This window comes from Culex quinquefasciatus, chromosome 1 (assembly GCF_015732765.1).
Source record: "Culex quinquefasciatus strain JHB chromosome 1, VPISU_Cqui_1.0_pri_paternal, whole genome shotgun sequence".
NCBI classification, from domain to species: Eukaryota; Metazoa; Arthropoda; class Insecta; order Diptera; family Culicidae; genus Culex; species Culex quinquefasciatus.
The window spans coordinates 132,535,390-132,679,568 of NC_051861.1; the positions used below are offsets into that span (position 1 = coordinate 132,535,390).

Sequence of the window (144,179 nt, forward strand, 5' to 3'; positions counted from 1 at the left end):
TCCACCTCGCTGCTTGCAAATTTGCCAAATTTCACCTGGCATTTCCACGTGACTCTTGTCGTCGTCGTCATCCGTCTCGTTCGCCCCCTCTCGCTCTCTCCCGTTGCGCGAAGTCCGCAACAAGTGTAGCACCGCTCTCGCTCACCCACTCAGCTGTGGCGGAATTTTTCAGTTTGAAAACAATCCCAGCAGCCCGTCCCTCTCGCTTACCTCGCTCTGGTGAGCGTGGAACAGCACGGCATGCTTCGATCGCGCTCACCCCAGTCTCAGTCCGTCAGTTGACCGGGACGTGTTCCCCTGCGAGGGGGTTCACGACGACGACGTTGCGAATATTTTTTTCCTCGCGGATTTTTTTCGGTTTGTGAAAATTTTGATGGAAAAGTGAGGAGAAACGAAGAAAAAAAGAGTGCGAACGCGCTGTCTGCTGAGGGTGTTTGTGCGTTAATCCAGGTGATGACAAGAAGGAAGCATGTGGGGTTTTGATTCATTAAGTATTAATTTGGCGCGAGTGGACGACGGACGCGCGATTTTGGGTGATGGACAGGGGATGAATTTTGTAAAAAATAGGGTTATGTAAATTTTCATTATTTTCAGAATTTTTGATCAATTTTTATTCTTATACAGATACATAGGTTGAGAATTCGAAATAAAGAATATTATTCAACATTTGTTAAATTAAAATTGCAAAACTATTCAAGCTCAAAAGCTCAAAATCAATAGTTTTGAAATTTCAGTAAATTAGAATCTATTCCCATTTAGCTCATTCATCCGTGCAAAAGGCACCTGCCTGCATTTCGCGAGGACACCCTCTGCAAACATGGCCAAACATGGCTTATCCTGCATCGTGACGACGACACTCACCGTCATGTATGTGTCCTATTCCGTGAGCTTCTCCTGAAAGCAATCTCCTGTTCTATGTGAGTTTGTTGTGTGTGGGTATGTTGTGTGCAAAGTCATGCCACTTTGGCCAACAGAAGTAGCTTTGTGTTGAAACAACAGCCAGCCAGCTATCAAATTTAATGATTTATCACAACATGTAACACGGTAGTGACGTCAGGCATATCGACCTGGATTTGGGAAGTCTTGAAAAAAAATAGATTTTTTTCAGCTGATAAAAGTTTACATTTTTCGCTTCTCTCAGTCTTCAATTTAAATTAAGACTCTCATTCAAAATTTTGTAATAAAAAATCCACTTCCCAAAACTACAAAATTGTCAAAATTGCTAAAATTGTCAAACAAAGTTGACAAAATTGTAAAAATTCTCAGAATTCTCAAAATTCAAAAAAAAATCGAAATTCCAAAAATACTCATAACTCTCAAATCTCTCAAGATTCTCAGAATGCTCAGAACTCACAAAATCTTCCCAATTTCCAAATTTTCAAAAATGGCAAAATGTCAAAATTTAAAAAAAAATGTAGAATTATTTAAATTAACCAAATTGTTAAATTTTCAAAATTGCCGGAATTGTCAAAATTTACAAAATTGTCTAAATTGACCAAGTTTCAAAATTTTAAAATATTTCGAAATTTTCATACTGACCATATTTTCAAAATTGTCAAAATTTAGAATTGTTGAAATTGACCAAATTGCAAAATTTATTTTTTTTGAAATTGTCATAATTGTCAAAATTGGCCACATTTTCCAAATTTCATAATATTTCAAAATTGATCAAGATGTGATAATTTAAAAATTATCAAAATTGTCACAATTTTAAAATAAATCTAAATTTTCAAAATTGTCATAACTGTCATAATTGTCAAAATTGACAACATTGACAAATTGCTAAATTTAAAAAAAAATCAAAATTGTCAAAATTGACAAAATTGTTCAAATTGTCAAATTGTCTGAATTGTCTAAATTGACAAAATTAGCAAAATTGACATAATTGACAAAATTGACAAAATTGGCAAAATTGACAAAAATTGACAAAATTGACTAAGTTGGCAAAATTGTCAAAATTATCAGACTTTTTAATATTTAAAAAAAATCGAAACTCCAAAAATACTCAGAACTCTCAAATTTCTCAAGATTATATGAATTGTCTAAAGTCAAAATTTTAAAAATTCGCTAAATTAACAGAATTCTCAAAATTCTCAAATTTGTCAAGATTCTCAGAATTCACCAAATTTCAAAATTTTAAAAATGGACAAAATTTTCAAAATTTTCAAAATTGAAAAATTGTTAAAATTGACCAAATTGAAAATTTTTAAAAATTGCCGGAATTGTCATAATTGTCAAACTGACAAAATTTAGACAATTGACCAAATTTTAAAATATTTCGTAATATATATGAAAAATATATATATAAATTGTTAAAATTAATCAAATTTCAAAATTTTATAAATTTTTGAAATTGTCATAATTGTCAAAACTGATCAAATTGACCAAATTTCAAAATATTTCGAAATTGTCAAAATTGACCAAGTTGCAACCATTTAAAAATTATCAAAATTTTCAAAAAAATCGAAATTTTCAAAATTGTCATAATTGTCAAAATTGACAACATTGTCAAAATTGACAAAATTGACGAACCGCAAAATTTTCAAAAAATTCGAAATTGTCAAAATTGAAAAAAATGACAAAATTGACAAAATTGACAAAATGACAAAATTGACTAAATTGACTAAATTGATAAAATCGATAAAATTGTTGAAATTGTCAAAATTGTCGAAATTCCCAAAATTGGTAAAATTTACAAAATTGACAAAATTGCCAAAAATAACAAAATTTACAAAATTGACAAACTTGACAAAATTGACAAAATTTTCAAAATTGTCAAAATTGTCACAATTGTCAAAATTGTCCAAATTGTCAAAATTGTCAAAATTGTCAGAATTGTCAAAATTGACAAAATTGACAAAATTTACAAAATTTGCAAAATTGACGAAATTGACAAAATCGACAAAATTGTAAAAATTTACAAAATTGAAAAAATGACAAAATTCACAAAAATATACAAATTTTACAAAACTTTTGCACAGAACTGCGCTAAACTGATGTTTGGACCTTCTCCGCGATGCAGATGCCATAAAATATGCAGAGAAAAGTTTGTATTCTCCCCCCGGGCCAAACCAAAGTGCAACTTGGATCCCGGAGGGGTGCTACTCAGCTCAAGAGTGGAAAGGTGACAGACTTTGCACCCCCTCGAAAATGTAAACTTCTAAAAGGGTAATCCGCCCTATTGTGGACTTTTGACCAGTTGACGGATCCAAGTAGGCCCCAGTATCGACCACGACCACTACTTTGAATAAAAAGAAGAGAGGGCGAGTGAGAGAGAGACGGTGAGTGCAAGTAGAAAGAGAAAGAGCTCCAGAACTGGGTCAAGGTAGCCAAGGTTAGACTTTTATCGATTCTGTGTGCAGCAGCAGATGCGGCGGAACGCGTCACGGTCTTCGTCGTAGTCGTCGGAACTAGAAAACACTTCCGCGAGTCGCGGCTCGCGCTGTCTCGTTCTAGCGCAAAGTAGAACGGCGCGGCGGCGGAATCGATACAGCGCAGTAACGGGGTTTTACGACGATGATGAGCACTTTTAGATGGGCACGTTTCCGTGACAACGTGGGGAAATTGTTTGGATCAACAATGTATCAAAATGGATTAATTTGTGGCAGTTTAGAGGACGATACTTTTACTTTTGTTGAAGTTTGTTGAACGTGTCGCCAAAGTGTCAAACCATCGAAGTTGAACTGTAGCATTATCAAAAACAAGTTCAAGTCTCGTCGTAATTATTTTTTCTGCGCGTGTCGCTTCGCACAAAGTGTCAATGAAAGGCGAAAACCTCTCTTTTGAGCGCGCGCACACTTTTACCAAAAAACTCGCCACACTTCGGATTTTCTTACCAACACCACTCTACTAACGCCGGCCAACCCGATTACTACCATCGCAGTAGCCTCAGCTGCTGCCGGTTCTGCTTCTGTTTTTTGCAATCCCAGCAGTCGGCTCGCCGCATTCAACCGGTAAGGATGGTTTGGCAGTGAATCGCAGTAGGCTGCTTGTGTGAGCACGTGTCGCGTGATCGTCGTTACATTTCCTCGGGTTGCTTCGATCGGCGGATCTTCTACGGGCGAAAATTGGTTTGGAGCGCCGGAACACTTGTGTTGATTCATCGTGATTCGCGAAAAAAAAACATGTGTCGAATTTGACGGCGTTTTATGGCACGACTGTTAAGTGAGTGTTTTGTTTTTGCTTTCACGCGGGAACGATGTTTACGCCTGGTGAATGATCGGTGAGGATCGCCAACGATCGAATGAAAAACTGCGAAGTAAGAATCGGTTGCTATGGGGATGGGACGGGGGGGTGATAAATTCCGCACACGCGTTTTGATGGAATGTCAAACTACTAATTGTTGTTTGTTTACTAAAGTCTTGTCAATCTTCGTTAGTTTCGGTTCAAGATAGTGGTTGTTATCATGTTTTGTCTCCCTCTCTCTTGCGGTTGATTGGGTGATGAAAGAATTTATTTTTATAGTTTCTAATCGCTTTGTTATGCAACGGAACAAATAACAATGAATCATGGGTGGCTTTGTTTGAACTTTCGTTATCAGCACATGGCGAGGATGGTCCAATTATGGACACTACAAAATAAGCAACTAACTAAAATGAACGTTTTGGTTTAAAAAAATTCAAATTTAATCAAGAAAATGTTACACAACAGTCATAAAAACAGCCACATGCCGCAAATTTCTAATCCAAAATTTAATTTTCGTTGCAGTCGTTTGTGCATAGTAAGCCGCTGACCATTATCAGCAAACGAAGGATGAGATAAGAATAAGCCTTCTCTAAATCGATTTATTGTGGCGACTTGGCGGTGCACGGCCACGAAATAACCCCCAATTCTAATCAGGATTTTAACCCCTCGTAAAAAAGAGGGAGCGGGTAAATTTTGGGAGCCACCTACTTTGAAAAATGTATTCGAATTTCAATCATTTTCTTGTTATGACCAATGTAAATTTTGAACTGCAACATCGTCAAAATGCAAAATAACACGGTCACCTCGTAATGGTCGTCGTGGTCGTGCCTTCGAACCTTGTTTACATTCTTTTTTTCACAGACAAAGAGACGTGAATCTTTGGACATTTTTTTAAATAAAAAATCGTTACCAATTTTCATACAGTTTTGGCAGCTGGCCATACAAAAAATATATCAAAATATTCTAGAATCGGTATCGTAAACTGGGGTGACTTTGATAGGTTTTGCCTTCCTCACCTCACTGAGGCAAGGCTATAAAATCACTCGAAAAATGAACTTCTTAAATACGACTCCTAGATATACCTTCACGTATACTATCGACTCAGAATCAAATTCTGAACAAATGTCTGTGGGGATGTGTGTAGACATGATTTTTTTTCCACACGATTATCTCAGAACTGGCTGAACCGATTTTGGCCGGATCCGCCTTATTCTGTTCGTTTTTGGGTCCCCTAAGACCCTATTAAATTTTATTCTGTTTAGTGAAGTACTTTTAAAGTTATGCCATGAAAAAGTTTTTTTGTAGCTACAAAAAAGGGTGATTTTTGCATAACCTCAAAGGCCGGGTCTTTTTGCTTACGCGCGAGAGTCGCAGCATGCGTAGGGATTTTGGTCTGAGCGGGGGATTGGCAGCCACACCCCCTTGCATGCATATCGCCCGGTTGCCACATTGCTTAAGCAGTGTCTGCGTCTCTTCTGGAAAAAATCTGTATAAATTATGTTGCTGAATACATCATTTTGTCTCGACAAAGATTTACACGAACTTTTTACTGAAATATATAACTCATGAGACTTTTCTCCTTTATTTTGGAGAGTTGGTAAAAAAAAGAATTGAAAATTGCTGTTCAAGTAAAATCAATAATTATTTAAAAAAATGAAAAAAATAAATAAAAAAAAATTCTTTAATTAATTTGTAAATACAACCTAAATACAACATGAATGCGAGGAAGGCACCAACCACCTTAAGGTGGATTAAGTAACGTTTTTCAAATGCCCGTCAAATTAATATCTAAACATTTTTGAGAATTTTGAGTATGTAAGCATTAAGGGATCGCTTATTATCAAACATATATGCAAAAATGTGACTGTTACATTGGATGTATCAAAATTAGATGCCAAATAAAATTTCTATCAATGTCACCCCCGGCTATCAAAGCCACCCCAGTTTACGGTATATTGAAAACGGTTATTCTTATCAATTATACTTTGTGTAAATTGATGAGCAAAATTAAGGGAAAACTAATTTATCAAAATATTGGCTATTTTTTCAAAATTATGTTTAAATTACAAAAAATGCTATGAATGAAAGCTTTGGTAAAATTTGACAGTGTTGCCAACTTCATATAAAAAAGTATTTTTTGAAAATGTCAAAAATTTAGAACATTTTCAAAAATGGAGAATGAGATTTTTTTTTTGTTTACAGTAGGAATGAGCAAGATTGACTCTTTGTTTATACTTCGACATTGGCCCAATTGTATTGTTTTGGTAGATTTTTTTGGTAAAGCGGTAAAGCCATATACAGAGTGGCCACTCAAATTAGAACTTTTTTTTAATGCAGTGAGCGATTGAAAATCGTCCAAAACTATTCTTTCATAATTAAGTCAGTATCCACTATGGAACAATGATTTCTGCAAACATTAAAAAAATATATCTTTTGACATTGTGGGCAAAAATAGAAGGTTAGAAAAAAGAAGTTATAAGGTAATTTTGAGTGAGAAAAATTAAAAAATCTACTCAAAATATATGAAGAAACATTTTAAAAGGGCGCAAAAACATTTTTACAGCTAGGACTATTTTGCCAAGTTTTTTTTCAGGCAAACCCCAGGAAAATCGAATTTACCTCCTTAACCTGATAAAAAGTTGTATACTAACAGGCTCTCGTCACAAATAAACAATCAATTACAATTAAAAGCATGGACATTTAAATGATAAGCGTTTTTTAAAGCTGAAATTAATTTGCAAATTCCGAGATAACCGGTTTCTATTTAGCAAAACCAACAGTGTTAAAAGGTAGCCATGAAGGCCAGCTATTGGTGTACCCGAGCAGATGGAAATAACTTGGGAATAACATTTTTTGATATTTGAAAATACTAGGCCAATAACATTTTTAGTTATTTATAACAAGATATGTTATTCGTCGTTATGATTTTTTTGTTATTGGATTGTTATGGTAATAACAGACTAATAACATTATCAGTTATTCTTCGAACAAATCATTGTTATTATTTTTTGTTATTTTAACAACTAATCCGATCACCTCAATAACAATTGGAGATATTGCTCCAAATGGTTTAAGCTTCCAACCAATATCAGACCAATAACAAATTTTATTATGATAACATAAAATGTTATTAAACTCTTATGCAAAAATGGATTTTGCAAGAATATTCCATAACAAAATTTGTTATTTTAACAGTATTTGTTATTGAAATGGCATGAATTTAGTTATTACCGCCTGTTCGGGTATATTTCGAGTTTTGTGACTGCTACCAAATAATTTCAGCTTTTAAAATTGCTTATCCGCCTTTTTCTCATGTTGCTTCAGATATGAAACTTAAAGGTTCATTTGAATTTCCAAGCTTTAAATTTTTTACCTCGGTTTTGCCTGATAAAATAACAAAGAAAAGCTGAAATAAACTCAATTTTGAATTTTAACCTTTTGTTTTTTTCATGCATTTTGATGATATTAAATAATGAACAATTTTTTATCTTTTTTTTTGCATCGGCAATTGTCTACGCGGAGAGGGGTGATTTGAGATTTCTAAAAAGTGTCAACGTGGTCTTTGCATGGTCCCTTTCCAATCTTTACAAAAAAATGTTGAATTCTTCAAAAACTATAAAATATTTTTTCAATAGTAGTAGGAATCCCGACTTTACCCGACTTTTTGACAAAAACCGCAAATTCCTGACTTTTCCGGTTTTTTACGGATTTTGTAAAAAAAAAAACTTTTGCTAAAGGCCATCCTCACATTGCATAAAAAGTATCGAACATTTCTGAATTACTCTACATTTTACATTTTTATTACTTCAAGATACTATCAAATTTGCTTTCAAAAAGTTGCAGGTCAACGGATTTTCTACTTTTTCCAATTTTTGACAAAAACCTCAAATTCCTGACTTTTTCCGATTTTTTTTTTTGTAGCGGATTTTGTAAATTTTATTCTTGATTTTGCTTAAGGCCATCCTGATATATTATGATTTTTACATTAAAAAATATTCTTTTACCCTAGAAGTCTTAATTTTTTCTGAATATATTTTTTTTATCAATACGAAAAACCGTTGTCCAGATACTTTTTTGTTTTCAGAAAAAGTAATCATAAAGTTTCTGCAAAAAAAAATGTCCCAAACATAAAAACCGCGAAAAATATAATTTCGAGAATTTATTACTCAAACTTGTGCTGTGATGAATTCAAATCGCAGTGGTGAATTTACTCAAATCGACCGTTAATTTGTTGATTGAAAGAATTTATAAAGCGGATTTCGTCTGTTTGTCTGTGCTATTTCGGTGCGGTGCCGCGCCGCCGGCTTGCAGACCGATCAAAGTAGGCGTCGTCGCCTACGTTGTCGAAGAACGTGGTACAAGCAAAGAGATAGAATGTTTAAAAATATATCGCTTGCTAGTGTATTTCGGGCGTTCTTGGTGTGGAGTTGATTGGTATTTGATGAACTGTTTAACTTGAGTTTTTTTTAACTAACTTGTTAAGAAGGTGTGTTTAGACCTTAGTTTCACTTTCGAAAACATTAACCACAAAAAATCGAAATGTCACTAAGTGAATGCACCGACTTTTCTTTGTACGGAAATAGAAAAGCGCACTAGCGACGCATTTCTCTGCCTGCTGCGACGAAATGTTCGCAGTTTCTTTTCGTTCTGTCTACCAGCACAGACAAACAGACAATTGTCAAACGCGTGCTAGTGAAATGTGGTGAGTTTCAAATTTGGTGTGGTGAGTTACTTTCGCTTGTCGATGCTCCGGCGAAGGATCGCCGGCTAGGAGGGGGTAGGACATCGAAGTAGGCCGTTAGCACACGCAACAAGCCCAGAGTGGTTTGGTCACTCGATTAATCGTGTGTGTGGTGCTGTATAGGATTCCACTTGAGGAAGAGACAATTAAACTGTTGTTACTACGAGTGTGTATTAATGACTCAGATATTATTCGTTAGAGTCCAGACAAGGTCTTTATTATGCAGCAGCTTTGTTGGCAGAAGGCGGGTTGTGCTATTATAGTTTCAGATGTCAACAAAGCAAGTTGATTGACTTGGTGGGATTTTGCTTTTACGATATCCGTTTGAAAAACTTTCCATAAGGTCAATAATTGGTTGTCACCTCCTTTGTTCACCGGTCAGTAATGCTGAATAAATTACCTGCCGCTGCAGCGTAGACATAGTAACAAACCAGGTGATAATGATAGCAGACACTTGAGTTCTGTCAGACTGGATTGCTAGGGTGCTAATTTATTGCACATTAGCACAACCTCAGAGCTATTAAAAGCCACCTGGCAAATACAGACAGCCAAGTGTTTGGCCGGAATTAGCTTAAATCGCGGAACTAAATAGCAACGAGGTGTGCAAAACTAATTAAAATCGAGGAGACACCGCGCTGCAATCCTTCAAAACGTGCCCTCTCAGATTCCTTGAACAAGTTGCTCAAGTACATGTTTTTCGTATACTGTTTTCACGTGCTCCACGAGGATCCATCACCACCCATCCCTCAGCTGATAAGGAAAAATGAACTATCGCGCGCTGTTCAGCTCTCATTCACTCTCGCCCAGAGAGAGAGTTCCGTCACAGCAGGCGGTGTCAAGCAGCCCTGATAAGAAGCTCTATCTCGCGCGCGCACTTTGCCTAGTCGTCATTCATCACCCAATCCAAGTGACCATTGACCATCTCAACGCCAGTACTGGCACGCCGCTTGGCTCGATCGGTCGGTCAGAGCCTACTGAGCTGTTGTTGTTGTTGTTCGATTGGCTTGCTTAAGGGGGAGGTGCGAAGAGTGCAATTTTAAAGTGTGGCGGTTTTTTATTTCTTCTTTTTTTTCTGTTTGCTTAATCGTGGGTCGTGAACTTTTTCGCACTTGGTGCGCGATTCTCGCGTGAAAGTGAATCGAACTCGCTGGGAGTCATGTTGATAGTGTGAACGAATGTGAGTTAAGATTAGAGAGGTCGGTGGTGGTGACGGACCTTTTATGGTAGTGGGTTGTTGAGGGGCTCAACTCAATTTTTTATTTAAAAAAAAATCTAATTAGTCATTTTTTCTTATCTTTTCAGTTCAATGGTTATCCGGTAGCTTCCAGTAGTTTTCGATAAACTACAAACCACCATTCAAAACAGAAGAAAAAGTTTTGCATAACCAAATTGCAAACCCCAGTTATAACAATGTGTACTTAGTGCAAGGAAAAAAAAGAAGTTAAAAGTTTTACATATCAAAGTGTTACAAATCTGTTTTAAGTTCAAAAGTGCTAATATAGAAGTTTAAAAAATAGGCGAGCCCTACCCAAGCAAAATGACCCACGGACCACCTGCCTCGCGGAAGCGTCCCCAAAACGGAACCACTCCGGCCACGGAGGAGCACGAGGGACCGCAGGACAGCGGTCTCCCGCCACCACCCGATGGCGGCTGGGGCTGGATGGTTGTGCTGGCCTCGTTCAGCATACACATTGTCAGTAAGTAGAGTGGCTTAAAAAAATGCAATTATTTTGAATTAACAGGGTGGCAACTAAGTCGAAAAAAAATTAAACTTGCAAAAAATCACGAAGAATTGCGGAATTGCGGAAATTTGTAACATTTTTTCAAATAATCAACAAAAAAAAAACGTCAGAATTCATTTTTTTACAGTTTGTTCTAGTTTTTGAACATATTTTTTCAAGACCTTAAAAAATTGCCAAATGCATTTTTTTGCAATTGCGTCGTGAAACTACTTACTTTTCCTGTCATTCTTGAACAACGAAATAGCCTACTTTTCTGTACCAAAAATAACAGAATCGAATAGTAACCCATTTCAAAACAAATGCTGAAAAGTTCTACTTTTCAGCACTGAAATGGATGCTGAAAAGTTGAACTTTTCAGCACATGTTAGGAAAAGTTATACTTTTCAACATTTTTTCGATTTGAACGATTCATTGACTCAATGCATGGACATTTGTCCTATAATTCTGTCCAAAGGGTGTTTTTCGGAATTGCAAAAAACGTTGTAAGGAACTCGTTGCAAAACTTGATTTTTCATCACTCGTCGTATTTATCTAACTCGGTAAACCTCGTTAGATAAATGTACGACTCGTGCTGAAAAAATCCTCTTTTTGCAACTTGTTGCATAAACTACTATTTAAATATTTCATCACCGTCATTTTGGACCTCATTTTTTTTAATCGTTTTAGAGTAGTTTTGATGTCAAACGTGAGCACGGCAATCAAAAATAAGACAACAACAAAAAAAAACGTTTTTCGATTATCCGATGTGATTTTTTTCCAATGCCTTCGTATAATCGAGCTTGGACTGAATTGCAAAATATTTTATTGAACAAATTTTATTGCTTAAAAAAATCAAAACGGTGAAAAAGCATACAAAATTTTGCTTCGTTTAATACCCATATTGCAAATTTGATTTTTTTAGTATTTTGGAAAATACGGTATTTTGTGAAAATTTATGTATTTCAAGATTAAATTTTCAAAAGGTCCTATTTGCATAGGAACCCCATGACAAAAAAAAACTCTAATAAAATTTAAAAAAAAAAAAACAAAATTTCGCTTTCTTCCATATTGCAAATTCTAAAAAAATTAGTAGCTTCAAAATGGTACGGTATTTTGTGAACAATTTTGATTATTTCTAGAGTTTTTTTTTGAAGAGGTAAAAATGCATACACAATTTCGCTTCGTTTGATATCCATATAGCAAATTTTGAAATTTGGGTATTTTCGAAAAAAAATTCTCTTTCGCCCGTATTGCAAATTTTGAAATTTGAGTATTTAGAAAAAACTAGGCATTTTGTGAAAAATTTAGTATTCAAAAAAACTCTAATAGAATGAAAAATCTTACCAAATTTTGCTTTCGCCCAAATTGCAAATTTTAAAATTTGGGTATTTTCGAAAAATGAGGTATTCTGTGAAAAATTTGGTATAAAAAAACTCTAATTAATTGACCAAGCTAACAAAATTGATACCCATGTTGCAAATTTTGAAATTTGAGTATTTTCGAAAAAAATGGTATTTTGTGAAAACGTTAGTATTTTTCAAAAAAAAACTCTAATAAAATGAAAAAGCTACAAAATTTCGCTTTCACCCATATTGCAAATATTGAAATTCGGGTATTTTCGAAAAATAAGGTATTTTGTGAAAAATTCAATATTTAAAAAACTAATACAATGAAAAATCTTATAAAATTTTGCTTTCGTCCATATTGCAAATTTTGAAATTTGGGTATTTTCATTTTTTTGCAGTTAGTTTTTGAACATATTTTTTCAAGACCTTAAAAAATTGCCAAATGCATTTTTTAAATATTTCATCATCGTCATTTTGGACCTCATTTTTTAATCACTTTAGAGTAGTTTTGGGGTCATACTTGATCACGGCAATCAAAAATAAGACAACAACAAAAAAATCGTTTTTCGATTATCCGATGTGATTTTTTTCCAATGCCTTCGGGTAATCGAGCTTGGACTGTATTGCAAAATATTAAAATTTTATTATTTTCGAAAAAACACGGTGTTAAGCAAAAATTTTATTGCTTCAAAAAAATCAAAACGGTGAAAAAGCATACAAAATTTTGCTTCGTTTGATACTCATATTGCAAATTTTATTTTTTTAAGTATTTTGTGAAAATTTTAGTAATTCTAGTTTAAATTTTCAAAAGTTCCTATTTGCATAGGAATCCCATGACTCAAAAAAATTCTAATAAAATGAAAATGCTAACAAAATTTCGCTTTCTTCCATATTGCAAATTCTAAAAATTTTAGTAGCCTAAAAATTGTACGGTATTTTGTGTACAATTTTCATTATTTCTAGAGTTTTTTTTTTTGAATAGGTAAAGATGCATACACAATTTCGCTTCTTTTGATACCCATATTGCAAGTTTTGAAATTTGGGTATTTTAGAAAAAATAAGGTATTTTGTGAAAAATTCAGTATTTAAAAAAACTCAAATAAAATGAAAAAGCTTACAAAATTTCGCTTTCGCCCGTATTGCAAATTTTGAAATTTGAGTATTTCGAAAAAACAAGGCATTTTGTGAAAAATTTAGTATTCAAAAAAACTCTAATAGAATGAAAAATCTTACCAAATTTTGCTTTCGCCCAAATTGCAAATTTTGAAATTTGGGTATTTTCGAAAAATAAGGTATTCTGTGAAAAATGAAGTATTAAAAAAACTCTAATTAATTAATTGAACAAGCTTACAAAATTGATACTCATGTTGCAAATTTTGAAATTTGAGTATTTTCGAAAAAAAAATTGTATTTTGTGAAAACGCTAGAATTTTTCAAAAAAAAACTAATAAAATGAAAAAGCTACAAAATTTCGCTTTCACCCATATTGCAAATATTGAAATTTGGGTATTTTAGAAAAATAAGGTATTTTGTGAAAAATTCAATATTTAAAAAACTAATACAATGAAAAATCTTACAAAATTTTCGCTTTCGCCCATATTGCAAATTTAGCAATTTGGGTATTTTCGAAAAAATAAGGTATTTTGTGAAAAATTTAGTATTTTTTCAGAAAACTCTAATAAAATGAACAAGTTTACAAAATTTCGCTTTCGTCCATATTGCAAATTATGAAATCTTTAGTAGTTCAAAAAATGTACGATATTTTGTGAACAATTTTGAGTATTTCTAGAGTTTTTATTAATAGGTCCTATAAGCTAGATTTATAATTTGAAACTATACTACATTTTCAAAAAATATATTCTTAGAAAATGCATTGAAAATTAACATGATATGGTTAAATCAAGTCGATATTAGAAATATTTAAAAAAATAATTCAAAATCGAATTAAATTGGCGATAGAATTATCAAAATAATGATAACGAACCGTCGTTATCGTTAGACGCTAATATTATCGACGATAATTTTATCGATTGACAACCTTGAAATTTCCATAAAATTTGAATCGCAATGTGGAAAGACGGGTAAATCCCTATTCTGAAAAATTGATCATGTTGAGCCACCCTAATAGCTTCTGCCCACTGAGAATTTTGGCTTGAGCCTCGACTCGATTCTGGCTCGATCTCGAGCCAGATCGACTCGAGGCTCGAGCCAAAATTCTTAGTGGGAGTTGATGTAAATAAGTTTGACAGTGTTGCCATTTTTTCTAATAATAATACTGTATAATGATTGCTTTAGAAAAAAGTAAAAAGCCCCTGAAAGAAAAACAAACAGGAAAACATATTTTTTTAAATCATCTAAATATTTGTATTCGAAAGATCAGGGAGTTTTACAATATTATGTATTTTACATTTTATATATATATATATATATATATATATATATATATATATGTATATATATATATACATATATATATATATATATATATATATATATATATATATATATATATATATGTATATATATATATATATATATATATATATATATATATATATATATATTTCAAAAGATTGAGAAGTATTACGATACGGTACGAAATGGTCAAGATTGATTTATAAAAAAAAGTTACGTTATTAAATTTTTTTGGTGCTTATAACTTGGAAATAGTGCATGATATCGAAATCTATTGCAAATTGGATTTTACATTCAATCATTATGAATTTAACTTTTTCCAACGTTTCTCAAAATCATTACTTTTCGAAAAATTGGGAACACTGTTAAATGCATTTTGACCAACCTGTGACCAACCTCGAAACATAGCTCTTAAGATTGTATATTTTGTCTTTGTAAATTTTGTTTGCTTGAAAACTTCAACCAAAAAAAAAATTTAAAGTGTAGCTATTGTTTCTCAAAAGTCCTAAACAATACCTACAACTTTGCCGAAGACATCAAATCGATCAGAAAATTCGTCCTCAAAATACAGATTTTAAAATATTTCAACAGCATTTTTGGCATTTACAAAAAACGGTAATTTGATTATCCGGAAATTTCGAGCATTTCGGAATCAATTCTAGACTGTACTTTATGCTTGGAAGTTTGAAAAATTAATCCGGATCCTAACCTTTTTCAGTATTTATCATTGATTGACTGCATTGTTTAATTTATCTCTTTAGTCGAAATTATTTGAGCTCTCATTAAGTATTTTGCGTAAGTAAGTTTAAAAATGTTGTTCGATAATTGTAATTTGTTTTTTTCAAAACATAGATTTTGACGATTTGCATTCGTCCTGTAGGTAAAATTATTTTATGAAAAAGTTGTCTTGTGGGTACTTTTTGAGAAATTATCGAAAAAGTCAGGAAAAAATAAAAAAATCAAGAATGGAATTTTTGTCGCCACCCTGTAACTTATTAACGCACACGTGGTAAATCGATTTTGACATTGCATTCCAATCCAATCGGCATTGTTCGACAATTTCGAGTCAATAACAAATCAATCATTCCGATCGTAGCAGGGCTTAGCCGCCGCAAGTCGTCGATCAGTCATTATGAGTCCGTTATCTTCTAAAAACCCTCTCCAAAATAATAACCTACTATTGCGTTGCTAGGGGGAAGAATGAGGTGAGGAGGGCTGGTAGTGAGCTCACTCATTCTTACGCGGCGCGATATCAGCTTGGAAACTGCACTCCAAGCAGGCCTTGGGTGCGATACAAAGTCCTATAAACCGCGTGCTATCTAAATCACCCGCTCTGTCGGAACACCCAAGAACAGTGCTCATGTTTCGATCAAAGCATGCTGGTGATTGTGACTGTTTTGTAGAAAAGAGGCGAGTCATCGTAATTGAATTTGTGTGGTTTGTCGTAAAAATAATTGCATCTTTTTTTTATAGGGCGTCAAATTTTCAAGCTCATTAGAGTGATTTTAAATCACTCGAAAATTTTGTTGCAAAATTGCGTTGATTTTGCCAAATTATCATCAACCCAAACCAAACAAAGCACACCATGATAAATTAAAAGCAAACTGTTTATTTGCAATTTTAATAATTCCGCCGATTTGCGCGCCAAGCAGCGCAGTTTGTTTACATTCGATTTCCGCGGCTTGCTTTGCTTTGCGCGCGCGAAAGAAAGAGGCTTGCGGAGGTCAACCGGCTGCCGGCTGGCTGATTTACTGACTTAATTAGAGGTCGCGCATAAAATTTACACTGATCCGCCCTGCTACGGCGATTGCAATGTGTAAACTATTTTTGCAATTATCACGCCTGATTATCGGATCGGATCCTCCCTCCGTTGAGCGGTTGTTTACAAATACATTTAGCAACAACCGTGTAACAGAGCAGATCATCCCGACCACCACCAGCAGATGTCATTGTCTGATAACGCCACAGCCAGTCAGTGGCTAGCAGTTATGACTTAAGTCAACAATACTGCATCAAGGGTGCATATTTACCGTTTCAATCACTCATCAAATATTGACAGTCGAAGGGAATGATGGCTACATCGCGCATTGTGTCCAGCCGTCAACATGTGGCGTGGCATGCTTGGATGGTGATAAACCTTCCCTCATAAATATAGATGGAACTGCAACGGCTTGTCAAAATTTACTAGCATGCTTCGATCCGGTTTCCGTGGCCGTGGCCCCCGACTGTCACTTTGGCACACGCCATCTCGCCATGCTCGTGCTTCCTCGTCGACACTTACTAGAAGTCTGAACAAAAAAAAAATCGCAGGTTTATTTTTAAAACCAGTCAAAATATGTATACAATGCTCGCTCATCCGACAATGTAAGAAACAAATCTTGCCAACAGGGTCGAAATTAGGAGGGTCGTGATTCGGGTACTAATGTGCTTAGTATCTTCTGAACGCGGTCGCCGCAATCACGCCAAGCGGTGATGATTGGTGAGATCAGTATTCAAGACACAGGATTCTTCTCCTATACACAATTTACATAATAATATCCACGTATTCTTAAATTAACTTTTTTTCCTGGATGTCCAACTTGATGAAAAAAGTGATCCCTCTTTATTATGATTAATTTTTAAAATGCCATATGCATCACCCCCACGCCAAGTCCCCATACCCAATTTTCTAATTTACACTTACACACCGCGTTTGGTACGGTATGTCCACGCATCCTTCCTCCCCTATTAATTCTGTCAAATATGATCCGTTGAAAATGCTTGAATAAATTTCAATCGAATCTAATCCAACACAGACGTAGCCAGTCCGATGAAATCCCATTTTTGTTTTCCTGAATTTTTCAGAACTTCAAAAAATAGTTCGTTGAAATCCCATTTTTGTATTCCCGAATTTTTCAGAACATCAAAAAATAGGAATTTCTCACCCAAAAAATGAAAGCGAAAACTGTTTATAACAAAATTAACCGAATATAATTTCTAAATAAATTTAAAATACATTAAAAACATTATTTAAAATAAAAACTTAACAACACATTTATTTTAGAAAAAAATCTTGCTATCATAATTTTGACTAAAGAAGAAAACTAAAACAATAACAAATAAAAATAATAATTCATAATTTTGACTTATAATAATACATAATTTTGACTAAAAAAGAAAACTGATACAATAACAAATAAAAATAATAATTGTTTCAACACTTTTCAAAATAAATGCTGAAAAGTTGAACTTTTCAGCACTTGTTTCGAAAAGTAACACTTTTCAACATTTTTTTTGATTTAAACGATTTTTTGACAAAATACATGAAAATTTGACATAAAATTTCACTCAGTGTGTGTTTTGTGGAATTGCAAAAAATGTTGTATGGAACTCGTTGCAAAACTTTATTTTTTCAGCACTCTTCGTATTTATCCAACTCGGTGAACCTCGTTGGATAAATGTACGACTCGTGCTGAAAAAATCCTCTTTTTGCAACTTGTTGCATAAACTACTATTTTCTTTAAAAACAATCAAAATATCGAAAAGTTCATGCAAAAACATATTTTTATTTGTTAATTTATCTTTTTTTTATGTTTTCATGCGAAATTTTGAAGCGAGTAATTTCAAAACGTCTTGAATCTATTTTAATTGAATTCAATTCGGCGTTATTTGTGAATAATCAAGTTACAACGAGTTCATTAAGGTACATAACATAGTTTTGGAGTTCCTTTCAGCTGTGTGTTACATCGTAATTCAATCGAAAGCATTTTGACTTATAAATATTAAACAGAAGACAAGGAATCTATTTTATAATTTATACAATATCGATATTTTGTTAATAGTTTCTAAAAAAATTTCATTTGTATGTCATTGAATACGAGAAACGTTTAGATTTAGTTTGCTAATCAGATTTTTCGTTTATTTGATAAAATTAAGTTACGTTATTTCAACCTAGGCCGTTGCAAATATTTTTCAAATTGTAAATTGGAAAGCAGCTGGGCGCATGTGAAATGCATTTAAAAACACTTTTGTCATCCAAATGTTGAAACTTAGGCTTGTCATTTCAATTTTTTTTATTTTTAATAAACATTAACTTCAAAAAATATTTGCAACGGTCTAACTGAAAAATACATCTATCAGTTGAATTTTCATAAACAACAGGTATTTTTAGGACATTTTCGTCATCAATATTCAATAGTAAAGATAAATAAATTTTCAACAGTTATGTTTACATAAGATTCTTATCAATGATTCAGAATTCAAATAACGAAACAAATTGAGTTTAAAAAAAATAGTAATTCAATAATAATATTGCTAAATTATTCAAATAATTGAAAATAATTGTCAAACGAGTATGCTTGGGGTTCCAGACTTTTCCCAACCTTTTGACAAAAAATCACAAATTTCCGACTTTTTCCTCATTTTCCCGATTTCCCGACTTGAGTGGTCACCTTGTTAGGGTTAGAAGTAAAGATAAATAAATAAGAACTGCCAAACATCAGAGAACACTCGAGAATGTATTTTAGCACAAGTGTAGGCGGCCAGCCCTACTGCGTGGCGTTTACCGCAGAGATGATTATGAGAACAGATCCCCCTCCAAGTTACCCCTTTAAGCAAAAAATCCATAAAATGATAATTGGGTCCTAAAATTAGGTTTAAATTATGTGATATTCACAACGATAAAGCTTATTTCTCTGAGTACAATAACCCTTTGTACGCCCGTAAAGGATTTAAAATTGATTTTAAAATCAATTTTCGAAAATTAACTTCGTGGCCCTTCTTGACAGAAAAGGTCCTACTTGACAGCTCTTTCCAAGGGGACCATAGTTGATCCATCGAAAAAATGTTGTCTTGTCAATTTATTTTTATGCATTAAAATGAAAAAAAGTGATCAGAAATGGTTTTCAATCGTTTTTTTTTTTACCGTTGTACATAAACATTTACAGAGAGCTTTAGGACTTTATTCTACGATAAAGTTTGAAAAATACAGGCAAAACAATTAGGAAAAACGAGTGAAAAATTGTAAGGGTGCTGTGATGGAAAAATCTTAAATAAATGTTAATGAAAAAATATTACTATTAAATTGAACAACCCACAAATTTTAGAGCAAAATTCAAAAAAAAATCGTATATTTAATCTACAAAAAAAAACATTTTCAAAAAAACTTTAAAAAGAAGCATGTTCAGTCTAGAACTCTATTCTATGACATTGCAATGTCTACTATGATGCTGGTAAACAAAACAAAACAGATATGAATAGTTTATTGCTCCCGGCGTCGTCGTTTGCGATTTGGCCACCATGTGATGACCACCCACCCCCCACAACATTATTGCAAAATGTTATTTTTGACATTGAACTCGGCATTTTGTGGTATTCTGTTTTAAATCGCAATTCTTGTTTTCAACCGGTTCGAGCAACTTTTTGATTTGTTGAAAATTTTGTTATTATTTTTAGAAATTTGCTGCGTCACCTGAATAAAAAATTTCATCTAATCTTTGAAATAATTTTGTGAGATAATTGCTCATTTCTAAATTAATTACGGTCACTGGGTAGCCCAATTCCACGAGGCTCGGCTACGAGACGTGAAGGCAGCATACTCATCACGGAAGGCTCTCAACCAGTAGACTTCGCTTGTAATTATGAACGCCGGTGTTCTCTCTAATTAATACCATTACGTTTTCTGAAATGAAATCCGAGACGGATAGAGTGAAGTGAGTGTAGGATTCCATTACAGTCATATCTGAGGAAGATTAATTCAGGGACTTTTATGATTTACTTGATGTCTGATATTTTTAAATTTCATCTTCTAATAAAAAAAATATCTTTCTAACCTTCCAGCTGACGGCATGACCTACTCGTTTGGAATTTTCTACGACGAGTTTCTGGACTACTTCAAAGAGGGCAAAGGCTACACGGCATGGATTGCTTCGATCCTGGTAGGCGTCACACTCTGCTCAGGTAAGTGCCCCCAAAACTAGCCACCCATTTCCCGACCTACGTCAAGGCACATTTTGTTGTTGTTGTTGGCGCAGCCAGCACTTTTCGGGAAAAGTCGGGAAAGCCCAACAAAACGGGGTGTCGTCACGGTCAAGGCCTACTGCTGCTTGTTTGCTCGACGAGCACGAGCTGTGTGACAAACACGTGTTAGCTCCTGCTCCCTCGCCTCCCCTTTTAGCAACAACGGCCTGCTTTGTTGTCTGATGGTGCCCCTCGTTCCGATGCTAAACAAATAACAGGGCCGCTGCTGGAGGATATCGATTTTCTCTTCTGTTTACTGGAGAGATTTTCCAATGATATGGCCTGCCCCTACCCCATTTCTTCCACCCTTCATCAGAGCAGATCTAAGATATCTGCTCGAAGACAAGCGATTGCCTTTCCTATTGTCTTTTGGCGAGTGGGGATGCTAGGTTGTTTTACTTGCTCTTTCACGTTTTTGCAATCACGTTTCAATATTGAAGCCCCCCCTTTCATCAACTTATTTTCCATCAGTGCTGAAGACTCCTGCGTCAAGAGGCACGTGTTTGCGAAGCAGTGAAAGGGCGAGCGACTTTTCTCGACAAGTGTTGCAACTTGCAAATAGGAGCACTTGAAGGAGGTTGACAGTTTGCATTAGTTTCGTAAGCTAGTAAATAAAGTTAAAAAATATATTTAAAAAAAACTCATATTACAATTGAATAAAGTCTAAAAAATACAAAAATAAAATAAAATACTAAAATACTAAAATACTAAAATACTAAAATACTAAAATACTAAAATACTAAAATACTAAAATACTAAAATACTAAAATACTAAAATACTAAAATACTAAAATACTAAAATACTAAAATACTAAAATACTAAAGAACTAAAGAACTAAAATACTAAAATATCAAATATCAAGACTAAAATAGTAGTTTTCTAAAATACTATAATTTCGATCGTTTGTGACTGGGTTTTGCCTTATTAAACTTCTATACATAAAACTCTAAGAGATCGTTCTTTTATATCGTAACTGTGACAAAATTGACAAAATTGACAAAATTGACAAAATTGACAAAATTGACAAAATTGACAAACTTGACAAAATTGACAAATTGACAAAATAAGCAAAATTTACTTAATTTACAAAATTGACAAAATTGACAAAATTGACGAAATTGACGAAATTGACAAAATTGACCAAATTGACCAAATTGACAAAATTGACCAAATTGACAAAATTGACAAAATTGACAAAATTGACAAAATTGACAAAATTGACAAAATTGACAAAATAGACAAAATTGTTGGTATTGATAAAATTTTTGAAATTGATAAAATTGGTAGAATTGGTAAAAATGGTAAAATTGACAAAATTGGCATAATTGACAAAATTGATAAAGTCGGTAAAATTGTTAAAATTTTTGGTATTGATAAAATTGGTATAATTGGTAAAATTGGTAAAATCGGTAAAATTGTTAAAATTGGTAAAATTGTTGATATTGGTAAAATTGGTATAATTGTTAAAATTGGTAAAATTTGTTAAATCAGAAAAGTAAAAAAAAAAATCCTTTGAATATAATTTCTTTTTCCAATTCACTTTAAAAATTGTTTTTTGTTATTAAAATTTTAAAATTTATAAAAAAAATAAATTTTATTTGATGAAATTCCATCAATGTTTAAACGAAAATCACATTTTTTTCAAACTTTGCCATTCAAAGGTCCCGTTTCGTCCTCGCTGGTCAACCGGTACGGCTGCAGGGCCGTCACGATCGCCGGCTCGATCCTGGCCTCGGCCTGCCTCGCGCTGAGCGTGTTTGCCAAGAGCGTCACGATGCTGTTCCTCACGATTGGCCTGGGCACGGGGCTTGGCCTGGGGCTGATCTACCTGCCGGCCATCGTCAGCGTGACGATGTACTTCGAAAGACTGAGATCCCTGGCCACGGGCATTGCCGTGTGCGGTTCCGGCCTGGGGACGTTCATATTTGCTCCGCTGACGGAGATTCTGATCAAGCGGTTCGGGTGGCAGGGGGCGCTGCTGGTGATTTCGGTGATCGTGCTGGGGTGTATCGTGTTTGGGGCGATGTTTAGGCCGTTGGTGGCGGAACCTGCGGTTCCGGAAGCGGTTCCGATGACGACGGTGGTGGCTCCGGGATCGAATGGAAAGTTGAATGGAAGCGTGAAGGACGCCGAGCAGGGCCTAGTGCGATCGCACAGTTTTGGAAATTCGCCGAAAATTGCGCTGAACTCGGTGAGTATTTTGGCTTGCTACGATCGGTCGGAAATAACCTCAAAATATTTGTTTTTTTTAGAATGGTCACTCTACGAGCAGTAACAGCATGAATCGCAAAACGAGCCAAGGAGATGACAGCATCCGGCTGGCCCTTAGTCAACCCTTGCTGCATCCGACGGGCGATCAACCGGCAATGAAGCGCGCTGAGAGTGGAACCATGTACCGGAAGGACGCTCTGTACACGGGATCCGTGCACAATATCAGCTCGCGCCATCCGTCCCACGGAAGTCTGGCGCTGCACGAGAAGGGACGCTACGGGTCGGTCCAAAGCAACGGTGGCAAGGGACTTCCAGTGGACGAGGAGGGGGCGGTTTGTTGTGGATGTATTCCGTGCTCGAAGGAAACTTCCGACACCTTCCAGGAGATGATGAACTTTTCGATTCTGAAAGATCCGATCTTTATCATCTTCACCGTGTCGAACTTTCTTACGAGCATAGGTTTCAACATCCCGTACGTGTATCTGGCCGCCCAGGCCAAGGTTCTGGACATTGATCGCGAACACGCCAGCTACCTGCTCGGAGTCATTGGGATCGCCAACACGATCGGACGAATCGTCCTCGGCTATCTGTCGGACAAACCGTGGGTAAATCGCCTTCTGGTGTACAATCTTTCGCTCACAATTTGTGGATTAGGTAAGATTCGAATCCGTTCCGGATGCTCTGAACCACCCTAACGATCGTAACATTTCAGCCACTGCCTTCTCCGTGCTGTGCCTCGACTTTTACAGTCTCGCCACGTACTCGGCGATCTTCGGTTTCACGATCGGGGCCTACGTCGGGCTGACCTCGGTCATCCTGGTCGACCTGCTGGGGCTGGAGAAGCTGACGAACGCGTTCGGACTGCTGCTGCTGTTTCAGGGCATCGCGTCCTTCCTGGGGCCGCCGCTGGCTGGTGAGTTTTATTTTTAATTGCTCAACATTTTTCAAGTCAATGTGAATAATTGCGTTTCGTCAGGTTCTGTTAGAGTTTGGCTCCCTGAAGCCGTTCTAATTGACAGAATTAAGTTTTATCAAATTTCCAGCTCAAAAATAATATTTTAATTCCTTAAAATTAATTCATGGAGACGCTCGGTTCCTCAGAATGATCCCATTGACGAAATTAAATCAATTCAAACATTCATTCACGAAATTCCCTCCTACAGGTTGGCTCTACGACATCACCTACTCGTACAATCCGGGATTTATCCTAGCCGGTTCCACGATCGCCATCAGTGGTGCCATGCTGTTTGCCATCCCGCCCCTGCAGCGATATTTGGCGCGAAAACATCAGCAGGCGACGACGACGTCGCAGCAACAGCAATCATCTTCCAGCTGAAAACACAAAACGCAATCTTCCAAAGAGAGACAAACAAAAACAAACAAAACTAAACCAAGTATGCTCAAATACTAATAAACAAACACACACACACTACTGTTACAGGAACTAACAATACCAATAGAGAGAGAGAGAGAGGTTAACAATTTGAAGTGCGCGCGCCGGCGATTAAAAGCTTCCTGTGATAGATTGATGCGTGCTCGGAGCTTAATTGTTATCATCCAAGTAGGCCCGTTTAAACTTTTTTTTTTTTTTCAAATAACCTAGCTTGTAAGTGAATGCCATCAAACTAAAACAAAAAACTAAGCCAGAAAGAATGGACGAACATATCGAGAAAACAAAAAAAAAATAATGGTGCAAAACGTATAGCGAAATTTAAGTGAGCGGGACCCAACTTTTTACGAGGGACCACACAGTAAGTAAGTAAACTAAAGTGCCGGAAAGCGCGGTGCTTTTGATTAGTGCTCGGTAGAATGACTGAAAAGAAAGAAAAAAAAAACGAGCCGAACGAAACGTGCGACAGAGATTGTGTTAACAGAGTTTTTCCTTTTTACATTTTTCCGCCAAGGGTTGCTGTCACTAACGATGCAAATTTCCATGTTGAGTTTCGTTTTTTCTTGAGATAATACAAATTATAACGATTAGTTTTTGCGGGGGGATTTTGTTTTTTGGTAGTGCCACTATCACAGCCCCAGTTTTTCCCACTCAAGTTTTCTACCAGGGCGCGAATGTACATTCTAGACGCAAACCTTTGATTCGAGCAGTCTTATTTTTCTTTGCGAGAGAGAGAGAGATTTTCTCGCAGGGATGCCATGTCTACGGATTTCGGCATTCACTTACAAATTACTTTTCCTTTCATTCTCGAATGGCGAAACGGCATACTTTTCTTCACAAAAAAATAAAAAAATAAATCGAAAAGAAACACTTTTCGTTACAAGGGCTGAAAATTTCTACTTTCCAGCTTTTAACCGTAGTAACATTTTTAAACTTACGGGGTTTATGATGGTTCTGAAAATCTCCATTCAATCTAAATACGCTTTTATGACCTACTTTAAACCTAAAATCTAGAGTTTTTTAAGGTCCTCTACGCAATTGTGTTTCATATGTTTAATGCTCGGGTGATTTTTCAAAAAGCCGTAAGAGCCATCGACCTCTGACACCTTTTTTTTTTGTTTTTCTCGAATATGAAACAAAATTTCATTTATTTTAAGTTTGGGGCACTTGAAGGACGTGTAGATGAACAATCTCGAGCATTTATGATATTAGTTTTTCGTAAGTAGGTCGAATACCGATGCAAAAAGGACTTTGTTTACCAATGGCTTTTACGGTTTTTTGAAAACTAATCCGAGAATGGAACTCTAAAGAAAACACCATAGAAATGTTCCTAGAGAAATTATGGCATAATGTTTGACTTTTCATTTTGATTGGAATGGTGAATTGACTAAACGCATTGACGTTTGTTTTTCGAAAATGCAAAAAAAAATAATTAGTTTTCAAAAAATCTAATTTTTAATAAAGATATTTTTTTAGGAAAATAAAAACTTTTTGCGGTACTGTCATCGAAAATTCTCAAAAAACCCAAAATATTTTTTAAATTAACTCAAACATGTTGAAAATCCTTATAAACGCCGGAGAATGGATTTTAAATTATTTTTAGCTGCTTGCACAAATAATTTTCGGGCCGCTTTGAAGGGGTGGAGACAAAAACTTTGAAAAATATTTGCAAAAGCCTCATGGACAAAATGTTACTTTATCCTCCGCTTGTTGGTTGGTGACTTCCTCATTAAAACTTTAATGTACTCCCATCGTGTTTCACGTTACTTGGCGAAATCTTGCAATAACGTACCAAAGATAATAATTTTCATTACGGACTTGTACGACCTCAAGACAGATCGAATGAAACCGTCAAAAAAATCTGGACAAAATCCATCAACGGACATTTCTAGAGTTTTTTGAAAAGGTCCTAAAAGCTATTGTCATTCATTTGTTTATGGGACCTATTAAAAAAACTCTAGATTTGCTCAAAATTTGATCCTGAGTCGGCAAGTATAAGCGAAGGTAAGTTTAGTAAGCGAGGTTCATTTTTCGAAAGATTGTATAGCTTTTCTCTAATGAGAAAGGCATTGTAAGAAACAAGAAAACCAAGTTAACAGATGACAGAAAATTGTGGAAAACTCCAAAAAGTTCAGGAGTGAAGGTTCTAGAACAGCTTTAATACTACCAATAAAAAATAATACAAGAGAAATAGAGTTAACCTAGAACAAATATTTTTAAAAAAGCACTAATAAACATGGGATGAATTTAAATCCTCGAAAGACATTTGTGCAAAATAGTTAAAAATAAGAGGATTAAATCTGACGTTTGAACATTCGTAAATTAAAAATTAAATATGATTGATTTTTTACAATTATTTCTAATTATGGTAAAAACCTTAAAACATATTTTTTTTTAGATTTAGTTTCAAAATAGATGCCAATTCCTTTTAATTACTTTTTACCTTTGTAATGATCTTCTCTATATTTGATAGGTTACCACTGATTTAACTCATTGAATTTTAGAACAGTGATTTTCAACCAAACTTACATGGCAGGCCTTATTTTATGTTGCATATCGGTTTTCCCAAAAGCCCTAAAATTTATCCTCCTAGGTTTATGTGTAACCATTAAAATAATAACCCTTAGTAATTTAATAACTAAAAGTTCGGATTCAATGTTCATTTGTGACTGATTTTTTCTTTATTATTAAAAAAAAGTTCAGGCTGATACATAATGAAACTAATCTTTTTGTCACTCCGCTCTGGTCGAGGTCGTGATGGGTGGAGTGGAATGGGAGTGTGTACCAAATTCCAATTCTTACATATCGACTCAGAATCACCAGCTTAGCAAATGTCTGTGTGTTTGGCTGTATGTAGACATGTGTACCAAATCAATGTCACTGGAATATCTCGTCACAGGCTCAACCGATTTTGGCCGGAATGGTTTTAATCAATCCGTCTTAACGTCCCCTAAGTTGCTATTTAAATTCATGCAGTTTTATCATGTATTTAAAAAGTTATGTTAAAAAAAGGTGGATTAAGTAACTTTTTTTTTTTTTTTTTTTGAAACAAGAAGTAGTACAGTATTTTTTTTCACTGAGATCTTTTCAAACACGCACGAAACAAAATGATCGTCGTTCGTTTAAAACGTTCATTGTTTGTGCAAAACCTGAGAGAATTGAGAGGAAAATGTCCATTTCCGGTTTCTTTTCGCTCAACTCTCTCCCGTTTATCGCCGATTTTTTCTTTACTTTCACGTCCTGGAAAGACTTAGAAAACATCAATTTTCCTGTTTTTTAACCTTTGCATGGCAATATCTCAGCAACTATGAGTCGTATCAACAAAGTCTGAAAAAGCAAAATATAGAGAATTTTCTCAGCTTTTTAAAAATATTTTTTTTAAAGGTGGGCAAACATGGGCACCAATTTTAAAAAATGAAAAACTGCGACTATTTTCAAAAAAGTTACCTAAAAATGGCTATAACTAGAAAACGGTGCACTTTATCAAAAATTCACTAAAGTACTTTTTGATTGCAAATTCCATTTTACATCGAAAAATGAAGTTGAAAAAATTTTGCGACTAATATTTCGATTTTTTGAAAAAATCTGTATTGATTAAAAAAATCATAACTCGGTCAAAGATTATTTGCCCATTCTGGAAATTTCTGAAAAGTTGGCATTTTATGTCCTCTAAAACATATCAAAAAATAAAAAAAAATTAAAAAAAATAAAAATAGTGTTTTTTTTGCAAATCAAGTTTTAGTGACAAAAAGTGAAATTAAAAATCACCAAAAATTTTTTTACCTTGTATCATTTTTTTTCAGTGTAGTCTATATCCATACCTACAACTTTGCGGAAGACACCAAATCGATCAGAAAATTCCATCAAAAGATACAGAATTTTGAATTTTCACATATAATTTTTGTATGGACTCTTTTGTATGGAAGGCACCAAAAAAGTTTTAGCCGGATTAAAAAATACAAAAAAAATCGAATGACCGAAATCTCAGAGAATTCCTCCTATTCGTTTTTTCAGCACAACATATTTTTGTATTTTCAAGACATCAAAATTCTGAAGGTAAAAAACTTAAATAAATTGCGGATTCGACTTCCACCAAACCTCCCTTGTCTGCTCGAATGTTCATCGAAGACGCAAACCAAGTAAGCTTTGAATCGAGCAGTCTCTCTTTTTTCCTCTCGAAGAGAGGGCAACATAAAAGCTCTGCTCAACACAACAGGCGTCCGAGCTTTTCTCTCCCACTCTGGTCAGACCTACCCCAACGGGGATATGCGCGCCAGTTTTTCACGCCACACAGCATGCTGCGATTTTCGATGCTGGGACGAGAGGTGTCAATGGCCCGTTGCGGTGATCGGCGCGCGCGCGTTTTTTCTGTCTTTTTTTGTCATCACGTGGATGAGTTTGACGAGAGTGAGAGAGAGAGAGTTACTCGCGAGAGAGGTGGGTTTATGTTTTAACGGCGAACAGGTGCGTGTTACTGAAATCGGTGTGTATTTTTGAAAGAAAACTCGGCAGTTTTTTGAATTGATTTTATTCAAGCATATTTAAATTTGTTTAGATTTAGCTAATTTATTTGTATACATTAGAATATTTTCTTTAGGAATACAATATCTATTTGACGATTTGATTTAAAGAGAAAATCTGATAAGTTGTCTTCTTCTATTTACTTTTTTTCACAATTTTTTTGGAACATTTGGACTAGACTAAAAGGCAGAGGAGAAATGAGATTTGGCTGTAAAAAGTGGGAGAGGGAGAAAAGTGTGTTTGATATTTTTGTCAGACGGCGCATATTTATGCATGTGTGAGGGCGCGATCGCGCCCGGCTGCCGTTGTCGCCTACTGCGATATATTTTCAAAATAGATTTTTCAGGAGAAACAAGATTGCTGAGAAATGGGCGAAAAGATGGCGCTTGCCAGCGTGTTTTCTTGCTTTTCTTTCCGTGCGCAAGGGGGGAAATTTCATAACAAACGACTTATTTCAGTTTTTACCTTCTGATTTTTTTTGCTTTCTTTTCTCGCGAGAAATGGGATTTTGGAGGTGGCCGGTTATGTATCATTTTCTCCGCGCGGCTTTTAGGTGTAATGGGTGGAAATAGATACTTGTTCCTTGGTGTCAAACGTTCACACATCAAGGAGAAAGGGGGGAAGAGGGACGAGGGAGATTTTAAAGGTGGAAAAACTAGATGTTACAGAAGAAGAAAAAAACGAGGTGCGCGAAAGGTGCCAGTCTTTGTGCGTCAATCCACATGTGTGTAGTGTGTACTTGTTTATCTTCATTTATACGCCACTGTCGCGGCTTTGGAGCGACGTATGTCTTCCCGAGATATAAAAATTTCCTTTTTTGAAAAAAAAGTCTCAAATTTAGACCCAGAAGATGCGAGCGAGTGTCAGTGTCAGTGTCATTTTCGCTTGTTGTCAGCCCCTCTCCTGTCACAGCAGCTGTCCCGTTCCGGTCGATGTGAGCAAATTTGTCCTAAATGCACAATTACATATCAATCAAATCCTACAAATCCTGCGGTGCTACGAGCAAGCAAAATCGGTGCGCGTGCCATCAAATCCACGTGCTCTCGCATGTATGCGTGTGTGCCGAATCTAAGCAACCCTTGAAGTAGTTCAATCTTGCTGCTGCTATTGGTCTGTTTCCACACCACGTCAAACGTTACAACCGTAGCATTGTGCGAGTTGGTCCAAATCACGTGGCCGGTTGCCACTGTGCTGCAGAATGGTCCAAGCCGTGCGCAGATTGTCCAGTGCAGGTTCATCCGGGAAGCACTGAAATAAACAATAGTTTTTAAATTGTTCCACTGAAGCTTACGATTCTCCAACTCACCCCCTGCTCATCCCGCCGCTGAGCGATTGTCATGCGAACCTTGAACAGTTCGTAGGCCAACACCCCTTTAACAAAGCACTCCCCGTACTTGAGCTGCTCCAAAATGGTCAAAATCTCCCGACAGAACCGCTCCTTCTCCACCAAATGCTCCAAGCAGGCCTCGCCCTGGATCTTCCGGATCGCCTGCAGCTTCAGCTCCACCGTAAACTGGTTGCACGGCAGCAGAAAGCGCGACACGTGGTCGTTCAGGTACTCCAGAATGCCGGCCTCGTCCCGCTTGATGGCGTTGTTCAGCACCATCCGGCCGGCAATCTCCTGGATCTTGGTCACTTTCAGGTTGCCCATCTGGAGGCCACACTTGTCGCACTGCCAGGCGGACGCAATCTTGAGCGGGTTCAGCGAGACCAGCCGGCCGTTCGGGCAGCGCTCGCGGACACACTTGAGCGCGCCGAGGTAGGTGCCCAGCTCCTGCAAAATAAACAATGAAAATCAGGGTTTTAAATTAATTTTCAAATCCGGAGTGACTTTCACTGCTTTAATGTTTTTTGAAAATGTTGCATTTGTGTGAAAATATCAAAATGATAATAGTCAAAAAGTTTAACAAATTCATAAAAAAAAATATTATTTTTGAATTTAAGACAGTTGGTTACAGTTCAAACTCGATTATCAGAATACCTTGGAAAAGTTTCACTTCGGATAATCGAATTACGATTTTATTTTCGTTTCCATATTTTTATTGGTGATCTTGAGTATGACCCGTATATTTCGAATATAAAATCCAAGATGGCGGTGATGAAATATTGAAAAAAGGCATTTGGTAATAGGAATTCAATTTACTTGAAATTGGACTAAAATGGGGTCGCAGAACTCGAATTTGATTTTAAAAGTAAGAAAATAAAAAAAACACGTAAATTTTATTTTGTTCATGATTCGTTTTTATCCGAAGTCCCGTAGAAACCTTCGGATAATCAAATTTCAGATAATTTACTTTTTTTTTGTTTTTTTTTTCAAGCTTTTAGTTTTAGTTCTTGAAATTTTTTAATGAACTGTTGAAAAAACTGCATGGAATCCATTCCTTCCAAAAGTTAACCATTTATTGTGGGTTTTTCGAAGGCTAAACATAGTTTCTATTTAGATTTATTTTATCAGTGAAAAATATCGGTTCGTAATTTTAGACATTATTAAATTATTCTGATAATTTTCCCTACTTCAAATGTGTAACCAAAAAAGGTGTGAATGCCAAAGCGTGTTCTAGCGTGTTGCTCGTACTGACTCAGAGCAATGGTGAGATGTAGGTGCAAAAGAAACACAATCAAGAAAAGTAGAGATTCTTGGGGGGGGGGGGATTTAAATAAACCCTTCCAGGGTGGCCACTCAAGTCAGGAAATCAGGAAACTCGAGAATTCGCCAAAATCCACAAAAAATCGGGAAACAGTCTGGAATTGGTGATTTTTTTGTCAAAAAGTTGGGAAAAGTCGGGAATTCCAGGCCTACTTGTATGAAAATTATTTTCTAACTCTCGAATAATTTTGTCATATTTTGTACAAATTTAAAATTAAACTCATTCAATTTTTCTTCAGTTACTTACTTAAAGTTACTTACTTAAATCTATTACAGAATGAAAAGGCTATTTAAATCATTGAAAATCCTGATAAATATTGAATGCATTTGTCACAGATTTTCATAATATTTTTTTTATGAATCAACAGATTTTTACTAATTTTTGTTTATCAAACAAAATCTATTTATAACAAAAAAAAAACAAATTTAACTAAAAACAGTAACAAAGTGAATAAAAAACTAATGGAAAAATAGAACCTAATTTTAAAGATTATGACCAGCGTAAAAGATTCCAACTAGATTTTGGCAATGGGAAAATTTTTATTCAGTCATTTCAAATATATTTTCCCAAATGCGTATCTTGAACTTTTTTGTGAGTATGGGTAAATTACTGATTAAGCTAGATCTTTAATTTTCGGAATCCTTAAATATCGTATAAAATCCAATCGTTGTGCGTTTTGAATTTAAAAAAAAAGATTTTTTTAAGGTTTATGAAAAATGAAAAAAAAATATTGAAAAAAAGTAAACAAAAGAAATTTTGAGTTAGGTTATTGCAAATATGTTTAAAGAGTTTGTATCTTCGAACATTTCGCATAAAGTAAGTTGTAAAACATAAAATCTTATCAAATTGAATTTTTCATTGAAAAAAAAAATATAAAACAGTTAAATACTGACAACTGGATACATGAGCATAAATTTAAAAAAAAACCTATATCAAAATCTACAAAATTTTAAACGGAACTATTTTTTTTAAAGCGATCCCAGATATTTTTTAAAATTCTTTGAAATCATTATGTTTGTTGTTGAGATTTTTTGTACGAAAATTGTAAATAGTTTGTTTTTTTTTCTAATTTGTTTGGATTGTTTTCGATGGTTGATATTAACTTTAAAAAAAAAAAGAGTTTTTGTTTAAAATCATTATTTATATAAGAAATGCCTATTTTTTGATTTTATGAAAAAGTCGGAAATTTGAAAATGGGATTTGAGTGGTAACCCTGCCCTTCCCACTCATTAAAATCGGCTAGAAATTCTTTCAATTTTTGTTTGACGAAAGTTCAAATGCAATCAGCTAAAACCAATTTAAAATGCAATCCCCTGCGCTTGAATAATTTGTGTATGTGAGGGTCAAAACCATAAAAATATTTACATCGATTTTAAGTTCCTAAAATCTAAAATTTTCAAATTATAAAATTCCTTCTGACTATAAAAAATTCTGATTTTTTAAAAGATTAGGAATTTAATTTTTTTTAGAATTTTTGAATTTTTTAGTTGTTAATTTATGGTTTGTTTTATTTAAAATTGTAAATTTCATTAATAATTTTTTTCACATCTGATTTTTTTTTGTTTTTGGAATTTCTAAATAAAATTTGTTTCAAATTCAAAGATTGTATCCTGCTCACTCCTAATGTAAACGTCCACTGACTCTTCGTTTACAAACTCACATTTGTCCAAAACATTGATTTGCTAGAATTTAGATTTTTTAAATTTTAAAATTTTAGAATTTATTTTTTTCATTTCTGAATTTTTAATTTTTGAATAATTGGATTATCAATATTTAACTCTTGTTATATGTTTATCTTTTTTTTCATTTTTGAATATTTTATTTTGCATTTATCTGGTTTAGTTCATTTTAGTTTTTGATATAATTTGGTTACCTCCTATCATTTGACTACGCGGAAGTATCTTGACGCGTCGTGCTAGTGGCCGAAGAATAAATCCGTTTTCAAGTGAAAAATAACTCGATTTTGCTTTAAAATTGCACGTATCGATTCGTTTTTGATTGTGCAATTCGAGGAACATGAAGTGTCGCGATTTATCAGTGACTTAATGTTGATTATTTGGTTTCAAAATCGATGACCTGTTTTTGCCGGAGGCCGGCCATATTGGACTTAAGCATTTTGATGCTGTGCGAAAAGAGAGTGAGAGAGAGTGAAAAGAATCGAGCCGATTACACCGCAGTTGCACCGTTTTTGTATGTTCATGGGACGAATTTATGTGTGTGTTTCCCGGTTTGCTTTGGCTAACACAGAGCAGTTCTGGTAAGAATTTGAAACATGCTAGTCGTGAAGAAAGCTGAGCAACATGCAGCATTGCCAAGCCTTTCGTCGTGGTCGTAGTAGTTGTGACGTAGATTGTAAGTGAGCTGCAGCAGGGCAGAGCGGCTTAGACGTCGCTGCCAGAGAAGAGCCACAACATAAATGAGCGTGAGAGAGAATTCACGTGCACGTGCTTGCTTCGATATCCTCGCCTCGCTAAGTGGGGAAGTTGACGAGCGGCGTAATGGTATTCGTGTGCGAATACTGACAGCAGCTCTCGCGGAGTTCACCAGCTTGACTTTGACAGTCGATCTTTGAAAGGAACCTTGCAAGATGCAGAGAGGGTCAAAGGGCATCACACTTGAGGTAAGCTCTTTCTGTTTTCAGGTAAGTGTGAGCGCACACTCAACTGTACATATTAAAAGGTATGTTGGCATTGTATTTATTTTATTTTTTAATCTGATTTGATCTGATTCTAAGCATTACTTTCTTGCTCTATACTGTCTAAGAAATTTTTCTAGAATGTTTGATTGTATTTATAATTTATACTCATCTATGTTTACCTACCCACAGTGAGCGAGTTGTGGCGCTATAACCACGGCAAAAAGGGCCAGGGCACCTGTGGAAATACAGTGTCCCATCCTCGAGGGTCCCGGGGCACCAAAACTTCTTAGCGTGGTGCTCCCAACGATTCATTGCTTTAATAACCAGGAACGTGAGCGGGGGATCCCCACGTTTCTTCCTCCCCTGTAGATTCATTAAATGTTTTGTTGTTTGAACATTCGTGCTCAAACGCAATACATTTTAGCGAATCATCTTTGCGGTTAACTTTACGCAGTTGGCCTGGCCGCTTCGACGTTTGTGATGTTTCAATGCATTCTAATGCAATGGCGCACTGCAAACGTTGATAATGACAAGAAGATGCTAGGCGTCAATCAACCTAAGGCATTCTCCAGGATGCCCTCGAAAGACTGGCTGCGATAGGGTTAGATTAGATTAGATTAGATTAGATTAGAATTTGGTTACCTCCTATCATTTATTTATTTATTTTTAGTGTTTCGATATTATACAGTTACTTTTTCAATTTTTTGCCTGTTTTCCTTGGCCAAAATAACAAGACACGTTGTTTGGCGATTAACGAAGACTTTCATCATTGTCATGATTTTTCCTTCAAAGATATAAATTTTGCGTCGCTTTCAATATTTTGACAAAATTCCTTCAACAAGTTGTTTAAAATAGTGCCATATACATGCTGATTCCTTTTGGTAACGATTATCCCATTCCTTGTAAAGTTATGGAAATCGTCATTAATCAATGATTGCCAACTAGGACGTCAATGGCTGTGCCACAAAATTATATAAATTTTGAAGCACAATTGATTCAGATCAAAAATTCCTTCAGTGGCTTCAAGAAGGCAACAACCTGCACATGCTGATTCCTTTTTGGTGCTGAAATTGGTTAAATTGAATTTAATACACAATTTTTTATAGTGATGATTAATTTTCTTCGAAAATGATCAACGGCTTCACCTTAAAGTGCTCCTATCTGAAAGAGGTTGGCTCTGGAATGGCTGAACTAATTTTAGAGCGCCACATTTCAAAACAAATGTTATTAGTTGGACTTTTAAGGAAAAATATGTTGTGGAAAAAAAACTGGCTGAATATTTGAAAAGATCCTATCAAATTTTAATTTGTTGATATGAAGGTCTCGGGGCCAAAGTGCTCATATCTGAAATATTTAAAAATTGCGCATATCCATAGGGGGATGGCGTCGCTATTTTTAGACCACATTTTCCACTTTTTCTCATCGAAACCAACTACTTTATCGACTTCATTTTGCTGGGCGAGATAGGACGCCGTCTATTTTTAGACGATGACTCAGCACTTTTACACTCTTGCACCTCAAAAAACCAGGTGGCAGCACGATGTAACGCCACGTCCCTATTAACAGGATTCGGAGAAATGATTTTTTGAACATGAAAAAACTGTGTTTTTCGACGCGCCGAGCGCAAAAACAGGAAAATGACGAAAGCGAGAAAAAACAACTTTGTTCACTAAAATTTATATAACTTATTACTAACAAGAAATTCTTGTGCAAAAATTTGAGCCAAATCAGAGCACTTTTTACTTGTAACCTTCATATTTGACGTAAAATCACTGCGAACATGGCCGCAAATGTCCGATACGCTAACGGAAATCGGAATCGCAGCAACCTGCGAAATTGAACCATTTCATCGGCGCTTGCTTCGATGCGTGGTGGGAAAAACTTAACCCCAAAAAAAGCAAACATGCAAAATGGCGCTCCAACAACAACTCCGTCATTAGCGAAACAACTTTTGCGTGACATTCTGTGCTTTTTTCCAAGACTTTAATGTTGGAATGTTTTTTTTTTTTGCGTGGAGACCGACCGAAGGTCGTCGGCTGCTAATTTGAATTAGAATATTGTACACTACCACACCGCTGCTTAATTATATACCTTTTCGTAGTGCCATGACTCTATCACGCGCGGACAGGTGGAGAGCGGTTTGATGTTTTTGCTGTTTTCAACTTAAAATATTTTAATGCGAAGTGCATGCAAATTTTATTGCGCTCCATCGACATTATTGGCTTGTTTATGTTTTAGAAGACTGTACTACTTGTGTTGTGCCCGCATAAATCATCCACCCAGAAGGTCCCTTGAGACGACACGGTCTCGACGAAGCTACAGTCTAATTTGCAGTTTTAAAACAAGCAACTCTGGGCCTGGCCTTATACGGAGAACCGGAACCGGCTTCAAACGCCACTATTATTAAGCAAATTACTCCGTAGGGAGCAGCGATCTGTGCTTAGATAGTTTGAACGTTTGTTTTCATTTTCAAACCTATTTTTTTTTCAGAAAAAAAATCAGAAAAAGTAACAATCCAAGTGACCACTGCTTCAAAGGACACACAATTTCCGCGCTAAAGCTCATGCAGAACATTTGCCCTGCGTGTTTTATGTCAGCGCCTGCTGTGACCGCGACGGACCCGAGTTGGCGTTGAGCAAGTTGGTGTGGTGCATTGCGGAAACGGAAGGCAGGCAGCCAAACGAAGGAAAGAACGAAAAAAAAAAGTTATGTTTGGACCAAAGTGGACAACCACCTCCTTTGTTTTCAGAATCCCTGCGGTGGGAGTTAAAATTTAAATATTATTACCGTTGCATGCTGGCGGTCTCTTTTCTAAAATCGGCAATTTATGTGTATTATTAATAGGGTTCGTGAGGAAAAAATTAAATGTTTAAATTCGAATTCTAAAACGAACCTTCACATTTCCCTACAACCATATCGATGAGACGAAAAAAAAAAAATGTCTTGAAAGCGATCCAATTGCATTTTGGCGCAAACGCAACTCTCAAGTTGGCGTGATACCGAATACGAGCGCGAATGTGTGATCTTTCGATGATGAACCAATTTTAAGCTAAAATTATGAGTGTGGTCTGACTGCCGTAGTAAAGAGCAGACGAGGCCTAATTATTTGCCACTTGTCACTGTCGGAGTCTCGCCGCGGAGTCCAACGACGATGATTCGATTTTTTTTTATTTGCTATATGTTGTCAATTAAGTATAGCTCGTGTGTGGTTGTGCGACAACTTTAAGTGACAAACGAGGACAACTGTTTTAATTTTGATGGTGGGATCGAGTGGTTTTCGATTGGGAAACGAACAAACTTTTTTTTTTGCTTTTTTGTAAATTTTTTAAACTCGTGAAAAGACACGCTATCAAAATTTTCGAATTTGCACTTTTTTACCATCCTTATTCTGCAATTTTTAATTCTATTTTTTTGTATTTTTAAAACTGGCTCAAACTTTTTGGTTTGCTTTCCGTTTGCCCAAATAAGCTAATTTGCATCAGCATCACCAGTTTGTCCATATCGCTTTTCATACAAATCGGACAGCTTTCCATACAAAAATACATTGTAAAAATTCTAAAATCTGTATTTGTTGAGAGAAATGTTTGATAGATTTGGTGTCTTCGGCAAAGTTTTTAAGATTGAGGTTAGGATTACATCGGAAAAAATGAATAGCTGATTTTTAAAATCATTTTTTGGCGCTAAATATTTATTTCCAAAAAAACTAATTTTATTTTTTATTTGTTTTGTCTTTTCCATCATTTAAGAAAATTCCAGAAAATGCTAAATTTTGCTTTGAAAATATAGTGAGGCCGTTGCAAATGTTTTTTGAAGTTTTGTCCTCGGCTCTGGCCAAAGTCGAGGGGGCTGGACATAAACTTATTATTTGCAATGGTCTGATTTTTCATTGAAAAAAAAATAAAAAGTCCAAACATTTTTAATTCCTTTTCATTGTAAAATCAAATTTCAGTCAAAAATAGGTAGTTTGATGAAATTTTTATTATTTTGGTAAGTTTGATCATTTTGGTCATTGGAAATTTTGGGGTATTAGGTCATTTTAGTTATTCTGTCATTTTAGCCTTTTGATCATTTTGGTCATTTTGTCATTTATGTTATTTTAGTATTTTTTGTCATTTAGATCATTTTCGTCATTTTGTCATTCAGGTCATTTTTGTCATTTTGGTAATTTTTGTTATTTTGGTCATTTTGATCATTAAAGTAATTTTTGTCATTTTGATCATTTTATCATATTGGACATATTTGTAATTTTTGGTCATTTGATCATTTTGGCCATTTGATCATTTTGGCCATTTTGGTATTTTTTGTTATTTTGGTAATTTAGGTCATTATAGTTATTTTGATAATTTTTGTCATTTTGGAATTTTTTGTCATTCAGGTCATTTGGGTCATTTTGTCATTTTAGGCATTTAGGTAATTTTGGATTTTTTTTTGTCATTTTGGTCATTTTGGTAATTTTGATCATTTTTGTCATTTTTGTTATTTTGGTCATTTAAGTCATTTTTGTCATATTGGTAATTTTGATCATTTTCGTTATTTTGGTCATTTTTGTCATTTTGGTAATTTTTGTTATTTTGATAATTTTGATCATTTTTATCGTTTAAGTCATTCTTGTCATTTGGGTCATTTTATCAGTTTGGCCATATTTTTAATTTTGGTCATTTGATCATTTTGCCATTTCAGTATTTTTTTGACATTTTTGTCATTCAGGTCATTTTGGTAATTTTGGAAATTTTTGTCATTTTGGTCATATAGGTAAATTTTTGTCATTCAGGTCATTTTGTCATTTTAGGCATTTACGTAATTTTGGAATTTTTTGTCATTTTGGTCATTTTGGTTATTTTGATCATTTTGACCATTTTGGTCATTTTTGTAATTTTTGTCATTGAGCTAATTTTGGTAATGTTTGTCATTTTGATCATTACAAAAAAAATCTTTTTTTTTTCTTACTTTTAATACAAAATTCGAGTTCTGCAACCCCATTTCAGTCAAATTTAAGTTATTAGCTCAATTAGCTCGACAATCAAAAATAAGACGACAATAAAATCAAAATTTCGTGATTCGTGAAGTGAAGTGATTTTTTTCCAAGGCCTCCGGAAAATTTAATCTGGACTGCACACAGTAATAAACTGTTTGAATTTTGAATGTGTATTTAAAATGTGAAGGTTTAATTTTTCGTCTTTTATGATCAAACCAAAATCAAATAAAACCATTCACTTGAACGACCTTTTGTGGCCTCGATTGCAAGTTTCTGCTGGAACCAACGAGTCCGAAGGCTTGAATGGGGAGTGCGCCCAGGGTTCAAACTGACAACCTTTGGATCTCTTTTATGATGTAATATTTTAATTGGAAATGTGGTAAATTTACACTTTTTTCAAAGAAAAATTACAACAAAAATCTGGGATAAATTACATCTCCAGATGTAACATTGCCCTGATTTTTGCTATAATACATTTTTGATTTTTTTTTTTTTTGTTAGAGGGACAAAAAAGTTATAATTTTATATTTTTTAAATAAATTGGCGTAAACATTGCAGATTTTCACATCAATTCTATAACGAAACACTTTTCTAAAAAAATCTACACAATTAAAAAATATTAAAAAAAATCTACACATTTCCCTCGAACACTTACCGTCACATCCCGGCACCGCTCGCACTCGCACAGAAAGTGCTTCGAGAACCACAGGTGAATGATCCTGTGCTGCGTTCCCCACAGCACCTTGGAGTAGTTGTTGAAGATCTGTTCGCCCTTCCGGATTGGGCGCGACGCGTGACACCACATGACCTGGTTCTCGTCAAACACGTACCGCACGTTCGCCAAGCAGTGATGGTTCATGAGCGCACCGAGGATGTACAGGCCCCGCAGGATGATCTCGTGATCGTTGTTTTCCTCGTCCTGCACGATCCGGAACGTTTCGAAGGCGTTCGTGTTGAGCACGTTGACGATGCGGCGCAGAAAGGTGAGGTTGGCGCTGCCCTCGGGGAGGTTGGCGAAGATTTGATCTTTGAGCAGACGATCGATCTCGGTGATCATGTCCTTGCGGGGTGCGTGACCTTCCATGTTGAACACGATGCGGGACTCGAGGTCGTTTAGGAGCATTGCGCGGATGGAGGTGAGGGCGTACAGGATGGTTTTGCAGTAGCGTTTTTGGTCTTTGGGTTGCCACGAAGTGATGACGGTGCATTCGGCCGTGTGGGGGGTTTCCGGGGCGGCACTCCGGTCACAGTCGGCACAGATTGGCAGCCGGCAGCCGCCGGAACAGAGCGTTAGGCGTTTCTGGATGCGACAACAGCTGGCGCAGAATATCACGTCGTAGTTGTTGACGCGAGGTCCCACGAGGATTGGGCGATCGAGGAAGATCAACTCGTTGACGGCAATGTCCCGCGTGGCGACCAGTCCCCGACCGTATCCCTCGAACACTGCAATGTCCCACGGTTGCTCGGGGGAGTAGAGTTTTTCGCCGAGAAACGCCACCAGGTCGGCTTTGAAGGCGGCAACCCGCTCCGGAGATGCTAGCGAGGCATCCGGCTGGACCGCTTCTTCCGTGACCGTGGCCATTGTTGCGCCTAACTGTTCCGGTTGAGCTCAGCTGGCAGACTGACGGTGGCCGCCACCGCTCATCGTCGTCGTCGTCGGCCGGGGCACTAAGCTAGTGTCGTCGTCACTTGTACGAGACGCAGTCGCAGGTCGTCCGTCCGTTTTCATGTCTGCCACCGTACTGTGAGACGAGAGGGTTTTGTCGCCGTTCCGGAACCTCGGAGTCTCGGAGATTTTTGCGAAACCCGTGAGCAAGAGAGCGAGGTTATGTTGTTGGCGCGCGTGTGTGTCGCAAATCCTTCACACACAGCAGGCGGTGGAGAGGAGAGAGTGTCGCGACGTTTCAACAACCAGAAACACCAGCTTCAACAGGCATCCCGACAGCATTTTTTCAGCTGGTAAACACAAATTGTGCGCACAAACACACACCCGTTTGCCACCACCGCCAACTTTGACTGCCCCGCAGGGGGAAGAAAATCTCTCACACACTGACAGCACGCGACGAGGAGGAAAAATTTTGGCCAACCTTTTTTTCTTTTTCTTCCTTGCTGCTGCCTACTACGATGGACGACGGTGGTGATGACTTTTCGTTGTTTTCACTCAAACTCACACGTGACGGAAACGTCAAAGGTTGATGCTGCACGATTTCAAGGAACAGAAATTTTCACCACACACGCACAGCGTCACGCACTTTCCTTTCCTTCTGTGTCACCTCGGCAGCAGCATCCAGCATCCAACGTCGTCGTCGTCACAAATGGCTCCGATAAGCACACACAGACACAGACGGTGTGCGTGCGACGTGGAGAGTGGCAAAAATCACAATGAGCGGCGGCTCTCTTCTATTGTCTCCCCCTTTCCTGTGTGCGGTGGTGATAAGACTGCACAAAGAGAGAAGAAGAACTGAGAGGGAGAGAGCGCGCAAAAAGTACCGTTACGGGAGGAGAAAATTATCAATGTGGTGCGAACCAACGATTTCTGTGAAAGCTAAAATTTTATTACGGCCACGAAAACTCAACTATCCTAGACGCTCACCCCCTTGGCAGAAAGCTTAGCCAGGACACTCACCACCGCAAGAGAGGGCTTTACCAAAGCTTGCCACTCGCAATGGAGCTCAGCTCAGTCGGGTTACTTTTCAAAATTGTCTCTTCTATTACGGACTTCACAATCCTAGTACCAACCCAGAGTCGGTCTGACTTTTGTGAAAGTTCAACGCATTTGCGTCTCTTGCGAAGAAAGAGAGATTCCCGTGCCCTGCGGGATCCTAATCAGGACGGGTCAGGGTCCAAGCCCCGTCTCCACTCGGGCCTGGTGGGCAAAAGGGACCGCCCACCGGTGGGAAGCGACCGGAACGACGTTATCGCACTCACCTGAACCTTCCGTCCTGGCTGGACCAAACTGGATACTGGTCAGCTGCTCGACCAAGGACGACGATGGCATACGTCTGCCCTTGGGAGCCCTCGCGCTCAACGTCGACCACCGCAACGCCAGTCCTCCGGATCGCCTCCCCAACCCGGAACAGGTCCGGCGGAAGCGCTTGGCCGGGGGGTTTCGCCCTCAGCTGCACCACCACCTGGTCATCATCTCCCCACTCCGGCGAGCCCAATGACGGCGGTCGTTCCGCCCGTCTCGCTTCCCCGTCCGTTGCGGACACGGCTCGCAGCAATGGCCGCCCCAACGGTCGGGAACAGCGGCGTCCAACGCTGGCGCTGGGCGCCCTTACCTCCTCTTCCTCTTCCTCCACGTTTTCGGCCTCCCATGGCCAGCAACTCGAAGCACGCCTTTTTCTGCACTTGCACTACCACTAACCACGCTTGCGCAACTCTGTCCACGCCGCTAGCTGGAACGGCTTTTTTTGCCGTTGCCGCTTGGCTCCACCAGGAGCGGCTTCTACTCCTCGGCCACGGTGGAGGTCGACACGGCCGCCGGGACAGACAGTCCCTCGACCAGCGTGCCAACCACACCGATCAGCCGATGCACGGCGCTCCATCATGCGGTTGGCCAGTCCGACGAGAGCGCCATCGCTGCCGGAGTCTAGGTAGGTAGACGGCTTGAAGAACAAATAATTTCTCGATCGCTCTAGGTGCTTGAAGTTTATCACGTCCGCAGTCGGGATGCCAATGCCAATGAAATTTTTTCTAATCGCAATCTTGGAACAATATCGCGGTGTCGGTTAATGTCGTAAAGAAAACATGCTTCTAAGCAGTTGACGTTTTGGATCAATGGTTGCTGAGATTCAGTTGAAAAAGTTTGGCATGACATAAAATCTGGAAGTCGCAACCTAAATGATGTCCCATTTTTGGGGGTTTCCTTGAGGGTTGTGCGTCATTCACGAATGCCGTAGCTTTTACGTGGAAGGAAGAGGAGGAGTAAAACTGCCACGCAATTTGTGAATGACCCCGCACGAGTTGCCAAAAGTAAGCAATACGGTTTTTTTTGCCGCAAAAGCTTGCGTGACGACGCACCTTTCAAGTCAAGTGGGTGGAAGTGGAGCAACAGCGAAGGAAGCCGAACGTGAAATGAAATCAGCGAAAATCGAATAAATTTTGGCGGGGGAAGGCTGGTATAAAGCCATATAAAAATTAGTTATGATGGGGAGGACTTAATTCGTGACACGCACAGTTTGTGATATTTGCTTTCAGTTGAAAAACACAGATCGATTTGTTTGGAAAAGATTTTTCATTGTTTTTTTTTTCTTTATTTTTTCTGCATTTGCATTTTCAATATATATACTTTTCAGTAATTTTTAGTACTAGTTTATTTATCCGCTTAATTTTTCTTCTTGCTCACCTCAGAATCATTTACTTTTTATGATTTTTTTTCTTCACTTTATATTCCAGCAGTATATTCCTCTATTGTGTGTTCATCTTTCAATCAATCTTTTTTTTTGTTTGTTTTTATCATTTTGTGTTTGGTTTTGCTATGTTACAGTCCTGCTTGCTTGTCTTGCTGAATGTGAGTTGTTACGATTAATTAATTGTATCATCATGTTTTGTTGTTGTTCACTTTACGCAGAGTTGCTTTCTTAGTTATTTTTTTCATTTTTCGTTTATCACAAAATTATTTTATCGCATATTTCTCTTTTTACATACGCTAGTTGTTTACTTCTTTACATTTTGCTGCTTGGTCACTTTTTCCTTTTGCTGGAAGCAACACGAGAAAGTGGGATAGAACAAGTCAGGGCTTACTTTGTTTTTTTTTTTACGTTTGAAGAGTGTGCCGAATGTGTTTTGTTAATTTTGTGGAATTTAGATTTACTTTGCTAAACATTCTATCTTGTTTTTTATTTACTTCAACTTTATCTACAGAAGCCGCGCGGCGCTCAATGTTTTCTCTCCATACAAAAAAGTACGTTTCTACGACGATTCTCATATTCTACTGTGTCCTAGCTAACTTTTTCTTATTTTTCAGGGTTAAATTTTGTTTTAGGGTTTCTCTTTCTACACATTTCTCTCTCTCTCTTTACACTCAAATACGAGACCTCTGGTCTATCTACAAAAGTGACACACCAGGTGCTGCTGCTTTGCATATTTATTTATTTTTCATATTTTTTTTTTTTTACTTTTTGTTCACTTAACAATTTGGTGGAAGGACGACAACCTGACCCTGAAGAAGGAATTTAGAGACGGTCCTCACTCCTAGATTTTTTAAAAAAGAAAAGAAAAATGCTTGACTTGTTGTTGCTCTGTTTTAGCTTCATTGTTCAGTTTGTTGTTGTTGCTTTAAAGTAGATCGTGTTAATGTTTTTTTTTCTCTCTTGTTTTATCTTCTGGCAGTACTAGGTTTTATTCTTCTTCTCCTTCTTCTTGTATTTCCGCTTAGTTAATGATGATATTAATGCCTTTACATATTTACGAATACATACGTGCGTTCAGAATTGTGGGAGGGGCTAAATGCACATTTTACTTTCAATCTGACAGCGGAGAGTAAACTTAACGAAAAGGGACAAAAAAAAGAGAAACAAAAGGGAAAAACTCAACAACAAATAGGGGGTGTCAAAACAAAAAATCAAGCGTGGCGTACCAAAATGTTTCGTGTTTTTTTTTTCAAAATTTAAACTCAAACCGATCCGATTTTGATTATTTTCCATTTTCTGTTTTTCCGTAGTTAGAAAAATTACAAAATTACGAGAAGAAAGTGGTTCCGACGATGAAACTAGGATAAAATGATGAATATATATTTACAAATGATTTTCGCAACCTTCTCTCTCTCTCACTCACTCACTTTTACAATGTGTGCCTGTTTTTTGAATGCAAATTTTTATTAGTTTTAGTTTTGCTACAATTTCACTTAAACTTAGATACAATTCTAAACTTTACCATTCTATGAACACGACGTACGACGACCAATTCGGCTGTGTTGTAAGGAAAATTAAAAGAACAACATTTATTCAAAATAAACTGCGTTCATCAAATGGAGAATGAAACTAAACTTTTACATATGAGTGTGTTTGTGTGTTGGGGGTGTGTGTCGTGAGTCATAAGAATTAAGCGCTTGGGTTCATCTTTATCTTTCTCTAAACTTGCCTAGTTTTCAGCAATCGAACAGAACAAAAAGAAAAAAAATCCTAAATGTTTTTTTGCATAAACTAAGCCAATCAGCACGGGTGGTGGGGGAACAAACATGCACTTTTTTTTCTTGTTTTCGAAAAAAAACCTCTCACAAATGCCGGCACGAGTCTTGTCGTTTGATGGACGCCGAGCGCGTTCGGCCAAACTTTTCCGGAACCGCAATCTGGAGGGGGGTTAGCAGAACGTGGACTGGGCGTGCCGCCACGCGAGGGTTTGGTTAGATTTTTGCGTTGGTTTGAGGAATTTTTTCAATATTTTGCTTAGTCAATATACCAATTCTGGGTAAAATGACGAATCTTATTCAATTTCAACAACCCCAGCTAATTCGAAATATATAAAAAAAATTATTGCAAGTTTATTTTCAGAAGCTCTAAGCAAATCATTTTCTAGAATTCACGTTTTGCATGCGTCTGAAATGTTCAAACGTTTAAAATTAGATTTATTTACAGAAATTTCCCAAGAATTCCCAAATTCAAAAATTTTTAACTTCAAAAAATTTAAGAAATATATTTATGAAATTAGAAGTTAATAATTCCAAAATTAATTTAAAAAAATCAAAAATTCTAAATTCAGATTTGAAGTTTTAAAAATCCTGCCAAAAAAATCATCCATGATTTCAAAATTAATTTTTAGATTCCTGAAGTTCTAAAATTCAACAATATGGAAGAGGATAAGTTTAAAGACCTTTGGCTTTGCTTTCAAATTCTCGAGTTGAAAAAATTCTCCAATTCTTTTTTTTAAACCAAAAAAAAACAAAAATTCTGAAATCCTTGAATTAAAACAAAAATATTCGGACATTTCCAAATTCTTAAATTAACACTTCATAATTAAGATTATAAAATTCTTCAATTTTGAATTCAAATAAATCTCATTTCAAAAATTACACTTTCAAAATAAAAAAAAAATGTTATGTTCCGCAATTTTAAAATTCCAAACTTTCGTTTTTTTAATTTAAAAAAAAAAATATCTTTTAAAATCTGTGAAATATGAAATACGTTAGTTATAAAATGCAATTTAAAATTCCAAAATGTTGATATCAATAAATTTGAATATTTTCAATTGACAAATTGGAAAAATATCTCAAGTTGTATAATTTTGAAATTTTATTATAATATTTATAAATCGATTAATTTGGAAATTCTATTTTTTCCTATGTACATAGGACCATTTGAAAAAATAAGCTAGATTTTAAAAAATCTTAAGTTTTCAAAACCAAACACCCAAAAAATTTAAAATACTTTGAAAAAATGATTTTCAGTCCAAAATCAGACAAATTTCTTCAATTTAGAAAGTCAAAAAATCTTGCCTCAAAAATGAAAAAAAAAGATTAAAAAATAATGTTTAAAAATTTTAAAATTGCTAAAATTTGATTTTTTAAATTTATGAATGTGAATGAATGTCTTGAATTTTAAAATCTGCGGTAATTTAAAAAAAATCAATTTATTTTTTTTAAATCAATAATTTATAAAATTTCAACAAAACTAAAATATCAAATTATTTAAAATAGAAAGAAATAAGACCTTTGTCAAAAATTAACAATTCTCAATATTAAAAAAAACCATAAAATTTTGTTATTTTAGAAATGTTTACCATATGATTCCAAAACTTTGAAAAAATGATTTTCAGTCCAAAATCAGACAAATTTCTTCAATTTAGAAAATCTTGCCTCAAAAAAAAAAAATGTTACAAATTTTACAATTACAAAATTTTGATTTTTTTAAATTTAAATGAATGTCTTGAATTTTAAAATCTTTTGAAATTCAGTAAATTCCTGAATTCTGTAATTTTAAAATGCGTTAATTTAAAAAATCTCAATTTAAAATTTTTTAAATCAATAATTTATAAAATTTCAACAAAACTAAAATATCAAATTATTTAAAGAAGAAAAAAAAATTCTTAAAATTGAAAAAAAAACTATAAAATTTAGTTATTTTACAAATTTTTACCATATAATTCCAAAACTATCTAGTTTCAAAATTTCAAAAATTCTTGCTTAAAAACCAAATTTGAAATCAAATAAATTACAAATTATAAAATTGCATTGTTCTGAAATTCAAAATTCCTAGATTTTTAGAAAACAAAACTAAAAATTTTTAATTTTTAAAATCCTTATTTTAAAAATACAAATATAAAAAAATATAGCTGACGTTCTCCAAATTTAGTTTTTCTTTAATTTTCAAAATCCAAGATTTTTGTAAATTTATATGTTTAGAATTTTATTTCCTAAAAATATCAAATTTCTAAATTATAGGATTCAAGAAAGAAAATCTAAATTTTAAAATTCATGAATAAAAAAATCCAAGATTTCTAAAATAATTAGTTGTTGAAATTTTCAAATCACAATTTAGAATTTTAAATGCTAAAACGTAACAATTTAAAAATTCAATATGTCTTATTTCGAAAAAAAATCTTATGTTTCACCTCAATAACAGATCTCCGAAATTAAAAAAAAAAAAACACTAAACTTTGTCTTGAAATTCAAAATCTTTTTAAATTCAGGGAATTTGATAATTCTGTAATTGTTAAAACTAGATTGAAAACAAAACTAAAATTATAATTTTCTAGAAAATGAGATTTTTCAAAATCTCAACATCAAGAATATAAATAAAAAAGCTCTTAAATTGTTGTTTTTTTCTTAATTTCAAAGTAATATACAAAAAAAATCATGAATTCCAGAATTTTAAAAATCATGGAAATATAAATGTATCATTTTTTAATTATAAGATCTAAGATTTTCGAAAAAAAAAACCTTCAAATAAAAATGGAGTTTTCCAATAGTTTTAACAATCCAGAATAATAAATTCTGTGAAATAAATTTAAAAAAAATTGAATTTATTTTTATAATGTTATCATTAATTTATTTTTTTAATAACCATTATTTATTAAGAATTTAAAATAAAAAGAAACAAAATTTTGAAACTAAAAAGTTTGAAGTTTGTTTTAACCCGTATGGTGTTCGTATGGTTTTAAAAACATTTTTCCATTATTACCAAAAAGCTCAGGTTTCAAAATTCCTTAATCTTGAAAAGGGCAGCTAATGACCAAGAAGGTTAAAGCTGCCATAAATAAATGAATTAACAATAACAACAATAATCTTGAAATTAAATGATTTTCTAATTATAAATTTATTAAGTTTCAAAATCCATAATTTGTAAAATTAAAATTCTTCGTTTGAAAATTCAATTTGACTTTTTGAAGTTAAGTTTAAATTTGTCTCATTTTTTAACTAGCTTCGTACTCTACTGCAAGATGCAAAACCTTGGTTTGCATCCTCGCTATTTAGCCCAGTGAAGATACAGTTAAAGGAACTCAAGGTTTGAGAAATATCATTCGTAAATTTGCATCAACTAGAAAAAAAACTAGTGGGTCTCGTGGCGCAGGGGTAGCGGCTTCGGCTGCCGATCCCGATGATGCTATGAGACGCGGGTTCGATTCCCGCCTTATCCACTGAGCTTCTATCGGATGGTGAAGTAAAACGTCGGTCCCGGTTTCTCCTGTCTCGTCAGAGGCGCTGGAGCAGAAATCCCACGTTAGAGGAAGGCCATGCCCCGGGGGGCGTAGTGCCAATAGTTTCGTTTTAGAAAAAAAACTGTAAAAAAATTTAGAATCGCAATCGAGATCAGTAAAATAAAAAATCTCTTCCTGGGTTTGCATCCTAACTTTTCAACCCAGCCAAGACACAACCCAACCAACGCAAAAATCTGACCAACCCGCGCTCCCCTCTCCCCCCCGCAAACAGAATCCCTTTCCCGCCCCAACCAAACGCTCCCTAGTCCTCCTCCTCCCCCCGTTCCACCATCATCCCCTCCGCCACCGTCCGTCAGTTGAACGACAACGTCCCACCAACGGGCGCCGTCGTCAGTACACTGCCACCTCCCCCTCCCCCCGCCCCGCCCCCAATCGCTTGCCCGTACGGACTGCACTTGGTCGGCGTCGTCACCGCCGTCAGATGATGATGGTGATACTGATGATGGTACGGATTCTGCAGTTGGGCCGTGTGCTGAATCACGGCGGCGGCTTGTGGAGGCGGATGTTGGGCGGCGGGTTGTTGGGATTCGACCGTCGCCGTCGGCTGCGTTTGAAATGCAAACAGATTGTGGTGATGGTGGTGGGGATGGGAGTGGTGGGAGAACTGCTGGAAGGTCGTCGACAGCGGGTTGTAGTACCCGTTGAACGCGGGGAATTGGGTTTGCGGGTGGTGGTGATGGACGACCCGCGTCGGACTCACGATGACCCCGGGCGTGTTGTTGATGCTGACGGCGACGACGGCGGCGGAACTGTTAGTTGGGTTATTTGGCGTTAAGCTGGTCACGGGGGAGAGTGGCAGCGAGGAGGGGGCGGAGGACGAGGTGGAGGTGGAGCCGGTCGTCGAGGGCGACGACGACGACGACGCGGCGGAGATCTTTGCGGTTGGTGGAATGTCGATTGTGCGGGTTTCGTTGCCGAAGATGAGCCGCAACCGTTTGGTTGGCGCGGGAAATGCCTGTGGCGAGTGTTTGGGGGGAGTTCGGGCGGCAGCGGCCATGGCCGCCGTGACCGGTCCCAGCGCGGAAGGTTGCAGTATAACTGAAGGTTGCTGGGGTGGCTGCCCAGCGCCGTCCAGCTCTTGATGGTGATGATGATGATGGTTGTGGCGGCGAAGTTCCCGTTTGACCCGTTTCCGGTGCCTTCGGGCTTCCTTCGATTTGTGGCGTTTCTTGCGCTTTTGCGACAGTCTACTGCTGCAGCTGCTGCTGTAGGTCAGCTCGTCGTCATCGTCTCCACCGCCGCCGCCATCATCATCACCATCGTCGTCTTCGTCCTTGTCGGACTCCTCGGCGATGCCCTCAACGCGCAGAATCTCGTACTCGGGCTTAAAGTTGCTGGTACTGCAAGTGTCCTCGCTGAGGCTCGTACCTGATTCGATGATTTCGTCAATGACCGGACTGCGCTTCATGCGCAGCGTCAGCTTGAGTCGTCGCTCGGGCGTTTTGAGAAGCGCTTCCGGGTTCGGAATGTTACCGGTGTTCCGCTGCGGGACCTTGTTCTCCCAACTGCTACTGCTCTCCGACTCGCTCACACTTTTGGACACTTTCCGCTTGCGCGAACCAATCACCAACTTCGAGGCAAGTTCCCCCTGCTCCTCCGGGACCTGCTCCAGCTGCTGCGACTGTTCCCCCTCACCCTTGCCAACACTGTTACATCTACTCTCACTACCACAACTACTGCTACCACTACTGCTGCTGACTCCACTGCTCAGCACAATTACGTCCGGCACTAACTTATCGCTACTCGCTACATCACAATTGGTTACACAGTTCGACAGGATCACATCGTCCTCGTCGTCTTCTTCCTCTTCCCCCTCACCACCCAGGACAAGCCGCCGCGGAACCAACCGCAGCAGATCCGGCTGCTCGCTGGCCGCCGCCTCCAGGACCTGCTTCTGCAGCGCCGCTTCCTCGTCCGCCTGCAGCGTTCGCGTTTGCAGCTTCTGCTTGCGGCGATTGCCCCGGTTCGAGCTGTCCCCACTGCCGGGCGTCGTAGACGCCGACGAGGCGAGATCCTTCGACGACGGAGTCGTCTGCGGCGGTTCCTCAACCTTCATCAGCAGCCGCTGCTTGCGCGTTCGCGTAACCCTTGGGCTGACCACTTCCGGAGCGCGCGCAGATCGTCGCTTCGTCGAAGCCGGAACCACCGCCGTCGGAACGTCCTTGCTGCACTGGTGATGGTTGCGGAGCGTGTAGCCGTTGAGGGGGGCGCCGTCGGCGCCTTCGCCCCCACCGTCCAGGAGATCGTTGAACACATACACGTTGCTTTTGCTGGTGCTGGTGCTGCTGCTGGCTTTGGACGCGTACGAGTGGCAGCTGTTGTGGTCGTCGTCGATGACGATGACCGCGGACGACTTGACTTCGGCGTCCTCGCGGGGCATCATTTTGCGTTCGGCGGCTGTCGGCACGGAGCAGGTCGATTTGGCCGTCACGAACGAGGACGTCGACGAGAGTACGCTGGAAATGTCCGTGTTAAGGCTGCTGTTGCTGCTGAAGCGGCGTGGACCGACGCCCTCCGACGTCGTCGGAGTCTGTTGAAATCGTCGCGATGAACGGGTGGCTCGTTTGTTGTTGTCTTCCTGGGTCGCCGTCGGAACGACGCTCGTCGTCGTCGTAGGTTCCTCACTCGCCTCCGGCACGTGATTCCCCTCGAAGGGGGACGACTTTTGCTGGGTCGACGCCAGCAGCATCTCGGCGTCGTACTTGGTCATGCCCTTTTCGCGCAACTCTTTCATGCTGAGTGCGGCCAGGGCCGAGGGCGGTTCGCTCTTGCCGATGCTGGTTTTGCCATTCTCCGCCACCGGACTATTTTTGCTCTTGAGCCGGTTCAGCCGGTTGTCCGTTTCCCGCAACCTGTACCGCACCCCGTTCGGGCTCTGCTGGTCCTCGCCGTTCTTGTCCTTGGCGAACGCCCCCGTCCCACGCCTCTCGCAAGTCTCACACTCGCAGTACCGATTATTATCCCCAAAGAAGTCCTCCCCATAAAAGCAGGTTATCTCCTCGCCAATCTCAATATCCCGCAGCACTTTGACGCAGGCCGTGTCCCGTCCGGTCGCCACAAACTTGCAGTTTGCCCGGCAGTCGTGGTTGATGTACGCCGCAGGTCCCAGCCACAGCTGGGCGCAGTTCTTCCTGCAGCTGTACATCACACTAAAGTCGTTCCGGCCGGGCTGCAGCAGCGCAGCCTCCTCCTTCTCCGTCAGCTCGGCGATGCACCCGACCAGGCACTCGATCTTTTCGTGCTTGAGCCACCGCTTGGTCGAGCAGATCTTGGCGCCCTTTTGACCTTCGAGCGAGTAGCGGTAGCAGGCCTCTATCACGAACCCGGCGTTCCGGTCAAACACGCGGAGGTAGCGGTAGATCTAAAAAGGAAAGAATTGATTGTTAAAACAAGTCTGTAATGATTCAGGGTGGCCACCCGAGACCAAAAAGAATTTTCCCGGAATTTTTTCGTCTTAAATATACTCAACCATTTTTTTTAAACTAAATTTTCAGATGAAGATTAATTAAAAAATGTGACTTTTTTTTCTATAAAATTATTTATCTATTTTTATAAACAGCAAAAAATATTTACAACGGTCCTATTGATAACACAAATCATGTTGTTGTGAAAATTTTCGAAATTTGTTTTTTAACTACAAAGCAAAGCAAAAAACGCAATCTCATCAGAAATTTATCCATTATAAAATTTTAAACAATTTAGGAAGAGCTATAGAGGAAAAAAAAGATTGCATTAAAAAGCGTAGTACGGAGATCGGATGAAACGCGCACAAGAAATGTTGCGCAATCCATAAATTCTTAAATTCGAAAAATCCTGAATTTTAAAACTTTAAAATTCCTAAATTCTAATATTCTATAAATTCTAAAATTCAAAAATGCTAAAGTTCTTTTTCAAGTTTTAGCATTTTAGAATTTTTAAATTCAGAAATTAAAAAAAAATGCTAAAATTCAAAATTCCTTTTATTTTTTTCCTTAAATTTGAAATTTTAAAAATTCTTAAATTTTCAAAATTCTAAAATTTCATATGAAAATCCTGAATCCAAAGATTCCAAAATACTCAAATACTAAACTCTACAATTCCAAAATTCTTAAGTTTAAATTTTAAAAATCCTGAAATTCTAAAACTTGAAATTCAAAAATTTTAACATTCTAAAATTCCAAAATTCTGAAACTGTTAAATTATAAAATTAAAATCAAGAAATGTTGCGCAATAAGGATTGCAATTTGTAAATGCAGATATTCCTGTATTCAAAAAATTCTAAATTCTTAAATTCTAAAATTTAAAAATTCCTAAAATTTAATATTAAAAAAAATCATTTTGAAATCCCATAATTATTAAATTTTAAAATTCTGAAATTTTCCTAAATTCTAAAATAAAATTCAGATATTCTAAAAATTTACAAATTCTAAAATTGACCGAGCCACGTTGCCCTAATCACGACACCTTAGGGAGGCGACCCCGATACTCTTCAAGGGTGTTCCCCTCAGGAACTAGGAAAGATTTACTTTTACTTTACTAAAATGCATTAATTCCCAAATTCCAAAATTCTAAAATTCAGAAATTCAAAAATTTAAAAATGCTGAAATTCTAAAATTCCTAAGTTTCATATTCCTAAAAGTCTTAAATTCAAAAAAAAATATTCCAAAATTTTAAAATTCTCAAATTCTGTTATTTTAAAATTCTATAGTCCTAAAATTCGAAAATTATAGAATAATTAAAAAATTCAGGAATTCTAATCATTCTTAAAAATTATTAAATGCTAAATTCTGAAATTTAAAATATTAATATTTTTTAATTTTAATTTCTGAAATTTTAAAAGACTTATATTGAAAAAATCTAAAACTAAAAAAAAAACAATAAAAAAAATTTAAAAATTCAAAAATAAAAAAAAATATAAATTCTAAAATTCAATTCAGAATTTAAAAACTCAAAAATTTTAAAATTCAAAAAAACAAAAAATGTCAAAATTCTAAAATATAAAAATTCAAAATTTCTAAAATTCAGGAATCGCAATTCGCAATTCGCAATTTTCAGTGTAAGAACGGGCCTTGACCGATCTTATGCACTAGGTTCCCGACGAACACGCACTGCCCTTACACCTACATCTCACCCTTGCTCTGAGTCAGTACGAGCAGCACGCTAGAACACGCTTTGAGTGTTCGTGCCAGGCATGCACACCTTCTTTTCCGGTTACGCATTTTAACTCGGCCGGGGGTGGTACATTACGTAGGGTTTGATGTAAGTATAAGCGCCTAAAATTCAGAAATCAAAAAAAAAAAAATAAAATCCTAAAATTCTCAAACTTAACAATTCCAAAGCTTTAAAATAAAAAAAAAATCAACATTCTAAAATTCCAAACTTTTATAATACTAAAGCTCAAATAGTTTTAAATTCTCAAATGCTTAAATTCTGATATTCTAAAATTCCGCATATTTAAAATTTTAAAAATCCTAGATTTTGAATTTCCAAAATATTAAATCTTTAAAATTCTGAAATTTTAAAATTCAAAAATCCAAAAAAAACTGGAATTTCACTTATACATTTTTGTTCTAGACAGTTTAATGAAAATTGTTAGGCTTTTCATACATATTAAGATTCTGCGTTTTGAGATTCGACATTACAAGGCAATAGTGAACTTTCAAAATTATAGATTCACTTGTCATTTTCAGTCGAATTAAAATGAGCTAATCTACGTCAAACGCCATTTTCCATTTCTATTCCTTTTCAACTTTCTTGAGCGTTTTTATAAATGGAATTTTGCATTCCTTTCGAGCTCCGTATCAGCCTTAAATAAGAAAAGATTTATTTTTAGAATTTTAACCAAACTTTAACATTTCCCGGTTTGTCCCGGTGGCCCACCCTGACTGTAACGAGAACCCAGAAGTCAAACTCACGTGCGCCTCCAGCCGCTTCTGGGCGAGCTTGCTCTTGTTGAGCGCCGACCGCGGGATCCAGCTGCCCTTCATCAGCTGCTGGTAGCATTTGGCGTAGTTCTGCGTGCGAATAAACTCCTCCAGCAGGTCCTTGACGGGCTCGGTGTTGACCCGGAGCGGCCGATACTTGAGGTTCATTTTGTGCGTCTGAAAGCCCAGGATCGTGTCCAGCACGACGCCCGTCGCCAGGTCATCGTTGTCGGACAGCTCCTTCGGCGTCATCCCGGTGCCACCGGACGTGACCTGCAGCGGCAGCTTGTTGTGGGACTGCGCCCCCGTACTTCCACCGTGACTTCCATTGCTGCCGTTGCTGTGACCTCCGGCAGACGCTACGACCATCTTCGTCGCGGCTGAGCTTGAGCCGTTGAGGCCGTTTTGACGCTGACGCTGCCGGCGACGACGACGCCGAAGCCGCTGCTGTCTGCCGAGGATTGCCGATCGCGTTTCAGGGCCAGTGCGCGGCGTCGAAACTCCACCACCTTTACTGCTGCGTAACAGAACACGTCGTCGTTGTCTGCTACTGGCGCCTCCACCTCCTCCTCCTCCACCACCCCCTCCCCCACCACCTCCGCCGCCGGCACTGACCCCTCTGGACGATGCTATCGCGAGGGCTGCCGAGACGACGGTCGTCCGGAATGTCGCCGCGGCCTCAGCAGGAACCACCGCTACTAATGGAGGCAGCTTGTGGCCGCTCTCTCGCAACTCAACTCGATGATTTCAATGCGCGTGCTGTCGGACTCGTCGTCGTTCTGAAATTGGAGAAGGAAAAAAAAAACAAAAATGCAACATTAGGAAATCAAGGTTCAGAAAATCCCGCCGACACTGTAGTAGGGGCTTTGTGTTGTCACAACTACAGCGAAACGAACGGACGCAAGCATAACATCCCCGCGCACAAATACAACCATCAAAGCATGCTGTGACGGTATTTGTGAACACAAAAAAAATCCCATTCAATTTAAATGGCTGCCTTTCCGACGTCGTCATCAGACTTTTCGCTCAGAATCTTTTCTTCTTTTTATCACTACCTTTTCATTTCTAACTCGTCGTCCATTGTTGAGACTAGCAAAAACTTCTAATTTGTTTTAACAATATCGTTCTCTCTACCAATCAATCTCTAAATAGAATGAAACTGCTTCTTGAACCAGACGACTCTCGCAAGCACTACTTCATTCAAGACTTCACGACCACTGCTTCACTGGGCTCTGGCTGGCTGGTTGGTACTGGCGCGCAAGTGTTGCCATTCCTTCTGGAACATTGGGGCAGGGTGGCCACTTGAATAGCATTTTTAAATTATTGACTTTTGGTCGGTATTTTGTGAACTTAGAATATCACAATTGGGTACTAAAGCCCTATGCCAATTTTTATGTACAACGGTAAAAAACACGATTAAAAACTATTTCTGATCACTTTTTTCATTTTAATGCAAAACAAATTTTTTGACAAGACAACATTTTTTGGTGGATCAACTATGGTCCCCTTGGAACGAGCTGTCAAGTAGGACCTTTTCTGTCAAGAAGGACCGCAAGGTTAATTTTTTAAAATTGATTTAAAAATCCATTTTAAACTCTTTGTGGTCTCGTACAGAAGGTTCTTTGTACTCAGAAAAATAAGCTTTATCGCTGTAAACAATAATATCAGCAAACTAAGCTTCATTTTAGGACCAAATCCTGTAGTTCTTTTTTTTTGAGGTCCAATAAACCAAAATTTAGTTTTTTTTGCTTTTAGTGTTTTTTTGAGACCGCCTTAAAATTAAAAAAACACTCAAAAAATTATCTAAACTTAAAAAAGCTGTTGTAATTTGTAATAAACTGTTACTAATTTAAAAAACTTTGTAATTCCAATAAATTCAGCTTTTAAATAATTTGGATTTGCTAAATTGAATGCGACTGACAACGTTAAATAATTTTGTGTTTGATACAATAATATTAAACATCCAGAGTTGCAAAAAGCTAAAACTTTTGCACCTAGCTAAAAAAAAGCGTTTTAGAAGCACAATCTTGAAAGGCAGAAAATTGAAATTCGAATTTTGTTTGCTTAAAATTAAGTAAACTAGAAGGAAAAGTCATAATTAAATCATTTATGTATTTTTTTTTTTTGCAGAAAAATTAAATCAATCAAAGGTTCAAAAATTCTAAATTCAAGCATTGAAAATTTAAAGATCGAAAAATTCAAAAAATCTGAGATTCTAAGATAAAAATTTTAAACGTAAAGATGTCTCGAATTCGAATTTAAGAATTTGACAATATAAAATTTATAGATTTGATTTTTTTAACGTTTTCAAAAAAAATATCTTTTAAGGTTTTTTTTTCGCTTTGCTAGGAGACGGTGACTTGAGAGGATGGCAGACTGGATTTCGCCATGTGTTGTGATGATTGTTTAAGCCCAACCGGCCTAGGAATTGATAATTGAGAATAGAATCAATTCCACCTGAATCAGATTCTCACCACCATAACAGCCGTTCATTGGAAGTTTTGATACTTCACTTTTTTTAAGGGGACAAGGGAAAATCACCACGGTGTCCCCAAGTTATTTTCGCTTGAGTTGGACTGTTTTTGGAATTAAATAATTTCTAGATTTTCACAGGTTTTGGTTTTTTCAACATAAGAATTTAATAAAATTAATATCATAATTTTATTGATTCAGAGAATTTTAAAAATTCAGAATCTTGAAAATTTACTAATTCAAAATTAAAGAGTTTTGACTTTTTGGATTTTCGGAGTCATAGAATTCAAAAGTATTTTTAAAAGGCCCTGTAAGCTATTGTGTTTAATATGTGTATAGAACTAATAAAAAAACTCTAGAATTCCTCTCATACTTCAAAATCAGAATTCTATTAAAAAAATAGTTTTTTTTCATTTGGAATTTTAAAATTGAAAAAAATGGAATTTAAGCATTTTAAATTAAAAATTTGAAGATTTACAACTTTTTTTTTTATTTAAATTAAAACCAAAAATTTAAAGAATTTCCAGATTGTAAAATTTAAAATTTTTGAAAAGTTTTTTTTTGTTAACTTAAGAATTTAATAAATTATATATCCTTATTTTTAAAGTGTAAGAATTCAAAAATTCTAAAATCTTGAAAGTGAAATTGAGGCTTTAAAACACTGAAAATAAACATTAAAATACATTTGCAGCGGTCTAAGGCCAATGCAAACTTAAATTCAAACCCGTCCCCATTCAAAAATGATGGGAACAAAGATTGGAGACTTCATTGAAATTTTGTATTTTTTTGTGGAAGGAAATATAAATTTAGTTTTTTTGGATTCAGATTTTTAACATAATTTACAACAAAAGTAAGTAGATGTTATTTATTCAAAAAAATATGTAAAGATGTAATTTATTCAAAAAATATATAAAATTCTTAAATAAATTTCAAAGCATTTTATTCCACATCAATATTTTTTTATAGAAAAGTATACAAAAATTTCCCAAATTTTCGAGATTTCCGAGGGTTTAAACATATTTTTGGCTTGAGTAACCACCCTGTAAAAAGCATGTTATTTCTGCAAAGTGTCAATGTCAGCCAAACTGACATTTATGTGGTATTTTGTGTATGATCATTAAAATGTAATAGCCTCGAGGAAGGTCTTTTGTTATCACAATCACACTTTGACAAAATCATACCCATTTCGAATCAAAACATTTTGTAAACTAAACAAAACAGCTTTTATCGCTCCCAACCAAACTGGCAACCCTGTTTGCCGTACGCTTTCGTGATGTGTGCAATTCCTTCACTCTTTCGATGTGTGGTCGTCGTTAGATTGAAAGCACCAAAAAAAAAAAATCAGCAAACAATTGGAAACCGTCGAGGAGCCAAGAAGACGGCATCAGCGCCCAGCATCAGGGAAGAGCTCGAAACGAAGAAAACTGAGTTTTTGCGCGAGCAGACTCTACTCTACCTCGATGTACATATATGCATAGAGAGAGGTAGAGAGAGACTGAAAGAAAATTATCATTCGCGATTACGCGAAAAAAAAAGCAAGCTGCTGCTGGTGAGGCGTAGAAACGTCCCGCGAGGAGACGGGGGTGGTGGGTGGGTGGGTGTTCGGTCCAACCAATACCAGAATTTTGCTGTTATTCACCTAACGGGGCAACACTTTTGTGCGATTTTCTTCTCGCCCCGAAAATCGAGCATCGCGCTTTGCACCTTTTCTTTTGTGTATCGTCGTCGTCGTCGGCGATATCCATGAACACGACCGACGTCATGAACTCCGCACAGCTCTTCGGAAAATTCCACTGCTTTTTCGTCCAGTAGGTACCTTCTTCACCGTTTTCTCCGTCGTCGCGCAATCCTGGGCGAAATCGAAACTCCTACTCGACCGTGTTCATGGCTCTGCTTTCTGCTCGCGTTCGTGTTCTTCGCCGCGGCGCCGTTTCACCTTCGTCGTCCCCGACCAAAGTTTCGATTTTTCGCGTTCACCCCTCTGGGTTCTTCTGTCGCCGTAGCACACACGCGCGCGCCTCACCGTTTTCGATTTTGCCAATTTGCACAAATTAAGAACACGACCGCAGCCCGTCGGAATCGTCCATATTTCCAACGCCACACTCTGCTGTCCCGAGACGTCGTCAAAGTTCCCTTCTAGAAGTGACGCGCTTTACACTTTTTTTTCCTTTCCACTTCTTGTGCTTTGCTTCTTTTTTTTCCCTCCTCATCATTTCATTTCGCTCGACGACGATGTCTGCTGCTCTTTCTCTGTCGAAAGTCCGCCGCGGCCGCACACACGGTTCTTCCCACAAACACACCGTTACGGACGTAAACAGACAGCTTTTCTTGCTGCTGCTCTCTTCATTCTGGACTCTCCTCTATGGTATGGTTGTGTGTGAATTACACCATTAGATCAGACTGGCGAATGAACGGCGCTCTCCGCTGCGTGCTGCGTTGGCCAGACGGAAGAGTACTGACCGCCAGGCGGCGGCCACGGAACGACTTGGCTGCTCTCCCAGACTGTGTACATTCAAAACATTCTCACAGCACAGGGGCTGGCAGTTTTGGAAATCTTCTGGAAACTCCCACGATGGCATTTTAGCTTGTCCTTTGTTGTTTGCTTATCGTCAGCAACTCTTGATTCTTCAAAGTTGATTGAAATTTGATCCATTTTCTTCAATCTAGGAAAATAAATCGTTATTAAAATTCTAGCGAGCCAACCCTATTGTCAAGGAGCGCTACAAAGTTTACTCCCGAAACGTCAAACAACGAAACGTAATCCTCGAATGGTCCCCAACGCACACACCACCACACCTTTCTCTCTCTCCCTCTCCTGCACTGCCTCTCTTTCTCTAACGTGAGAAAGAAAAAACATGGCGGCCACGACGAAGCTGACCAAGCCATCATCGCGACCGAGCAGGAAAAACCGTCCCAGAATCCCTGACAATCCCCGGCCGTAATGATTACCTACCGCGGTGCGTCACGTCCACCTTCGTCCTTTCGGAATCGATTCCGAGCAGCTCTAGCGTCCGCCCGTAACCTGGTCCATTTCTTTTCCTGCGTCTGCTGCGACGACGTCGAAAATCGGAAACTTTCTTTCTTGCGCCGACGACGAAGCTGCTGGTTGTTGTTCCTCCGGGAGGACAAGCTGGCTCATTTCGGCACGACGCGGCCAGCAGATCCGAATTTGATCTGTATTCCCCTGGATTTTCTTTTTGTCTACGCGAGGAACCGTGATTTTCCAACCCTTTTGCGTTCCGAAGACTTCACTTTTCACTTATCTTCTTTCGTGCTGAGTAGAGAGACGAACACTACACTGCTGAGCTGAACAAAAAATCGTAGCAGGCGAGTGAGTTGAGTGTACAAAAGCCGATTTCTTTTGCGCTCGCTCGCGCGCTCTCTCTGTCTGTCTCGAAAGTGATGGCTGTCAAAGTAAGGGGGTCGATCATGCATTACGAGCCTTTCGGGACAGTCAAATAGACTAGGGTATAGGGTCCTGAACTAGTCCAATAAACCAAATTTCCAGTTTTTGCTTTTTGGGTGTTTTTAGAACCGCCTTGAGTCAGGGGCATTCAAAAACACCCAAAAAGCAAAAACTGAAAATTTGGTTTATTGGTCCTTTAAAAAAAAACTCCAGATATGTAAAGGTGTATTCACATTATACCCTTGATTATACCGCAGCCGCATCCGCACAAAATTTAACAGTACGGACGCACAGTGCGGACGCGATTTCTCCAATGCATTTCATATGCAGTCATTCACACTGTTCCGCATCCGTATACGGATCCGTACTGCGGATACGGATGCGGAACAGTGTGAATGGCTGCATATGAAATGCAATGGAAAAATTTTAGAAATTTATAAATACAAACAAATAAGATAAAGAAGCCTTTTCTGGTAAAACAAGTAGAAAAATTAAACAATTCTGAAATACAAATATTCCAAAATTTCAATTCAAATATTTAGTACCGTCATCTGGGGCGAATCGGGACTACAGTCTGAATAGGGACAGCAGTGTTTAGAGCACTTAAAGGTTTTAAATTTGGAAATGGATGTACACATTTTGTTGGTCTGAGTTTGTTCCAGCTGAAACCTACCAGAAAAATCAAAATATTGTGCTCTAACATGGTTAAAACTGCTGTCCCAATTCGCCCCATGTGTCCATATTCGCCCCAGTTGACGGTATTTGAATATTCCACATTTAGAAACTCAAAAACCCAAACACCGAAAAACAAATCTTATTTAAAAGTTTTAAAATTTAATGATGAAAATTCAAAATTCTGAAATTTTCAAGAATTAAAAAAATATTGAGAGATTTTAAATTCCAAAATGTACAAATTCCATATATTGAAAATTCAATAACTAGAAAATTTTCAAAAATTACAAATTTAGAAAATGTTGTAACTGTTGCTAAGCTACAGTGAAAGACAGTTTGTTGCTGATGAACTATTTATTGCGTCCGACGTTATGGAAAGCCGGGAACGAACTGTGCTGGGAGTGCTGGTAGTTAGCATGGCCTACTACAGAATATAATAATTATGAATTTCTAGATTTCTGAATTTTCAGTATTCCAAACATCTTTTCAGATTTTTCGAATTTTTAAATTGAAAATTGGAATTTTGAATTGAAATTGATTTTAATTTATATAAATTATTTTTATAAGTTTTTAAATGTTTCTGTTTTCAAGTTTCTGAATTTCAAATATTTAAATATTTTTATTATTTTTGTATTCAAAATTGTTTAATTTTTTATTTAATTTTTTTACGGAAAATATCTGGTTTTGCCATCTTTAATCTAATGGCGGCAAAAATGTCGACATGGACAAATTTATTTTTTTAGGATTTTAATTTTTTGTGAATGTAAAAATTTGATATTTAAGAATTTTACAAATTTAAGCATCCTTGAATTTTAGAATTTAGATTTTTTTTTGAAGTATTACGATTCTGTTTTTCTAATTAGTAAATTTCTGAAGATTTTAAAATTCTGCGCAAGCTCAACTCGAGGGGAAGCATGAAGAGTCCCAGAAATAGGTGCATTTTGAATAATTCCAAAACATTTAGACAGAGCCGAATGGTTTTTCTCCAAAGTTTGTATGGAGAATTAGGGCGGTTCACTCCTTGTACATGCAATTCTGGGATTGTATGCAACAGAGACGTAATAAAAAGATTATTTTTTCTTGTTTTCACTACGCAGATTTTGTTTGTTTTTATTCTGACGCGTTGTTTCACGTTTTCTTAAACAATGTGTGTGTCACAAAACAATCATCGCCACGCCAACCACTATTTTTTAAGATTAGAACAAGCAGCATTTTTGAGTGTTTGAATGCAAATTTTTAACGGGCTTTTTAACTATACAAACGGGCGCAGCAGCACTCGAATGACCGATTCACACCGCACTGGGTGAAATTACGTTCTTCGGTTGTCGCACCACCACCTTGTCATCGTCGGGCATAATCTGTGGAGTTGAATTTGTTTTTTTAGGGAAAAATAAAAAAATAAATAAATGTTGAACCTACTTTATCGGCTACGTGTTTGTAAACGAGCCCGTCCGGTCCGATGTGAAACACGGAGAAGCCGTCGTACCACCTGAAAATATTTAAAATGAAACTGAGTAAATCAATCTTAAAAAAGGACACAATCTTACGCCTCGGTATCTTCGAAAATCTCCTTCAGCTTCCAGAGCTTGTACTTCCAGAACTGGAACATGACCCGCATCGCGCTGATGCCCTTCACCCGCCACCGCACCTTTACGGTGTTCTCCTCCGGGTGTTTCGTGATCTTGAGCACCTCCATCGTGACGTAAGCGTACTTTAAATGCCCCACGGTCCGCAGCAGTGCGACCTGCTTCACGTAATGGTACAGACCCTCGGTCCGGATGCCCCGGATGTTGTTTTCGAAGATCAGGTTCGGGTTGTAGATCGAGTAATCCAGCGGCTGGATAAACAGCTTGGGCAGCGTGTTGGCCAGCGTGTCGTACACCTTTTGCAGCTGTTCCTCCGAGGGACCACCGCCACCGCTGGCCGGCGTCGCGCCGGATTCTTGCCGGTCTCCGCCCTGGTTCGTCGTCTGGAATCGATCCGCTAGCGAGGACGAGGCTTGTTGTGAATCGACGCTGGAATACTGCCGCAGGATGGTTTCGCTCGACCCCGCTCGGTTCACATCCGTCACGGGTAATCTCCGGAATCGAAGCTAGGCAAAATAAGAAAAAAATGAGGTTAGCCAGCTCGAATCAGCTGTTGGTCAACAACACAATGTTATGCAACGAGGGCAAGGCACCGTCCAACCTCCGTCGGGGTCGAAACTCCCGCTTTCACTTGACTTACGTGACTTTGCTCGGGCTCGTGGATCGCCTTGGCCAGTGGGTCGGCTGACGCAAGTGGCCGTCCGGTGGCGAAAACCCGCGGCGCAAGCCGGGACACACTTCGGAGACAATTTGCCATTGTTTTGACCTGAAAATCAATAATGCGGCGCGTCACTTTAATTTCTATAAACATAATCAAAAATTAATCACTAACCGTTGCGTAAAAGTGGTCCAAAGAAGGCGTTTTTCCTCAAAAAATCATTTTTTCCTTCTCGACTTGCAAATTTTTTCCACACGCCGGGGTCGCGACAAACGAAAACATTGCACGAACTGTCAAACGCGAGAACTTTACAAAGGGCGCATGTTCGATCGAAAGCACACCACCGCGGAGTCTGTATCGAAAAGTTTGGTTTGTCTGTAAACCACGGAATCTCGAAGCTTGAGCTTTAGGAGCAACTTTGACGCGCAAGCAAGCCAACACAAAGCTTGTGGGAAAGAGAAAAGAGAAAATTTTCCAAGCCGCGGCTGACGTTTCGGAACTCGCGTGAGTGTTTTGTTTTTGTTTACACATTAATTTGGCGTGGGTTCCGCGAATTTCGGAGCATTCGGGTTGGTTTTTGTCATGAATTACCCAGAATGAAGAAATGAGTGATAATTTTGCGAGTGGTGAAGGTTGGAATGAGGAAGAATTTGAGGTGAGGAACTAGAAAGTTATTTTGAAAAGTGAATTGTGTTGTTTTTGTTTGTTTTTTTTTGCATTTTTTGAGTGGCTAAAGGAAAAGATTGAGATTCATCAATGTTCAACAGAAGCAGCGACCAACCTATCAAGTGGTAAGTTTGCTTTGACTTTTTTTGAGGCTTTTCTTTACCCTCTCTGGCTTGATTTCGCAGCTGCTGTAGCCCATTTGAAATTTACCATTTCATTGTTTTTTGCAAGCATAACCAGTTTTTGGCACCCACCGCAAACGTCAATCCAGTACAAAGCTGCTGCCGGATCTCTTCCGGAAAAAAAATCCGGCAACAAATTCGTATGGTTTGACGTTTGCGGAGGGTGCCGAAAAACGTCAACAGTTCACAATAGAAATCTTCTTTCTCTTTCTTGCAAAAGTTTTTTTTATTGTGCGACTTTTAGCTGGCTTTGTTTGACTGACCGCCCGACATACCAGCCAACATATTTCGCAGGGACTGTGACAGCTCGAGCACGATCTTTGTTTGCATCAGGACACTGTCACGAGTTCGTCTTTCCTCGTTTTGAGAATTTTTAAATTTTTAGAATTTTTAAATTTTTTATAATTTTTAGGATTTTTAAAAATTTTAAAATTTTTAAGAGTTTTTTTTGATTTTTTTAGAATTTTTATAATTTTTAGAACAGTTGACACCCTGGCTTGGTAGTGTAAACAAACCAACGTTTTCGTGGTGCATATTTTTTCGATTTTTTCGCTGTTTTACGGTTCGGTTACCTGCGAATCGGCATCCTGTCGGACCAGGTGAACTCCGCGGACACGGGAGTGCAAAATGCGGCCGAAGAAACGGCGCAAACGGTACAAGTGAACAGTGCACAAAAACGCAAGCTTGACGACGACCCTAACCTCGAAGAGGAAACACCGACGAAGAACCCGTACAACCTGAGGTCGACGACGGCGGCAGCGGCAGCAGCAGCAGCGGTGGCAGCAGCAGCGGCACTTGCGATGGACACCGAAGACAGCACCAGCGAGGGTGGTGCCGGTTCAACGAAGGTAATTGAAGTCAACATACCGACTAGCAACCAGTTCGACGGGCTGGAGGATGAGCAGGGTGACGACCCAATTTCGTTGCCGCCAAATCCAACACCCCCGGTTTTGCGAATCGGGGAACCTGCAAAAGGAAAGAAGGTACGTGTACCTCCTATCTCGGTGGTCGGAAAATCGACCCGGCAGCTTCGCGAATTTCTGGGGCAAAGCCGAATCCAGCAAACAGCGTTCAACATGAAGGCGACGAAGACTGGCGTACAGCTGATCTGCTCTGGTGAAGACACCTTCCGCAGTGCACTCGCGGCCCTTCGGGGTGCCAACATCCAGTACCATACGTACACCCCTGCTGCTGAACAGCCGATGAAAGTAGTCCTTTCGGGACTGCCAGTGTACGACGAAGCTGAACTGGAAACTGAGCTGGCTGTTTTCGGTGTCCACGTCCAGGAGCTTAAACTGTTCTCGCGGAAAGTGGTCGGGCTGGAGGAGAGTGCGCTGTACCTTCTCCACTTTGCCAAAGGGACAGTGAAGTTGTCCGATCTGCAAAAGGTGAAGGCGGTGTTCAACATCGTCGTTCGTTGGCGTTACTACGAGCGGAAACCGACAGATGCGGTTCAATGTCACCGTTGCCAACGCTTCGGGCATGGAATGCGCAACTGCAATCTTGCGGCGCTGTGTGTGAAATGTGGCGAGAAGCACCTCTCGGCAGAGTGCAGGCTGCCGAACAAAGCGGACCTGGCGAGGGTGGACAAGAACGTGACGCGAGAAGCGATAAAGTGTGCGAACTGCAGCGGCCAGCACACCGCGAACTACCGTGGCTGTCCAACTCGGAAAAACTACTTGGCCAAACTGGCCGAGAAGAAAGCACAACTCAGGAACGCCAAACCCCCAATCCTGACCCCTCCCCGCAACACCGTGCCGCAGAACGGTAGCACCGGCAACGACTCACCGGACGGAAATGTACACATCATCGCTGCCTACTTCCCCGGGGCAAGACGGCGCTCAGCATGGACACAGTTCCGCCGCGACATTTCCACCATCACGCGAGGGACCGAGCCTTTCTTCGTGGTCGGTGATTTCAATGCTCGACATCGTTCCTGGAACTGCGCACGAGCAAACACAGCGGGAACAGTCATGTTCCAGGAGGCAGCCAGCCGCAACTTTTTCGTCCACTTCCCTGACGCCTTCACGTTTCACCCGGCGGGGCGTGGTCGACCCTCGACGTTGGACTTGGCGCTCTCCAACAACTTGCTGGACATGACAAAACCGATCGCTTTGAACGAGCTCTCGTCAGACCACCAGCCTGTGCTGTTCGACGTCAGCTTGTCAGCTCCGATTGAGCAGTCATCCCCCAAGTTTCGCTGCTACGCTCGTGCTGACTGGTCGCGCTTCCAAAGGGAGATAAACGCGAAGCTGGACTTGCTGAACCCCGAAGTCACCGACCTCAACACGGAAGCCGATGTTGACGCAGCGGTAGAGTTCTTCACCAAGATCCTGCTGGACGCCGAAGCTGTTTCAGTTCCAGAAGTTCAACAGCGTAGCTACCAAACAGCTGCAATCCCAGAGGACACTCGCAGGCTGATCGCGCTCCGCAACACGCGAAGGCGTCAATGGTACAGGAGACGGGACCCGATCTACCAGGACATCGTGTCGTCGCTAAACCGGCGAATTCGAGAGGAGTGCAACCAGGCAAACTTCAACAAGTTCAAGGACACGCTACGGACGCTGCACGACGATCGGGATACGCTTTGGCGAATCACCAAGGCACTGAGGAAGACGACCAAGTACAGCCCTCCCTTGCGCAAGGGAACAAAAATAATCGCATCCTCATCCGAGAAGGCTAAACTACTGGCGGCCAGTTTCGCTAGCGCTCACACCAACCAGATGCCTGATGATCCAGTGACTGTCGCAGAGGTGAACAACTCCATCGATGCCATCGATCGGACCCCGCTGGCGGACAACCATTCGTGGTTGGTTCGTCCCAAAGAGGTGGCGCAGCTCATCCGAAGACTGAAGGCGAAGAAAACACCGGGCCAGGATCAACTGAGAAACATCGTGCTGAAGCGGCTTCCCCGGAAGGCGCACATCTTCATCGCCAAGATCTTCTCCACCTGTGTCCGACTCGGATACTTCCCAGCCGCGTCGAAGCATGCGGTGGTGATAGGCATTCCGAAGCCAAACAAGGACGCCACTAACCCCTCGAACTATCGGCCAATCAGCCTGCTGCCAACCCTCAGCAAACTCCTGGAGCGGGTAATTCTGGTGCGCATCGACCAACACTTGGAGAACACGCGGGTTATTCCGGACACCCAGTTCGGATTCAAGCGAGGGCACTCCACCAATCATCAGCTCGTTCGGCTCGTGAAGGAGGTGCGCGCGAACTTCGCGCGGCGCAAGTCAGCCGGCATGGTGCTCTTGGACGTCGAGAAAGCGTACGACTCAGTGTGGCAAGAAGCAATCCTGCACAAAATGTATCTCGCCAACTTTTCGCTGTACATCCTGAAGATCGTCCGCTCGTTCCTGCAAAACCGATCGTACCACGTTGTGGTAAACGGACATGTGTCGGACCGGCACGAAGTTCTCTTCGGCGTCCCGCAAGGTGCCGTCCTTAGTCCCACGCTCTACAACATATTCACGGCGGACTTGGCAATGATCAATGGCGTCAGCTACTTCCTTTGCCGACGACACGGGATTCCTCGCGTCAGACTCCGACCCAACCATCGTCGTGACCAAGCTGCAAGCCGCCCAAAACGCCATCGAACGCTACCAGAAGAAGTGGAAGATAACGACAAATGCCGAGAAGTCGCAAGCGATCTTCTTCACACGCAAGCGAAGCCCACGCTACCTTCCTCGCAGGAGGTTTCAGTGTGGGGTAGCCATGTGCCATGGTCGGAGGACGTCAATTACCTGGGGCCGCCCTGGACAAGAAACTGACGTTCGCGAAGCACATCAAGAACGCCACGACCAAGTGCGACAAGATCACCAGGATGCTCTACCCGCTTGTGAAACGACGTTCCTACTTGGACCGCAACTCGAAACTGCTGCTCTACAAGACGGTGCTCAAACCGGCGATGACGTATGCATACCCGGCGTGGCACGATTGCGCTGCTTCACATCGGAAGAAACTGCAAGTGAAGCAGAACCGGCTGCTGAAGATGGTGTTAAACCTGGATCCCTTCCACCCGACTGACGACGTCCACAGGATGGCGAAGATGGAGCTGATTGACGATTGGCTTCTACGAGTGCTTCCAAAGTTTTGGATGGGGTGTGCCACATCAGCTAACCCTCTGCTGCAGCGGATGTCCCCTTGATGTGATATTAGAATAAGAAATACCTCCTTTCCTCTAACTATCCCCTATCTATTAGAAATTTCGAAGGTTATTTTGTAATTTTTTTCCTTCCCCTGCTCAATTTTTCTCCCGTGTACCAGTAAACTCTAAACACTGTTTGAATTAGTCAGCTGTTGAAAGGTACCCCATATCTCAGCTTAGGATAATTACTGCACTGATGTTTTTGCCAAAACAATCCAATAAATGAAATGAAATGAAATGAAAATAATTTTTAGAATTTTTAGAATTTTTAAAATTTTTAGAATTTATAGAATTTTTAGAATTTTTAGAATTTTTAGAATTTTTAGAATTTTTAGAATTTTTAGAATTTTTAGAATTTTTAAAATTTTTAGAATTTTTAGATTTTTTAGAACTTTTAAAATTTTTAGAATTTTTATAATTTTTAGAATTTTGGAAATTTTTAGAATTTTTAGAATTTTTAGAATTTTTAGAATTTTTAGAATTTTTAGAATTTTTATAATTTTTATAATTTTTAGAATTTTTAAAATTTTTAGAATTTTTAGAATTTTTAGAATTTTTAGAATTTTTAGAATTTTTAGAATTTTTAGAATTTTTAGAATTTTTAGAATTTTTAGAATTTTTAGAATTTTTAGAATTTTTAGAATTTTTAGAATTTTTAGAATTTTTAGAATTTTTAGAATTTTTATAATTTTTATAATTTTTATAATTTTTAAAATTTTTAAAAATTTTAGAATTTTTAGAATTTTTAGAATTTTTAGAATTTTTAGAATTTTTAGAATTTTTAGAATTTTTAGAATTTTTAGAATTTTTATAATTTTGAGAATTTTTAAAAATTTTAGAATTTTTAGAATTTTTAGAATTTTTAGAATTTTTAAAAAAAATTGAGAATTTTTAGAATTTTTAGAATTTTTAGAATTTTTAGAATTTTTAGAATTTTGAGAATTTTGAGAATTTTTAGAATATTTAGAATATTTAGAATATTTCGAATTTTTAGAATTTTTAGAATTTTAGAATTTTTAAATATTCGAATTTTGACACTGTGACGTTCGTCTTTCCTCGTTTCGAGAATTTAAATTTTTTTAGAATTTTCAGAATATTCTGAATTTTTTGAATTTTTTGAATTTTTAAATTTTTTTGAATTTTAGAATTTTTAAATATTCGAATTTGACACTGTGACGTTCGTCTTTCCTCGTTTCGAGAATTTTAAATTTTTTAGAATTTTCAGAATTTTTAGAATTTTTAGAATTTTTAGAATTTTTAGAATTTTTAGAACTTTTAGAAGTTTTAGAATTTTTATAATTTTTATAATTTTTAGAATTTTTAAAAATTTTAGAATTTTTAGAATTTTTAGAATTTTTATAATTTTGAGAATTTTTATAATTTTTAAAATTTTTAAAAATTTTAGAATTTTTAGAATTTTTAGAATTTTTAAAAAAATTGAGAATTCTTAGAATTTTTAGAATTTTTAGAATTTTTAGAATTTTGAGAATTTTTAGAATATTTAGAATATTTAGAATATTTAGAATTTTTAGAATTTTTAGAATTTTAGAATTTTTAAATATTCGAATTTTGACACTGTGACGTTCGTCTTTCCTCGTTTCGAGAATTTAAAATTTTTTAGAATTTTCAGAATATTCTGAATTTTTAGAATTTTTTGAATTTTTAAATTTTTTTGAATTTTAGAATTTTTAAATATTCGAATTTTGACACTGTGACGTTCGTCTTTCCTCGTTTCGAGAATTTTAAATTTTTTAGAATTTTCAGAATTTTTAGAATTTTTAGAATTTTTAGAATTTTTAGAATTTTTAGAATTTTTAGAATTTTTAGAATTTTTAGAATTTTTAGAATTTTTAGAATTTTTAGAATTTTTAGAATTTTCAGAATTTTTCGAATTTTTAGAATTTTTAGAATTTTTAGAATTTTTAGAATTTTTAAAATTTTTAGAATTTTTAGTATTTTTAGAATTTTTAGAATTTTTATAATTTTTATAATTTTTAGAATTTTTATAATTTTTATAATTTTTAGAATTTTTAGAATTTTTAGAATTTTTAGAATTTTTAGAATTTTTAGGATTTTTAGAATTTTTAGAATTTTTAGAATTTTAAAAAAAATTTAGAATTTTTAGATTTTTAGAACTTTTAGAATTTTTAGAATTTTTAGATTAATTTTATAAATTTAAGGAATTTTCAAATATATTAGAAACTTTACAAATTTTAGGAATTGTCCGAATTTATGAATAAATTTTTCCACAATTCTGGTACCTGGAAAAGACTTATTTTTTCCAACGACTTCAGCACAGGTAGCATTCAACAGTTTATTTTCTCACCTTCTTAACAGGCAAGTCGAGCAAACATTTTCACCACTTCCTCCATTATCGCCATAATTGATAACGACACTCTGTGCCACCACAAACGTGCGGGTTCGATATCGATGTTTCTTTCGCGTCGTTGAAAATATTTAAATGTGCCAAAGAGGAGAGAAGGGTGAGTTGGAGGGAATCCAAATTATTACTATCGAACAGTGTCGAGAGCAGCATGCTGAAACTGGGTGGGGTGGCGAACCTTTTTTTTTTTTTGCTGTACACAACTCTTTTGCAAACGGCTCATAACGAGACCATTATATTGTTGGTGCTGTGTTGGGGCTGCTGCTGCAAGTAGAACGATGATTATGATGCTGACGATGATGATGTTGTTGTCGATGGCTTTAGCAATAACAATAGCAATATTTTATAACCACTTGCAAATTGCTCTGTTGCATTCCATTCCCGCAGAGATACTTAGGGTCTTTACTTGGAAAAGCTATGGAATAATTTTCTCGAGAAATTTAGAAGAGAGAAACTATTTAACGCTCTGGAATTGGCCCGTCTACAAAAATGTACATACAAATCAATAAGGGAGGGAAAACATCCTCCAACTTCGATATCACGACTCATTGCACCTTCAAGCTTTCCACAACTCTCTGCATCCTGCTCAAGCGGAGAAAAACCAATATTAAGTGTAGGTGGCTGATTCGGAATGCTAAGGCAAGCAAAACAACAACTTAAACCTGAAAAGAGCAGAAATAACCCTCATCGAGTTTTGCAAAATATGGTTTACAAATTACCTAATTCACAATTATTAGCAAAATTGTCAAAATTGTCAAAATTGTCAAAATTGTCAAAATTGTCAAAATTGTCAAAATTGTCAAAATTGTAAAAATTGTCAAAATTGTCAAAATTGTCAAAATTGCCAAAATTGTCAAAATTGTCAAAATTGTCAAAATTGTCAAAATTGTCAAAATTGTCAATATTGTCAAAATTGTCAAAATTGTCAAAATTGTCAAAATTGTCAAACTTGTCAAAGTTGTCAAAATTGTCAAAATTGTCAAAATTGTCAAAATTGTCAAAATTGTCAAAATTGTCAAAATTGTCAAAATTGTCAAAAGTCAAAATTGTCAAAATTGTCAAAATTGTCAAAATTGTCAAAATTGTCAAAAGTCAAAATTGTCAAAATTGTCAAAATTGTCAAAATTGTCAAAATTGTCAAAATTGTCAAAATTGTAAAAATTGTAAAAATTGTAAAAATTGTAAAAATTGTAAAAATTGTAAAAATTGTAAAAATTGTAAAAATTGTCAAAATTGTCAAAATTGTCAAAATTGTCAAAATTGTCAAAATTGTCAAAATTGTCAAAATTGTCAAAATTGTCAAAATTGTCAAAATTGTCAAAATTATCAAAATTGTCAAAATTGTCCAAATTGGCAAAATTGTCAAAATTGTCAAAATTGTCAAAATTGTCAAAATTGTCAAAATTGTCAAAATTGTCAAAATTGTCAAAATTGTCAAAATTGTCAAAATTGACAAAATTGTCAAAATTGTCAAAATTGTCAAAATTGTCAAAATTGTCAAAATTGTCAAAATTGTCAAAATTGTCAAAATTGTCAAAATTGTCAAAATTGTCAAAATTGTCAAAATTGTCAAAATTGTCAAAATTGTCAAAATTGACAAAATTGTCAAAATTGTCAAAATTGTCAAAATTGTCAAAATTGTCAAAATTGTCAAAATTGTCAAAATTGTCAAAATTGTCAAAATTGTCAAAATTGTCAAAATTGTCAAAATTGTCAAAATTGTCAAAATTGTCAAAATTGTCAAAATTGTCAAAATTGTCAAAATTGTCAAAATTGTCAAAATTGTCAAAATTGTCAAAATTGTCAAAATTGTCAAAATTGTCAAAATTTTCAAAATTGTCAAAATTGTCAAAATTGTCAAAATTGTCAAAATTGTCAAAATTGTCAAAATTGTCAAAATTGTCAAAATTGTCAAAATTGTCAAAATTGTCAAAATTGTCAAAATTGTCAAAATTGTCAAAATTGTCCAAATTGTCAAAATTGTCAAAATTGTCAAAATTGTCCAAATTGTCAAAATTGTCAAAATTGTCAAAATTGTCAAAATTGTCAAAATTTACAAAATTGTCAAAATTTACAAAATTGTCAAAATTGTCAAAATTGTTAACAACAACAAGCTAAGGGTTAAGAGTGTTTCTCATTTCGACGGTGCAGCCCTTTTGCCTGGAGACGACGAGTTGCACAACTCAATTATTGATTAATTGAGTGTGTCGGAATTTGGTACGAAATAACTTTCGATTCTCGCACTTTCACTGCAGCTTGGAACAACATCGTCATTATGTGTGTGTTTCATCGATCGATTGATTGGTAAATAACTGCAAAAAGGTATTTCGAGCTCAATCGAGTGAATGAGTTTGTAAATTCGAAATTATTTGTTGTAGAGTCACGTGGCACCTTGAAGTACCATGCGTCTCCTCCACCGTGTTGGAAAATTTATTCGACACCAATTTGTGTGACACCTTAAAACTATCTTTTTTCCCACAAAAAAAAAAAAATAAAAAGAATGGTCTCCGGAAATTAATTACAAACGACACACCGAAGCCAACGAGCGTACAATTAGGCAGCTTGGTTCGCCGAGCTGGGGCCTGCAGTAGAAAGGTAATAATTTCAGGAATTAATTTCAACCGCTTGCCTCCCTGCCTAACTTGAAATGATACTCTCTCTTTGCTTGCTCCACATGGGCGGAAAAAGGAAGAGGTCTTAGTTTCGGACTGACTTACAAGGAGACCCAAACTGCTTTGGTTGACATTGGCTTGCCATTTTTGAATTTTTGGAAAAAATAAATAAATAAAAACAATTTACCCTTCCGAGTTGAAAAAGTACGACAAGTGCTGAAAAAATCGAATTTTGCAAGAACTTGAAAAAACATGAAATAACACATTAATCTTTCCAACGATGCTTTTCCGAGTTGAATACGTACGCAAAGTGCTGAAAAAATCAAATTTTGCAAAGAACATGAAAAAACACGAAACAAACAGGACAACCAGTGCCAAGGGACAGGAATAATTTGTGGTCGAAAAAAAGCGAAACGTAGCTTCTTGCAGAAGGGAGAAAATTGCGCCGAAATGAGCTTCCTCGGGCAGAAACAGCATATGTGGGATTGTGGCTTTTCGTACCCATTTAGTTTCAATTTATACCGATCTGGACGAAATAAATTACGGGCCTTAAACGAGCACTGTCTTCTTTTTTTTTTGGGTGTAAAATTCAATCTGGGTTAATTGGGTGAAAGATAATTGTTTAAAAATGGTAGTCGAGTTTTGTCGATTTGAGTGAATTCAATAACGTGGATGGATATTACTTTTATTCAATTGGCAAATCACAAAACTCAATTTTGAAAACTTTGCAAACAACAATGCGCGCTCCAAACTTTGAAATCTCTCCTCCTCCTGTGGAGGAGGAAGTGTGAATGCGAACGGAAATCATACAAAAATAACGACAGTGATAAAAGAAGTGAAACTTTTCCCACTTTTCCCTCCTCCTACCGGTTCCCAAATGGTCATCGTGCACGGCTCTCGGAATGAAATAACAAGTTTTGGATTACGATTGGGGCCTGGAAGTTGGAAGAGTTGGTGCTGTTCAAAAATTCATATCTCGCCCTTTTCACCATTGCATTATCGCCCCGATGAGGAAAAAAATAAATTGGGATGAGCGCGCAAACCTTCCGTTCCGGGAGGGGGAATTTGGCAATTGTTGCACGAAAATTTAAATTTCCCTATGATTCACACGAAGGAGCCTCTTTACCCCATTCTAGGCTAGGCAAAAAGCTAGAGAGAGAGTGTGTGAAAAGTGTAAGAACTCAAAGAGATAAACTTTTTCACAATAATATTATGAACCATATTTCTGACTCCGGATCCGGAAGCTGAAGCCGGCGCTGACCCTTTCCTACTTCTTTTCTGGCTTCCCGGAAAAAGTAAAAACTTTTCTGATTATAGCAATGGGCACTCCCTCTCTGTCTCTCGGAAAACTGCTCGGATTCAGTGAAATGGTGTCTATTTTTAATCACGTCGCTTCAGAAAATGTAAACTATAATTTGATATTTACTGCAAGGAAAAAAAATGTTTGTCGTTTGTACTTTCGAGCGTAATCGCTCACTTTCCACCAGCTTATCGATACGCCGGAAGCCACAAGAAGTCGATCAAGGAGCGAATAGAGTACTCCAAATTGACCCTCGATGTCATGGATCGATGGAGGTTGTGCTCTAGAAACTATCCGTGAAGGTTTTTTTTTGAGTTATGGAGAATCATATTCTTGTCTGTGCATCACGACTAAAATGTTCGTTTTTGCAATTCCGTCGTGAAACTACTTACTTTTCCTGTCATTCTGGAACGACGAAATAGCCTACTTTTCTGTACCAAAAATAACAGAATCGAATAGTAACACTTTTCAAAATAAATGCTGAAAAGTTCTACTTTTCAGCACTCAAATGGGTGCTGAAAAGTTGAACTTTTCAGCACTTGTTTCGAAAAGTAACACTTTTCAACATTTTTTTGATTCAAACGATTTATTGACAAAATACATGAAAATTTGACTCAATGAGTGTTTTTCGGAATTGCAAAAAATGTTGTATGGAACTCGTTGCAAAACTTGATTTTTTCAGCACTCTTCGTATTTATCCAACTCGGTGAACCTCGTTGGATAAATGTACGACTCGTGCTGAAAAAATCCTCTTTTTGCCACTTGTTGCATAAACTACTATTTTATAGGGATCTGTTAACAAGGAAACTATTTTTACTTATAAAAATACCAAAATCCATCACTTGTCCTTCCCAAAAACTGTCAAACTTCAAGCGAAACATATTTCCGGATACCGTGGAAAATTTCCCTTGTCCTCTTAAAATATTGAACAATCAAAACAATTCAAAAATAGCAAAAATGACAAAAATTATAAAGTTGACCAAATTAACAAGATTGTAAAAGAGACAAAATTGAACAAAGTTACCAAAATTTTCTTACTTACCAAAAATACCAAAATTACCCGAAATTTACAAAAATTACCAAAATTTACAAAATTACCAAAATTTACAAAATTACCAAAATTTACAAAATTAGCAAAATCCTCAAAATTATCAAAACTATCCAAACGACAAAATTTACCAAAATTACCAGAATGACCAAAATGGCCCAAATGACCCAAATGACCAAAATGGCAAAAATGACCAAACTGACCGAAATGACCAAAATTACCAAAATGGCCAAAAAACCAAAATGACCAAACTGACCGAAATGACCAAAATTACCAAAATGGCCAAAAAACCAAAATGACCAAAATGACCAAATTGACCGAAATGACCAAAATGACCAAAATGATCAAAATGGCCAAAATGATCAAAATGGCCAAAATGACCAAAATGGCCAAAATAACCAAAATGACCAAAAGACTAAATTGACCAAAATGGCCAAAATGACCAAAATGACCAAATTGACCGAAATGACCAAAATGATCAAAATGACCAAAATGATCAAAATGATCAAAATGACCAAACATACCAAAATTACCAAAATGACGAAAATGACGAAAATGACGAAAATGACCAAAATGACCGAAATTACCAAAATGACCAGAATGACCAAAATGACCAAAATGACCAAAATGACCAAAATGGCCAAAATAACCAAAATGACCAAAATGACCAAATTGACCGAAATGACCGAAATGACCAAAATGACCAGAATGACCAAAATGCCCTAAATGATCAAAATTACCAAAATTACCAAAATTACCAAATTTCCCAAAATTACCAATATTACCAAAATTACGAAAATGACGAAAATGACGAAAATGACCAAATTGACCGAAATGACCGAAATGACCAAAATGACCTGAATGACCAAAATGCCCTAAATGATCAAAATTACCAAAATTACCAAAATTACCAAATTTCCCAAAATTACCAATATTACCAAAATTACGAAAATGACGAAAATGACGAAAATGGCGAAAATGACGAAAATGACGAAAATGACGAAAATGACGAATATGACAAAATTGACAAAATTGACAAAATTGATAAAATTGATAAAATTTACAAAATTGTCAAAATTGTCAAAATTGTCAAAATTGTCAAAATTGTCAAAATTGTCAAAATTGTCAAAATTGTCAAAATTGTCAAAATTGTCAAAATTGTCAAAATTGTCAAAATTGTCAAAATTGTCAAAATTGACAAAATTGACAAAATTGACAAAATTGACAAAAGTGTCCAAATTGACAAAATTGACAAAATTGACAAAATTGTCAAAATTGTCAAAATTGACAAAATTGACAAAATTGACAAAATTGACAAAAGTGTCCAAATTGACAAAATTGACAAAATTGACAAAATTGACAAAATTGACAAAAGTGTCCAAATTGACAAAATTGACAAAATTGACAAAATTAACAAAATTGACAAAATTGTCAAAATTGAAAACATTAACAAAATTGACAAAATTGACAAAATTGACAAAATTGACAAAATTGACAAAATTGACAAAATTGACAAAATTGACAAAATTGACAAAATTGACAAAATTGACAAAATTGACAAAATTGACAAAATTGACAAAATTGACAAAATTGACAAAATTGACAAATTGACAAATTGACAAAATTGACAAAATTGACAAAATTGACAAAATTGACAAAATTGACAAAATTGACAAAATTGTCAAAATTGCCAAAAAAAAATACAAAAATTACAAATATTACAAAAAATACCGAAAAGACTAAAAATTTAAAATTAGCCCTTTCACATTTTTTTTTCCTTTCTTGCAGCTCCTTACATTTTCCACCGTGTTTGATGGGGTGTAAAATTTGAATTTCCCACTTTATAGACTGCACACATCATAGTAGCCATAGTACATGTCGGGGAAGCCAACCTTATACGTTGATGACGCTGGTTTGACGATGACGACGAGGATGAGGCCACTTGCCAGCTGATGATGTGTGTGGTAAAATGGCTAGAAATCGAAGCAAGTGGCAGAGATTGCACTTTTATAAGAACCCATTTTCACTCGCTCGCGGCGAGGCATCGTGTCAACTTGGGTGAATTTCCGGCTTCATCAGCAGCGCGTGAAAATGTGACATTTACGGGGGGGAGTGATAAAAGTGTTTGCTGGATTCTGATGGTAAAAAGGGGTTCTTGAGTAGGTTAGTTGATTGAACCCTGCCGGGGAAAATGTAGTTCAGTGGTGGAAAGGTTGAAAGTGATTTGAAATTTAATTTTCAAAACTTTTTCACAACTAAATTAACACAACATTTATCAATTCAATCGTTTCATCTCGTCATACAATTTGCAAGTCTTAATTACTTTACAGATTTTTCACGCTGAAAAGATTTTCCTTTCAAGATTGAGATCACCAATTATTGAGCTCGCGGTTTGGAACAACAAATTGGATTACCATCTCATTTCCAGAGACGTGACCAGTTCAGAAAAGTTTCCCAAGTCATTTCACGCTGCTTAGCTTGGACAGAGAGCAGAGTGATTGCTTGGTGATTGATGCGATATCAAAATCTTTTTGATCATTTCAAAATTCTCGATTTCTTACGCTAAATAAAAATGTTAAGCTAATTCCAGATTAAAACGTTCTCGTAAAGTGGATTGAAAGTCAAACTTTGCTAATCCCATAAATGTATTTTAAATGCAAAGTGCTTGTTTACACCAGATTTCGTACGATTAGTGCCCCACGTATAATACATACATGAGGGGAACGGTTGTAAAAACCATCCAAGCAACCCACCCCCCCTCGCACAAAAGCTTGTTTGCCCAAACAGTAAACTGCGAGCTTAACCTCAAAAGTGACGCTTCTGGCCGCCGCCGCGCTCTCCAGCAAAAGGGTATAAATTTTGCCAAGACTATCGACGTCGGACGAGAGGAGTGCTGACGGCGCCAAAACTCCATAACCAACTGCAAATACACACATACACACACTCACACATTCTGTAAACACACCCACACATGACTCTCCTCCTGGCGGTGCTTTTGTAAGGGGCGTGAGAAGATAGCAAAAATATTTTCCAATTTTATTCCATAAATTAATTCTAAACAAACAGCAAACTTTGCATCGCAGCAAGCTGCGCGGTGGTGGGTTGGCTTTCGAACGGAGGATTGCGGAAAAAACGGAGAAAAACTCAAGTATGCCATGGAGGGTTGTTGAGCGAGTGGAAGCTTTCGGGTGGAGCTTCGTAGTATTCGCCGAATTTAAAAATGTAAACAAGGTTTTAATGCAGACGCTTTGCACAACTAGATTTTTTTTTGTCAATTTTGTAAATATTGTAAGTATTGCAAATTTTAAAAATTTTGTAAATTTTGTAAATTTTGTAAATTTTGTAAATTTTGACAATTTTGACAATTTGGACAATTTGGACAATTTTGACAATTTTGTCAATTTTGACAATTTTGACAATTTTGACAATTTTGACAATTTTGGCAATTTTGACAATTTTGACAATTTTGGCAATTTTGACAATTTTGACAATTTTGACAATTTGACAATTTTGACAATTTTGACAATTTTGACAATTTTGACAATTTTGACAATTTTGACAATTTTGACAATTTTGACAATTTTGACAATCAAACGTTCATCGATTGTGCAAAACGAGAGAGAATTGAGAGAAAAATTTCATTTCCGGTCTCTTTTCGCTCAATTCTCTCTCAATTATCGTCGAATTCCTTCATTTTCTTGACATTCGCGTCCTACTTCCTACTCCTTGAAGCCTGTTTGTGACTTTTTACTTGCATTTGAGTTCATCGCTCATCAATTTGTGTTCATTGTTAGTGCTTGTTTGAAAACCTACCAATGAAATCGAGAATAAAATTTTTGTTACGGCCACGAACACTTAACTATCCTAGATGCGCACCCCCTTGGCAGAAAGCTTAGCCAGGACACTCACCACACCAAGAGAGGGCTTTACCAAAGCTTGCCACCCGCAATGGAGCTCAGCTCAGTCGGGTTACTTTTCAAAATTGTCTCTTCTATTACGGACTTCACAATCCTAGTACCAACCCAGAGTCGGTCTGACTTTTGTGAAAGTTAAACGCATTTGCGTCTCTTGCGAAGAAAGAGAGATTCCCGTGCCCTGTGGGATCCTCGTCGCCGTGTCGTTTGGGGGAGGGAGGGGGTGGGATGCTAGATGATTAAAGGTGGGGTGAGAGCACGGGCGACGTCAGCTGGTAGCTGGCTACAGCACTCCCATGCCCTTGGGGTTGATGTTTTAAATTTTTCAAGGGGGAAGTGGAATTCTGGATCGCCTCCCCCACCCGGAACAGATCCGGCGGGAGCGCTAGGCCAGGGGGTTTAGCCCTCAGTTGGACCACCACCTGGTCATCCTCTCCCCACTCCGGCGAGCCCGATGACGACGGTTGTTCCGCTCGTCTCGCCTCCACGTCCGTCGCAGATACGGCTCGCTGCTTGGCCGCAGCAATGGCCGCCCCAACGGACGGGAACAGCGGCGTCCAGCGCTGGCGCCGGGTGCCCTTACCTCCTCTTCCCCTTCCAGTTTCCGCTCCTCCTGCGTCTCCTGCGTTTCCTCCTCCTTCTCCTCTTCCGCCACGTTTCCGGCCTCCCATGGCCGGCAAATCGAAGCACGTTGTCGTTTTCTTTTTCCTCAGCACACTGGTGCACCTGCACTCCCGAACGAAAACGAGAAACCACTACTGTCCGCGCCGCTAGCTGGAACGGCTTTTTTTGGCCGTTGCCGCTTGGCTCCACCAGGAGCGGCTTCGGCTCCTCGGCCACGGTGGGGGTCGACACGGCCGCCAGGACAGACAGTCCCTCGACCAGCGTACCAACCACACCGATCAGCCGATTTACGGCTTGAAGAACAAACAATTTCTCGATCGCTCTAGGTGCTTGAAGTTCATCACGTCCGCAGTCGGGATGCCAATGCCAATGAAATTTTTCTAATCGCAATTTTGGAACAATATTGCGGTGTCGGTTAATATCGTAAAGAAAACATGCTTTTAAGCAGTTGACGTTTTTAATCAATGGTTGCTGAGATTTAGTTGAAAAAGTTTGGCATGACACAAATGATCAGTAGTGCGGTGCTTGTGGGGTCACGCAGTCCTGTTTTTTTTCGTGTTATTTTCCGTCTCTTTTGTGTCGCTATTTGTGTACATGGTGGGGTGATTGGATTTCTTCTTCTTCTTTTTTCATTTATTTTTTGTTCGCGCGTTCGTTGGCCGATGAATTTTATTTTTGTTCTCTTTATATAGTTTTCGATAGAAACGATCCGATTTTTGTTTTTTGAGACAAGCAAGTCGTATTGCTGGATTAAGTCCTTTCCATATCATCGAGGATCGGAAGGCACGTCGACGGATATGTTTTAAGGCTTATGAAATAAAATAATTTTAATGAATGATGCCCTTGGGTCCCGTGGCGCAGGGGTAGCGGCTTCGGCTGCCGATCCCGATGATGCTATGAGACGCGGGTTCGATTCCCGCCTTATCCACTGAGCTTCTATCGGATGGTGAAGTAAAACGTCGGTCCCGGTTTCTCCTGTCTCGTCAGAGGCGCTGGAGCAGAAATCCCACGTTAGAGGAAGGCCATGCCCCGGGGGGCGTAGTGCCAATAGTTTCGTTTCGTTTTGCCCTTCCTACATCACCGTTGATCGGAAGGCACGCTGACGGAGAATTTCTGGAGAATCGCGGTCGAATTAATACTATATTTAAATCCCTAGATAGCTATCTTTCCGCAGCCGGCTGCCTAAGATTTTTAAAATTTCAACCGATAAACAAATTGCTCATGGTCGCATCACCTACCACAGTGAATCCTGACCTCAAACCCATCTTACTAACCCCTCAAAACTCATGTGATACTTTGTCGGAGACGCAGCTGATTTAGCGGTCCCATCATTCAAGTATCGGCTAACATTCCCATCCACTTCCCCGTGTCTTACCACTGGTCGTGGCCGGCGTCGGTATTGATCAGCACGATAGGGACCTTTGAAAATTGCGAAGGGGGTATGATTGGTTCCTACTTTTCATCTGTGGTCCACGGAGCAATGTTTGGGGGTCCTGGTCAATAACGAAGTAGCAGCTACGGGTAGACACCAATGCTAATTTTGACAATGTTGACAATTTTGACAATTTTGACAATGTTGACAATTTTGACAATTTTGACAATTTTGGCAATTTTGACAATTTTGGCAATTTTGACAATTTTGGCAATTTTGACAATTTTGACAATTTTGACAATTTTGTCAATTTTGTCAATTTTGACAATTTTGACAATCGCTGCGTTACGCAATGAAAGAACGTTCCCCTAGAGTGTTCTGTATAGAATTTGTTATTTTAGTATTTTAATATTTTGGTATTTTAGTATTTTAGTATTTTAGTATTTTAGTATTTTAGTAGTTTAGTATTTTAGTATTTTAGTATTTTAGTATTTTTGTATTTTAGTATTTTAGTATTTTAGTATTTTAGTATTTTAGTATTTTAGTATTTTAGTATTTTAGTATTTTAGTATTTTAGTATTTTAGTATTTTAGTATTTTAGTATTTTAGTATTTTAGTATTTTAGTATTTTAGTATTTTAGTATTTTAGTATTTTAGTATTTTAGTATATTAGTATTTAAGTATTTTAGTATTTTAGTATTTCAGTATTTTAGTATTTTAGTATTTCAGTATTTTAGTATTTTAGTATTTTAGTATTTTAGTATTTTAGTATTTTAGTATTTTAGTATTCTAGTATTTTAGTATTTTAGTATTTTAGTATTTTAGTATTTTAGTATTTAAGTATTTTAGTATTTTAGTATTTTAGTATTTTTGTATTTTAGAATTTTAGTATTTTAGTATTTTAGTATTTTAGTAGTTTAGTATTTTAGTATTTTAGTATTTTAGTATTTTAGTATTTAGTATTTTAGTATTTTAGTATATTAGTATTCAAGTACTTTTGTTTTTTTTAATATTTAATTTTTTTACTTTTGTTTTTTTTAGTATTTTTATATTTTAGTACTTAGTATTTTTAAATATTTTTTGTGTGTTATGGTTACAGCGTATTTTAGTAGTTTAGTATTTTAGTATTTTAGTATGTTAGTATTCAACTGCCGTTTTACGGCGATATGATGTATACGCCATTTTGGACATTTTCAATTTTATTGTACAGTCTGATAAAGAATCTTAAAAGCTACCTCCTGACGAAAGAATTTTTCAAAAAACAGCTCTGGGGCCCATTTTATTAAGCAAACAAACAATGATGTATACGCCAATTTTACTCATCATGATGTATGTATACATTGAGAATTGCTAGAAGTCAAATTCAATTCTGTTTGAATGTTGATTTAAGGTTTTGGGACCAAATCAAGACTTGGCAATATTTTATTACATTATTTCGATTTAATTCTTAGGGGACGTCCAATAGGCGTCATCCATAAAGTACGTCACGTTCTGTGGGAAGAGGGGAAATTTTGTATGGAGCGTAACACGGCCTCCAACCCCCCCTCCCCCCAACTGCGTTACGTAATAAAAGAACGCTCCCTAATACCCTCCCCCCCTTAAAGTATCCACGTGGACAATGCATTAAGGGATCCGCTCAGCTGTAAAAATAGCTGGCACAAAAATATAGCCAGCCTAGTAGCCAGCTTTGATCAAGCAATGTATACATACATCATTGGGAAGTAAAAGTAGTGATTTTTTATTGCTATTTTTTCGGCCAAATGATGGAAAAAACAAGAAATTTTGTAGGGGTCATATTTTTATTGTACTTTTTAACAGTTTCTACAGAGCAGACCTTGAATTAGTCATTTTAAATTGAAAAAATGAACAAAAACAGAAAATCGTGTCTACAGCAAAATCACCTCGATGGCGTATACATCATATCGCCGTAAAACGGCAGTCAAGTACTTTTGTTTTTTTTTTAATTTTTAATTTTTTTACTTTTGTTTTTTTTTTAGTATTTTTATATTTTAGTACTTAGTATTTTTCAATATTTTTTGTGTGTTATGGTTACAGCTTGTAAAGTTTTACTTGAAAATTGCTCGTGTATTCAGAAGTTTAATGCTATTTTTTAAATCTCTGTGATAAATCACTTTTTTATATTATTATTTTTTAAAACGCCTTTCATCCTAATCGAAGTAACCTTGAAGGAACCGATTGAGCGTAAATGTCCGCGTTTAAAAATACTCGCACAAATCCTACTGCGATCGCGTTCAAATGAGCTTTTCTTCCGCGCAACGACGAGGAGGCAACTTGGCAAAGTGGAATTGTGGTTTAGAACGTTTGTGGGTGGCGGTGCGAGACGACATGGAAAATGCATTTGGAATGAATTTAATATCGTTTCACTCGTTTGCGCTCATTATACTAGGCAGAACGAGTGTGAGGGCGTTGAAAAGTTGAAAACTTTGCAGTGCAAGACTAAAGTTTCAAGCAAGCAGCATATTTGCGAACGGTGTGTAGACGTGCAAATTCCAATGCTGGAGAGTAGTAGTAGGCTGGGAGGAAAGTGAAAATGTCTGCAAGATAAATGTTGTGGCAGGTGCATTCCAAGGCCAGCTATGTTTTCAATATCCTTGAATTCTAACAAGTTGAAATGCTTGGATCGTTTTTTTGCAATAGAAGCAGAATGGAATTTTTGAATTTTTCAGTAAAATCAAATTTTCAAGCATCAATCATCTCTGTCCCGGAATACCTCCGTCACTTCTAATTAAGCCATCCCGAGGCTTCATGATGGGAGTTTAATTAGGCTCGTAATATCCAATGTTTACCAGCCAGAAGCTGACCAGTCCCTTGGGCAAAAAAATATGTTAAACAACGAGCAATATTATCATCTCATTAGCATCTTTTTTTTTCTACCCTCAGTCTAGTTGCCAAGCTTCCTGCAGATTTTTTCGGTTGCTTTTTCTGCCCTCAATCTGGGAGTAATCAACTGAAGATGGACTCTTATCTAGATTGACTGGTCCGAAATGAGCTGATACCACCACGGCGTGGTCTCTTTCTTTGAAGTCGTCCTTTTTTCAGGTCCCCATCGCGCGAAGGTCCTTTCGACGGAACATCAACTTATCTCAATTATTGACTTTCATTTCATTTATTTCTGTGAGTTGGCGCGCGCGATTTGCATCTGAAATGGAAATCAAAACAGACGACTTTTCTGGTTGGTTCCATTTTTACGAACTTGGAGAACGAGCCAAAAAAAAATGGGAACGAATCGAAATGCCAACAGACAATGGGGAAAAAACCGTTAATTTGCATATTTATGGCAGCGAGCCCCAAACTCTCCTATCAGCGAGCTGGATTTCCTTCTTTTTGTAACCTCAATTTTGCGACGACGAAACTGAACTGGACGGAGTTTTGTTTTTGTTTGGTCCCTCGCCGCCAAGAGAGTGATTACGTGAATATTCATTACACCCAGAATCCGATGGGCCATCGCGGAGATAAGCTACCGAAACCGAAACGGCAGCCACCGCCGCGGATTGTGTCTCGAGGGCAAATGCTGGCCTTCGCTGATTAGCGACATCTGACGGGTAAAAGTTTTTCCCGCGCGTGATTAAATTAGCAAAAAAGGGGGGAAATGACGAGGAGATTGATTTTCTGGTAATTTTTCATCTTTTTTTTGGGTAAATTATTGAATTATTGTTTAGTTTTTGAAACGTTCCCCTTACCAGAATGAAAGCAGACACTTTGCATAGACGCCCTTGTTTCAATCGCATTGCAAGGGTTTAGAGATTGAACATTTCTCAATGTTACCCCTACCTGCAAGTAGATACTTGTTATAGACGCCCTTGTTTTTTTTTTTTTTTTTTTTTTAGCAAAAAGAAATGATATGTCATAGAATCCTTGATTAGGAATAATATCACCTATCTATTTTCTGCCAAGTTTTAAAAAATTAAATCGTAATTCGAAACTTCAAACATTCAGAAAGCTTTTTTATAGCAAACAGCACGCTCAGTTTTATAGCACAAACTCTGCTCCACTTATATTCCCAGCGCCTCTCCAGAATTCAAACTCAGTTCAGTGCCGACCGTCGAGGAGAGAGGGCATGATGATGTTTTCCTCCGGTTTTTCACCCCTCGACGACCAGAACGAAAACGTAACAACGTTTCGGTCCTTTTGTCGTGGCTCGAGCCAACAACAAAAAAAAGGCGAAACAGCAACTTTTCAGCGGCAATAAAGAAATAAGTCAGTTCGTTGATTACATAATCGTTTTATTTGCCCCTCCACTCTCTGCCGAGGACGAGGGGTGACGACTTTTGTGTCTGTGTGAAACACAGAGGGGGAAACAATGCCGGGGGAATATTTTTCACGTTTGTCACTTGAGTTTTCCGTTTTTTGTTCGACCGTGGGGGAGGGTGACTCTTTGGTGATGCGATTGTTGGCTCTGATCTGATGGTGCCAAACGAGGCGTGATAAAGCTGGGGGATTTTTTTTTGCAAGAGATGAGGGGAAAACTTGAAATGTTGTTACTAAATATTTGAGAATTACGCAGATTTGCTCAAACATTCCAGGAAAATGACAACACAAGCAAATCATTATCATGCCACATGGAATTACAACTAATTCTGACAAACAGCAATAGTGCGACGATCCCAACACAGCCACTTAATCACACCAATTAATCTTCCAAAACCAGCCGCGCCAAAACACTTCATCAGAGCAGCGGTCTACACCCGGGGGAGAAAATCACTGAAATAGACAAGCGAGCAAAACCCATCACCCGAAAACCCCTTCATCAACCACAGTCCTAAGCACTTGAGCTCGCCACCACACCATACACAGTTCGTTCGGGATATGTTCTGACAGCCAAAGCAGACAAACTAACCCTCCCAAAAGCCACTTTATCAATCCCATTAGAGCCCCATTTTGGCACCCCCTGTGCATTCCAAAATTTAACCCCTCAAAATGGGCAGGTATCACTTTCATTGTTCCTCACTCAATTGGAGGGGAAAATTAAGCAACGTTTTCGTTGGTTTATTTAAATGAGGAACGCAACACCTAATTACTTAATTAACACATTTTTTTTATCTCGTTGCATATGGAATTTATACTAAACTAGGTTGCTTACTTCAAACATAACATTCTAAATAGAATTAAAATATATAATTAAAACAATTTTATAATTTGCGAAGCAAACCGCATAAATTCACGACTCTTACAACACCTACACACTCAAAAAAGACACACAATCAAAACTGTTCCAAAACGTTTGGTACGGTATGTCGACGTCTCCATCCTAGATTTTGTAAAATGTGAACAAAATCCTCTCTGCGTTTAATGCAACGCAGTAGGCCTGGCCGCTTCTTGAGGGTAATACAGCATTAAGTCTTAATTGAGGTCGTACATTATTAATCCTTCTTATTTGACCACCTTCCATCTTACACATTTTTTACTGTGTAGCTTAGTTTAATGAAATTCGATTTTTGTTTAAATTTTTTAAAAATTTCACAAAATAACGCGTTTGTTGAATTATAAAAAAACGCACTGTATGGTTGTCAAGCAGTGGCGACTTCAAAAGATGTTTTATTATTTATTTAAATTAGGTGATGCTTTTTCATAGGGAACCTAATGTTGACTAAACCATATTTCCATCTTAACCAAAAAAATACTAGCAAAAACCAGTTAAAAAGTAAACACGAGAGATGTACGGCGCGTTAAAGAGGTTTCATCGTAGGTATATTTTTAAACGTTTTTTTTTGTAAAAATAACGTCATTGCATTTTCTTGAAAATTTCAGTATTAATATTGTATCGTAATGTCGTTAAAATCCATGCTTTTTTGAAACTCGTTATTTGTGATTTACTTCTCTAATCTAATCTAATCTAATCAGACCCTAGCGCAGCCACTCTTTCGAAGGGATCCTGGAGAGTGCCTTAGGTTAGATGACGCCTAGTACTCTTCTTGTCATTTATTAACATTTGCAGTGCGCCATTGCATTAGAATGCATTGAAACATCACAAGCGTTAAAGCGGCCAGGCCTACTGCGTAAAGCCGTATCGCAGAGATGATTCGTAATAGGGGGATGGCGTCGCTATTTTTAGACCACGTTTTCCACTTTTTCTCATCGAAACCGACTACTTTATCGACTTTATTTTGCTGGGCGAGATAGGACGCCGTCTATTTTTAGACGATGACTCAGCACTTTTCCACTCTTGCGTTTAAAAAAACCAGGTGGCAGCACGATGTAACGCCACGTCCCTATTGGGTTGAGTTTGAGCACTAAGTGTTCGAACAACAACACAATTCTGAATCGACAGGGGAGGAAGAAGCGTGGGGACACACCACCCATACGCTCCGAGATTTGGTTGTATTCGTTGGGAGCACACCATAGGGGGATGGCGTCGCTATTTTTAGACCACGTTTTCCACTTTTTCTCATCGAAACCGACTACTTTATCGACTTCATTTTGCTGGGCGAGATAGGACGCCGTCTATTTTTAGACGATGACTCAGCACTTTTCCACTCTTGCGCTTAAAAAAACCAGGTGGCAGCACGATGTAACGCCACGTCCCTATGCTAAGAAGGTTTGGTACTCTGGGACCCTCTAGGATGGGACATTGTATTTCCACGAATGCCCTGGACACTATTTGCCGTGGTTATAGCGCCACAACTCGCTCTCTGTAACAGTATTCCTAATTCCAGTCCAAGCTTACCAAGTCGTCATGGCCTAGTGGTTAGCATTTTTGCTTACCGACCTAAAGGACGGGGATCGAACCCCGCCTCGAGTGACTTTGATTTTTCGTTCATATTCATCATTTCAAATTCTGTGTACTTAATTTTCTCGTTGGGAGCAGATGGGAATCGAATCCAGAACCATTCGCTTACAAAGCGAACACCGTAACCAGTCAGCCACGGCCGCTTCTTAAAAGTGTCGACAACGGGAATCGAACCAGAGACCTTTGACAAACAAATCCAATGACTTAGCTGCCTCGGCCACCAAAGCTTGGTTCGTTATTTGTGATTTACTTCTATTAGAAAATTGTTTACATTAAAAATCCGGGAAAAATGTAAATATCAAGCAAATCCATGCAAGATTAGGCCATTTTTGACACCCATATTTAAAATAAAGAAAAAATTGCAATTATTTTTTTTTGTGAAAAGTTGAGAGTTTATTTAAATAATTGGGGTCGTTTGTTTTTTTTGGGATAGGGGAAAATGGGGCAAGTGTAACAAGCTAAGGAAATGCTCGTTATAACCCATTAAAAACGTTAAAAAATCCGTCCGATTTTCTTTATAATCATCTTATTCCAGGTCTTGACTGTTTTTAAAAAATCCTGTTTTTTAATGTAAAAAATTGATTTTAAAATTTTTGATTTTCCGTACGTTCTACTCAACTAGTGGGGCAAGACGAACAACCTGTTGAGGCAAGAGGAACAATGCATGAAACAACATGTTTATTTGCTAACAATTGAATTGTTATCAATTAGATACATCAGATTAGAATGTATTTGAAACGTTTCTTGCATTTTAAGATTAAATAATAATATTTAGCTAAAAGTTTGATCGTTTTACTAAAAAAAATATCACTTAGATGATAAATAGTAAATTTTCATAATATCACTATATTATGTTTGGACAATTTTTTTAAACAATTGTTTATCAGTTTGTAAGTATTTTTATGTACCGTAAACTGGGGTGACTTTGATAGCCCGGGGTGACTTTGATAGGTTTTTCAAATGCCCGTCAAACTAATATCTATACATTTTGGAGAATTTTAAGTATGTAAGCATTAAGGGATAGCTTATTATCGAACATATATGCAAAAATAAGACTGTTACATTGGATGTATCAAAATTAGTGGCCAAATCAAATTTCTATCAATGTCACCCCGGGCTATCAAAGTCACCCCAGTTTACGGTATTTATTTTCCAATTAAATATGTTGATGCAGCAATTCGTATTTTTTCCATACTAAATATCCATATGGTACACTTGCCCCACCTGAACAAGATTTTTTTAAAGCTCTCAACAAAAATAACCAAAAGTTATATCATACTTTATAATACGTGCAAGTCATTGGTAGGGACACTGATCTAGGAAAAATATCATTTTGATAAATTGAGCCTTAAAAGTAACCCTAAGCCTTATTTTGTACTTTCCAAATATTATAAGATAACAAAGGTTTTGAAAAAAAAACATCATTGAATCTTATGCCCCGTGGCGTTTACGTCGTTTTGGCGGTTATGTGGTAGTAGAATCAGCTAACTGAATTGCTAGCAACAATTCCTCATACTGGAAATAATCAAAATTGTAAAAATTACGGACGTACGAGCGATTGTTCCTCTTGCCCCACCCTCCCCTAAGCGTTGCTGCTGCCTCTCCCCTCAGCTTGGCAACGATTTTTCATATCTCCTAGCAACAGAGAGCAGCCAAATAAACCACATACACATCAGGATAATCTTTTTGGCATGCCCGAGATTTTTGAATTTGTGATGAGAAAACTGAAGTATTGTGGTAAGTCCGCGATGGCACCGAGGCTCGAACCCAGACTGGGCTAGCAAAAAGCGAAAATGGATCATGCATTTACCCACTGCTCCACGCAGATGTTATTAGATTTTGAGTGAGAAAACTCGGTATGTTTGTGCTTTCCCCAAAATTCAGCTCGAATGTGTCTAGAAAAGTTTGTGGCTGGGAAGACAGGTTCGAGCCTCGGAAGAAAGCTTTTCGAGCAGTCGACTCGAAGAGAGCCCGTTCTTGGAGAGAGGAGAGAATGATAGAGAAGAGACTCGGATTACGGAACAAAACAAAACTCATAAATGTCAAACACACTGGTTGGGAAGAAGCTAAAAAGTTATAGTTTTTCGGAATTAAATAGTTTATTTTCCTGTTAGTGATTTTGGAACAAAATTGCGGTTATTTCGAAAAGACATCATAGGATTTTCTGTGGAAGGTGCAGTTCAACTAAAAAGTTTTGTTTTTATTGGGAAAAAGTCTATATATTTATTTATTTATCGCAGCTGTGAATGAAGGTAAGGCAATCACCCATTCAAATGATTTTACTGGTAAAGAAAAGTAACCCCAGGTCGACCAACATACAGGGTTCCATGGTCATGGATTCATGGTCAGTATACTGACTCGTTGTAATACGGAAAATCTTAAAATGGTCAAATCAATCCAAAACAGGTTTTTTTGTGTGCCATTTGTTGAAGCCCAATCCCCTTAAATTTGGAACCGATTAGTTGCGTCCACACTAGGGTGCCAAAATCGAAAAATACATCCAGCAAATATTCTCAAAAGTGAAATTCTCATTGTAAACCGTCGAACACTATATTATTTTTTGAATTTTTTTTCAATGTTTTTTTTATCTAAAACAATCCTTACCCGACAAACTTCGTTCTGCCTTTTTTTTTGTTTGTTGACGTTTTTTTTTGCTGTTTTGCTAATTCAGCCTCCTGTGATCAAAATTTGATTTTACGTAACTTTCTCCATACAATTTGCCGATGCTCTGGAATCGGTCCCAGATTGGCCAAAGTGGGAAATTTTTAGCATATAAACCTTCCATGAGCTAATACGAAACCAACGCAACAAAGACCACCTCGATCCGACGTTCCGTGTTGAATTGATTCGCGTTCGAACAAAACCGTCGAAATTTTTCATGTATATAGATAGATTTTCAATTTCATTTTTCGATAAAGTGCAAAGTGTTTTCAAGTTTTAGCCATTTTCAGCAAACTTTTTTTTAAATAGTTGCAGTTAATCATTTTTTAAAATTAGTTCCCATGTTTGCCTACCTTCGATAAACATATTTTTGAAAAGCTGTTAAAATTCTCTATATTTTGCTTTTTTGAACTTTGTTGATCCGACTTTTAGTTGCTGAGATATTGCCATGCAATGATTTTAAACTTCGGGAAAATGGATGTTTTTTAAGTCTCGTGAAATTTTCCGATCTTTTCGTCAACAATATTTTAATTTTTTTTAATCAAGACTAAAATTTCAAAAGGCCGTAATAAATAGTTTCAACAATGTGACTTACGTCCTTTTCAACATTCCCACAAGCATTGCGTTCCTTCTTCTTCTATTATGCTCGCTCACTTAAAGCTTCAAACGATATGGAAAGTGACACAAACCGGGAAACCGCTTAAAATGTGTCCAACTCCGGTGCGCCTTTGAAACGATTGTTACCCGGAAGCTACCGTCATCAGCGGCGCCAGCCGGCTAAACACTTCCGGAGAAGCTACCCACCGGCAAGAAAGGGAAACGGGGCGTGATTACCATCATTACAGGAGCTTTGGGCAGGAAAACGGGAACGCTTCAAAGTGGAGAAAAATAATAATATGTAAGCAGTCAGACACACAATTCTTTATTTTGCGTTAATACTTGATACCTTACTTATTGGGTTGTTTTGCCACATTCGACGTTACAAAAACTCATCAAGAAGCTTAATCCTACGAGCTGACTGAAATAACAAATTGAGATTCCCAGGTGAGGTCGTGTTGAGCAGTATTTTTAGGCACAGAGGAAAATTAGGAATTTGCTTCTTAAGATTTCTTTTATAATAAAACTAAGCAAAAAGCTCATCTTCATCATCATACGAAAACCCCATTTACGCGGTTCATCACGTTCTGCTGCTCTTCATTAGCCGTCGTCACGACATGGGGTGGCGAGGAGGAAAGTGCACGGAGAAAAATCAGTTTCCAAAATCGTGAACAATCGTTCATGACATTTTGAACCACGAAAAAATTGTTCGCGGTTCCGAATTTCACGATTTCGGTAAATATTTTTTCTCCGTGCGGAGTGTTTTGGGGAAGGGTGGGATTTATTACGATTTAAATCCTTCACGTGCACGTGCGGTGGCACTTAAGATTGTTCCCAAACTAGTTTTATGCATACCATTACCATCAGCTCTGGTGGTGGTGGGTTAGCAAAAATTAGCTCATTCTAGGAGGAGGAGGGGTTAAGAGTGGAGGGATGTTTGCGTTAAGACCACACGACTGAGGCGAAAAACTTTTCCAATCTTGAGTGAGCTGCACAAGCTTTCTCTCGTCGTCGTTGTACTCATGGTGATGATGATGATGAAGTCTGCTTGGAGAAGTCCTTCTGGAGGATAAACTGCGTACATTGATGGTGTTATGCTAGCGCCACTTTTATTGGTTTAAGGAGAAATATTCCACACGTGGTTTTGTGGGAAAATGCCTCAAGTTAACTATTTAATAGTTTCTCCGGGAAAAGTTTCAATTAGTTCATGGAGCGGATTTTTTACTTTGGGTGATCATTTTAAAAATGTTTTACGAAACGAGCTTAAGAGAGATAACTAAAGCTAGAAGACAACAAGAAAATCGATTTTCCCCCTTCAAGCAGCACGTGCAGCATCGTTTGTTACCAAATTAGCCATCATTAATCATAAATCAAATAAAAGTCAGCTGAAGACTGACGGAAAGCCAGTCTTCTTTTGTTTGTGTCTCCTTCAAAGTTTCCGAGAAAATAGATCATCTTGGGTCTTGCGCAATTCACCCAAAAAAAAAACAAAAAACAACGAAGAATTTCCTGACCAAAAGTCAACCAGCATAAACAAAAAGTTGAGCCAGATTTGTTGATATTTGTCTTACCAGGTACTTCTCGTCGACTGCTTTCCAAGGCTTGTCGTCACTAGCTGGACCGGAAAAATGAGCGATACTGATCATGATTAATTACACGGGTACGTTTGTGGGAGGCAATCAGTCTCGTATTTGTCAAAGTGATGTTGGGACAATTTGCTTCTTTATTTTTTGTGAAAGTGACATTTTTAGGTTTTGAATTTACAAAAAATGTAATGAGGGTTTTTATAACATCAATTTAACCTTTTTTTCGAACAAAATCCGTAACTTGGTAAAATTTCTCCAAAATTCATGGAAAATTCCGGCTCAATCCAAGTCAATAAACTGCACAACCCCGAATCCAAACTTTAACGGTAATCCGATAATACCAATATCAGTCCATGCACTTTTAACGACCATTATTATTCTCACCGTACAAGTTGTTTGTGAGTGCCAGCAGCAGCAGGGTCTCGAGTGTGCCGATAGTTTAATATCATCCATACCACGACCATAAAATGAAAACCACCCCGAAAAAAAAATCTCGTTTAAAGTTACTCCTGTTACACTCAAGCTAATAGCTAGGAGAGAAAGTGAGAGTTGTGGTGGTCGGGCACTGTGAGCTGAAAGGAGGTCAAAATTTAGAATAAAAAATGTTTATCGATTAACGTATTAAATCATAAAAAAAATTATGTTATGACATATTCGGTGTCCAATTTATGAGTTTAGCTAAAACTATAATAAATTTCGAGTGTTGAAAAATTTAATTTTATGCAACATGTTACAAAAAGAAGGTTTTTTCACCTCAAATCTGACATTTATCCACACAGAAAAAAAAGTTTAATTTTGGAATGTTGAAAATTTGGTAGGTTGAATATTACCTCTTTTTTGAGCAATATTACATAAAAAAAAATGTGTAAAAATGTAAACCTGATAAATATTCATCAAAAACTGATGAAAATTCATTATTTTCTGAGGTAAAATTCATCATTTTTTGACACAGAATCTGGCACAATTTCCTGATGAATATTACCAACATTTTTTTTTTCTGTGCAATGAAGTATACCGAGTTGAATAAATAAGACGAGTTCTGATAAAATAAAGTTTTACAACAAGTTGAAAACTAGGTTTTTTTTTAAAACGCTTTTTGAATTTAATTTTTTTTCGATGTATTGTCTGTTTCCACATTTGAATGGGGGTAATTCTCCGCCAACTCACATAGCAGTTTCCCCGACCCCTCTTCGATTTGCGTGAAACTTTGTCCCTGATCACGAATCCGAGGTCCGTTTTTTCATATCTCGTGACGGAGGGGTGGTACGACCCCTTTCATTTTTGAACATGCAAAAAAAAAAACGTGTTTTTCAATAGTTTGTAGCCTTAAACGGTGATGAGATAGGAATTTGGTGCCAAATGGACTTTTATGTAAAATTGTACGCCCGATTTGATGGCGTACTCATTGATTCCGAAAAAAAAGTTTTTATCATCGAAAAAACACTAAAAAAGTTAAAAAAAACTCTGGTATTTTCCGTTACTCAACTGTAAATTTTTTTGGAACATGTAATTTTAAGGGAAATTTAATGTACTTTTCGAATCTACATTGACCCAGAATGGTATTTTTTTTTTTTCATTTAGAGCAATTTTTTCCATTTTAAAATTTCGTGTTTTTCTAACTTTGCAGGGTTATTTTTTAGAGTGTAAAAATGTTCTACAAAGTTGTAGAGCAGACAACAACAAAACATTTGATTTATAAACATAAGGGGTTTGCTTATAAACATCACGAGTAATCACGATTTTACGAAAAAAAAGTAAAAGGACGACGAAACAAAGTGAACCGCATTAGGACAAAGTTTCACGCAAATCGAAGAGGGGTCGGGGCAACTTTTCCAGATTCCGTGTGAGTTGGTAGAGAATTACCCATGTGATTTGCCGTCAAAATAAGTGTCATACTCCAAAACAGCATCGAAAAGCATTATTTTTCGATACAAGTGCTGAAAAGTTATTTTTTTGATTTTTTGACGGAATAGCAAAAACAAGTTATTTGCAATTTTTTGGATTTTGATGTGTCTGGAAACCAAAAAATATTCTTTTTTGAGCCCTAATGAGCAAATTCTGGTCTCAGAAAAATTATTTAAAAAAAAATTGCAGCTATTGCGCGTTAAAACTGCATTGCTCCGATTTGGCTTGGCATGTTTCTTGGCCAAAATAATAAGACCTGTTTTTTTATGTTTGACGATTAGTGTGGTCCTATCCTAAACAGCGTGGTCCAAAAAAAAAGTTTTTTGCCGATTTTTGCAAAAAAAAACACATACAACCATTCATTATTCATTTCTGAAACAAAAATTCAAATAGCTCATTCTCTATAATATTTGTTTTTGGACTTTAGAATTCGGACAGTTGAGACAAGCTTTGCAAAGAATAAAAATTGAAATGTTAAACTAGGGTTTTCAAAGTGACCAGGAAATTAGCCTGGGGGGGGAATATTTAATTCTGGTCACAGAGAAATGATTTTTTGAAAATATTTCAACGGAGAAAAGAAAACGGACGAAAAAGAAAAAAAATTTTTTGCAAAGTGTCAATTAGACTTGATTTTTCCTAAAAAATAAATAAATTGGTCACAGAGAAATGATTTTTTGAAAATATTTCAACGGAGAAAAGAAAACGGACGAAAAAGAAATTTTTTTTTTTGCAAAGTGTCAATTAGACTTGATTTTTCCTAAAAAATAAATAAATTTTAAAATCTAGAAATACCTAGTTCCTAAATATGTATTTAATTTTTTTTCAAATACCAGCTGGACCTAATTAAATCAAAAATTAAATTGCACGAAATCGTCCGAATTTGTAGAGAATTGCTCACTTTACCTTAAAAATTGTTCGAAAAAAAACTGTAACTTTCCACTAAGAATTCTTCACTAATTTTGTACAAAATCGGTCCATAGTGCCCATAGTGTGTGGTATGTTTTGCATCAACATCATCATCAGCTTTAGGATGGGGATTTGGGATGCGATGCATTGCTTCACCAGAAAACATCAATTTCAACGTCCTTCGGTTCACCGCTCTGATTTGGTACCGGCATCATTTTAGAGTGGGACATTCAGTCATTTTCTGCGGTTCATGTCCTTGCTGTTTAAAACAATGTTAAAGTTAACGTCTCTAGTAAATTTTAAATATTTGTATTATAATTATTCTTAGATTGTTGAGTTGATTCAAAACATTATTTTCTTCTCTTTTTTTGAAATAAATAGTAAATAAAGTAATTATAAAGTCAAAATTATAATTACTTTGTCAACGGTAAACTAACTGCAAACACTTGCTACAAAGATTTTTTTTTCCCCAGCATCACCCTAACGTTCTGGCAAAGTGACCACCTACTACCTACTACACAGTTTGCCTCGACGATGGTGGTGGTGGCCACAAGGAAATTGATTCAACACCGCAAATCGCTCGCAATATTTGGCATGGGGGATGGGCAGGGCCCCAACACCGTATACTTTCTCAAAACTGCACCCGCACCCACCCACCAGCCAGAAGAGCATTTCATCATCATCCAAATGTGTTTATATTTTGTGACCGTGCCCGACGACGACCAGGGAGTTGGAGTTGGTTTCCGAGAGAGAGTGCATTGGCTTGGAAGTCACTTTCGAGCCGGAAATGAATATCGATGATGCCCCTGGGAATCGCTGGGTGTGGGTGTGAGTGCGAAGGGAAGGTTTAGAATGGGATTGAAATTTGGCTGCGAAGTGCATCATTTCCCTTTGTGCAGTCAATTTTAAACTTTTTTGGTAGTTGGGTTGTAAACAAGAATCTGGGTTGGGTTTGGGAATTTTGGAGAAGGATTGAAAAAAATCTAGTTCTAACATTGCAATCATGGCTCACCCCATCAATTCCGTTTTTTACGGTATGTCCACGCATCCTTCCTCCCCATGTAGATTTTTTTTTAAATGTGATCAATTTACAACATACTCTCTGCGGTTAATGTGACGAAGTAGGCCTGGCCGCTTCAATGAGTGCTATACATTTCGTGTGTGCTCGAATGTTTGGCAATCTTTAATAATGACTTCAATAAATAACTTTGCTGAGTTTGAACTAGCCCTTCTATACCAAAATCAAACATAGAGAAAAGAAGAAAGTTTCTCGGTTTCTAAAAAAGTAGCCTTGAAAATGAAGCCAAAGCAGCAGAAAGCCATGTGTGCGGGAAGAATTCAAAAAAATGATATTAATATTTTCATTTTCTCAAGTCACTTCACTGGGTGGAAATATATCTTTTTATTCTCGAACAGCTTCAGGCAAAGACTGCCATATTAAGTCTTGCTTTTTTGAAAAAAAGGGCACGTATTTTTGAATTTGGACAAATTTGAGATTAATTTTTAGCAAGGACAGCAATTTGGTGCTAAAATATGAAAAGTTCGACTCGTATGAGCACACTTTGCCAATTTTGGCAGCGCGATAGGGTAAAGGACATTCGCTGTATTTCCATGCGGATTTCAGTTGCAAATGAAAAAAAGAGAACCAAAAGCTGCCAACACATATCGGTCTTCAGAGCTAGGGCATTATTGTATATAGTAGCGCAAGGGAAGCCGGGCTCAAAATCGCAAAAAGGAGGAAATTTAATATTTTTCACTCTCTCGTGCAAAGAAGGACTCGGCAGATGAAGTGATATCTATCAGCTGCATGTGTGTGTAGAATCCTACAACTTTATCCGTCCGATTTGGCAACTTTTTATCGAACTGCTCCGACACGGCTTCGACAGCGGGGCAAGGATTGAAATTTCATTAGTTTTTCATTCCTTTGGCTGCGCCGTCTTTTCGGGGGTATCATTCTGAATCTCTCCCCTGGGGAATACGAAGGAATGAAAAAAAAAGACACGACACCACCCCCAAATGGATGTCAAACAATTTGCTCCAACGATTTAATTTAGTTTTCGATCTGATTTTGGGATAGTTCTGGTGGGGGTCGATTTTTAGGGACTGTTCGGAACTGTTCAGCCGGAACTTTCGATAAGCTTGCTTTTTTTTGCTGGAGGTTTCCATTGATTGAAATCAAAGGTTTTGGTTCTGTTCGGGAGATTTAAAATGTTTGTACAACTTTTCAAGTTTTTTTTTTTTACCAGATAGAATTTTTATATGAATTAAATATTATTTTTTAAAATATTTTTGTACTTATTAATTTTTGTAATAAGGTATTTTTGTACTTCTGTAAAACACAAGAGTAATGTATTTTTTTATTTTCAGGAGTTTTTTTTAAGGTATTGGCTGTACTATTCCCTGTGTTCATAGGACCTTTACGGATAAAATTCTAGTTTTGTATTTTTTTTTATTTTTTGAATTTGTGCCGGGACAGTGGTGTAGGGGTAAGCGTGATTGCCTCTCACCCAGTCGGCCTGGGTTCGATCCCGGTGGCATTTTTCGAGACGAGATTTGTCTGATCACGCCTTCCGTCTGACGGGAAGTAAAAGTTGGCCTCGGACTAACCTAGAAAGGTTAGGTCGTTAGCTCAGTCCAGGAGTAGGAGTCGTCTTCCTGGGTCCTGCCTCGGTGGAGTCGCTGGTAGACAGTTGGACTAATAATGTAAAGGTCGTCAGTTCGAATCCCGGGGAGGATGGAAGCTAAGGTGTAAAAAGAGGTTTGCAATTGCCTCAACAATCAAGCCTTCACACCAAGTTTCGAGCAGGAATCTCGTAATCGAGAACGCCAAGGCAATGCTGTAGAGCGAATAATTTGTTTTTTTTTTTGTATTTTTGTAGCCATCATTTTTTTTTTTTTTGTATTTTTGATTGAACCATACTTACCGATATTATTTTTGCAAGGTGCTTCGTAAGGAAATTGAAAAAAAAAACGAGAAAAAAACTTGTTGAAACTGCCGAAAAACTGGCTGATCTAACCAAAAATACTAGCAAGAATAGCGGAAAAAATATCTAAACCACAATAAAAGGCTGAGTGAAAATAACCAGCAATGAAATTTTACGAAAATACTAATTTTTAAATTAGTTGGAATAGTCGAAACAATTAATTTTCGCATTTTTTTTTTGTTTTTGTGTTTTTTTATTTGGATGAAATTTTGTCCATACCTATGCCAAAAGAAGCAATTTTTCAAAATAAGTTTGTCCATACAAGTCTACAATTTCGTGTGCCAGTCAAATAAAATGGGCAACAGCATATTCGAAAATCTGGAAAGGGTAATTCAGATCGTTTTGGTATCTTCGGCAAAGTTTTAGGTTATGATTATTTATGATTTTATTGTTTTCTTATCGGTAAAAGTTAAATTCCCAAAGTACATATTTTCTTATTTTTGAGTATTTTTAAGGGGAGTTAAAAAGACATCTTTTGCGGATGTGAATTAAGAAAAATAAATTTTTGAGACATCTTACCGGCTCAGATTGCAAAATTCAGTGAAAATAGTTATCCGAAAAATCAACATTTGGTGTCTTCAGAAAAGTTGTTGAAAATAGGAAGGGGCAACTTTTTGCTCTGTTGAGAATTAGGGTGTTTAAGAAAATCTAACTTTCCAGAAATATGTTTGGGATCTTTTTTCTTATAGAATTTTTGCTAGGCATGCATATCCAGGCAACTTTGTTGAAGCATTTAGGGGAAAAAATTTAAAAAAATGTTCCCGGATAGTTATATATTCCAAAACACTTTGATCGTGAACCACCCTGATTTTCAACTTAGTCAAAATTGTCTCCTTCCCATTTGCAACAACTTTTCTGAAGACACCAAATCTCCAAAATTTTACCATTTTTCACTCAATATTTCGATCTAGAATCCTAAAAATTATAAAAGCTGCTTTATTCTAAAATTTTCAAAAATTCTTAGAAAAAAAAACCTGAAAATTAATTATATTATAGGTGTTCTAAAAAAAGATAAAAAAAATGAAAATTCTCAAAACTGTGAAAAATATGGATTTTTCAAAATTCTGTTTTGATTTTTTTTAAATTATGTATATTCTTGAGCATGAGCATGAGCATGAGCATGAGAGACCACCCATGGTTGTCCTTCTCCGTTGCTGAACAGGACCGTAATATCCTATCAATACAACCGGTCATACGCTTCAACGATCTAATGGTGTTTCCCTTATCAACAGCATGTATGAATGCGCAGAAAAGATAAAACATCAAGATCATCAAAACTAGATCTGGAGCAAATAGGTAACAGTCGTTGGCCACCAACGGCGCCCGCCATGTCAGTTTGTAGATCTCGGGGGATTGGGACGGGAATGTTAGTTAGCACAGGTTGCTACCAAAGGTGGGTTCTATACGATATCCACACCCCCACGTGTGCCGGAAAAACTACTTCTACTTGGGATTTTGTTAGTGGGTAAAGGTAATGGCCAGGATTCATCGTAGAGGATGATGATGAGACCCAAAAATCAATAAATTTTGTTTAATAGTGTGATGGATTATGAATTATCAAGGCAAACAGTCGGATGATGCGGATGAGACTATTCCCGGTTATTTGGTGTTGATTTAGAATAAATGATTCAATCTTAAACAGCCGGCTGTGGAAAGATAAAACCAAATAATTTTCGAAAAAGCGAAAACGCGAAACCGCTCGGATAGAAAAACAAACGCAATCGGGGGGACAACAAAGACGGAAACGGCAACGAAAAACTTGCGTGATGACCGCGACGCACACCGTTCAACTTCACGAACGCAACTCTATTTAAAATTATGTATATTCTTAAAATAAAAAAACGTTAAAAAACTCAAAAATTCTGTTAAACAAAAAAATATTCTAAAATTTCCGACAAATCTGGATTTTTTTTATTCTGCACCTTTGAATTATTCTAAAATACTAAAATTTTCCAAATACTTACAACAAAAATTGTTAAAATTCCCAAGATTCTGAAAAATTAATAAAATTCTAAAATCCTTTACATTTAAATAAATCAAAACTTCCAAAAATCAGAAATTTCTGAAACTTCCTAAAATACCTATTTTTTTATTTCTGAATGTTATGGAAATTAAGAAACATTTTACATGTGTTGTTTTTTGAAAATTTTGCAGCTTCTAAAATTCTTCGATTTTTTTCAAGATCAAAAATGTATGAAATATTTTTAAAATTAAAAATTAAATACTTAATAATTCAAAAAAAAACTCTGAAAATTCTGAATTAAACATTCTAAAGAAAATCCAAAACTTGAAAAAATATCTGCACATTTTTAAAAATCTGAAAACTTTGAAATTTTTGAAATAGATTAAATTCCTGAATATTCTAAAAACTGATTTGGACTTTGGAATTGAACACACAATATGAACAAAAAAAAACTACTTGAACCAGGTGGGACTCGAACCTTCGCATTTTTGGATTGTTGGTCGGGGACGCTGACACTTTGGCCAATACTAGGTGCAATACAGTTCAGACTCGATTATTCGAAGGCCTCTGAAAATAATTACTTTGAATAATCGAAAAAGGAATAAAAATCGTTGGCTCCGTATGACCCCTAAACTATGCTAAAGTAATTTAAAAATAATAAATTCAAGATGGCTTCCGATATGGCGGTGACTAAATATTGAAAAATGCAATTTAATTTTTAATAGGCAATCAACTATTCAAATTTGAATAAAATGGGGTCGTAGAACTCGAATTGGATGTTTAAAACAAGAAAAAGAAAAATACTTAATGTATTTTTCTCTTTTTTTAAATGAACCAATCTGCTATGAGCGAGTTCAAGAGAGTGTGAATATTACCCTTAACGGATGGGAAGTGCAAACGACGGATTTACGGCTCAAGTTGGTGCCTTCTCATGTGGTCTGGAAGAGATAAGTACAAAAATGATAATTAGATTCGAGCCAGACATAATCTGAAAATCTTGTTTGTGCAAATTCTCGCGGTAAAGTACATACATTATGGGTTTATCTCCTACGTGTAGCTGGGCCACAATTTAAATATTATAATTCTGAGTGTGTGTTTTAGTGCTATTTCCAAATTGTCGAGCATTTTTTTAAACGCTTCATGCACAAGATTTGCTGAGTCAATAGAAAAAAAACCATAATCTAGATTTGCTCGTTGGTGAGTCAAACAAAAAATAGAGAGAAAAATAACATTTTTATACTCCACTTTGATTTTTCTCAAGTACCTCTCTGCGTTTGTCTTGAGCCATACTGGAATAGGGACGTGGCGTTACATCGTGCTGCCACCTGGTTTTTTTAAGCGCAAGAGTGGAAAAGTGCTGAGTCAGCGTCTAAAAATAGACGGCGTCCTATCTCGCCCAGCAAAATGAAGTCGATAAAGTAGTCGGTTTCGATGAGAAAAAGTGGAAAAGGTGGTCTAAAAACAGCGACGCCACGTCCCTATTGGAAGACGACGACGACGACCGGCAGAGTGGACGCCATAATAATAACGATATAATCGATGGATTGGAGTATGTGTGTGTCAAGAGCGGAAACCAATAAAGTCGCTTCCGACAGTTGATGGCTGAGACATTTATCTTGAACTTACCTTGAGCTAGGAATTCAATGTTGAATTTTACTGAATCTGATAAATTTAATTCTATTATTTTTATTTATTTTCTCTGAGAATGGTTTACCATTCATTTCCATAAAACCAACAGCTCCCCCCGTCCCTCAAACTTGGCACTAATTAAAATTAAATTTAATCCACCAGGCAAAAACAAATGCCGTTTCAATCTCGAGTTCCCCACCAGCCAGCTGGCGGAACTGTCTCTCAACGCCGCGCGAAGAATAAACGAAACCAGAGTGCGCGTTTCGCCACGTGATGGTCCGCCGGGTAATCCGAAATCTTTCAAAACTTGGCACCACCACGATATGGCACCACTCTTTGGGATTTTGAAGGAAGGGAGGGCGGTGTCTTTTGTTCCGCAGAAATCTTCCCAGTACTCGCACACTTCGCACAGTGCTGCTGCACTTTCCGTTCTGATTATTTGTTCGTTTATTATATATTAATTTGATGTTTTCATTAGCATCCTTTGAGCCTCGGCGCTTCAAGTCGGTCTTTGAGCAAGAAGAGAAGGAAAACTCCCTTGGTTGGCTGGCTGGCTCGGATACGGATGACTATAACACGGTTCTGTCTAGCATCCGAGACGAGAAACAATGAATGACACTGGTGGGGGACTTGTTGGGGGGTTGAAGTTGAAAATTTGAAGCGCTTTAAAAAAAAGTGTCGGTTGGTTTGTGTCTCAGCAACGTCAAAGAAACGCGATGGTTTGTGTCTTCGCTAAAATACTTTCGAAAATTGATTTTAAAAAATTGCAGCAATTTGAAAAATCTTGTTTGTGGGTTTGTGCCTTGACAATGTTCAATAAATGCAGGGTGGTCACTCAAGTCGGGAAATTGGCAAATTCTGGAAAAAGTCTGGAATTTGGCAAAATCCTAGAAAAAAAATGAGAAACGAAAGCCTAGAGAAATTAACATCAAATTTTGGGGCCTTCACCACTCAACCATGTAACAAGATTTTAGTTACTGAAGTTTCATAATCATAAATCAATACAATTTGTTCGGATTGGATTTTTCACAACAAAACGGAAAAAACTGCAAAATTGAACAAGAATACAACAAATTCGTTTGTTTATGTGTAAACGTTTGGGTATAAAGAAGGTTATTTCATAAAAAATCCCATAAAATTTTTAAATGTTTTTTTTTTTGCAAGAATCAAAATATTTTGATATTTTGCTTCCCTTCAAATCTGCCCAAAAAATCAGGGTGCAAACAAATATTTTTTTCAAAATTTCTGTGCAGGCTCAACTCAAGGGGAAGCATGAAGTTATGGTTTCCAAAAACCAAGCACTTTGAATTTTTCAAAAATATTTAGGCTTGGCCGAATGATTTTCCTTCAAAGTTTATGCTTCACGTTGAGTTGAGCCTGCGCAGTAATTTTTGTATTTTTTGTAGGTCAGTGTTATCATATTAGGCATGATCAAGCTTTAAAAAAATGAATTTCTGTAGAATTCCAATGAACATTACAGTACTTGTTCGGTATCCAGGTGGAGAATGAGCAACAATATTTTCAAAAAATATATAAATCAAGACTAACTTTTCAAAAGGGCATAATATTTAATGATTGGCCCTTTTGAAATGTTAGTCTTGACTAAACAATTTTTTCTTTTTTTTTAGGATCGGGAAATTTTACGTATGTTTCATTTTTAAACATTTTAAATCGGACGATTTGTTGCTGAGATATTGACATTACAATTTTAAGGGTTGTTTGGGTGAGACTAAAAAAGCTTAAAATTTGCTGTTTTTTTTTCTTTAAGCCTCAGCAAGTAGAGGTCCAATATTTAATATCTCTTAATGAATTTCATCGTAAATTTTCTGAACTTAAAAAAAACCGGAATGGACACTATTTTAAAAAATAGAAAAACGGAATTTTTAGGACAAAATATAACTTTGAATGGCTATAGTTTGCAAAAGGTGCACTTAATCAAAAAACTGTAGAGTACTTTTCGATTGCAAATTCGATTTAACATTAAAAAAATTCGGTCAACAAATTCTAAGAACAAGGTTTATAAAAATCACTATTTAAAAAAAATCAACTTTCCAAAAAAGTGTCAACGTGGTTTATGGATGGTCCTGAAAGATGCGAGGTTTTGTCCCCTAAAAAAAATCGAAAATTTTAATTTTTGACACCATTTTTTCAGTGTACCCTTGTTTCTGATTAGTCCTCATCAATACCTACAATTTTGCTGAAGACACCAAATCAATCAGAAAAAATACTTGAAAAATTTCTGGTTTTCGAATATTTACGTACTATTTTTGTAAAAACAGCTGCCAAAATTGCATGGAGGTTTGTATGGGTGAAACAATGACACAAAATGGCCCCAACAAAGTTTGAGCCAAATAAAAAAATACAAAAAATAAAATAAAATTGTCGACATCAGTCGATTTCGTAGAGAAAAAAATCAGTATTCACCCAAAATTTTCAAGGAATGTCCATAAATTCGGCACAACCATTATTAAAATATTTAGTTAAAACTATTTAATAACTAGGCCATTGCAAAATGTACTTTAAGTACCACGCCCTTTAATTTTTTTTTAAGTTTCAAGCAAAAAACTAGTTAAACCGATTGTAAACTGTTAAGAAAACATTGCATGAAATTATTTTTTGCATTGAAAATTAATTAGGGCAGATTACAGATAATCTGCAAAAATTTGATTTGAAAAAAAATGAAAAAAAACATGAAACTTTAAGAAGAAAAAAAATATACACGTGAAATCTTGATCTTTCATGAAGTCGTTTTTTACCCGAGAATAACACTTGAAAAGGGTGTAAGTAATTTAAATAGTGCTGTATCTCGTAATTTAGACATTGCTGTGTCTCGAAGTTGCATCGTTTCAAAACTGGTCAAAGTCAATCTTGTAGGGCCTTGTAAAAAAATACACTGATAGAAAAATACACGTCATTTCTATGAATTTGTTTTAATATTTTAGTTTCAAACTCAAATTGAAGGTTAAGGTTACTTACTTTTTTTATTATAATTTTGGTGTGGAAATATCCCAATTCCTAACATATTTGATAAAAAGCATTTTTAAAAACATTTTTCCAAGTGGTCTTAACATCAAAATTTTATAGCGTGAAAATTTTACTGATAATTTCCCATGTTGACTACAGTTCTAAATCTTATCCTTTTTTTTACAGCGGATTTAGAAAAAAAAAACTTGAAAATTTCAAAAATTAAAACAGTCTGATAAATATTTTTCGAAGTTTAAGAAACGGGATTTGAGTGACCACCCTGTGGATATGGTTGGTGTCTTTGCTAAATTCTTGAGTGCTGGTGGCGGGCTTTTTGGTGGAAGATTTTTTATAAGAAATTATTGCGGGTTTGGGCCTACATTTACATTTTTCTTTGAATGCAAATTTATCACTTTTCCCCCCTCTTGAAGGACGCCCATGTCGCTTTGTCCTACGAACAGCATGCCAGCATGAGCGGGAAGTGATTTGTTATTATAAGATGCCTCTGCCTGTGAGCAGAAAGCCATTCCAGAATGAGCCTCGCATGAGCTGCTATAATAATAAATACACAGCCAAGTGAGTGAGCGACTTGCTCAACGTTAGGAAGGGATAAAGTCACGAAAGCGTGAAATATCTTCCCGGTTTGGTGCGAGATCCCACCCCCGGTGAACAGGGAAATCCGGAAAATTGATTCACAACCTTTTTCCGTATCTCAGGGTGGTGTACACCTTGTGCTAATTGTCGTCACCCTCTCTCTCATTTTCGTTTCGTGAGACTTATTTAGGGAAAACGTGCAAGTCACACCGGGCTAACCCCACCCACAGCTCTCAGATAAGACAAATTAAAATAAATTTTATTACTTTATTAGACAGGCGACAATGTTGGGGACGTGAAAAACCATCGAGCACCGTCAGGGTCACATTAAAAAGTCATTCTTTTGCGCTCAGGATTCTGGGAAGAGTGAGTTGAGTGAGGTTGAAAATATTTTCCAGTGAAAATATTTAAATCAATATTTTCACAGCGAGTTTGCGAGTCCTGGCTGGCTCTATCGACAGGGTGGAAAATTGTTGCCCTCGCGCGCAAATCGGGAACGAAATCGTGCCCAGAATGCCAATTGCATCCGATCGAAGGAAGAGCTGAACTCTGATTTGAATTTATGTAATTTGTCTGCGCAATTGCTCGACCATTTGAATTGCATGAGTTTTTGGAATTACTTCAATTTATTTTTTTCCCCTTTCTATAAAACAATCTTGTTGGACACCTTTTCGGACAGGATGGCTGCAATTTATCCCCAAATCGTCGAGTTGTTTATTCGTCCTGTAAAAATTCAATCACATATCGATATTTTCCCCATTTTTGTCCTTCTTTTTTATTTGATCAAACGACGAGTACGATTTTATTACATGTCTCTTCCTTTTTCCACCTTTCCCGATCCTAATGATCCTGATTATGTGTATTTTACTACTTTTTTCCCCTCCCCACTCTTTCTGCTGCAATAACTTTGTGTGCTGCTGTCTTTCAACGAGTCGAGTTTGGGTTGGAAAATCGCAAAGAAAAATGTTTGCGCGCCAAATATTTGCCTTCGAGACGAGACTTGTATTTCTCTCGGCATGATGAACAACGCTGTGGAGAGAAAAATCGAAGACGAAGACACGCGGATGCTGTGCGGCTCTGATGATGGGTCTTATCGGGTTTTGGGGGGATGAAGCCAAGCAGACGATGTGGGAAAATCGCTTTCTTGAGAAAATTCCGACGAAGATATTTGCCTAACTTTTCGGCGGCTTCAAGTTGGTCGTTCGAGTCAGGAGGTGAATTTCGAAACCCCATAAAAAACATTACACTTTTTAAAGTGGCCAGGCCTACTGCGTTGCATTAATCGCAGACATAATCTCCAAATGAGTCGCATTTCACAGAATCAACGGGGAGGGAGAATGCGTGGACATACCGTTCGAAACGTTCCGACTTAAATTCGAATCTCAATTCTTCTGCAAAGATTAACTTCATTTTAAAGAAATTCTAGTATAATCATCTCAACCTCATCATTTTAACTGGATTACCAGCATTCCGCAGTTACCACTTAAACAATAAAATGAACTCAATTGCACCGAACCGTAAGGAACCCACTTCTCGCCAGGCCCTGGATTAACTCTGCTCCGATTCAATAAAAAGCCAATAAGCTGGGGAGGGTGAAAAGCACACTGATTTTGGCCTTAACCTGCCAATCGGTGTCATCATCATTGGACGGTCCCCTTCCCCACTTCCTTCTTCGCCTCGCCGGAAAAAGGAAGCGAATTCCATTAAACAGATTAAAAATTTATCGATTCACTTTGGGACCGAGAAGGGGAGAAGCCGGTCAAGCCCACGTCACGTCGAGACAAACCCGATTTTTTTCGCCGAGTATCGATACACGGAACCGGATTCTTCCGTCAAACGTTTGTGCGAGTCATCATCGTTAACGAAAATGGAAAGGGTAGCAGGAGGGTTGGGTTCGATTTCCCCAAGTGGATGGCCATCAATCTGGATGACCACCACCGTTTGCTGTTTGGTGTTTTTGGGTAAATATTTTGACTGGATGGTGTCTGCTCGGCCAGGAATGACGTCCCAGCGGGAATGAGGGGTCGTCGGTTTGCCACCAATCGATGGCTTGTCGAATTTTGGACGCTGATTCAATTTATGCCTGTCTGCCCATTTTTCCCGGTGAAGAGGAGCAGGAAAGGGGGTTTTCCGGGGTTCCTTTTTGGTGGCGGACCACTTGTTCACGAGCGGAACAGGGTTGCCAGACTGACAAAATTGTCAAAATTGTCAAAATTTTCAAAATTGGGTACTAAAGCCCTATGTCAATATTTATGTACAACGGTAAAAAACACGATTAAAAACCATTTCTGATCACTTTTTTTCATTTTAATGCAAAAAAAAAAAAATATTGACAAGACAACATTTTTTCGATGGATCAACTATGGTCCCATTGGAACGAGCTGTCAAGTAGGAGCTTTTCTGTCAAGAAGGACCGCGAGGATAAATTTTCAAAATTGATTTAAAAATCCATTTTAAACTCTTTGTGGTCGTACAAAAGGTCATTGTACTCAGAAAAATAAGCTTTATCGCTGTAAACAATAATATCAGCAATCTAAGCTTCATTTTAGGACCCAATTGTCAAAATTGTCAAAATTTACAAAATTTACATAATTTACAAAATTGACAAAATTGACAAAAGTGACAGAATTGACAAAATTGACAAAATTGACAAAATTGACAAAATTGACAAAATTGATTAAATTGACAAAATTGACAAAATTGACAAAATTGACAAAATTGACAAAATTGACAAAATTGACAAAATTGACAAAATTGACAAAATTGACAAAATTGACAAAATTTACAAAATTTACAAAATTTACAAAATTTACAAAATTTACAAAATTTACAAAATTTACAAAATTTACAAAATTTACAAAATCTACAAAATATACAAAATTTAAAAAATTTAAAAAATTTACAAAATTTACAAAATTTACAAAATTTACAAAATTTACAAAATTTACAAAATTTACAAAATTTACAAAATTTACAAAATTTACAAAATTTACAAAATTTACAAAATTTACAAAATTTACAAAATTTACAAAATTTACAAAATTTACAAAATTTACAAAATTTACAAAATTTACAAAATTTACAAAATTTACAAAATTTACAAAATTTACAAAATTTACAAAATTTACAAAATTTACAAAATTTACAAAATTTACAAAATTTACAAAATTTACAAAATTTACAAAATTTACAAAATTTACAAAATTTACAAAATTAACAAAATTAACAAAATTTACAAAATTTACAAAATTTACAAAATTTACAAAATTTACAAAATTTACAAAATTTACAAAATTTACAAAATTTACAAAATTTACAAAATTTACAAAATTTACAAAATTTACAAAATTTACAAAATTTACAAAATTTACAAAATTTACAAAATTTACAAAATTTACAAAATTTACAAAATTTACAAAATTTACAAAATTTACAAAATTGACAAAATTTACAAAATGACCAAAATGACCGAATTGACCAAATGACCAAAATGACCAAAATGGCCAAAATGTCCAAAATGGCCAAATTGGCCAAATTGATCAAAAAGACCACATTGTTAAAAATGACAAAAATTGTTAAAATGACCAAAATAATCAAAATGACCAAATTGAACAAAATTATCAAATTAACCAAAATGATCAAATTGACCAAAATGATCAAATTGACCAAAATGACCAAAATGACCACATTGGTAAAAATGACAAAAATTGCCAAAATGACCAAAATGACCAAATTACCAAAATGACCAAAATGACCAAAATGACCAAAATGACCAAAATGACCGAAATGACAAATAAAACAAATATGACAAATAAAACAAAAATGACAAAAATGACCGAAATGACAAATAAAACAAATATGACAAATAAAACAAAAATGACAAAAATGATCAAAACGACCAAAATGACAAAAATGACAAAAATGACAAAAATGACCAAAATGACCAAAATGACCAAAATGACCAAAATGACCAAAACGACCAAAATGACAAAAATGACAAAAATGACAAAAATTACAAAAATTACAAAAATTACAAAAATGACAAAAATTACAAAAATTACAAAAATTACAAAAATTACAAAAATTACAAAAATTACAAAAATGACAAAAATGACAAAAATGACAAAAATGACAAAAATGACAAAAATGACAAAAATGACAAAAATGACAAAAATGACAAATATGACAAATATGACAAAAATGACTAAAATGACAAAAATGACAAAAATGACAAAAATGACAAAAATGACTAAAATGACTAAAATGACTAAAATTACTAAAATTACTAAAATTACTAAAATTACTAAAATTACTAAAATTACTAAAATTACTAAAATTACTAAAATTACTAAAATTACTAAAATGACAAAAATGACAAAAATGACAAAAATTACAAAATGACAAAATTGACAAAAATTCAAAAAAGAAAAAGATTTTCAAATGACATTTTTTGACAAATGACAGAAAAATACAGAAATGATAAAAATGACAAAAATGAAAAAGATTTTCAAATGACAAATTCTAACAAAATCAAGAAACTGGCAACCCTGTCAACAGTCCAATTTGCCAGACTCGACAAAAAGTTGACAATGCCTTTTTTTTGCTGCTCGATACCCAATTTTAGCATAAAAAAACGTGAAAATATACTCTGCCTCCACTATGTTTTTTTTTCGGGCCTCACACTTTTTCCAAACTATACGGAAAAGCTCAAACTGAAAATCACGTCGATTCAATCACCCTGCTTCTACTTCTTTTGGGGTTGGGCGGTAGTTGGGGTATTGTTGAACCGTTCGTCGTTCCCGCTCGAGATATATACTAAACGGTGACAAATTAACAAGCGAAACAAGCCACGTGGACTGGATGGAAAGCCAGAAGAGGGTGATACAGGGGTACAGGGGAGAAAAAAAGCTGTTTAATTATGCAAGTAAATCGGTGGCGGGAAAGCGATTGAAGTGGACTTGCGATGTTGTTTGGAAAGGAGAGAGAGGGTGAGCGAGGAGGATAAACGAGAGTGGAACGAGCCCGATACAGCTCTTCAATTAGTGGCTCAGCTGTAAATTGGCTCGATAATGTTCAATTAATTAGTCGGATCATGATTACTTGGGGGGGCTGGGGGTGGCAAGAGCATGATTCAATGATTTTTGGTTAATTTGAGTAGGGTTTTAATCGATTGGAATAGTGCTATGATTGGATAATTTGAAATGAATCTAATTTAATTTGTTTTTTTTTTTCTTATTTTTTTCAGATTAACTGCTTGATGACATCATATGGTAAGTTGAACAAAATTATTGATGAACCCCCTAGAACTCAACCTTTCTGCTAGACGGAATTAGATTACAAAATTGCCATAATTCAATACTGGCTCGTGCTGCTTTAAAAAATGTAAAAGTCGGATATACCAAGAATCTTCACCATTTTTCCAAAAATCTTCGAACTTTCGAGCTTGTGATCAATCTGTTCTTGTCATTCGTTTTCACTGCTGACTTTGATATCCTGCTCTCGCTCACACAGATCCGAACGAACAAACGGCGCAACGCAAAGTCACTCACACAGTCATTTGACTCTCACTGCCTCTCTCATTCGCGCAGAGCGATCACCTACTGCTTGACTGCATTCAATCGATTGCTGTCACCACACGCACAAACAAGAAACAAAGGGGAAGCAAAAGAGAGAAAGAAAAGGCACGGGCAGTCATGTCACCCGGACTGTTTGAGTGTTGAGTTTTTCGTGTCAACTTCGTGTGTGTCAACTGACAATCAACTGACCGGACTTTTTCAAGCCTTGCCTAAAATTGAAATTTTTCTGTTTTTTTTTTCAAGAATTCGTAGAACAAAAACTGAATAAAAATGGCAACTTCAGAGCCCTTAAATTTCTTTAAAGCCCTAAAGTCGCTGTCCCGTTTTCTCCAGACGACAACATCGATCAAACACAATGTCACCAAAAGTGTTAAATGACGCTCATTTCATCAGCAGGACCCCCCCCCCCCCCCCTCCTTCCAAAAAGGACCATGGCTGGAATCCAATGTAGTGCAATAGAGCCCGCGGGAGGGTCTCGTCGCCGTGTAATCATGATTGTGCGGAATTTATAGTCACTTAAAAAGCCATCAGCGGCCGGGGGTTGAAGAAAATGAGGGGTTCGGTGTGGGAATATTTGAAATCATTAAAACAACATAAAAAGTGTACGCGCGCGTAGCCAAACCACGACGACCTTCTCGGTTTAAACGGAAAAGGGAACCTCCAGGGAGCGATCGTTGGCAGGACATTAAACACCTCTTTCCAAGAGTCCCCCTCCCCGGAAGAAGGGGCGCGCACACAAAAGACGCCACTGGATTTAATTTCTTTTAATTAAGCCGCAATAAACGCCTCGCTACACGGTTGGTCGCGGACTCCGGTAGTTGGCCATGACTTTTCACGTGGCGGAAAATGTGTGTTGTGACCGTGGCGTGCCTTTCCGCAGTCATGGCTTGCTGTGTTCGGACAGGTGATTAATCTGGCTGTTTTTGGTATAGTTTTGAAACTTGATGAGAGCCAACAAAGTAGGCGCCACGTGATCAGAAATTGGCCGTTACGTGGCTACGGGGCCATTTTCGCTCAAATGAATTGGATTTCTCTGCTCAATGCTTTGGCGGAATCTCATAATCCAACTTCCATCAACTTCATGGCTTCGGTTCGGAATGACAGAAGCTCGAAGAGGAGTAGCAGTTCTTCCGTAAGTTTAATTAAGTTTTCCTTCTCGTTCCCGTTTTCCAAGCTTGCAAGCTTAAGTCGCATTTGCTAAGGAACAGAGAAAAGACGGATCTAGCCAAGCCCAGTGGCAGTATAGTTTACTACGGTCCGGTTTTTCCTTTTTTTCACTCACAGGTTAGACGGAATAAATAACGAGAAAGGTTCGCTGGAGCTCGGCGCGGCCACCAGGAAATTGTCCATCTATCATCAAAGGGAAAAGCAAAACTCGGAAGAATCCCAGGATTTCCGATAGGAGAATGAAAAAGTGTGCTTCCCCGCCCGAAGCCCGTGGGGAATCCAATAAAAAAATCATTTTCAATTTAAATTTCTAAAAGACAGGAGGAAAAGTTAATTACGTGGGATGAGTTTTTTTTCGTGATTGCGAGTCGTTTTTGTTTGTTAATTTTAAAAACAATCACAGACTCGGTTGGATTCATCAGCTAGTGAGATAATTTGCTTTTTGTGGTTTTTTTTTCAAATCTATTTATTCTCGTCTACATTTTTAAAGAATTTTCTCCACCTTATTTAGATCCAACACTCAGCCAAAACTATTTAAGAACCCGTCGCATTCCTCGCTTCGCGAGGGTTGGAAAATTGTATCGCGATAAAATTTTATATTCTTAGCCTCACTTCTTTTTTTTTTTTTTTTGCTGCTCCGCTCGATCCCGACTATTTCCCCCCACCTCTTGCCACGGCGGTGTAAATGCGAACGACGGCGGGGGCGTTATTTGGGGAATGTGAGACGTGTTATGGCTCACGTTATAGTGAGTTTGTGTGTGAGTGTGTGCTTTAGCTTTCTGCTGGTGGCAGAACATAACCCTAACTTGGGAAAAAATCAACCACTTTTGGAAAAAAAGCTACTGGCCCGGGGGTTTAAATTTGAGAAGTCTGTGTGGAAGTCAAATGCAAGTTTTGGGTTTTCTTTCATATGGGGGGAGAGAAAGTGTTTTTTTTATTTGCAAGGTTTAAAGTTGTTCTTGAAAGTGTTAGGCTGGAGAAAGTTACGGTGGGATAAAATCGATTTTCTTTGTTAGGAAATTTTGATAGATACAACATTTAAACAGTACCCTAAAAAGTATGCATTTTTTGTGTCCCCCTTCTACGCAATGTTATTACAATTTAAATGATTATGGTATCATTCTTCGCCAGAAAATTTGAAAAACAAGCAACAAATTGAAAAAGAGGGTATAGAAATTCTAAAAAAAAAAACTAGAAAGGCGAAAGGAAAGGATATGAGTTGGTAGAATAGGCTAAATACAATCAAATACAAATATAAACTAAACAAGAAAAATGCAAATTAAAATACTACAAATGAAACAAGAAAACATAAAACATGAGAAGTAAAGATTTTTGTGGATGCTCAAAATGACTTCCAGAATATGAAAAAAAAAACAAAATAATAAAAAAATCGGCAGTAGAAGGGAATTGACCTTAAAAATTATGATGGATGAATACAATTTTCGTTTTTGCAAATACTTTTTAAAGTTTTCGTCTCCCACCCCTTTTATCCGAAAAATCAAAATGGCAGAAAAACATTTTTTCAAAAAACTTTCAATGTAATTCTAAGTGAACCAGCTAAAAACAATTCAAAATGCATTCCCCTGAATTATCAATGTTCAGTAGGTACCGCAAAAAGTTTTTTTTTCGCAAAAAAAAAAAATACTTTCGTAAAAGCTTAGATTTATGAAAATTAATGATTGCAAACCGACTGCACTGCTATATAATAAATTTTCCATGCCATTTTGCATTGTAATGTTAAAATTCTGGCTTGATTCGATTATTCGAAGTGAAACAACACATCGTGCTCCCTTATCAACTCAAAGTCAAACAACTATCATGGTACAGTTCAGACTCGATTATCCGAAAACTCGATTATCTGAAGTTTCGATTATCTGTATTCGTATAATCGAATCACGAAAAAAAAAATAATAATTGTTTTTTCGAGTTTTTAACATTAAATTCGAGTTCTGTGCCCCATTTGAGTCAAATTTGACTGGCTTTCCACATTTCATCACCACCATTTTGGCCGCCATCTTGTATTTGAAAATTCGAAATCACTTTAGTCATACTTACGCTCGAAAATCAAAAATAAGACCAAGAAAAAAATCGTGATTCGATTTGCTGAAGTGATTTTTATCCAAGGCATTTGCGCGCGGAAATCAAGTCTGGACTGTACAAAATTTCGACAATTTTCTGACGATTTTTTAAATTCCATTTCAATTTCATCCTTGATTTTTTTTTTCATCCCTCCACTTTTTTCATCCAAATGTTGAAACCTAGGCTTGTAATTTCAATTTTTATATTTTTTTTTGTCCTCCTCCTCGACTTTGGTCAGAGCCAGGGATGCCACATGATTTTTAAAAATGTCTGTGAAAAAGTCTGTGTATGTCTGTGTTTTTGTCTAAAATTCAAATAAATCAATTTACAGTCATAGAAATCTATCAAAAAATGTGTTTTTAAGCATTTGAAGACTAACGAAATAAGTTCGTCGATTGATATTTTAACAAAATAACAATTTAATGAATTTTTTAAAAAGTCTGTGTACCTCAAAAATGTCTGACACGAGCTCAAATGTCTGTGAAACACAGACAAATCTGTGTACCTGGCACCCCTGGTCAGAGCTGAGGGACATAAACTTCAAAAAAATATTTGCAACGACCTAATCAAACCAAGAAAAAAAAAATGCATAAAAATACATTTTCTTATTTTTTAACTTTTAACATCAAATTCGAGTTTTGTGATTTTAGTCAAATTTGACTTTTGGTCGCCATCCTGGATTTGAAAATTCGAAATCACTTTAGTCATACTTACGCTCGAAAATCAAAAATAAGACCAAGAAAAAAAATCATGATTCGATTATCCGAAGTGTTTTTTTCCAAGGCATTTGCGCGTGGAAATCGAGTCTGGACTGTACAAAATTACGACAATTTGCTGACGATTTTTAAAATTCCATTCCAATCTCATCCTGTTTTTTTTCCTCCCTCCACCAACTCTAACTCTAAAACATCGGCGCAGCGGAATTTTGGCTGATCCGATTTTTGAATTCACTGAAAACTGGAAAATTGTCCAGAAACCGTCGCCGAATTTTGTTGAGGATTTTTGATGATGACGTCATATTTTTTTTTGTTCGTCGATGGATGGCACCGGGACTGGCACCTATAGGGACGTGGCGTTACATCGTGCTGCCATCTGGTTTTTTGAAGTGCAAGAGTGGAAAAGTGCTGAGTCATCGTCTAAAAATAGACGGCGTCCTATCTCGCCCAGCAAAATAAAGTCGATAAAGTAGTCGGTTTCGATGAGAAAAAGTGGAAAACGTGGTCTAAAAATAGCGACGCCATCCCCCTATTCCAACCTCATCCTTGATTTTGTTTTCCTCCCTCCACCAACTCTAACATCGGCGCAGCGGAATTTTGGCTGATCCGATTTTTTGAATTCACTGAAAACTGGAAAATTGTCCAGAAACCGTCGCCGAAAATGTTGAGGATTTTTGATGATGACATCATATTTTTTATTAGTGGTGGGGGTTGGTGGTGGTGTCTCGTCGATGGATGGCACCGGGATTTGAACTCAGGCTGCTATTGTACAAAAAGAATTTCTATACTTACGCGCTAACTCATTGCGCCACCCAGACAATATAAATATGACATGTAAAACACGCTTATGGTTGTGCTCTTTTCCCAAATTCGAGCACCGTGTCTGGGAAAACCGGTTCGAGCCTCGGAAGAAAATTCGAGCAGTCGACTCGGAGAGAGAAGAGAGAGAGCGATAGAGAAGAGAGAGAGCGATAGAGAAGAGCCTCTCCCAACAATCTCAACACCCAAATCTCACAAAACCAACCCTGTCTGAGAAGAAGAAAGTTAAGGTGAAACGGGAAGGCCTGGTACGACTCAGGTTTGTAAAAGTATTTTCAAGGAGAATACTGATATTGAAAGTTTATCAGCAGGTTTGCAGCAAAATTAGGGGGATGGCGTCGCTATTTTTAGACCACGTTTTCCACTTTTTCTCATCGAAACTGACTACTTTATCGACTTCATTTTGCTGGGCGAGATAGGACGCTGTCTATTTTTAGACGATGACTCAGCACTTTTCCACTCTTGCGCTTAAAAAAACCAGATGGCAGCACGATGTAACGCCACGTCCCGTCGTTTGGGTTTACAAAGATTAATAAAACAACCAAGATCTCAACGTCAACAGTTTTGATTTTCCGAAAAAAGCAACATCGTCGAGCATCCACTTCTACCTGTCACATTTAGTCATTAAATTCCAACCTTAGCCGAAAGCATAAGTTTTCCCCCACGCCAAGTGCGCACTTCACTCTCAAGGGACTTTCTCTAGTAGTAGAGGGTACTTGCAGCAGTAGTACTGTGCAGTGGTGCACAATGGTGCAAAACTTGGCACTGCCAAGTTCGTACAGAGACAATCACAATTACGAGGACGTCGTCGACGACTGTTGTTCGTTCTGCAATCAATGGCAGCCCAGCCTCCCAGCAACGATAGTGTCGTTCGTTGTAGAGTGTGTGTGTGCAAGGTGTAGTGCAACTCAAGTGAGTCCCTGGGAGGGTTCCATATGATTTTGAGTTTTGAGAGGGGGGCCCTTTTGGGGGGAGCTAGAGGTGAGCTGTTTTTAATTGTTTGATATTTAAAGATCTCTGAATATTTTTTTTTATTTTAGGTTTTCTCATAGAACGTGACGAAAAATCAGCAGAAAAAGACTTCCCATGATTTCAAACTGATTGGAAAATAGTGCTAGACATCCCTTCATCACACCTTGGCAAAATTCGCAATGGATTTGCACTTCACTGCGCTGCACAATCTTGAGTGCCTCTCAAGGGATGAGTGCCGGCGACACTCGAAGGATTTGATTCAACCGGGTGGTGGCCATAATGGCTGCTTCAGGAGCAGAGAGCTCTTGATCTCATAATTACTTGCCCAGAAATTTAGTGACAAATAATTGTCCACAGCCTGATCGTCGATTGCTGACTATTTATGCGCAAAATAAATTGATTTAAACCCAGCTCTTTGAAACGAAGAAAAACCTCTCAGCTTTGAAATTGATCCAATTTGTGAAAATTCCCGCTCGTTTCCGAAGCCACTTATGTCGAGACCGATCTCCAGTTTCCTTTCCAAAGAAGAACATAACAGTCTCGAACAATCTTCAAGATCTGCACTCCTCTTGCGCTGTATCGACTCAAGCAGCATCTTACGCCAGAAGCCAAACTATCATCAGTGTGGCATTCCTGCCCCCAAAAATTGCACCCAGTCATGCTTTTTTTTCCCCTTGAAGAGTGAACAACAACGATGCGAATTGCATTTATTTCAAGGTAGAGAGCCACCACAAAGGAATAAAACGAGTGCGGGGGCCCATCCTTTTCAATGTCGTAAACCAATTTGTGGCAGCGAGCAGAATAAGGAAAACAGTTTTCCTTTGAGCTGTGTGTTGTGTGGTGCCATTGTTTTGCTTTTCCTTCCACGTTGTGACTGATGGCTGGTGGATGGGGGAGGTATTCAAAGATATTTCCGGAAGCTGAAAATTTAATATTCCGTCAAGTTGCCAAGTTGAGTGGACGGAGGAAAAATGTTTGAAAATCTGCCAAGTGGACGCGCGATAAAAAAGAACTAAAAAACTCAACAAGAAGGAAATATAAAACGTAATCATTTCGGTTGAAGAATTTCCGAAGAACCGTTCAAAAAATGGCCACAGGGCAAGGGCCATAATTGAAGCTGCGTACCGAAAGGTGGAGCAATGTTTGAGCGTAATTGGGCGGAAAATTGGCGTCTTTTAGTGGGCTGAAGCCATTTTCAGGTAAATGTGAAATTTTATAAAAATCTGCAAAATTCTCTAGGCAAAACAAAAAAATGCTAGGTTGTTTTTGAACATGACTACAAATTTTGCTGAACTAGCTAGAAAAGAGGCTAATTTAACAATTTTTTTTTTGTCAAAACATTTCAAAGATTTAGTCCGGTAAGCTTTATTTTCTGTCTTGGGCAGTATTACTTTCATTGATTACTACACACAAAAAAGCTAAAGGAACTTGAAACATGATACACGTTTCTGCTGGGATGAAATGAAACATTGCAGCAATCTTGTTCACCAACAGCCCAGACAGAGGAAAGGAGTTGACTCCACCATCAGGCAAGAACGATGTGCTTTTAGTGCGGCGAGAAAGGATCGGGTTGAACTAGAACACAAGACTGAGAATCCAAGCATCTCAAACTGTGGGATGTGGGAAAATTCAATAAAACTATTCGTTTCTGCCTTCTTTTCTTCCCCTTTCTTGGCGTCATGTGAGATTTTTCTCGCAGGAAAGTGCCACAAAAGTACACAAAACCACATGTAACATGGCTGTGTTTGGACGAATTTCGCCACGCAAGACAACTCGCCAAACAAGTCGACGCCAATAAAGTTGCGGAAATTGTGCCGAAAAGTCCGAAAGCCCCCAGATTTTGTCACGCCACATCTCGGACGGAACTATCCATGCTGGGTGTCGACCAGTTTTGGCTTTGCTTGGAACACTGCAACATCCGATGGTAAATTTGCAGTCAAAATCATGTACAGTTTTTCTACACTAACAAAAAGTTACATTCGACGAGATTCACACCCAGTACTCATAGAGAGTACTGGCGCCTTAGCAATCTCGGCTATCAGCCTCCCAGTTTTGATTATGTAGGTTTCCCATACTGATCGGTTACATGTAATTCGGTGTAATATTACATAAAATTAAATGAAAGAGAAAGAGAAATAAAGCGTTGCTTTAAACAATTTAATTTTCAATAAAGCGTGCGTTTACACTAATAACGACTAGTTTTACAACACGGCCCATAAATATTCGCTGCAAGCAGCGCGAAAGAAGGAAGGCCCCGTTTGCCGTTACACAAAAGGATGAAATTTATTAAATAATTCCAGCGCGTAAAACCAGTGAACCCCACGGCAGAATGCAGTTTTCTTTCGGCGGGGGTCCCTGGTTCAGCAAAAGCTAGTCCTTCGCCGGCAAAACCAATAGAGCAGGGAAGCGTTCCGTATGTGTGTGTGTGTGTTTGTGTCTGCTGCTGCTGCTGTTTAATTTATTGCAGATTAAACGGGGCAGACCACCACCACATTCAGTGGATGTGTGCAAGTAGCTCAGCTGGTGGTGGTGAAGGTTTCGCGGAAAGTTCTTATGCCTCGTTGCTGAGACGGTGTTTAAGAATGAAAATTTTTCATTTAAAAAAACATTTTCAATTTCAAAATTAGCTGCTTCAGAATGACCAATTTTGTCAATTCTGTCAATTTTGTCAATTTTGTCAATTTTGTCAATGTGGTCAATTTTGTCAATTTTGTCAATTTTGTAAATTTTGTAAATTTTGTAAATTTTGTCAATTTTGTCAATTTTGTCAATTTTGTCAATTTTGTCAATTTTGTCAATTTTGTCAATTTTGTCAATTTTGTCAATTTTGTCAATTTTGTCAATTTTGTCAATTTTGTCAATTTTGTCAATTTTGTCAATTTTGTCAATTTTGTCAATTTTGTCAATTTTGTCAATTTTGTCAATTTTGTCAATGTTGTCAATTTTGTCAATTTTGTCAATTTTGTCAATTTTGTCAATTTTGTCAATTTTGTCAATTTTGTCAATTTTGTCAATTTTGTCAATTTTGTCAATTTTGTCAATTTTGTCGATTTTGTCAATTTTGTCAATTTTGTCAATTTTGTCAATTTTGTCAATTTTGTCAATTTTGTCAATATTGTCAATTTTGTCAATTTTGTCAATATTGTCAATTTTGTCAATTTTGTCAATTTTGCCATTTTTTTCAATTTTGTCAATATTGTCAATTTTGTCAATTTTGCCATTTTTTTCAATTTTGTAAATTTTGTCAATTTTGTCAATTTTGTCAATTTTGTCAATTTTGTCAATTTTGTCAATTTTGTCAATTTTGTCAATTTTGTCAATTTTGTCAATTTTGTCAATTTTGTCAATTTTGTCAATTTTGTCAATTTTGTCAATTTTGTCAATTTTGTCAATTTTGTCAATTTTGTCAATTTTGCCAATTTTATCAATTTTATCAATTTTGTCAATTTTGTCAATTTTGTCAATTTTGCCAATTTTGTCAATTTTGACAATTTTGACAATTATGACAATTTTGTCAATTTTGACAATTTTGTCAATTTTGTCAATTTTGTCAATCTGGACAATTTTGACAAATTTGACAATTTTGACAATTTTGACTATTTTGACAATTTTGACAATTTTGACAATTTTGACAATTTTGACAATTTTGACAATTTTGACAATTTTGACAATTTTGACAATTTTGACAATTTTGACAATTTTGACAATTTTGACAATTTTGACAATTTTGACAATTTTGACAATTTTGACAATTTTGACAATTTTGACAATTTTGACAATTTTGACAATTTTGACAATTTTGACAATTTTGACAATTTTGACAATTTTGACAATTTTGACAATTTTGACAATTTTGACAATTTTGACAATTTTGACAATTTTGACAATTTTGAAAATTTTGTCAATTTTGATGATTTTGACAATTTTGACAATTTTGACAATTTTGACAATTTTGACAATTTTGACAATTTTGACAATTTTGACAATTTTGACAATTTTGACAATTTTTACAGTTTTGACAATTTTGACAATTTTGACAATTTTATTATTTTAGATTTTCAATATTTTTTTGTATTTTTTTGTTTTTTTGTATTTTTGTTTTTTTTAGATTGTGTTTTTTTTTAAATTTTTGCTGATAGGCAAAATCTTTTTTCCAGCACGTCTCCTCCTAGTCCTTTTAGCAGCAATATTTCCTACGGCTAAACCGTTATTGCTGGAACGACTCTCTGATATGCATTCCTTTCATCGTTTCACGACTGCTTGTTTTGCCCCAAAGGAAGAGGACTATTTGGCCGCGGAGACCAAGTCGAGGGACGACCATCGTGCTGTGCTGCCTGTGTTGTTTACATGTTAGTACATTAAATAATAATTTTGAATCTCTGTGCGCTATACGAAAGCTTTCACAACTCGGACAAAAACAACCAGACGTTGAGAGACTTCCGGCATTCAACAGCGTTTTGATTGATTATATTTTGTTTGAGGTCGTGCAGAAAATTGATTTGTCTTTCGACGGAAAACGCATTCCAAACAAAAGTTCGCCGCAGAGTTAGTTCTGGCACTTTTCCTTTGAAGGAGTAGTAGTTACAGTAACCGAATCAGAAATTCTTCCCACAATCCACAAGCCACACTTTTCTTAGGCTATTTGGGGTCAGATGGGCCTCGACATTTTGTTTGTTGAAATGTTTATTAGTTTTACCCCATTGGTCCCCCTACCCTTCTTCCGGTGAAAGGGCCGGAAAATTGTCTGCGCTTCAAGCTCGACACCACCGGAACGAACAAGTTATCGAGAGTGAGTTGAGTTGAGTTGAGCTCGTGGTCGGGGTCGGTTTGACTTTCCAGCTCATCACTTTGATGAATTATTCATTAGTCGCTGTTAGTCTTGAGTTATGCATATTAAAAAGTTGCTGACTTTTGACAAATTTTCTGCCCGTTCGTCTTGACTCGTCGTCGTCGTCGTCGTCGCACGTTGAGAAGACGAACTTCATCATCTCTTGGGCTTGAGGGTTGAATCAAGTATATCAAGTAACTTCAGGATCGAGCGACGTTGGTCGTCTCTCTCTCTCTCGCTGTGTTTGGAGTCGGAATTAGAGAGGATGCAAGATTGAATAAATCAAGTCGGGTTCGGTGAATATTTTAGTACAAAATGGGGCTCCAAGGACGGGTACGCAAATTGGCTGTGGTTTATTGGATACAGTTTGATTGAATTAAAGCAATCTCTTTGTAAGTGAAATGGAGTCATCAAGCAATTTTGGAAATTGGATTGATACAACAATCACATAATGATATTGTTGTCATATTTTTGTTTTTCTTTGACTAATGTTATGTTATTTTTTTATTGCTGCCCAAAATCTTTTTTTTTTCGTTGAAAAAAGAGACATGCACTATCGATTGTGAACTATAAAGCGTACATTGTATAACGTTTTTTTTTATCAAATTAGGCATTTTTGAGCTTTGAACATTTTTTGAATTTTTGAGTTGAGATCACCAGTCGAAAAAAAACATATAATTTGAGAAAAAAATTATTTTCGTAGATTTAAATATTTAGAAAAATGCTGACAGTAGTAGAATTAAAGTTTTGAGCTGTCTTTGAATTAATATTTTGACCAAATGGCTAAATTCTTCAATTTAAGTTATGATTTTTACTGTTTAATATGTTTAAAAAGCAACTTTATACTTTTTCAAACACAAGAATGGATTTATGTTGCCGAGTCCCACAGATTTCTGAAAAAAATCGTCACGTTCTACCTCTTTCTCATCCGTCCCGGATGCACATTTGTGTTTGCCAGATTTTTCTATATATTTTTTTATCAGCAAAATTTTGTAAATTTTTACCGATTGTTTGAATCGGATGAATTTTGAATATCGGATTTTTACGAATTTTTGACGATTTTTTAAATCTTAGGGGCAGCCCTACAAACCAAAAAACTTGGAATTATTCTTAACACACAATCACAATCACATCAGATAGATTTTTTGGGTTGTCCGGAGAGATTTTGAAATGTGAAAACTGGAAAAATTGTCCAGAAAACTGGTTTTAAACAACGATGTAACTTTTTTTGTGCCTTTCTGATGGCGCCGGGACTCGAACCCACGCTGCCCTAGCAAAAAGCGATTGAAGATTAGGGTAGGGTAGTCATCAATGAGACACTTTTGGTTTTCAACTTTCAACGATTTTTCTCATTTTTTCATCAGCATGTTTTAATGAGCTTTTTGTTGCATTTTCTTTCTTTTAATGTGTTCTAACATTGACCAAAATATGAGATCGATCCGACATCAACAGCCAGAGTTATTCAACTGTCTCATTGTAGACGCACTAGGCAGGAACAATGAGACAGCTGGGGAACAATGAGACACACTACGAAAATCAAGATTTTTCTAGTAAAACATCATGTTTTTGTATTGTTCCATTGCAGGTAACTTGCCTTGAACATTTTAGAACAATTTTGCCAACATGAAACTTAAATTAACAAAAGTTATACTAAAAAGTATTTAAATTTTGTAAAATCCGTATATTTATACCAAATAACTTTGTATTTTTGGTTAAATGAAGTTAAAACTCAATAAATATGCCAAAAATCACTTTTAATTCATGTTTTGAAAGATTTCTATAGATTTTTAAAAGTTTAATGAAGAAAAATCAAAGTGTCTCATTGTTACCCATGAGCTGAAATGAGTGGGGAACAATGAGACAGTCCTGGATACTGGGTATATTCTAAATTTTGGCCAAACCTAATGAAAGGACATTGTAGCCCAACTCAATCCCTATGGAACGTCGAAAAAAATTTGAAGAAATATTAGTTTTGGTGTTAATGGCAGCCTACGAGCGAAAAAGTAATTTTTGTCCATAATTTACTTTTACATCCCAGAATCAAACATTTATGAATAACTTTTCAAGGAAGCGTCCATAACCAAAGCCACTATAATGGCAGACGTGTATCCAGTAGACACACCTTTCCCTCAAATATGAGCCTGATTGGTTGAAACTACGACTTGTGAGAGCCATTTTATCATTGTTCCCCGTGTCTCATTGATGACTACTCTACCCTACGCGTTTTACGTTTACGCGTTTACACACTACACTGCGTAGGTGCAACAGAAAATTTGGAGAAAATCTCGCTATAGTTGTGCCTCTCCAAAGTCGAACTCGAATCTGCTTAGAGAACTTCGTGCCTGGGAAGACAGGTTCGAGCACAGAGCTCGTTCTTGGAGAGAGGAGAGAACGATGGAGAAGAGAGCATAACTCGGATAACGGAACAAAACAAAACTCATAAATGTCAAGCACACTGGTTGGGAAGAAGCTTAAAAGTTAAAGTTTTTCGGAGTTTAATTATTTTCCAGTGAAGTTGTAGTGGTTTTGGAACAAAATTGCAATTATTTCGAAAAGCAATGATAAGATTTGCAGTGAAAGGTGCAGTTTACCCAAAATGTGTTGTGCTTATTGGGGATAAGTGAACGGAATTTTTCCAGGAAGATTATCTGCTTTTCGATTCGCGACCGACAACACGCTTCAACGCCCTGTGGTATTAGTGCACGGGCCACTCGTCAGTGTGTGGTATACTCTTGGTATGCGTGCTTTAATCGTGTAAATAAGAATAAAAAGAGAAAAAGGCTAAAGAAAAGATTCAGGGGGGATTGAGCCCAAACATCCGAAAAGGGAGCGTTCTTTTATTACGTAACGCGAAAAATCGGACTTTTAGACCCCCCCCCCTCGTAACAAAATTTCCATACAATTTTTAAAAATGTTGTATGGAGCGTAACACGGCCTCCAACCCCCCCTTCCCCCCCTACTGCGTTACGTAATAAAAGAACACTCCCAAAGCGTTCCTCTTCGTGGACGCGATTTAGCTTGGGAATTAATGTAAGGTATGTTCAAATAATATTACTGGCAAAAATAACCTACGTACACCCAAAGGAAAAATATATCTCAAAATCTGCAACATTGGATTTGTTGCAGAAAATGTCATATTTTATAACATTTTTTGCAGCAAGCCCATAGATCATTTTTGCCCGCGTGTAAAAATTTCAGCGATCTGCAGTTCTCACCAACACATATAAAGCTGGCCCGTCCCCGAGCAACACTCCAAAGAGAAGCATATGTTGGTGCTCTTTCACTCACTTTTCATCAAGCGTCCATGGCGCGGTGGTAGCGTGTCGGATCAATAACCAAGAAGTTGGTGGTTCAATCCTCGTTCTGCTAAGTGTTTTTTTTTGTGAAATACAATCAAAAAGCCGTCGGTAATGTCGATAATTGTCGGTAACGGGCAAAAATGTCATACTCCTATATCGCAAAAAATGCATGAGGACAGATTTCATGCAGATTCTGATATACTTTCATGCCGCCATGCATCACAATCATGCGACTGCCAGTTGGGTGTAAGCAGACGATCAACATGCATAGGGACGTGGCGTTACATCGTGCTGCCACCTGGTTTTTTGAGGTGCAAGAGTGGAAAAGTGCTGAGTCATCGCCTAAAAATAGACGGCGTCCTATCTCGCCCAGCAAAATTAAGCCGATAAAGTAGTCGGTTTCGATGAGAAAAAGTGGAAAACGTGGTCTAAAAATAGCGACGCCATCCCCCTATGGTTCTGATGGCGACCTCTTCATGGTCAGTCTCAAACCATAACGAGTTTTTTTTTCGAAGCCATTTGGTCCCCAAATTTTGGACCGATTGGTGGCAGTGCGTGGCCGAATGGTTACGCTGTCCGCTTTGTAAGCGGTTGATTCTGGGTTCGATTCCCATCTGCTGCAACCTTCCATCGGATGAGGAAGTAAAATGTCGGTCCCGGCCTTGGTAGGCTGTTTAGGTGTAGGAGTCGTCTCCATGCCATAAGTACAAACAACACACCAAACCAAGCCTACTCCGGTGGAATCGCTGGCGGCGGTTGGACTCGCAATCCGAAGGTCGTCAGTTCAAACATTAGGGTGGAAGGTTCCTTGGAGTAGAAAGTGGTTTGGGTGCTCGCCCCATCAAGCCTTCGGACTCCTAGGTTCGAGCAGAAACTTGCAATAGAGACCACAAAAGACCCGGGGGTCGTTAATGTGGATGGCTTGATTTTTATTTGTTGACTCCAAAAATGCTCCAAAGTTATTAGACTTTCTGTAATCTACGATGGTGACAAAAATGGTATCATTTAAGAATTTAAGAATTCTGAAGTTCTTTTTTCAAAACGTACCGTAAAACGGGGTGACTTTGTTAGCCGGGGTGACTTTGATAGGTTTGCGATTTTTCAGCAATATGAAGAGTACAATTAAAATACGTACGGAATGGTTTAGAATCATACTGACCGTGGTAGAGAAGTGTTCAAAGTACCTCAAAAAGAACTTTTCATAAAATTTTGAAAAGTTTAATTAGTTAGTTTACTAGGGGAACTATACCCATTCTCAGCCTATTTCTATTATCGGCCTATCAGCACTTTGAGCATGAATTACAGCTTATATAAAGTGTTTTTGTCCCGCCCGTGTGGATCAATCGGACCGCGCACTGGACTCACAATCCAGAGGTCGCCGGTTCGAATCCCACGGCGGGCGCTCTAAAATTCTTTGTGTAAATATGGGTATTCGGCGCCGTCGCTCCGTGCCATACTTTCATACACTTAGGAGCCCAGGGCGGCGAAGTCCTTGTAGATAAAAGGAAGACACTAGTGGTTGGTACTAGCAATGGTGGCCGACAGCTATAAAGTCAACTTCGTTTTTAAAGTGTTTTTGACTGTTCCAAAGTAATAAATAGCTCAAATAAAAGTGAGCAAGAAACTCTCCATTGTTGAAACATCTGAAAATGTTGATTTAATAGCAGAAACGGCAAAAGTGATGAGAATTGGTCAAACGGCTTAGTGTGATTAAAATGGGTATATTTTCCCTATATAGTTAAGAAAATGTTGATGAAAGTCATTATTTTAAACTTCTCAAAGTGTCATGATTTTCTCAATGACCATGATTTTGAAACGGAAAACGGAATGCATTTTCGGATTCTTTGGACAATTTTCTACTAGGAGAAGGTTCAAAAAGTTTTTAAACAATAAATAATATGTATTTTTGAAACACAATTTGAAAAAAAAATTCCAAATGCATAGGCAATTTCAGTTAAACAAATTTCATGCAAAATGTGAAAACTTGTGATACGTGCTTCGAATTCAGTATAAAATGATATATAAATCGTTAATTTTGTAAACAAAACTAGTTTTAACAAATTTCTGGTAAAATTTCAACTTTTTAACAATTTTACCTTAAGTTTATATGTATTTTGTTAAAAAGCTTATAAACTTAGTTAACTAAACATAAACTTTAATTTTTTTCGCTACTTCGCTTCGCTTCGCTACGCTAGGAGACGGTGATTTTAGCGGATTGCAGACTGGATTTTCGCCATGTGATGTGATGATTGTCTAAGTCCAAGTTGCCTAGGAATCGATAATTGGGAATAGAACCAATTCCACCTGAACCAGATTCTCACCACCATGGCAGCCGTCCATTGCCGGCCGCTCCCATCTCCACCGCACACCAGGGACAAGGATAGGGATTTGGAAGACGGGAAGTGTTGATGCTCCACTTTTTTCAGAGTATTAAGGGAAAATCTCCACGGTATCCTCAAGTAAGTTTCGCTTGGAGTTGGACGGTTTTTGGGAAGGTGAATGGTCTGAGGAGCCACCCTAGGCGAGTGGTAACGACCGTTTGCATTGTTGTTCGAATTCTTCGTGTGTTCTCATTTCTAATGGGAAAGCTTTCAATTCTTCTCATCGCTTATTGGATGAATTCTATCAGTCGCCCAGGCTATTTATAGCGAGGTATTTTTAGATTCAATTTCAACTACGCTTGCAATCTTGCATGCAATCTTGTTTGAGTTCTGATGTTCAACTTGCATTCAATTTGATTTTTTGTCCGATTCTTGGATTCAACTATACCAGTCTAATTCCTCCTCAAGCTACCAATGCTCCACGGTTAAGTGGAAAGCATTTTGCTTGCCAATCCTAAGGACAGGGGATCGAACCCCGCCGTGAGCTTTTTCATGATTTTCCATTAATTCCAAATTCAATGAGTCCAGAACTTTCTCGTTGGGAGCAGATGGGTATCGAACCCAGAACCATTCGCTTATAAAACGAACATCGTAACCATTCAGCCACGACCGCTCCTATTAAACATAAACTTTAATTTTTTTGCTTAAAAACTATATCAGCTACTTTAGTGATGGTACATTTAACGTACAAATAAAGTTTGAACATCTTAAATATGATTTTAACAAGAAAAACTATGACTATCAAAGTCACCCTGGAATTTAAACTAAGAATTTTTAACGTAACTATTTTCCTGAACACTGTTGAAAAAACTTGTTTTCCAAAATAGTGCATGGACTTTGGGTGTCCTACCCCAGTACATGTTTTAAAAATAATAATCTTAAGGAAAACCTTACCTTGAAAAATATTCCATCAAAAAGTCACCCCGGTTTACGGTACTGAAATTAAAAATCAAGGAATCTAGGAATTTTGAAATTATGAAATTTTGGAAATTGAGAATTTACTATTTTAGGAATTTATGATTTTTGAAGAATTTTAGAAGTTCAGAATTTAGCATTCTAGAAATTAAATTTATGTTCTCTTGATTGTTTTTAATGTTTAAAAAAAAATCAGTTTTGACTTTTTAAATAACTGAATTACTAAAGCGCTCAACCAAACCACAACGAATTTAGTTTTTTTTTGGTTTTAAGTTTCGAATTTTGTAAATTTTTGAATCTGAATTTTTTACTTTTTGGATTAACATCTATCAAAATCAGAAAAGTTTTGAATTTGTAAAACTTTAAATTTTTGAGCTTTTATATTGAATGTTATGATCTTTTTATTAATAATTGATGGTGACAAGATAGCACCATAATTTCTTAGGGAAAGTTCTAGAGAATATACTCAAAATTTAACGCTTTGTATTCGTTTGAGCAAACAGTGTTAAATTAAAATGCAACCTCATTCTGATATGTTTGGGCAAGTAATCCAAATCCAAATATAAATGCTAAATTTTCAAATCAGGTAACTAAAATTGTTACAACTAACACACATTTGTTATCATAAATGTTGAGGACATGATCTCTAACAAGAGCAATTTAAATGTTTAACAAGCACGTGTCATGCCCTGTGGGTCACCATTCACACATACACGCACAACCACCCACAGCAACAATAAGGATTCAATTCACCCCCAGCTGTTACCACTTGCTGATTCGGGCATAATTTGTACTTGAATTTATTAATACAGCTTCTTTCTCCACCCACGACGATTCCTGTCCTGTATGCTGCTGCTGCTACTGCTGTGGTTCGACCCAGAATGAGATAGGAACACGAGGGAGTAATTTCGCAGCACTTGCACTTGTCGCACCAGACGCCATGGCAGTGGTCCCAGCAGGAGGCATTTTGGGGCAGGGTAGGAAGGGGACAGATAACAAAATCCCCATGACCGTGTGAATAGATAAAAGAGCGCTTGTAAGAACACATTTCGTGAAACCATCCTCCTCACCTTCACTTCAAATGGGGCTGAACAGAGAGAAAAAAAAAGAAGGAAAAGTAGCAAAAATCCTGCTCAACTATCGCTCCAAACACGAATTGAATCATATTATCCATCTGTGTGAACGCCACACGGTTGGGGTTTACTTTTTCATCTCTCCCTTTTTTCCGTGTTCCATCCAAGGACACTGGCAGGGGGTCATTCAGTGCCACCGTCACACCGTTGCAAAAGATGTCATTTCCTAGAAGAGCAGCAGCATCCAGATGGCGTCGTCTACTTCGTCACGTTGGAGCCACGGCCGGAAAGTGCCTTCTAACCGGAAGTGTGCGCTGGAAGATAGGTACATAGCTCTCACGGCTGCTGGTGGAAGGATGTGTCAACTCCGGGGTTTGAAGGCACGATGCTTCCTTCCATCTATTCAAAATGTGCCACCACGGTACGTGAAATGACGACAATAGGGACGACACACTTTTTTTCGGGGTGGAAGAGCAGTGATGGAAGCTGTGGGGAAAAAATATTTAAGATTAAAAAATGTACAAAGTTTAAAAAATGGAAAAAATTATCCTGCCATTTTTATAAAAATAGACTTCACAAAATTTGAAACTGGCAACACTGCTCCCCCTTAGGACCTAAGTAGCTCCTAGAGAAAGATCTCCTTTTGTGCGATTACATAAAGCACGCGCGCGCGAAAAGGCGTATTAAAATGCTTACACATTCACAAAACGTTTTATTACAATTTTAATAATGTTGTTAGAAGAAGGTGAAGCTTTTTCGGCAAGAAGAGATTGCGGCAATTTCGCCCCAGATGTCGCGTTGTTTCGTCGTCGTCGTCCGTGGTGGTGCTGGTTCTACAAGTTGGCCACAGACTAAATACAGAGGGAGAGGTTATTCTTTTTTTAGAAAAAGAACAAGTTTGGCATGCAGAACCAGCATTTGCTGCATGAAGGTAAAACGAAAGCGGCGGAAGGATAGTAAAATAAGAGGTACAATCTGCTTCTGCTTTATAACGCTCTGTAAACAGCTTTCCCACGGGGCGATGAAGTAAGCAGATTTTCTATTAAGACTGCTGGCTTCAAGATGCTACGCCGGAGATAAAGCAGCCTGTCCCGAGTCAGGGATCTTCAGGCTGGGGATTAAAGTAGTTTTCGGTGCGGCACTTTACGACCGTTTGGTGGGACCTAGGTTGTAATCGTTAAGTTAATTTTGGATATTTGATAGATATCAAGAAAATCTGTATTCGAGGTAAATTCCCCGATCTTATAGTGCACAGTGGTCCGAAACCGAAATCTAGCGTGACAAAATTGATAGCGGCCACACGTTAAGATTTAGAGCTTTGGTGTCTTCGGGACAATTTATCAGGGTCAATTGGGGCATCTTTTGGTATGGTGGACATTAGGGTGGTCCAAATTTTAGGGTGGTTCAGAATTTTTATTTTGGCGGGATGACGAGATAGCGCTTTGGTGTCTTCAGAAAAGTTGTAGAGAACACCATTCTGAGCAACTTTGCTGAAGAGCACAAAGCTCTATCTTCAAACGGGAAGTTTCTAGAGCCATTTTTGTAATTTAGGTTGAAGTGTTTATGAAAAAATGAGTTTTTTGAATTTATCAACTCAGACTTGTGTCATGGCGTGTTGGTGTCTTCTAGACATTTGTAGAACTTATCAAAACACACATTTATCTTCCAAGAGAGCGAAAATCGGACTTTTAAAACGAAAGTTATAGCCAAAATACGACGAAAAAGACGCCATTTTGAAATGTGAATAACTCGAAAAAGTGGTGGAGTTTGACCTTGCTCTTAGAAGCATCTGAAAGTACACATTCTAGAGTACATTTGCTGAAAATATCTCGGAGGTCTTTTTTGTTTAACTTAATTAATCTCAATTCGAATATGAGCATTTTTTAATCGTTTTTTGTCCATAACTTTTGATAGAATTGACCAAAATTCATTTTTCAATCATAAAAAAGTTCATTTTGACAAGCTCTACAGTTGTTTAGAAGAGCCCAAAAATGTACACAATGATCTAGTGGTTGTAAAAGAAGAAACAAGTTTTGGCTGAAATATTTCAGGAATAAATTTAATTATTTTGTTGAAGATTTTTCAACTTTTTATGGTCAAGTGTTCTAAATTTTGCTAGAACTGACAATTGTTGCAAATTAATAATATTTTAAACTTTTTATTTAATTTTTTAATCATATTAACATTAGGAATTTGGATGGTGGAGCAGCGCGCTCGCCTTGCAGGATTATTCGTGTTTTGAGCGTAATTTTTCGGTGATGGTGTTTTTTGTGCTTTAATTAAGATTAAATTAATTGTTTTGTGATTCTAAAAGCCCTTCCTATATAGCCGTTGATCAGAAGGTACGGCGTCGGGTAAATTGTTCAATTATTTTTCAAATAATGTGTTACATTTTCACGGTGAAAAACTCAGTTCTATAGAATCGTTTATTGAAAGACACGCTGACATTTAGGATAGACCAATAGCGCCCGTTTTTGATTTTTTTTATTCGATTGTGAGTAGTGGGACCTCGCGGTTACTCTGCAACATGTTTTTCGGAGCCTTTTATTTGATATTTTATTTTTAATAAGTCCTTCTTTTATCATCGTTGATTGGAAGGCACGCCGCCGGTTTAGTTCGTCTAAGTTATTGTTTTAATTTCATTACAATCAGTTACGTGGTTTCCTGATTTCTTTTCGTTTATATTCGTTAATCGCAATAATTTATTCCAAATGGCAGTTTTAGTATTAGCTCGTCAAACTATCGATTTTATGAAGAGTAAAGCGTCTTTTATTCACTAGTTTTGAAATTTGCTCGCGTTATCAAAATGGTTCAAACAGTAAAAATGTACTGATAAGTCCAGCCCATAGCACAACTGCTCGGTTGGCACGCGTTCGATTAAAAAACTTTTTAAATAATCTATTATTTAGCTTTCCGCAGCCGGCTGCCTAAGATTTAAAATTTCCAACCGATAAACAAAATGCTCAAGGTCACATCACTGCCACTCGTGAATCCTGACCTCATACCCATCTACTAACCCCCTCAAAACTCATGTGATACTTTGTCGGAGAAGCAGTCGATTGGGCGGTCTCTATCACTCAAGTATCGGACTAACATTCCCATCCACTTCCCCGTGACTCTACCACTGGTCGTGGCCGGCGCCGGTATTGATCAGCATGATAGGGGCCTTTGAGAAGTTGCGAAGCGAGGAAAGATAGCACCCACTCATCTTCCACGGCTCGTGGATGTAACTTCTGAAGGTCCTGGTCAATAACGGAGTAGCAACTGCGGGTGGGCACCTATGCTTATGCTTATGCTTAATTTTTTAATCATATTAACATTAACTTGTCTGAATTTTGGGTCCAAGGGTCGCAAAGTACCACCAAACGAAACCATCTGGCCGAAGACGTGGTGCGGCATCTTGCCGGTCGAGTCACCCTTTTGAATAAATCGGGCTTTTTCTCCGCTCGGTGGACCCTTTCTGACGACGAGTTTCTGTAAGATCTGATGAGGGTTCTGACAGCCAAGAGGTGCGAAGATCAAATTGTTTAACCCGGAAGAGGAAGTTTGGAAGGGGTTTTGGGAATGGGGCAGACAACTTGTCATAATATTTTTTTTTTCTATCGTCATTTTTTTTTGTTGCGTTGGTCTGGTGTTGCTCATCATGCGGACCATTATTTAACAAGCTCATCACGTATTTATTTGCATCCCGTGGAAATGAGATTTTGATTCACTGGCGGCGGCCACCGCCGACCGTTGTTGCGTTTGGTTTTGGCTCTTCTGGTCCCGGCAGCATCGATTCCATCGGGAGGTCGGTCCCATAACATTGCGGAATGATCATGATGATAGTTGTGTGTGAGCGTGGCCGGGAATTTAATGAAAGTATGATGACCGTGAAATATAAATTATTCAAAGCCACACAATAACAATAAAATTATCCCAGCACCCAGTAGTGCGGCGACCTCAAAATTGGCTACCTGTGTGGCGGTCGGTTTTTGTCCTCTTTTTTTTTGGGCCGTGTTCCATGCGCATTCTGTTTAATTAAAAGTGTTATGACTGGGGCCTCCTCCTGCTCCCGTTGCTCGTCCGACGGGGTGGTCAAATTGTGGCACGCAAGCTTGTCGTGTCGTCCGTTCGACAGACGGAAGGTTAAAATTTAATTTATGAACGCGCGCGGGAAACGCTTTAATCTGCAAACTGGGTGATAATTGGCAATTTGGTTCGGATTGCGGCTCGGCACTTTGCCGCAGACATTTGAACCACGTGTTAAAAAGTTAGTGGAATTTTGAATCTTGAAAAAGTTTCGCGTATCATCAAAGAAGGCCAGGTTCTAATTGAATTCGTCCTGGCGATCTTAGATCAATTTCAACTTATCCTAGCCTACTAGGATTAGATCTAGCATGTTTGATATTATTTCAATGCAGCTACTAATTATTCAGTTTGCCGTACAAGTGTGTTTGCGTGATGAACCATCGACAGGTGTCATCATCACCATCATGACACTATACAATGCCGAAACATTACCAGCATTCCTGAGCGACATTCTCTATCTATTCATGAGATGACACCCCACTCAGCGCAACAGTCACATTCCGAAGCAGTAATAAGAAACGTGTTTTCTCACACCGCAACAAAGCCCAGATTTGGACGAGTGTTCCGGATACCTATGGGGAAGGCTTGATTTTCTTCCTCTCCCTCCCCAGAAGCGGAGGACGGGAAGAGATTCCCAAGAATGAAAAGATTTTCATTTAACTTTATTATGCCACTTGGGCTCGGTGTGTTGTGCCTGTTGCTTCCGGAATTCCGTCCGTCCTGGCACAGCACAGCAGGAAAGCCTGATCCGATCGAACGAATAGGGGTTAGGAATGTTTTGCCCGAATCAAATCAATTATTCAATAAAGTGAGTTTTCCCGCCTTTTTGATTTTCCTGCGACCCCGGGTTGTTAACCCTTGACTTCCTGTGCACAATCGCACCCTTGCACGGAAAGGAATTTTATTGAAAAAATGGTAATCATTGCTTGCTGGCTTAAAATTGATGAAATTACAAAATTGCCTAAAAACTTAACTAAAAATTACCCAATTGGAAAACGTAATTTTGCTAACCCAACTCATATTTTGCTATTTCGATCGAGCTTTTGTAGTTCTAACCAGGAAACTAACTACATACATACTTGGCATACTTGGCATTGAAAAGTCGCCACACGCAGAAAAATAAGGCATATTTGAATCAACAAAACATTTTGTTGATTTGAAAATCAAGGTTTTTGTTGAATCAACGCTAAACGTCAAAGAAACTTTTTCAAAACAACAAAAGATATTTGTGGAATTAAGAAAATCAAAGTTTAATTCAATGCAAAATTTGCGTTGAAACAAACCTCGTACAGGCTGATTCTACAAAACATTTTTCTGCGTGCAGAAAAAACCTCCAAAATCCGTGCTAAGTTTAGTCGAGTCTAACCCAAAAAAAAATTTTTTTTGAATGGGTTTGAAAAAAAAATCACAAAATTCTGTATCAAGTTGAATTCAAGACAATCTACTTATTCCAAAAAATCGCAAAAAAAAACATCAAAAAATCAACTTTATTAGCTTCTTCTCAACCAGTGCACTGGTGTTAGAGATTTGTTTTGTTGCGTGTTTCGAGTTATGCTCTCTTCGCCGTCGTATTCTCCTCTCTCCCAGAGCGGGCTCTCTTCGAGTCGACTGCTCGAAAAGCTTTCTTCCGAAGCTCTTAACTTTCTTCCCAGACCCGAACTTTTCTTGCCAGGTTTGAGCTCGATTTTGGGAAAAGCTCAACCTATCCGAGTTTTTTCACTCAAATTTGTGGGATGATCTGTGGTACAGTGCGATAACGCGCGTATTTTTTTTGGGGTTCGTTCGAGTCCCGGTGTCATCGGACACAAGCAAAAAGACAGACAACTTTGTCGACGACGGTTTTCGGTCAATTTTCTAGTTTTCAGCGAATTCAAAAATCACGAGCAAGCAAGCCAAAACCAAAACCAGAGGGGAGAGGAGGAGGGAGGGGTTTGGGATGGATGGTGAAGAAGTAAGGAAGGGAAGGAGGGGTGGAGGGAGGGAGTGCAGCAAATTAAAACAAAAATATCTTTGAAAGTTGTATTGAGGACAGAGAAGAGGGGAGGGGGTGCTTGAGAAATAAAGTCTGTTACCTGACCTCAATTATATTTTTATTATATTAAGTTGAATTGCGGTAAAACAAATTTGATTTTAGATCCCCCGCCTCATAACGAAATTTACATAAAATCTTTATAATTTTTGTATAGAACGCAACACAGCCTTCGACCCCCTCCCCCCACCTGCATTAGTAATAAAAGAACATTTACCTACATACAGATTTTCTCAAATTAACCAAAATTACCAAAGTTACCATAATGATCAAAATTTTCAAAACGACAAAAATTGATCAAAATGGCTGAAAATGACCAAAATTATCAAAACGTCCAAAACGACCAAAATGACCAATATGACCAAAATGACCAAAATGGCTAAAATGACCAAAATGACCAATGTGACCAAAATGACCAAATTGATCAAAATGGCTAAAATTACCAAAATGGTTAAAATGACCAATATGACCAAAATTACCAAAATTACCGAAATTACCAAAATTATCGAAATGATAAAAATGGCCAAAATGACCAAATAACTAAATTACAAAAAATGACCAAAATTACCAAAATGGCCAAAATTACCAAAATAACCAAAATGACCAAAATGACTAAAATGGCTAAAATGACCAATATAACCTAAATTACCAAAGTAGCCAAAATGGCCAAAATTATCAAATGACCAAAATGACTCAAATGACCAAAATGGCTAAAATTACCAATATGACCAAAATTACCGAAGTAGCCAAAATTGCCAAAATTACCAAATGACCAAAATGGCTAAAATGACCAAAATGACCAATATGACCAAAATGATCAAAATGGCTAAAATGACCAAAATGGCTAAATTGACCAAAATGGCTTAAATGACCAAAATTACCAAAGTAGCCAAAATGGCCAAAATTATCAAATGACCAAAATGACCAAAATGGCTAAAATGACCAATATGACCAAAATTACCAAAATCATCGAAATTACCAAAATTATCAAAATGACCAAAATGGCCAAAATGAACAAAATAACCAATATGACTAAAATGACCAAAATGACCAAAGTAGTCAAAATGGCCAAAATTACCAAATGACCAAAACGACCAAATGGCTAAAATGACCAATATAACCGAAATTACCAAAATTATCGAAATTACCAAGATTATCAAAATGACCAAAATGGCCAAAATGAACAAAATAACCAATATGACCAATATGACCAAAATGGCTAAAATTACCGATATGACCAAAATTACCAAAGTAGCCAAAATGGCCAAAATTATCAAATGACCAAAATGGCTAAAATGACCAAAATGAACAATATGACCAAAATGGCTAAAATTATCTAATGACCAAAATGGCTAAAATGACTAAAATGGATAAAATGACCAATATGACCAATATGACCAAAATTACCAAAATGCACTAAATGACCAAAATGACCAAAACAACCAAAATGACCAAATTACCCTAAATACTATTGCAGATCGCAACGATTTTTTGACAGTCGTGTGATGAAGTTGTATAGAAGGCTCTTCACAGTATGCAAGATGACCAACGTTGTGAAAATTATTAAAATAACGAACAACACATCCCATCATAACATAATTTCACAGCAAATCATTTACTGATCCGGAGCAATTTGGTACGGTATGTCCACACATCCTTCCTTCCCTGTCGATCCTGGGAAAAGTGATCCGTTCACAGAAGCTTTTTTTGGCAGACATCCATTTTTTTTATGCGAATTTCGGGTGGCATTAAAACCATGAAGGTCTGAGGCCGACCTAAATATGTCAACATTTGAAAATCTTTTGACAATAAAAAAACATTTTGTTTTGGGATCAATCCACCTATAAAAAAAACTTCAAACTTTTAAAACGCATTTTTCACCAATGTTTTTTTTTTTTTTATTTACAGATTCTGATTCAGGCAGCTAAAAAACAACAAACCTACGTTGTGTACGCCGTGGCTTATTTTTTTTTTGTAAGTATTTTGCACATTTTCACGAAATTCGAACACATAGGGTGGGACAAATTTGCCTTTTGTTTTTCAGCATTCTGTTTTTGCATATTGTTAACCTCATAGCCAAAACTGTTTGAGACTTTTTTTTAAATGTCACGTCAAATCTCCTTTCCGTGTGCAGTAAGCGCAAGAAGTCAAAGAAGCGAGGCTTTTCTTTTGATGAAATGTGAAGAATTTTTATTGAATCCTCCTCGATATAAGCTTCTTCTCCTACGCACACAGCAAAGAAGGGTGGGGGGAGAGGGGAAACCCGAAACGGATTCACGTTTTCCGAGTTTGCATGATAAAATTCCATCAACTCGATTGATTTCGATTTCCCTTTCGGGTGCACAAATCATATTTCCCCTCTTTTTTCCTCTGTCTGTCTGTGTGTATGGGTTGGAAAGAAACGTGATCCGTCCGTCATTTGGTTTTTGGGGAAAAGGTTGGGTTCTTTCACCCATGGAGATCTGACCGCAATAAAAATCGAAACGGTTACGCTGCTGGGGTGAGTGATGGGTCAATTTCCTCAGATTCTGGGATTGGCATGAAAAGGGGCCCCTAAAACTGACGAAATGTTAATTACTAGTGATCCGAATGATTGAGGGGGGGAGCCCAATCCGGACGCAGACCAGCATTGATAAAGTTAAATTCAATTATCGGCACCCCCTCCTGCGCGCTTGTCCTTTTTGCCGGATTTGAAAGGGGTATTTGTCAAGGGATTGTGTACATTGTTTTTAATTTGAGAAGTGCTAAAAATCGTCAAATTTCCCCACCAAAAAAAACGATGGTCATCTAAACTAACTCGAAATTCAATTTCCAATAATGGTTTTGTCGGTCCATTCGTATAGACACATTCGGCTTTCAGTTTCCAAGTGAGTGACCGCCAATTCAGTGGAGTGTCGCGGATCGCCAGCATTTCCATCTGTGCGTCCCAAAATAGCACATGGCGAAAACGGAGCTCGCTGGCATCATGTTTAATTTCCATTCGATTTGTTTTCGAATATGTTTTTTGATCTGATAAATCGCAGTAGTCGGGTCTAGACTGAACTCTGACGTTCACTTTGGGATTTCGAGTTAAAAAAATGAACACCTCTACATTTCAATCCAACCAATGATCCAAGTAGCCATTGCCAAAGCAAACAACGTGATTCCTGGAAGTGTGAACACGTGTTCAGTGTAATCCGGCATGTGATAGTATTTAAATTTCAAATTCAATTTAAAACTATACAAACTGAGGGTGACACACAGATTCCCACACTGGCCCGTTATTGAGCGACATTGAAACAGCACAAAAAATGTCAACAGTGAAAATTGTTCATTCATTTGTGACAGACTCTCCGGAATGTCACCCAGCCAGACAGCTGTACGAAAAATGGCAAAACTTCCTCTTCTCCAACAAAAAAAAAAGAAAATGGGAACCATTCAGTGAGTTGTGATGACATATTGCAATTTCATTACTTTTGATTGAATTAAGGACAGCATTGTGAACTTGCTCTCTCTCTCCCTTACTGACACTACTGTCTGTTTCCCAGTCTGGGTGGCGCCATTTCATGGGCAAATATTTGACTTTCCGCTTCCTCGTTTCGGTTAGAGCTCGCAACCGTCGACCCGCAATCTGCCACCATCTCCAGAGATGCTTGTCTCGACCCTCAACTCTCGTTGTTCTGTGTTCTGCTGTAGAATTGTGGCACAACTTTTCGCAGAGTTGGTCCCCACTCTGGCAGAATTGCAAAACTAGTTACATTTCCAGAATGTGGGGAAAAGGGACTCGTTTTAGGTTCCCCCGACCGACAGTCATCGTTTCAATTTACGACATCGCGCCGGTTCCAGGGAGCGACGTCGTCGTTGTCGTTGTCGTTGTCCCACAATCCGCAAGAGTGCACCAAAACGCAAATAACACATCATACCAGAAGTGTTTTTCTGGCGCCGCTCTTCTTCGTGGAAACATCCATTATTGGAATTGAGAAATCACTTGAAAGTGTGCGCCAGAAATTGACAGTTTGGCAGGAGGAAGAGCTCGGAAAATGGAGGAGAATTTTGTAAAAAATGTTTTTTTTTTAACTGCCTAAGTAACATTTTTAAACCAACTAGCCATTACCAAGTTTTATTGTAGCATCTTGATTGCTTAATAGTTTTATTTGGGCATTCACCACAACCAACAAGCAAGAGCTAATCAATAGGTTATAACAGGGTTTTAGGCCTCGGACATAAAACCCGGTGGAAATAAAAGCCGACTGGATTTCAATAAGGTTTTATGAAAGTTTTAATAGAGGCTTGAAAACCAGATGGCAATGCCATGCCAAACGGTTTTATCGCATGCTTTGTTAAAACCTAGGGTGTTGTAGCTGTCAAGTGTCATTAGGCATGTAAAAAGCTCACGTAAAACCATAAGCTCCTCAAAGAGCATTTATCGCGGCCAAATAGCAGTGCATAAATAAGGCGCTAAACGCGTGCTCTGATTGAATATGATTGACCGCCATTTTGTTTGAAAAAATAGAAAACTGACAAATTTGATTTAAATTTGATGAAAACACACATTTATGCTGAATTTCTGGTATGATTAATATAGCGATAGATGTTTAAAAATATTTTGAACATTTTTTCAAAGAATTGCAATAAAATATTTTTTAACATTAAACTCTATGATCATAAAATATTGATTTTTGATGGAGCGAGTTGAATTTTTTTACTCTATCCCCCCTACATTTATCAATAAAATTTCAACCGCAGATGAATTTGAGCCATCAATTGTGAAAAATAAGCTTTCAAATTATTTGAAGAACCTCTAATATCAATTATTTATCAACGCCATTTTTAACAACCATCTCCATAATTTCATTTGGCAAGACGAAGGCTTATTTTTGCAAAAAAAAAAAAAACACCTACTTGGCAAAAGACATTTATCCATAACTCCTGACTAGGTTTGAACAAAGGTTTTATCAAGGATTTGAGGATGTTGTTAGGATTCAGTTGTAAAGCTTTGAACTCCTATGTAGGTTTTATAAATAGGCTGCAACAACCTTTTGCGGAGGCCCTTTTGGGTTTTAATGTTGGTTTTGGCTGATAGGTTTTATAGCGGTTGTGACAGCTTTGATAAAGCCTAAAATGTTACTTGGGTGGGAGCAACATTATGAGCTTTTAAGATTTCTCTTCTTATGTCCGATGTACTTTATAACATCGTAAGTTGCAACAATCTATCGTTTCAAAAATAAAAAATAAATATTTAAATTAAAAAAAAAAGTTCCATGACAAAATAACAGCACTGACGTGCCACCAAGAATTCAAATTTGACCGCACTTTCCCATCTTCCGTCTCACTCACCCGCAGCGATCAGCGATTGTCAAACACACGGTTTGACAGATGCACAGCTGTCATATCAGTCCTTTTTACTTGTTGTACTTGAAGTCTTCGCAGCTGCAGGTGGTTAAGTGTCAAACTCGAATTTTGACATTCACTCAAGAAGATAAAAGCAAAAAGAAAAAAAAAAGAAGAATGCGGTCAGAAATGATCGAGAACAGTTTGAGACTTAATAACAAAACTCTTATAATTTAAAAATCTTATCAAACTTTTGACAATTTTGAATTTTCTAGACATTTTTTTTTGAATGTCTGAATGAATTACACGGCCACAATTTCCAAATAGACCAAAACGATCAAATTGAGCAAAAGACTAACATTTCAAAAGGGCGTAATATTGAATGTTTGGCCGTTTTAAAATGTTAGTATTGATTCAAAAAAAATAAATAAAACAAATTCGAGAAGTGCGGAAAATTTTACGAATGTTTCATATTTTAACATTGAAAATCGGACCATGACTTGTTTAGATAGCGACATTAGAAAATGGTTGATTGTTTGGGTGAGACTTAGAAAACATCAATTTTCCTGTTTTTATATCATTGCATGGCAATATCTCAGCAACTAAGGGTCGTATCAACAAAGTTCAAAAGTGCAAAATGTTTAGGATTTTCTCAACTTTTCAAAAAACAACAATTTTCTAAGTCGGGCAAACATAGGCACTAATTTAAAAAAATGAATAACTGCGACCATTTTCAAAAAAGTTATTACCTAAAAATGGCTAAACGATCAAATTGAGCAAAAGACTAACATTTCAAAAGGGCGTAATATTGAATGTTTGGCCGTTTTAAAATGTTAGTATTGATTCAAAAAAAATAAATAAAAAAAATTCGAGAAGTGCGGAAAATTTTACGAATGTTTCATATTTTAACATTGAAAATCGGACCATGACTTGTTTAGATAGCGACATTAGAAAATAGTTGATTGTTTGGGTGAGACTTAGAAAACATCAATTTTCCTGTTTTTATATCATTGCATGGCAATATCTCAGCAACTAAGGGTCGTATCAACAAAGTTCAAAAGTGCAAAATGTATAGGATTTTCTCAACTTTTCAAAAAACAACAATTTTCTAAGTCGGGCAAACATAGGCACTAATTTAAAAAAATGAATAACTGCGACCATTTTCAAAAAAGTTATTACCTAAAAATGGCTATATAATGAAAACGGTGCACTTTATCAAAATTTCGTTTTGATTGCAAATTCAATTTCACGTCTAAAAATGAAAAATTGTTGCAACCAATATCTATAAAAAAAATATATTTTTAAAAAAATCAGGTTTGATGCAAAAAACCTAACTCGGTCAAAGATATTTTCGGCCGTTCTGGAAATTTCTGAAAAGTTGGCACAAACATAGTTTGTTTTTTGCAAATCAAGTTTTAGTGACAAAAAGTGAAATTAAAAATCACCAAAACAAATTTACCGTGTAACATTTTTTTATTTCAGCGTAGTCCATATCTATATCGTGCTTGCCATTTCATTAGGGCACAAAACTTTTTTAACTAAGAGTGTGTCCCTTTCACACCTTATGTAAACTGTCATTTGAGTGAAAGGGATACACAATTGTTTACAAAAGTTATGTGCCCTTTTGAAATGTTAGGCTCCATATATCTACAAATTTTCCAAAGACACCAAATCGATCGAAAAATTCCTTCAAAAGATACAGATTTTTGAATTTTCATAAATCATTTTTGTATGAACAGCTGCCAAATTTGTATGGAAAATTATATGGACAAACTAAAGATGCAAAATGGCTTCTTTGGGCACCAAAAAAGTTTCAGGTGGATTAAAAAATACAAAAATTAAAATTAATAAAAAAAACGTTACTTAATCCACCGGAAGGTGGTTGCTGCCTTCCTCCTAAAAGCCTTGCAACCACACACTACGAAAGCTTTGGCTAACGCTTACTTAGTAAAGACACTATACATCTGAGTGCTGCCATCTATGTATGATAAATTTAATGAACCATTTGATAGCACTGCAGTGTTTGTGTGCGTGCACTGAGCGTAAAGTTCCGACAGCTATCCGCCGGAGCTTTCAAATTATGTAAATAATGACCCTTTTTAGTATCAACCAAAACAGTTTTTCGAACATATCTTTTAAAGTACTGCACCAAGCCGGATGAAATTTAAAAAGACTTAAAGAACCTGAAGGCAAATCCAAAAACATAGATCCGGACAAAATCGGTCGAGCCAGTTCCGAGAAAAGTGAGTGAGAAAAAAAATTCTACGTCCATCCACACGCACAGACATTTGCTCAGAATTTGATTCTGAGTCGATATGTATACGTAAAGGTATATCTGGGAGGCTTATTTAAAAAGTTCAATTTTTGAGTGATTTTATAGCCTTGCCTCAGTGAGGTGAGGAAGGCAAAATAGACCGATTTCGTAGATAATTGCTCTTATAGGTTTATATGATTATTTTACATTAAAAACCAAAACATGCCCAAGATAGATATTTTTAGTAGTAATTTTTTGATTACAAATTAAAGTGCTCAGGATTTTCAAAAAAAAATATGTTTTGTAGCAAATTCTGACTTGATTGAAAATTAGGATGGTTCACGATTTGAATGTTTTACAAAATCATAATTTCACGGAATATTTTTGATTTTTTTTCTATTCGGTAAAGTTGTTAGGCATGCCAATCCATTTTTGTATGGGGGTGTTTGAGATTTCCAAAAAAGTGTCTACGTGGTTTGTGGATGGTCCCTTAAGAATGTAACAGAAAAATCAGGCATCGGGTCCACACTGTTACTCAGTTTTTTATACACAAAATAAGAGCCGTAGAACAAACACCATCGTCCCCAACTTAATCCAATTCAACAACTTCGGACATTTTTTTTTGAATTTTCGAACGATTTCTAAATTTCTGCCAGATCACACACAGATTCACAGAACCACACTAAGATGTTTTTCTTCACATCCTTTGGTTTTTTGAGTTCGATTTTTGACTTCACGTAAAAAACTACATTAATTTTT

At 37.1% G+C, this 144,179-nt stretch overlaps 4 protein-coding genes across 11 annotated transcripts; 1 reads left to right on the forward strand and 3 right to left on the reverse strand.

Annotated features, from left to right (window-relative positions):
• The first annotated feature begins 276 nt into the window (after nucleotides 1–276).
• Nucleotides 277–24,603, forward strand: LOC6052349 (monocarboxylate transporter 12). Of its 7 annotated transcripts, none has more exons than XM_038266628.1 (7): nucleotides 277–450; nucleotides 10,229–10,623; nucleotides 20,226–20,345; nucleotides 22,068–22,597; nucleotides 22,659–23,271; nucleotides 23,330–23,530; nucleotides 23,781–24,603. In XM_038266628.1, the coding sequence occupies exons 2-7, from the start codon at nucleotides 10,464–10,466 to the stop codon at nucleotides 23,951–23,953; spliced, it is 1,797 nt and encodes a 598-aa protein (XP_038122556.1). In that variant the 5' UTR covers nucleotides 277–450; nucleotides 10,229–10,463; the 3' UTR covers nucleotides 23,954–24,603. The 7 variants fall into 7 exon arrangements, with proteins under 7 accessions (XP_038122556.1, XP_038122558.1, XP_038122559.1 ...); XM_038266630.1 differs by lacking the exon at nucleotides 277–450 and adding an exon at nucleotides 3,665–4,258; XM_038266631.1 differs by lacking the exon at nucleotides 277–450 and adding an exon at nucleotides 3,665–4,222.
• A 4,080-nt stretch (nucleotides 24,604–28,683) lies between these two features.
• On the reverse strand, nucleotides 28,684–41,123 carry LOC6052350 (SET domain-containing protein SmydA-8). Its single transcript, XM_001868604.2, has 3 exons — nucleotides 39,445–41,123; nucleotides 29,835–30,302; nucleotides 28,684–29,776 (listed from the first exon to the last, which is right to left on the reverse strand). The coding sequence occupies exons 1-3, from the start codon at nucleotides 40,369–40,371 to the stop codon at nucleotides 29,657–29,659; spliced, it is 1,515 nt and encodes a 504-aa protein (XP_001868639.1). The 5' UTR covers nucleotides 40,372–41,123; the 3' UTR covers nucleotides 28,684–29,656.
• Nucleotides 41,124–43,170: 2,047 nt separating this feature from the next.
• Nucleotides 43,171–60,186, reverse strand: LOC6052351 (histone-lysine N-methyltransferase Suv4-20). Of its 2 annotated transcripts, none has more exons than XM_038254505.1 (4): nucleotides 59,775–60,176; nucleotides 54,341–55,128; nucleotides 49,815–51,807; nucleotides 43,171–45,107 (listed from the first exon to the last, which is right to left on the reverse strand). In XM_038254505.1, the coding sequence occupies exons 2-4, from the start codon at nucleotides 54,716–54,718 to the stop codon at nucleotides 45,007–45,009; spliced, it is 2,472 nt and encodes an 823-aa protein (XP_038110433.1). In that variant the 5' UTR covers nucleotides 54,719–55,128; nucleotides 59,775–60,176; the 3' UTR covers nucleotides 43,171–45,006. The 2 variants fall into 2 exon arrangements, with proteins under 2 accessions (XP_038110433.1, XP_038110438.1); XM_038254510.1 differs by lacking the exon at nucleotides 43,171–45,107 and adding an exon at nucleotides 48,723–49,636 and having other exon boundaries at nucleotides 49,730–51,807; nucleotides 59,775–60,186.
• Nucleotides 60,187–61,972: 1,786 nt separating this feature from the next.
• Nucleotides 61,973–63,455, reverse strand: LOC6052354 (uncharacterized protein C6orf136 homolog). Its single transcript, XM_001868607.2, has 5 exons — nucleotides 63,318–63,455; nucleotides 63,126–63,251; nucleotides 62,447–62,991; nucleotides 62,319–62,388; nucleotides 61,973–62,257 (listed from the first exon to the last, which is right to left on the reverse strand). The coding sequence occupies exons 2-5, from the start codon at nucleotides 63,240–63,242 to the stop codon at nucleotides 62,189–62,191; spliced, it is 801 nt and encodes a 266-aa protein (XP_001868642.2). The 5' UTR covers nucleotides 63,243–63,251; nucleotides 63,318–63,455; the 3' UTR covers nucleotides 61,973–62,188.
• Nucleotides 63,456–144,179: the final 80,724 nt, after the last annotated feature.

What these genes read in the sequence shown, in the direction of transcription:
- LOC6052350 (XM_001868604.2), bottom strand. Translation starts at nt 40,371, where the DNA reads ATGGCCACGGTCACGGAAGAAGCGGTCCAGCCGGATGCCTCGCTAGCA. An exon ending in AGCGGTGCCGGGATGTGACG is followed by an intron (nt 30,303 to 39,444) that starts GTAAGTGTTCGA and finishes TTTATTTTGCAG; the next exon opens with GAGCTGGGCACCTACCTCGG. An exon ending in AGCGGCGGGATGAGCAGGGG is followed by an intron (nt 29,777 to 29,834) that starts GTGAGTTGGAGA and finishes TGTTTATTTCAG; the next exon opens with TGCTTCCCGGATGAACCTGC.
- LOC6052354 (XM_001868607.2), bottom strand. Translation starts at nt 63,242, where the DNA reads ATGGCAAATTGTCTCCGAAGTGTGTCCCGGCTTGCGCCGCGGGTTTTC. An exon ending in ACGAGCCCGAGCAAAGTCAC is followed by an intron (nt 62,992 to 63,125) that starts GTAAGTCAAGTG and finishes TATTTTGCCTAG; the next exon opens with CTTCGATTCCGGAGATTACC. An exon ending in ATTTTCGAAGATACCGAGGC is followed by an intron (nt 62,389 to 62,446) that starts GTAAGATTGTGT and finishes AAATATTTTCAG; the next exon opens with GTGGTACGACGGCTTCTCCG.
- LOC6052351 (XM_038254510.1), bottom strand. Translation starts at nt 54,718, where the DNA reads ATGGTCGTAGCGTCTGCCGGAGGTCACAGCAACGGCAGCAATGGAAGT. An exon ending in AGAAGCGGCTGGAGGCGCAC is followed by an intron (nt 51,808 to 54,340) that starts GTGAGTTTGACT and finishes TTTCCTTTTTAG; the next exon opens with ATCTACCGCTACCTCCGCGT. An exon ending in GTTGAGGGCATCGCCGAGGA is followed by an intron (nt 49,637 to 49,729) that starts GTCCGACAAGGA and finishes CAGCTGCAGCAG; the next exon opens with TAGACTGTCGCAAAAGCGCA.
- LOC6052349 (XM_038266628.1), top strand. Translation starts at nt 10,464, where the DNA reads ATGACCCACGGACCACCTGCCTCGCGGAAGCGTCCCCAAAACGGAACC. An exon ending in CGAAAATTGCGCTGAACTCG is followed by an intron (nt 22,598 to 22,658) that starts GTGAGTATTTTG and finishes TGTTTTTTTTAG; the next exon opens with AATGGTCACTCTACGAGCAG. An exon ending in CCTGGGGCCGCCGCTGGCTG is followed by an intron (nt 23,531 to 23,780) that starts GTGAGTTTTATT and finishes TCCCTCCTACAG; the next exon opens with GTTGGCTCTACGACATCACC.